General features: G+C 43.9%; 20 protein-coding genes and 1 long non-coding RNA gene across 31 annotated transcripts; 11 read left to right on the top strand and 10 right to left on the bottom strand.

Moving 5' to 3' along the window:
• Positions 1-16,561: 16,561 nt before the first annotated feature.
• LOC128265841 (uncharacterized) lies at positions 16,562-17,457 on the top strand. Its single transcript, XM_053002060.1, has 2 exons — positions 16,562-16,697; positions 16,762-17,457. Exons 1-2 carry the CDS (start codon positions 16,686-16,688, stop codon positions 17,395-17,397), a joined length of 648 nt encoding a protein of 215 aa, XP_052858020.1. The 5' UTR covers positions 16,562-16,685; the 3' UTR covers positions 17,398-17,457.
• A 4,106-nt stretch (positions 17,458-21,563) lies between these two features.
• On the bottom strand, positions 21,564-24,506 carry LOC128265835 (uncharacterized). Its single transcript, XM_053002054.1, has 2 exons — positions 24,259-24,506; positions 21,564-22,931 (listed from the first exon to the last, which is right to left on the bottom strand). The coding sequence occupies exon 2, from the start codon at positions 22,888-22,890 to the stop codon at positions 21,736-21,738; it is 1,155 nt and encodes a 384-aa protein (XP_052858014.1). The 5' UTR covers positions 22,891-22,931; positions 24,259-24,506; the 3' UTR covers positions 21,564-21,735.
• A 5,380-nt stretch (positions 24,507-29,886) lies between these two features.
• Positions 29,887-32,055, top strand: LOC128265834 (uncharacterized). Its single transcript, XM_053002053.1, has 2 exons — positions 29,887-30,077; positions 30,722-32,055. The coding sequence occupies exon 2, from the start codon at positions 30,760-30,762 to the stop codon at positions 31,963-31,965; it is 1,206 nt and encodes a 401-aa protein (XP_052858013.1). The 5' UTR covers positions 29,887-30,077; positions 30,722-30,759; the 3' UTR covers positions 31,966-32,055.
• Positions 32,056-42,077: 10,022 nt separating this feature from the next.
• Positions 42,078-46,426, bottom strand: LOC128265833 (inverted formin-2-like). Of its 3 annotated transcripts, none has more exons than XM_053002051.1 (4): positions 46,308-46,426; positions 45,576-46,247; positions 44,301-45,366; positions 42,078-44,254 (listed from the first exon to the last, which is right to left on the bottom strand). In XM_053002051.1, exons 1-3 carry the CDS (start codon positions 46,332-46,334, stop codon positions 44,434-44,436), a joined length of 1,632 nt encoding a protein of 543 aa, XP_052858011.1. In that variant the 5' UTR covers positions 46,335-46,426; the 3' UTR covers positions 42,078-44,254; positions 44,301-44,433. The 3 variants fall into 3 exon arrangements, with proteins under 3 accessions (XP_052858011.1, XP_052858010.1, XP_052858012.1); XM_053002050.1 differs by having other exon boundaries at positions 42,078-44,239; XM_053002052.1 differs by having other exon boundaries at positions 44,239-44,254; positions 44,325-45,366.
• A 673-nt stretch (positions 46,427-47,099) lies between these two features.
• On the top strand, positions 47,100-49,139 carry LOC128265843 (uncharacterized). Its single transcript, XR_008268921.1, has 3 exons — positions 47,100-47,195; positions 48,611-48,719; positions 48,778-49,139. It is a non-coding gene; the product is annotated as an uncharacterized LOC128265843 (long non-coding RNA).
• A 7,017-nt stretch (positions 49,140-56,156) lies between these two features.
• LOC128265831 (uncharacterized) lies at positions 56,157-60,591 on the top strand. The gene is made up of 5 exons (XM_053002047.1): positions 56,157-56,307; positions 56,953-57,100; positions 57,158-58,114; positions 58,623-59,223; positions 59,827-60,591. Exons 3-5 carry the CDS (start codon positions 57,177-57,179, stop codon positions 60,478-60,480), a joined length of 2,193 nt encoding a protein of 730 aa, XP_052858007.1. The 5' UTR covers positions 56,157-56,307; positions 56,953-57,100; positions 57,158-57,176; the 3' UTR covers positions 60,481-60,591.
• Positions 60,592-61,018: 427 nt separating this feature from the next.
• On the top strand, positions 61,019-64,024 carry LOC128265837 (uncharacterized). 2 transcript variants are annotated; one of them, XM_053002056.1, is made up of 4 exons: positions 61,019-61,175; positions 61,930-62,286; positions 62,355-62,476; positions 63,169-64,024. In XM_053002056.1, exons 2-4 carry the CDS (start codon positions 62,108-62,110, stop codon positions 63,879-63,881), a joined length of 1,014 nt encoding a protein of 337 aa, XP_052858016.1. In that variant the 5' UTR covers positions 61,019-61,175; positions 61,930-62,107; the 3' UTR covers positions 63,882-64,024. The 2 variants fall into 2 exon arrangements, with proteins under 2 accessions (XP_052858016.1, XP_052858017.1); XM_053002057.1 differs by lacking the exon at positions 61,019-61,175 and adding an exon at positions 61,681-61,872.
• A 718-nt stretch (positions 64,025-64,742) lies between these two features.
• On the bottom strand, positions 64,743-66,110 carry LOC128265842 (mitochondrial inner membrane protease subunit 1). Its single transcript, XM_053002062.1, has 2 exons — positions 65,884-66,110; positions 64,743-65,514 (listed from the first exon to the last, which is right to left on the bottom strand). The coding sequence occupies exons 1-2, from the start codon at positions 65,980-65,982 to the stop codon at positions 65,095-65,097; spliced, it is 519 nt and encodes a 172-aa protein (XP_052858022.1). The 5' UTR covers positions 65,983-66,110; the 3' UTR covers positions 64,743-65,094.
• Positions 66,111-66,261: 151 nt separating this feature from the next.
• On the bottom strand, positions 66,262-68,971 carry LOC128265840 (CDP-diacylglycerol--inositol 3-phosphatidyltransferase). Its single transcript, XM_053002059.1, has 5 exons — positions 68,756-68,971; positions 68,380-68,514; positions 67,424-67,577; positions 67,198-67,349; positions 66,262-67,114 (listed from the first exon to the last, which is right to left on the bottom strand). Exons 1-5 carry the CDS (start codon positions 68,805-68,807, stop codon positions 66,933-66,935), a joined length of 675 nt encoding a protein of 224 aa, XP_052858019.1. The 5' UTR covers positions 68,808-68,971; the 3' UTR covers positions 66,262-66,932.
• Positions 68,972-69,360: 389 nt separating this feature from the next.
• On the top strand, positions 69,361-71,175 carry LOC128265836 (uncharacterized). The gene is made up of 2 exons (XM_053002055.1): positions 69,361-69,699; positions 70,035-71,175. Exons 1-2 carry the CDS (start codon positions 69,512-69,514, stop codon positions 70,891-70,893), a joined length of 1,047 nt encoding a protein of 348 aa, XP_052858015.1. The 5' UTR covers positions 69,361-69,511; the 3' UTR covers positions 70,894-71,175.
• Positions 71,176-71,342: 167 nt separating this feature from the next.
• On the bottom strand, positions 71,343-76,870 carry LOC128265832 (ATP-binding cassette sub-family F member 2). Its single transcript, XM_053002048.1, has 5 exons — positions 76,563-76,870; positions 74,243-74,911; positions 73,676-74,181; positions 73,073-73,609; positions 71,343-72,688 (listed from the first exon to the last, which is right to left on the bottom strand). The coding sequence occupies exons 2-5, from the start codon at positions 74,901-74,903 to the stop codon at positions 72,557-72,559; spliced, it is 1,836 nt and encodes a 611-aa protein (XP_052858008.1). The 5' UTR covers positions 74,904-74,911; positions 76,563-76,870; the 3' UTR covers positions 71,343-72,556.
• A 398-nt stretch (positions 76,871-77,268) lies between these two features.
• On the top strand, positions 77,269-78,762 carry LOC128265839 (uncharacterized). Its single transcript, XM_053002058.1, has 2 exons — positions 77,269-77,719; positions 77,781-78,762. Exons 1-2 carry the CDS (start codon positions 77,387-77,389, stop codon positions 78,333-78,335), a joined length of 888 nt encoding a protein of 295 aa, XP_052858018.1. The 5' UTR covers positions 77,269-77,386; the 3' UTR covers positions 78,336-78,762.
• Positions 78,763-79,116: 354 nt separating this feature from the next.
• On the top strand, positions 79,117-102,076 carry LOC128265829 (E3 ubiquitin-protein ligase HUWE1). 5 transcript variants are annotated; one of them, XM_053002043.1, is made up of 19 exons: positions 79,117-79,371; positions 80,465-80,988; positions 81,693-81,932; positions 81,994-82,215; positions 82,743-83,014; positions 83,095-83,588; positions 84,018-89,233; positions 89,773-92,719; positions 93,200-93,661; positions 93,722-94,110; positions 94,421-95,497; positions 95,568-95,703; positions 96,204-98,939; positions 99,300-99,701; positions 99,775-99,963; positions 100,038-100,359; positions 100,440-100,605; positions 100,676-100,866; positions 101,174-102,076. In XM_053002043.1, exons 2-19 carry the CDS (start codon positions 80,710-80,712, stop codon positions 101,274-101,276), a joined length of 15,843 nt encoding a protein of 5,280 aa, XP_052858003.1. In that variant the 5' UTR covers positions 79,117-79,371; positions 80,465-80,709; the 3' UTR covers positions 101,277-102,076. The 5 variants fall into 5 exon arrangements, with proteins under 5 accessions (XP_052858003.1, XP_052858005.1, XP_052858002.1 ...); XM_053002045.1 differs by having other exon boundaries at positions 83,092-83,588; positions 89,791-92,719; XM_053002042.1 differs by having other exon boundaries at positions 83,092-83,588.
• A 1,856-nt stretch (positions 102,077-103,932) lies between these two features.
• On the top strand, positions 103,933-105,082 carry LOC128265823 (uncharacterized). Its single transcript, XM_053002034.1, has one exon. It carries the CDS (start codon positions 104,035-104,037, stop codon positions 105,076-105,078), a length of 1,044 nt encoding a protein of 347 aa, XP_052857994.1. The 5' UTR covers positions 103,933-104,034; the 3' UTR covers positions 105,079-105,082.
• Positions 105,070-106,092, bottom strand: LOC128265824 (DNL-type zinc finger protein). The gene is made up of 2 exons (XM_053002035.1): positions 105,798-106,092; positions 105,070-105,411 (listed from the first exon to the last, which is right to left on the bottom strand). Exons 1-2 carry the CDS (start codon positions 106,008-106,010, stop codon positions 105,100-105,102), a joined length of 525 nt encoding a protein of 174 aa, XP_052857995.1. The 5' UTR covers positions 106,011-106,092; the 3' UTR covers positions 105,070-105,099.
• Positions 106,093-106,303: 211 nt separating this feature from the next.
• Positions 106,304-108,222, top strand: LOC128265825 (iron-sulfur cluster assembly 1 homolog, mitochondrial). 2 transcript variants are annotated; one of them, XM_053002038.1, is made up of 5 exons: positions 106,304-106,494; positions 106,594-106,647; positions 107,546-107,621; positions 107,696-107,770; positions 107,838-108,222. In XM_053002038.1, the coding sequence occupies exons 1-5, from the start codon at positions 106,411-106,413 to the stop codon at positions 107,939-107,941; spliced, it is 393 nt and encodes a 130-aa protein (XP_052857998.1). In that variant the 5' UTR covers positions 106,304-106,410; the 3' UTR covers positions 107,942-108,222. The 2 variants fall into 2 exon arrangements, with proteins under 2 accessions (XP_052857998.1, XP_052857997.1); XM_053002037.1 differs by having other exon boundaries at positions 107,693-107,770.
• Position 108,223: 1 nt separating this feature from the next.
• LOC128265822 (actin-related protein 6) lies at positions 108,224-109,586 on the bottom strand. Its single transcript, XM_053002033.1, has one exon. It carries the CDS (start codon positions 109,461-109,463, stop codon positions 108,267-108,269), a length of 1,197 nt encoding a protein of 398 aa, XP_052857993.1. The 5' UTR covers positions 109,464-109,586; the 3' UTR covers positions 108,224-108,266.
• A 330-nt stretch (positions 109,587-109,916) lies between these two features.
• On the bottom strand, positions 109,917-131,082 carry LOC128265844 (zinc finger SWIM domain-containing protein 8 homolog). Of its 3 annotated transcripts, none has more exons than XM_053002063.1 (8): positions 129,352-131,080; positions 123,039-123,281; positions 122,796-122,959; positions 122,100-122,410; positions 117,156-122,036; positions 116,280-116,618; positions 116,057-116,206; positions 115,796-115,997 (listed from the first exon to the last, which is right to left on the bottom strand). In XM_053002063.1, exons 1-8 carry the CDS (start codon positions 129,635-129,637, stop codon positions 115,931-115,933), a joined length of 6,441 nt encoding a protein of 2,146 aa, XP_052858023.1. In that variant the 5' UTR covers positions 129,638-131,080; the 3' UTR covers positions 115,796-115,930. The 3 variants fall into 3 exon arrangements, with proteins under 3 accessions (XP_052858025.1, XP_052858023.1, XP_052858024.1); XM_053002064.1 differs by having other exon boundaries at positions 123,039-123,278; XM_053002065.1 differs by lacking the exons at positions 115,796-115,997; positions 116,057-116,206; positions 116,280-116,618 and adding an exon at positions 109,917-115,002 and having other exon boundaries at positions 118,804-122,036; positions 129,352-131,082.
• Positions 131,083-132,273: 1,191 nt separating this feature from the next.
• LOC128265826 (uncharacterized) lies at positions 132,274-134,627 on the top strand. Its single transcript, XM_053002039.1, is given in 2 exon segments — positions 132,274-133,153; positions 133,155-134,627. Coding segments are annotated over 2 exon segments (1,494 nt in total). The 5' UTR covers positions 132,274-132,406; the 3' UTR covers positions 133,902-134,627.
• Positions 134,628-134,778: 151 nt separating this feature from the next.
• Positions 134,779-136,036, bottom strand: LOC128265828 (uncharacterized). The gene is made up of 3 exons (XM_053002041.1): positions 135,653-136,036; positions 135,174-135,598; positions 134,779-135,082 (listed from the first exon to the last, which is right to left on the bottom strand). Exons 1-2 carry the CDS (start codon positions 136,007-136,009, stop codon positions 135,188-135,190), a joined length of 768 nt encoding a protein of 255 aa, XP_052858001.1. The 5' UTR covers positions 136,010-136,036; the 3' UTR covers positions 134,779-135,082; positions 135,174-135,187.
• On the bottom strand, positions 136,036-137,111 carry LOC128265827 (U4/U6.U5 tri-snRNP-associated protein 2). The gene is made up of 2 exons (XM_053002040.1): positions 136,470-137,111; positions 136,036-136,412 (listed from the first exon to the last, which is right to left on the bottom strand). Exons 1-2 carry the CDS (start codon positions 137,087-137,089, stop codon positions 136,157-136,159), a joined length of 876 nt encoding a protein of 291 aa, XP_052858000.1. The 5' UTR covers positions 137,090-137,111; the 3' UTR covers positions 136,036-136,156.
• Positions 137,112-137,117: the final 6 nt, after the last annotated feature.

The raw sequence follows: 137,117 nt of genomic DNA, 5'->3' as shown, positions 1-137,117 counted from the left end.
GTGGCGAGAGCTCCATAAATTGACGAGCTTCGGTTTGTGTAAATTTACAAGTGCATTTCTATCTCAATAAATTACCAACGCGATCAGGTGCTTAGTTGCCCATTTAAAAGGGGTTTCATTTTCGCATTTCTTCATGTGCCTGATAAAAAAAAATATTTGTTCCATTTTTGCGAAGTTTCAAGTACATATATAATTATTATTTATGACATGTATCTTAGCTCTGAAGAGGGAAATAAAATTAAATGACATCGGACAATATAAGATTTCATAAATTTTGCATATTTTGCATACAAACGATTTTAAACAATTTCCAGGAGTTTATGCCATTATAATAATAATATTTGGAGATTTTTTAAGATTGTTAAGAATAGTTAGGGGCTATTAATTATGGCTTATACTCATATGAATCTTGTAATAGAAAAACCCTCTCTATTTACGATCACGCCCCTGGACTTTGCACTGGCATTTTCATTCGATTGCTTTGCATTTCGATTCGATTCGATTCGATTCGTTTCGATTCACTTGGAAGTGATGAAGATTTATTGTTTTCATTAAAGTGGCCACATTTGCACCTCCGCTCGATTTGGCTCCTGTGTCATCCATTTTTATGGCCTGTTCGCGTTATTTATTTGACATTTCTTCGGGTTGGCCGGCCACGCGGTGATCGATAGTTTGGCAGGGTTTCGATGATGGAACCTCGGATTGGATGGTATTGAATGGTATTGAATGGTATGGGATTGGATTGATCGTCGCCGGGCGCGCATATTTGCAGCGGTGCATAAATTATTGCCAATCGGCACTTGGCCAAATGTTGCAGCTGCCGTCAGTTATTTTTCTATTTGTTGTCTTGCAAATTTTTTTTTTTTTTAATTGCCACAATGGGAAAAGCGCACGTACGCTGCCAATCAGCGGTCCAAATAGTCGAAAAGTCGAGGAGCCACTGGAAAAAGTGGAAAAGTGGAAAAGCGGAAAGAATTGCGATGGGTTGTGGGTGGCGAACCACTTAAGGCCATTGGCATCGTTTGGCCCACTGCATATTTGCATATTTATAGAATTTATTATTGGCACTCTGGGGCCAATAAAACTTTTTCGGGTTGCGCACTATGGAATTTTCATTGAGGCGATCGACCAACCAAACCAGTTCAAATCGCTACCCAAATCATTGAGTAATCAAATTAGGAGGGAAAATAACGAACTTATTCATACCCTGAATTTTGTGTGATATTACATAAGTATAAGTTAAGGTATTTTATCAGTAGAGTCAAAAAATAACACGCTTTGAGCTTATATTATGGTGTCAGTTTGTTAAATATAAATCAAGGAGGGAAAATAACGAAATAAGCTATGCCCTGTTTTATTTATGAATTTATGAAAACTATATATTTATTGCGAAGAAGGGTAAAAAGATATAACACCAAATATAACATATCGATTTGTAAACTATATATTATATTTTTGAAACATTAGGGTTTTTTACTAAATCGGCACATTCGTTCAAAATGTTTAAGCTACTATATATGTGTTACACCGTTTGTTTACATATAGGTAGGTTGTTGGATCTGATTAGTAACTTTAACCCTTTAAGTGCCATTTTAATGGGTAACAAAAATGACTTTAAAGCTAATAAAACTGCTCAGTAAGTATCTTGTTTATTTGGTGACTTCCAAGTGTCTTCGATCGGGAAGATCAATCGACCTGATTCGCCTATTTATCGGCTGTCTGGTTGGATCTGTGTACATATATCTCTTGTGCTCCTCCTCTATTGTTGTTCAGCGGGAAATGTGACTTTATTTATTGGCACCGCTCGAAAACGACATTGCAACAAAGTCATTTCAATTCCAATTGCGATTCAAATGCCAGAGGCAGCAACAGAGGCAGAGGCAAAGGAAGACAATTCAGCTCAAGTGGCTGGCGAAGATGCGGCACAAATGTCATTATCGGTCCGACTCATCTGGATGCAGTTCCCTAGGGTGGTGCAGGGTGGACCAGGGTGGTGCTGTGGGGGTGGTGATGTGCTGCAGATTGGCCCGCTTTGACAAGAGCATAAATATGCAAGCGGCTGGCTATAAATTCCAATCAAATGGTCGGCAACCAAACCAGAAGACACATGCCACAAGTTGACCCTGCCACAAGTCGCTCCCTCTCGCTTCCTCCCTTGCGCCATCTCCCTTGCTCACGCCTCACTTCATTTGCTAATTTATTTTCTACAGTCGAACTCCCATAACTCGAAATCTTTCAAATATATATTTCTTGGCAATAATATTCAAAAACTAAACTTCTATCCTTACTAAAAGAAAACATAGCTATTGTATTTCGAACTTGCATAACCTAAACTTCTTTGTTTTTAAGTTTCCTTATATAAAATTGTTATAATTCTGAGACTTATAACTCGAACATTATATAGAATTTACTTGGATACAATCTAAAATCTTAATAAATTCTCCAAATGAATTTAATAAATATTTAATCGAGTTTTATTTGCACAAACTATTTATTGGGAACCTTTGAGAACGCAAGGCATTAAAAATATCTTCCCAAAAAACTCCAATATCTAACATTTAAAAATAAAATTTGAACACTAAATTAAAATTTTTAAAAAATAGGTATAAGCCTAACTAAATCAACTGATAGTCCTTGAAAAGCTCTTTATTTGTTATTAACCTTAACATTAACTTTAATATTTCCTGAAAATTCGTGTTTAAGAAATATAGTCTCCAATATATTTATTAATTTGTACACTTAAAACACTGCGCACGGAAGTTCGCCTGTACTACATTTGACTGGAGGCGAGTTCAGCGACTGCCTTGGCTGATTAACTTCAATGAAACTGCATTTATTGTTGCAACTTGCTTTCATCAATGCTGAAATGCTAAAATGCTTAAATGCTAAAATGCTGAAATGCTGAACTGCTGGCGAGGGCCGACAAATCTGCGGCATCATCTTCCGGGTGCATCGCCAACAGCACGCCAGCACGTGTGGTCCATTCCATGCTGGCGTAATCGTAATCTTGGCCTCCCAATCCCGATCCTCAAGCTGCCCCCCTCCTCCTCCCACTCCCCCTTGTGCTCCCCCTCCTCGTCGTAATTAGCTTCAATTAATTTGCCTGCCATTTCTATTTGCAAAACGCACACACACACACACACACACCACACAATGTTTGCTGCCTTGCCTCTTTTTTTTATGGCTCATAAAACAAAACGTCGCATTTGCATAATAATTGTTGCCATTTCATTGCGTGTCCATATATCACACATCATCAAAAAAGCATAAAAAGAGCTGGGGAATGGGGGGATTGGGGATCTGCGGGGGGAAACTCGTTTCGCCGCCGGCGCTTTTACACGTTTGTAACAGCAAGTGGACGACGCGGCGTATGAGTAATCTGCCTGAAATTGTTATATCCCCCGAAATTATCAACAGCGATCGCCGTGTAGGCCGCCGCCGCCGCCGCGAGCCAATTAACAAATAAACATTGGCTAATTAACCAAAAAAAAAAAGCGGCAATAAGAGTGAGTTTGTAATTAGGCGTTGGAAATAGAAATCGCCAATTAATGGCTCTGTGCCCAAGGTGATGTAAGTGAAACGGGCAAAATGGCGAAAGTGAACATTTATTTGGAACAATTAAATCAAACATATGTACATATATCCAAACAGCACTTAATGGAAAGATTTTATTTTACTAATGCATGTGCCTTGGTTTTGGGTAAAAAATAAGTTTAGGGCATATATATTTTACTTAAAACTTAAATTTAAATTAGGATATATGCTTTGACTATAAATCGATACAATTTCTTGGTATCCGAGATGCTAATTTCATCTAATTTCTATAATAATTAATATAATAATCAATATTTATCGATAGTAATTCTTTTAAATTGGGATTTTCATTACAAAGCAGAACAACATCTTATCTAAATTTTTGATAAACGTTGTTAAATCTTGCTGTTCATTAAAAAAGGGTTAATATTTAAGCATGTAGTTTATAGGCATGCTTAAAATGTTTAACATTACATACAAATGATAGTTTTGCAGACCTGCGTCATTTATTAATATTTATATATTTTTATATTTTTATTCCTATAAATTTTTATTTCTATAAATTCATTAATTGCAAATTGCCATTGTTCAATTATTTTTTATTTGATTTTAATAATTAAACATTTTTCCTTTGGGAAAGGAAACATTTTTTAAAGTCCTGCCCACTTCTTTTCAATGCGATTGAAATGGAAATTGCATGGAAAAATGTGGGTAGTGGGTGTGTGGGTGAGTGGGTGAGTGGGTGAGTAGCGGTGGTTGGGCGGGTGTAGCTACTACAAGTGGGTGCCTTATGTGCGATCATTTAAGAGTGATTAAGAGTGAAACGGCATTTTCCATTGATTAATTAACATAGGCTCCTCAACGTCACTCGATGCCGAGCGGCTAATTGAGAGTGGGGCTTAGGGTGGTGCAGGGTGGCTGAGGGTGGTGCCGGGTGCCAGTGGGTGGTGCTTGCTGGCGACACCGCGTCTGTTTCTGGTGAAATGCAACTGGATGCTCTGAATGGCATTCGCAAACGCAATTGCATTCGCATTCGGGGGTGGCATTTGATCGGACTGCCGTTTCCCAATTGTGGAAAATTCACTGCCGTTGATTCATGGCGCTCATTGTTGTTTTTATTAGGTCATTCATGCGATGGATTTCATTCACAATGCCGACGAAAAGCAGGCTGAAAATGATGTCATGCAGCTGGTGGCGATATCTGGATGAGATCCCCGCGGGTGAGCAATATTGGCTGCGAATTTTCTAAACAATCGGATCGATCTAGAAAATGCCATACAGGGGAAAAAACCAATTAGATCTTATGAACTACAATTACTCATTATCATTTCAGCATATGTTCTGAAAATGCTAACTAATTTATTGGTTAAGAATTAAACTAAAACCACGTCAAAATTAATGGCTTGTAAAGTTAATTCATATTTTATGTACAGAAAAATCGTGACTTTAGACATACTTTTCTCGCAGTGATGGCTATATTTTTAGCCAACATCGATGAACATCCCACTCGGCATTTAGACCTCATTTGGGGGCTCATAAAATCAATCAATATTGAAACACTCGCCAAATGAGAAGTCCAAATAAAATTAATGCTCTTCAATTATCGCTTCTTCAATTTTCTATTGCTTTCGTTTATTCCGGATAATTTCAATTATAAATCTGTGACTGTTGCTAGCACGCACGCAGTCTTATGATTTTCGGACTAATTTTGAGGGAAATGAATCAAAAATTCGAGTTCAAGGTAAATTGTTAAGTAGCATATCAGCTGGGTTTTATAACCTAGAATTAGTAATAAAATTCCTTTTCAATTGGTATTCAAACCTTAAACTTTTAATATGATGTTACCTAATGAAAGTGCAAGAAATAAATTTAAGAAAAATGTTTGTCGAAAAGAGATTGGAATTTTTAGATTAGGTCATTAGCTACACAAAACAGTTCGTTTTTTCGCTGACCGGCATTTTTTGTGAAACTAACAACAAAAAAAACGATTAAAAAGTTTGTTTTCAGCCGCAAAATTCCCAATCTGGTTTATTTCACCAAAAAGAACAAATTCATCGACCATTAAAATTTTTATATAAATATTTTATAAATAAATATAATAATAACATTAAATTATCAATTATTTATATTTAAAAATGTTATTTCTATTAGCTAATGTACTTATGTTAAGACTCTGTAGCATAGAAGGACAACATAAGTTGAGAGATAACAGTGCACCTACAGAAATCAACTGTCAGCCGGCTAGATGGCGGTTGAGTAACGCCCAATCGCACGCAATGCCAATGTTAATGAAAAAAATGTAATTGCCTAACAGTATCCAGTACGGCAAGTACATCCCAATCAGATTTTCAGATTTTACAACTTAGAAATTGGATTTCTGTAAAAAAAGTTATGGACTCAGGTTTTTGGTAGTTTTCTGCAAAGCCATATTTCTGAAATTTAGAATGGGGTCGCGTTCAAATCCGAACTTATAAAAGCAGATTTTTCGATAGCATGAAAGGACAATATACATATGTTACCGATAACAGTGTATTAACAAATATCTGCTGCCAACCGCTAGAGGGCGGTTACTCAATAGCGCCCAATTGCATGCAATGAATTTTTGGCTCATAAAATATAAAATTTAGCTGCCCAACAGTATGCAATTCTATAGCACTAGTTCACACAATGTTATAAAATATATAAAATATAATATATATTATATTTTACATTCTTTGGGGTATTGAGATTTTATTCGTAAAATAAATGATGATCGTTTATTTAACTTTGTTAATGCTCTTGCTTTTCTAACGGTAGTTAAAATAAAGTAGTAAACAATTTTTTTTTTGTAAACAAAAATAGAACGTATTGTCCAATTAAGTGCACAGTTTGTATTTTATAGTTGTATATCTAAGATACCTTTAAATTGACCACACTTCTTTGCTTATATTTATTTAAGCTATATATTCTCTAACCAACTTATTTATTTTAAACATTTTTGTCTAGGTTTCTAGAGTCTATAAATTTTTATCAGGCTGCCAGAGCTATGAATTATTGCCATCTTTTGTCTGCAAGAAAGCCAAACGTACGAAACACGACAGGAAATTTCAGTTGGGCAAAAATTAACATAAATCGACTGCGAAAAACCGAAGACCGCAGGAAAAATAAACAAAGGGATAAGGCGGTGGTGAAGGTAAAGGCATTTGCCAAAAATTACGGCGCCATCGCGCTCAATGTGTGGCAAAACAATAAGCAAAACAATAAATCAAAATATGAAATAATAATACCTTGTTCGTCGCGTTGCCCGCGGCCCAGGATGATACACGAGTCGAGTTTAAGGACGAGGACGAGGACGAGGACGACGACGAGGCCAAGTACACGGATGAGGATGAGGACGAGGATTCCCTCCTTTGAGAACAGCTGTAAGTCACGGAGCGCCCATTGTGCGATCGCTTGAAACCCGATCAGGCTCTCGGGCAATCCGGCAATACAAGAAGGACCAAGAACCAAGGAGCAGCATCCTGCGGTCGCCTCCTGTGCTCGCACATTTTGGCAAACGCATTACTTTATCCCCTCACCTCGGCGATTTACTCTCTCCCCGGAACATAAATCTTAATATGTCATAATTCGAAATAATTTCCCGAAACCGCAAAGGCAAGTAGTTCGCACCAAGGGGCCGAAGGACGAAAAGGACACAGCACCAGGACCCGCTGGGCCAACGGAAATGCAAAGCTAAACAGCAACAATTGGTCAATGCAGCTTTCAATGGCCTTTTATAAATTTCAGATTTAAATCTCCAAGACCCTCAAATCACTAGTTTATTAATAATTTAAAACCCAATGCTTGCGTGCCTAAAAAAAGATATTCAATATTTCACTTACAGTATCTAGAGATATTTTACTTTCTACGAAAAATCATTCTTCACTTTGAAGTCAAAATTTTAAACACATAATAACAGCTTTCTCATTTTGAAAATTAAAAGTATACATTCAGAAAATTTTATGAATGGTATTTTATTGTTAAGGCTTTCTAGCAAGAACCTTGAATAATATAACACTATTTTTACTCTTGTCCACAAGGTAATAAAAATCAGCAAACTGGTAAACTTGAATATTTGTAATACAATGTATTACTTTTATATATTTATAAAAAAAAATTTAACTTGTACTTCTTACTAGTGCACTAAAGTGGAGTGAATGACCAATGATTTGGCCTACTTTTGTGGTTTGTTTTTATGTTACACAGAAATAAAACACATTTTTCGAGTCAAAACAGGCCATAAACCTGAAGTTGGAAATTCTACAATGCCTTTGGGTTGGAGGGTGGATGGATGGTGGACTCGCAACTCCAGGTCCGCTGAATTTTTCCTTTAATCCCACAAATTATTACCCTAATAGCCTCATATTGTCGCGGCTTAGCGACATCGTTTGTCATTTTTTTTAGTTTTCGGGGAGCGTGTGCGCATTGGAAATTATCGAAAAGCAAACAGAAAATATGAAAAGCGCGCGCGCACGCATTTTCCACTATTTGTTTAATTTATTAAAAAATGGGAAAACAAAGAACGGTCAGTCGTTTTTCATTGTTTCGCATTCGGGAAAGTCAGCTGCGAATGCGGATGCGGATGCGGATGCGGAGGGCATCCGGAGCGTCCTTTGACCCCGGCACACGTTCATCCTGCGCGGTCATCCTGCGGCCAGCAGGTCCAGTAGCTTAGCGATCCCATTGTTTAAACTCCATCCAATATTCCGGTGGTGGCTGCAGCTTTTGTTTATTTAGGTGCGCCCTCGATTTTCGGCCAACCAACAGCAAAACAAACTTTCGAAAAAACTAAAAACTGACTTTAACGGACTTCGCTGGATCATTTAACCAACTGCCTAAAAGTAATATCTATTTGTTCACTAAACAACTTATTTAATCCAGTAACGATTTTATAAGACAAAAAAACAGAGACTTACAAAAATATTCTAAAGAACAGTTTTTAACGGAATTAAAAACAATTTTTTTTGTTTTATATAATAAGAAAGCACAGGTTTAGTCTGCCGAATATATTTTAAGTATATTTAACAAATATTACATCGATATTCAATATACTCCTTTGTTATGTAAAGCTTAGGATGATCATAATTTTGTTTCTATGCACCCATTAGTCTGCAATCTTATTAGGCGACTGCGATTTGAATAAGAATGATAGCTGAAAGCCATTTTCCAACTAATTCACAATTCATATTCATAGTCCATAATTGTAAATCCCAACCCTTCGGCGCGTCGAAGGATTATAATTTGATATTTTGTGGGGCAAAGTATTAGCATTTAAATTGCCTCATTACACTGCAGTGTACTGGAGGGAAAATGAGATTGACGTGGTTACCAAGTACCGACCATGATTTCTCATTTGCTGTTGAAATTCAATACTAATCGAAAGTTTGTTAAAACGGAAAAACAAAATTTAAATTAAATTCGTTTCCGTATTTCTGTCTTTTTACTTTCTGTAAGAAACAATTTGTTTATAATTTAAGTTTAAATTTGAATATAGCAGATGTCTAATTTTAAAAGACTATTTGGCTTAATTATATTTATACATATTTTCAATTGAATTTAAAAATCTATATTTTAGAGGTTTTATTTATGGCAAGGAAATATGTCAAAAAATAATAAAGGTAGTTCCATGTTGCTAAAGACCTATTTATAAATCAAACAACAAAAAAAACAGTATTTGATTTATTTTTTAATTTTTCTTGTTTTGTCGGAGAAATTCCATTTAAATTTAAGAACTGAAGTAACTGCTCTAGGATCTTACTAACCCACCATTTCTTTAAATGTATATCCTTGTTCTTGTATTGTTCTTTAAATCCAGAGAAAAACTAAGCATGAAATTGAAAGTTTCCGAGCCACTGGTTCGATTTGACGATGCAATCAAGGAAAAAAAAACAAGGAGGCTGCAAGGAGCCAGGACGAAAGAAAAAAACCTAAACTAAATAATTACAAGGCCCGCTAAGACCAACAACAATAACAATAATAGCAGGACGGACAGATCCTGACACCCATGGCAAAAGGACACCCCGTATGTGGATGTGGCGTGAGTCCTGGGTCCTTAGTCCTTGGTGCTTGGTCCTTCGTCCTTGGTCCAAACGAAAGCGAAAAACGAAATCGAAATTGAAATTGAAATCCCAAAAATGAAATGTAATTGCAGTTGCGACAAGGAAAGAACAAAAAAAAACTAGACCAATGCCGCCTTGGTGTTTTTTTTTTCTCTCGTCCTTCGGAGGGGTGATCCTTTTTTTCCCGAGTGGTGGGGGTTGGGCTGCTACCCCTTGCCTTTCAGAGCCTCCTTCCTGCGCTTTCGTCCTTGGGAAAGTGCGCTTTCTTTGCTTGATTAGATTTGATTTGTGTGTTTGCGGCATTTCTTTCCTTTTCATTCCTTTCCCCGGTTCACAGCTCGCCGAACTACATTTAATTTCTAAATTATCGACACGGCGCCGCGATGGGCGTTACAACGGATCCGGATCGGGATCGGAATTTGGGACTACGAAGTTAGGGATCGTCTAAAAATTTCTGCTGGGCGGCCCCCCTTTGCGTGTTGCTGTTTTTGTTTTGATTAATACAATTACAGAGCTTCGCGGGATCAGGAAAGCTGATTTCAAAAAAAGAACATTGTTTGGACGGCACTGGAAGAAACGCTTTTTGAATATACAAAAATTACGTTTGCAGCGGGCTATTGCTTAGACGGCTGTTAAAAAAAAATATTGTTTGGGAAAAAAGTTTCTCTTATATACAAAAGTAAGTTTTTTAAAAATAGCTTACATAGATAAAGTTTTGACTTTCAGCTTTAATAAAAATAGTATAATTACAAAATATATATGTATATATTTATATATAGACATATATATAAACAAAATAAATACATAAGTCATCTACAAAAAATAAAAAAAATATAATATATAAACAAAGAAAGTATTCTAACAAATAATATAAATAAAAAGAAAAATATATTATATTAACAATATGTGTATTGATGTGTAGAGGTTTAAGTGTAAAAAAAAATTTAAAAAAAAACGTTTTTATGGCTTAGTCATATATAAACAGTATATTCCCCAATTCCCTAACAAATAATTTAGATACAAAATAATTTAGCTTAAGGATAGTTTATAAAATTAAATTTTGGCAAAGGTTCAAGTGCAGATTTCTCTGTTAAGTTAGCTTATTTATTTGTTGAGAAAGTTAAAGATTATTTTCAATGCCCAAAATATGAACACACACGGTAAAGTTATTATTAATTTTCTTTTAGATTCAAAAACAACATACCCATTTTATTCCAAGGGCAGCGGACATAAGCTAATGATGAAACATTTTTGTAATATATTTATTCATCGTCCTATGAATTTTAACTTCCCCGGACGGTGGAGTATACATTTTCTGAAAGACAGCCAAGGCAACTGCCTCGTATTCCCAGATACCTTAAGTACATATATATGTGTTCCTCTGGGAAGGGGTAGTCCCGAATCAAGTTGAAGGAAAATTAATTTGTTGAGGAGGCCCCATGAACACGTATGCCATGCAAAGAAGGCAAGGAACCTCAATGCCAAAAATCCAGTTTCGGGCCAGGAGATCTGTCAAGCGCGGTTGACAACTGCCCGGGATTCGGGTATCGGGACTCGGAATTTGGGACTCGGAATTCGGGATTCGGGGGTTGGATCGAGTTCGAGTCCGAGTTCGTAGATCCTTGTGTCCTGTTCCCGGATCGGCCAGTTTTTTTTTTTTTTTTTTTTGTATTTTTTGTGTTTCTGCTGCCCTTTCTGAGGAACTGCATTCATTTGCATTTAACCCTTTCGCTTGATGGCCGCCGCGGGGTTTCCACTCGCTTGTCACCAGCCAGAGACTCTCCATCGCCTCGAACTTCTTCGCTTTTTAATTCGATTTTTGCCTCCTTTTCCTCTTCTTTGCCTACCGAAAAATGTCTAAGATTTATTAAAAAAAAAAATCAAAAATTTGTTTTCCCCTTTTCTTTTTTTGGGCGCAGAGGATTCTTCAATTAAATATGCAAATTGTCTGGATGATGCTGCAAAATGTCAACAAGGAGCGATTCTCGTGTGATATATTTCCAAGTGGGACACTTGAAGTTGCGCTTAATTAACTAATTGCCCGTGCAGCGGAAATCGAAGGGAACTTCTCCCCGAAACCTAAAAAGATCGCTTTCTTCAGCAGCTGCTTAAAAGTCATTTTTCTTCTAAGTATTTTGGTACTCCAGCGTGATCTAAGCAATTTCAAAGATTTTTTTTTAGAAATAAAGAACTAAGGATGTTATTCTGTAATATAATACCCAATTTGACCTTAATTTGCGTTAATATCACATCAATAGTAGTAAAATAGTAAGTTTCTTAGTTTCTACTGAGAAAAACGTACATTAAATATTACAGATTTTTCTTTATAAATATATGGTTAAGGGTCTTCATACAAGTTTAAATATGAGCAAATAAATATCACAACCGTAGTAAATTTCGAATTTCTACTAAAATAGCGTGCATTAATTTTAAAGAGTTAAATTATAAGTATGGGTCTTAGGATATAAGTTAGGTATATAAAAATATAAAAATAAAAGGAACATGCTCTAAATAACTAGGAGATTTTTTTTTCAATTACAGGGCTAAGAATATTATTCAGTAATATAATACTACCAATTTTCAATCGCCATTTGCAAAAATATCTCAGTAAAAGTAGGAAAATAAAAGCTTTATAATAAAAGTAACATGCATTAAACATCACTGAGTCTTAAACTATATTAAGTTAAGGTTATTCTCCAGTAATGGACTACTAAAATAAATCTAACTGTATAAAGTTAAGATTATTCTCCAATAATGGAATACCTAAATAAAATCGATCAGTTTTAATTTGCATTCTTATTACAAAATATGTAAGAAAAATAAATTTCTATTATGATATACTGGCATTCAATTTGATTGGAATAAAAAGCTAAAATATTGTGTCACCTTTAAACTCTTCAGTTGTTTAAATAAACATTCAACAAGTTCGAGGCGTTCGCGGCCTGTCATATCGCGGTTTGTGCTCAATTGTCTAGAGCTCAAATTGCATTTCCACTGGCCATTTTCCATTTTCCATTTCCCATTTTCCATTGTCCGTTTTACGTTGTCACAACACCGTTGTCAAAGGGTGGAAAACAATCGCTGACCAACTGACCAAAAGCGCGTGCCATTGGCCAATGTCTTGAGGAAAAGGAAATGGAATGGGGAAGGGGAAGGGGAAAAACTCGGACATTCACAACCCTTGCCTGAGTTTCCCGCTGGTCAGCAGCAGCAGCGGAAAATGCAGCGTGAAAAATTCGAAAGGAAACATAAAATCGACTCGTTTGATGAGGGTCGACGATAGGCAAAGGTTTTTGGTGGGGGTATCTCCACTTAGCATTGTCATGCCGGGACCGAGATCGGGGATCCCGAACAGCAGGCTGCTCCTGTGTGTTCAGTGTGTTCTGTGTGTCCTGCATCCTGGAGCCACGTGCCTTTTAGTAATATGTAAATGTCATCGTTGGCGGGGAAAAACTCACTGGCACCTGCTGCTGCTGCTGCTGTGGAAAATCGCGGGCTGGGGGCAAACAGGTGCCCAACGGCTTAGAATCGCCGTAAAACTGATCGATGTGACCGGCAATCTACTTCTACCCTTCTCCTAAAAATTATATTTATTCCTTAAGCGGGAAAATGAAAAATCACCGTGCCGCATTGCCAGTTCAAACAATTTGAATAGGGAAGCCAAGAGCGCCTCTTGGCGAAGGCAAATGTTGGCTAAAGAAAAATCAACTGGAAACCTTACACTGCCAGAAATTGGCATTATATTCATTATCCAAAAGCATAATGAATTTCCTATTTTTGCTTATCACAATAAGTAATGGTTTGTGTGTATTTTATATAACTAAGACAAGTATCCATTTGAGATTTCAAGATGTTAAACTAATCTAAACTCTGTCGTGTTGATAAGGTTAGCGTATGATCTATTTTTTGTTGATTATTTTAGTAGATATCCTTTTTTTGTTTATCAGCAATTAAATAAATTAAGGGTAGAGTACAAAATTTAGAAAACTATATTCTTCACAATTTAAGAAGATATTTAATTAAATATGAGTTATGTTAGAGCCAAACAATCTTCTAGATATTTTTTCCCCGTGTAGAGCCGAAGGAGTCCTGTTTCGTCCTGTCCCATCGGCAAATGGGATGGATGGAAAGTGCCGCAATTTATGCGTCAGTTGCAGCGAAGCGGAAAACTGGTTCGCATTCGACACAGGACCAGGACAGCGAAGGAATCCTGCGCCAGGATTAACAGTCGAGTCAGGTAGGCGGAGATCCTAGAACCAGAACTGAGAACTGAGAACCGAGAACTGAGAACCGAGAGCTGAGAGCTGAGAGCTGAGAAACGAGAGCTGAAGAATCCGGAGCAAGAGGGTGGTTGTCCTTCGAGGATAACAAATGGTCAAATGATGAAACCACGTTGCAAGTCCAAAACGGGAACCGAACGGGCGATTTTTGTTTGCCACCATTAAGGCTTATCCCCGAATAACAAATGACTTTTGTTAACAGCTTTCTTATAAGACTTTAAGATCATAACTTAGTTCTGAAATTAAATAATCCTTTAAAACCAATAGAAATGTTTGATATCAAGTAAATATGATAACAAATATCAAGTATAGGCCAATAAAATTATATATAAAATCAAAAAGTCTAACTGTAGTGTGAATAAAGAAATATTAATTATGCAACATTTTTATTTCTTGTATACATATATTTTTTTTTTTATCAGCATGAAATAAATGTTAATGGATACAAGGAGTTAGGTTTTCAGGTTTTGGGAGAAAGGCCAAACAAGTATCCTACTTATAACGTTAAATATGAAATTCATCCTCATTTCTAAGTAGAATTTTCCTCCCATGTGGTCTTTCCACTTGGTCAACTAATGGAACTACCTGTCGATAATCGAGAAAGCATTTCCCTCGCATTTCCCCTGCTACCGTTTGTTTTCTCCGCCTTTCATCACCGATTTGGTCTGCCCTGCATGTGGCCCCATAAGCCTTTCAACTTTCTACTCTCCAGTTGGTTTTCTTCGGCCATCGATCGGCAGGTGAGCCGATAATGGGAGCCCTGTAAATTGGGCCTCATCAATATGCAAAAGCCAAATGGAGTCTAGTGAACAGGCCAGAACGTCTAAACAAATTGGAGCAGACAGCACAAATTTGCACCTGTAAGTGGCCTGCTTTCCGTCTCTTTCTGGCGCAGTGTAGCCTTCTTTTTCTTGCCCTATTGATTCCTTATCGAGCGACTCGAGGAAATGACAGCCAACTAATGAAGACAGGTGCCTCGGGACAACAGGATACGGGATACGGGATACAGGATAACATACCCGAAAACACACTCTCGATCCCCTTCACGTTAACGCACCAATATTTATAGTTTACACTGCTCAAAAACTAGGTGACTCATTTCATTTTTATTGCAAGAAGTTACATTGTTTTTTTTTAAAGAGAATATAGCATTTATTTTAATAATGTACTATAATTTTTTAGTACATTATCAGGAAAAAAGAAGGCAAATAAATCTTAGTTTTCAATAAACAAAAATCATAGTTATTTTTGGAGAAACTAAATCGTCAAATAATTTAGTAAACCCAAATTGACTTAAATCACTGCATTTTAAATATTTGTTATAGTAATCACTTTATGATAAAAATATATAAATAGTCAAAGTGCATTGAAAATGAATAGATTACATTTTTGTTATAAATATGAGTATCATACTTAGCAAACTTATCTGTTTGGAAAATGTTTTCAATACATCGTTACTTAACCAAATTTGAAGTCTAGTAAATTTAATACATTTGTGGCATGTTTTGGCTAGTGTACCCTATTCGTACCCCCATAATTTTGGACCCAGGCAGGTTGAATGCCGGCATTCCTGCCGCAGGACATTAGCATCCCAGCACCGCCGACCAGCATAATCGGCGGCTAATTTTGCCACCGAATACGCTAATTTCCGATATAGCAATGCACATATTTTAGGATCGGGAACGGGCACGGGATTTCGCACATGCACAACGACAATGACATGGCAAATGGGTAATGGGTAATGGGTATTGTGAAATGGGCATTGGGAAATGGGAAATTAGATGGGACAAGCCCGCATCATCAGCTGCCGCGAAGCCAAGGTGCAATTTCATGACTCCGCCAGGATGCGATCCTGTTCCTGTTGCCGATCACGGGCTAATCACAATAGTCCTTTCTCCCGCTGACACACGCCCCGAAGGTTTCCGATTCGAATTCTAATGGCAATTTGATAAAGTCGAATGAAGTGCGATCATAAAAATTTCCATCCCGCTCGTAAATGGTGAATCCATGAAGTCGCGTCGCCGCCAAACAATTGATCAGTACGTTTTTAGTGCATTTTTACAGCACTTTTATTCGCCACAGCCCGGCCCAAGAAATTTCTGGTGTTTTACGACATGGATTTAAGGATACAAACAATTCATTAAGCACACATATAATTTGAAACTTTTTACACATTTTACGATCCACCTTTTGTGGACAAACATTGTGTGTTTGCAGCCCAGACAATACTAATCTTCGGGGATTTCAAGGAGTGAGGATTCTTTGTGTGTAAAAAAAACATTACTTTAGGAGTTTGGGGGAATACTAATTAAATGTCATTTTCATTGAATATTCGTTTTATTGGTTTTTATTGAGTTAAATTTGGGTATTCTTTTTCATAGAAGAATTTTAAATCGAAATTTTCGGTAAACAAAAGCTTAACCATTAAAAAGGTATTGTGAAAGTTCAAATATTTAAATAATGTCCCATAGAACAATTGCTTATGCATTATACAACACTGCCAGAGCTTGCTTTTTGAATTCTGACTGTACTTGACTCAATATACGATTGTTATTGGTAGTACGGCTGCCAAACAAATATCGTTAGCGCCATGAAAACAAATCGATACCCCAGAAATAAAATTCTACGGAATCGGTAGACATTGCAGAACAAAGGAATCAAAAGTAATTACACAAAGATTTACATATTCAATAATAAATTAACATAAAACTTGTAAAATGTAAATATCTATAAATGCGTTGAATCGAAGTGGACAGCCCGGATAATATCGAACCGAAAGCAGCATGGCCTAGAGATGGAACTAGAGGTGGACTTCACATATTATTTCCCCGCATTGAGAATTGCCCTTCAAACTTTTCGCCAAAATGCAGGCCGTGGAAATGGACAGGAGCCATCTCCTGAGCGAGATTGCCAGCCGGCCTGCCATTTGGGACACTCGCATCAACATCGCCTTCCGTCGCGACCAGATGCTCTCCGACTGGAACGACGTGGCCAGTGCGATGCAGTGCAGCGTCGATGACTGCAAGCGCAAGTGGAAGGGTCTGCGGGGCAACTATCGCAACTTGCTGCGCCGCGGCAACTGCAGTTGGCAGTTCTTCCACGAGATGGAGTTCATGCGGGGTGTCTTCCTGGAGCCACAAAAAGGTGCGCAGGCGCAGCAGTTGCAGGCGCAGGAGATGCAGGCGCAGGAGGTGCTGGCGCAGAAGGGGCAGGCACAGGAGGAGCATGTGTCCCCGCAGAACCATCTAACGAATTCCGACGGAAGTCTGGTTTTTGAGATGAAGGAGACACTCTTCTATGTACCGGAACGTGTAAGACCCGGACTCGATCTCGACGAGGAGCTGGCCATGCGATGGGACTGGAATCCATGGATGTGGCACCTAGACACCGATCTATTCCTGCCCCTGGATTCAACTCTCTATCCCAGTGCGCCGAAGACGGTTTATCGGAAAATAGTCAGCACATATGCAAAGGCAAATGGTCAAGTAGTCTTTTTGGTGAAGTAATTTTTTTTGCCAATTCCATCATTTATATATTTTATAATAAATAAACCCGTTCTTAGAACATGTAACTGCCACAAACCTCAATTTATAAATAAATACTATTTAATCATTTTACACACCAGTGATTTGGATTTATCCGAAACTGAAGCTGGGATACTAATAATTAATTGTGATTAGTTGGCTAAAGATTTGATTGCTCTATTTTTAACCTCTTTAACAAATGTGGCTAAGGTTTCTGTTATAATTATCCCAATACTAAAGGATTAATTGAATTGCGTAGAGGATTTTGTTAATCACTAGAATAACAAGTTATACTTCAAAACTAATTATTACTTAATTTTTAAATTAACACTTTTCGGGGCTTGCTTAAATTATTTGTATTTTTGTCCATTTTTTCTATTTGTTTTTATTGATAATGCTATTTAAAAAAAAAACGTTTGCTATATATTCCAGCTACTTCATTCATCAGGCTGGATAATTTGCAGACTATTTAATACTCAACTTGAAACTGTTAAACAGTTAAATCTTGAATTTAATGAACACGCTTAAAATTCATCAAGGATAATAGATTAATACAAATTCCGACTAAGCCACAAGATAAACAAGGCCGCAAAAGTTCACTGCACTTCAAATTGGCTTAAGTGCTTACCGAAAGTCCAGTCCCCCTGCATTCTCACTCCTTTTGGTCCTTTCACAGCCCGAGATCCTTGGGCTCGAACGGCAGCATCCTCAACCTCTGTGATCCTTTCGGCTGACCGTAAAGATGCCTAATTACCCCCGGATGGACGGCGATAAAAATGTATCTATTAGTTTGCATTTGGCATTGTGCCGGGAGCTAAAGTTTGTCGGGCAAACAACATTTACATAAGCAATCGGTATCGCAATCTGGCGATCTGGAGATCGACGACACAACCCTTTGGCTGCCGGGCTATGCAAATCGATTGGATTGTTTGATCCTGCGGTGTGACCTTTCCTTCTCCTTCTCCCTTTGCATCCCTTTGAAGAAAGTGCCAGTATTTGAGTGTGAATTAGGATCCAAGATGACTTAAATATCTGAGCTGTAAGAGCAGAGCGAACAGGACATTCGTTTGGCGCGCAAACCAACTCAAGATGTTTGTCCTGACAAAAAGAGGGACATAAAGAGAGCGAGCGGCACTCACGTCACATTGATTAATCGTCGAGGATCCGAATTTTCCTACAGCCGTGAAATCAGAGCCTTTGACAAATACAAATAGTTGGCAATTTCCTCGCCGATCCTCCCCTGATCTGATCTGGTCTGCTTCTGGGCCACTTCCACCTATTACTTATTGCTCACGTCATATGGGATTAGAGCCTGCTCCATTTATTGACAGTTGCGACTCATTTCGCTTTATTTCCCCGCCCCTGAGTCCTGTGTCCCATATCCCACTATATATCTCGTACCCTGACATTGATTGAGTTCGCTCGGCGTCTTGAACCTTGTCGTCTCACAGCTTCGCTAATGATCGTTATCACTTTTGGGCACTCTCCAGAGATGGAGATCCTTCGATTTCACTTCATTAGAGATCATTTTATTTCATTAACAAGGCAAACTCAACAATATTAAAGGGGGTTAAGAGTGTTCCTCACTGAAACAGTTTTATTTTGCAAATGAAAATATTTTGTGTTCGATAATAAATATTGTTCATACAAACCATATAATACAAAGTACCAAAAGTTATTATTCAGGGACTGGGAAGAGTGTTTTGGAAGTGCCAAATAGATCGCGCAACTTCGCAGCTTCTGCCACTTTTGGTTCCGGCAATTTCCGGCACTTAACCCTATTAGGCCGCCAATTGTTGTCCAATTTACAGCGGCAACATGTGGCAGCACTTGAGCTGAACTCCTTCAACTTATTTTTCTGCTCCTATTTATCCTTGGTTCCTTAGATCCTTAGACCGCCGCGCCTCTCCCCCGCTAAACGCTGCCTGCACTGCAAGAAAATTAAAATACAAATTTTAGATTCGTATCATTTTTAAGTGACGATAATTTTATTAATAGAGAGCATTTATTTTTGAATATCACTTATAATAGGCTTTATTTTTTGTTGGCAAACATTTACATACTTTTTTTTCAATTTTTATGAAAATAAAAAATCAATTGAAGCTTTTTTTTAAATTAAGAAAGCAATATCTTGTATACATCATAAGTGTATTTTGTGTACTTCAAATTTAATATATTTTGTACGCCTTTGAATGTTTTTTTTTTCTTTAAATTTTGTTCTTAGAATGTGGCATAAACTTCAGTGTACAATTGCGTTGGTGTTTGCGACGACAGCTGTCCCCGAGGACGCCCCCGCCCTCCTCATCCGCCGACGCATGCCACGATGCGATTTTGTGTCCTTTTTCTTGGGCCTGCTCCTTGTCCTCGTTCTTATCCTCATTCCGATACCCATTCCCATTCCCATTCCCATTTCGCCTTTTGTGTTTGCAGTTGACTCGTGCTCGGCATTCTCGCGTTCTCCCTTTTGGCGCACTTTTCGAAAAGGTGTTTTTGCGCCAGCTCCTGCTCGAGATCCTGATCCCGATCCCGATCCGGATCCTTATTCTTATGTGACATTTGGCAAGAGTGAAAGAGAGAGACAGGCAAATCAGACCACCTCCACTCGAGTTCAGTTCGGGATTCAGTTTCTCGGGCAGCTGGATGGACTCAATTGAGCAGAGAAATTGAAAAACGAAGGCAGCAGTAGCAGTGCAACACAATGGATCAAGGCATCGCATCCGATCTGCGACAGAAGCGAAAAACAAGGATCACAAGCAGGAACTGGACAAAACAATACCCAAGGGTCCAGAGGTATTTACCTAAAGGCATTTAATAGACATCGTACAACGGCAAAAGCAACAGCCCAGCCATATTTACTAAAGAAATAATGACATATTCTTTATATCTTCAGGAAATCATATTCTAGCTCATTGCATAAAAATTCCATAACGTTTTGTATCCATTTTAAATAAAAAAAAAACCTTTAAAACAGACCACAAAACTTCGAGGGAATTAAATACCATAATTTTCATGCACATTTATAGAAAATTAAACCACAAAGGTATACAATCTGTCCTTAAAAGGTCAAAGTCACCAAGGCCACAAAAATACAGTGCAGATTGTTGAAAAACAATTACCAATCTGGCATTTATTGGCTGTCATTACTTTAATGTTTTACAAAAATGCAGATCTAATGTACTTTATAGCAATGTTTGTTCCAATTTTGTACTTTACATCCTTGCCAGCTGGCTGTGCAGGATCAAAATATACTATATGTACATATATCTCCGCCCCCTCACGATCGGCTGACATATAACTGGCATAACTTAGTTATGGGTCGCTAGGTCGCACAGTCACAGTTTTCAGAGGCACTGGGAGAAAAATGCAACTAACAATGGAATTTGATGAATCTTACTTGTAAGAATATATTTTGGAAAATCCCATGGATGTATTTTTATTAGAACAGAAAACTGCAAAAGCTAAGTTGAAAATCTATTAAACTTTCTAACTAAATAAGTTTCTGATTGAAATGAGAACCTTCTATATTTTCTCTCCGTGCAGTTATGGATCGGTGGATCTCGGGTACAGTTAACAAGGACCTCGAATCCTGGCCTACACGTTCGATACAAAACCGAAACCGTAGAATTCGTTCGATTTTATGCAAATTTATGCAAATGCCCACCGTTTTGTAGCCTGTCGTTTGTCGTTGGTGGTTCGCCATTTGGTTTTTAGGTGGTGCACAGGTGCGTGATAAGTGCCGTGTAAAGGACGCACAGGATATGCCTCAACATTTTTAGTGCCACATAGGGTGGGGTACACGTTCACCCCCACCCCAGAAATGCCTTATCCAGAGTATAGTGTACCCTACCATCCAGTCGGAGTTCGCCAAAGTCCCAGTCACGATGATGAATTCAGGGGCGGAACGTGGAACTGGGATCCGTGAGAATCCAGTTTACCGCATTGATAGCCACGTAATATATTGCCAAGTAATCCCCACAAAGAAGCCCGTTTATCCCTAATTAATGGTTGTACTTATCAAACGTTAACAAGGATGCAGTTTTGTTTGTGTTACACGATAAAACTTTAATACATTTCGAGTCATTAAAAAATAAATTAACTTGCTGCACCCAACTGCAAAAAAATAAACTAGTAACAAGCACTTTTTTCTTAAATCAGTGTTTTATTTGTCAAAAAAAAGGAATTCTTAGATAGTTAGATATAGGATCTGTTTCAACATATGGATTCCAAGGCCATGCTGCGCTTTTAGCCACACAAAAAAAAGGATTTAATTGTAACCGAACAGTAGTCAAAAAGTAACATAAAAAGTGTCGCCCCGGTGCGTCACTTCTCCACGAACAGATCCTCGGCGAAAGAGAAGCTGAGGCGTCTCTTGGTGACCGCCTCCGCCAGAGCGGCGCAGGATCCCCTGGCCACCAGCTCCTCCTCGAAGTCACTGGTGGAGTTGTGGCCACTGTCCGGGCTGATGTGGCGCCTCTTCTGGGCGGCGGACCGGTGACCGGGCACTCCGGATCCGGACCTGGCCGCGGCCAGCAGCTTCTGCGCCGACTGCCTGACGCTGGAGGAGATCTTGGTGGTGATCTTCCGCTTGCGCCGCACCACCCGCTGCCTGCGGAGCTGCAGGGAGTGCCGCTTGCCCTGGGATTGGATGGCGTTGGCATTGGCATTGGTGGGCAGTGGCTGAGGCAGTGGCAATGGGGAGCGCACCTCCCGCTCCTCGAAGCCATCGGCTGGCAGGGAATCCCTCCGCGAGGGCGACTTCCAGTACTCGCACAGATCGCTTGCCGGATCGAAGGCGGGGCGGTAGGTGGGCGAGTGGGTCTGCACCTGGGCGTGGCTGTTCCGGAGCACCTGCTGCCTGTGCCGCTGGCGGAGATGCTGCCTGGGCTGGCGCAGATGCGGCACCTTGCGGTTGCTCTCCAGGATGGCATCGATCATGCGCTCCAGGGTCACATCGCCCATCTGGCTGGAGCTGAGTGTGGTCTGTTGGCAGGCGGTGGCAGGAGGAGCGGGATGAGCGGGATGGGGCAGTGGCTTCTGCTCCAGGTAGCGCGGCTTCTCGAAGTAGCTGTCCGGAATGCCCACGCCGCGCAGGGCGATCAGGGAGCCAGGGATGACGGCGGCGTTGGGCGAGTACTCCGCCTCGAAGGTGGGAAGGGTGCAGGCGAACTTGGGGGCTTGGCATGCAGCTTTAGGCACTCCAGTGGCTGCTTCTCCCGATGGCGGAGTGGCCAGGATGTTGCTAAGATCCTTGAGCAGCGGCGTACGGGTGCAGGCTGCCGGCAGCGGAGTGGAGGTCAGCTGGTTCTCCTTGCCCTGGGCCAAGCCCATACTCCTCCTCATCCTGAGCTTGCCGCGCAGGGCGTGGAACTCGCTGTAGCTGGTGCCAACCACCTCGGCCTTCGGGTCCAGCGATCCTGTTTCCGATCCCTTGGCCAAATACGAGTTTCGCGGCTGGTTAACAGCCCACTTGAGCATCTTGCCAGCTGCTGTCTGTCGCTCCTTCGCAGCCAAGAGTTCTGGAAATTGGAAAGGAGATAGGACTAGTTAGCGATTGTCTATTTGCAAAACTTAAAGAGGACAGGCAATATGAAATACGAAAAAAAAAGGAGCGAAAACCCGACTAACTTGTAGCGAAACGAGTTTCGCAAGGGGTTTCCTTGGGATTTCGGCAAGGATTTGCACAGCTGAACGGCAGCCTCCTGATTTCCGCAAGAAGTTTCTGGTTCCGCTCGTCCTTGCGAACAATTGAGCAGGCACAATGAGCCCCGGAACAAAGGAAAAGCGCGCTAAAGCTTCGCGAATTTCTGGTTCTCCGGTTTCCAGTCCCATCGCACTGCCCTCCAGCTGCGATTCAGCCCAAGGTTCTGCCTCGAACCTGGTCTCGTGTGCTCGGGTGGTGCGTCGGCACAGGGAGAAAATATCACCCAAATTAGCCCTACATTCTAAGCTTTCATTTGCAATATTTAACGCTCCTTTTAAAATACCTAAATCCCAGTTGATTTAATCTTCAAAATATACGAAGCTTCTTAGAAACTATAGTTCTGGTTTTCTAGAAAATAAAACCCTAATTTAATACCTCTGTCAATGGAATATTTCTGAAATTCTTTTTTTTCCTTTATCACAATATGAATCTAAGGACGGCCTTTACCTTAATATAAAATTACTTTAATAGTCCATTGTTTTATTTATTCTCTTTAGTAGGCTTAAAGTTTTTTTGTAGATAAAAATATAAATTTTTGACATGATATTCATTAATTTTCTAAACGCTTTAAAAACGGAAAATTTTGATTTTAACATGATTTACTTTAAGAAATTCGATTGCTAAAAAAACGATTTGAAGTAAAACTGTCTATAGAGGAAATTTTCAGATCAAAATGGTGGTGCTGGCACACTCTAGTCCTCCACCTATTCCTATTTCGATTCCGCTCCCAATCCTCTGCCTCATCCGCCAGCGGTGTCGATCTCCGGCCACTTGAGTGGATGAGCCGATGCCAGCCGATGAGGGGGATCCAGAGGATTCGAAGGGTTTTTTGCGATACGTGCTAGCATTTTTGCGCATTTTGCAGCCGCCGCTCTCGTTTTGGTCTGAAGAGCACTCGAGCACTTGGTACCGGGAACACCGAGTTCGAAAACCCATTACCCATTACCCATGGCCCAAAAAGCCCAAAATCGCACGCGCACAATTTATGTATTTTCAGGCGATTTTAATGGGGTGTTTTTAATTAAACCCCGCCTTCCCAGACTCTTCTGCTTTAATGAATTTTTAATGTACATTTAGCCGAAAAATATGCACACGTGTTTTTTTTTTTCATATTCCATTTCATGCACTTCACATATCTTTACCTTTTTTAATTGTGTTTTGTTTTGTTGCGAATTTTCCGCGATCTTGTTGTGTATCCAAAGTAGAATATTTGCTTCGTTTTCACAGTTAAAAAAAAAAGTTTATAATTTGTTTTTTTTTCACGGTAAAAAAAAGGAGTGGTAACGAGTCGAGTGTTGCAAATCAAAATTTTAAGTGTCAGAACTTCTCCTTTACGCGATCGCAGAGGAACACACGTCCTGTCGTGGCAAGTAACGAAAAGTGACTGATTCTCCCCTCGCACGCAAAGTTGCGTGCTCACCTCGCTGAGCAACTTTAACCACTCTCGCTCTCGTCGGCTTACCCTCTCTCTAAGGTCACTGAAAAAAATCTTTATGATTATGGTGATTCATGTTAAAAGTATTTTAAGTAGAAAACTGAATTTTTATAATGTTACAAAGATTATTCGAAGGGTATATCCTCATGACATTTATAAAAGATCGAACTAGCTTGAAGTCTCTGAATATTAATTTAAATAAATTATAATTTAAATACAATTAAATACAACTCTTTAAATAAAACTTATTGTAGTGGCAGATGATGATTCAAGTTATAAAAAATGTTCTATATACATATGTTATACATACAGATGGTTATGTGATGTCTGGTTTACACATATCAACGTTGAATACAGAAATACCTTAACGACTGCATTGTAAAGGACTCTTTAGATTTAGTTTGTTTATTTCTTTTGCTTTGGTTTTATTAAACCTTGTTTTGGTATTCGCTTTTAGTTGGACAAGGGCTAAACATTAACGTTGTTTGAAAGCATGTCAAACCAAAGGGATTTTCTTGTTTTTCACCGTGTATTGATTGAACAACCACCTTTTCTGCAGCACCTTTCAATATTGAAGGTGAGATTGCTGCTAACTCTCTCTCTCTCTATCTCTCTTCTTTTCTCCCTTGCTGAGTGCTGAGGAATTTCTAAGGGATTTCAGGAGTACATTCCCTTGGACTGAACTTGAAAACCCACTGCCACTGTCACTGCCACTACCACTACCCCTGCAATGCCAACCCGTCCCGCCCCCCGGAGCGATTGGGTGAACGGGTTGATATTGAAATCGAATGCTTTGCATTCCTATTCCTGTCCATCTCCTATTCTGGTGTCAATTCATTTCACTTGGCATTTGTCAAGTTCGGATTTCCATTACATAATGTTTGACAAATGCCCCATTAACGATCAGCATATATTATTTTAAGGGTTCGCAAGGGACTTGCCATTGGGATATCATTTGGGCGATTGATATACATATTCGAAAATTGATCGTTTCCAAATTGGAAAAGGCTGATTGAGATTTTACTTTGTTTATTGTCTAGGTGATATCTGGGAAATATTTTAAGGCCTGTAAATTCAGGAATTTATTTAGCTAATCGTAAAATGAATCTTTTAGTTTCTTATGTTTCTAAAACATTTATAATTTTAAATTAAAATTCATTTAACAGATAATTACTTCAATCTAAAACTTAAAATGTTTTAAAACTCTTGGTTTAGTTATCAAAACCATTTCTAAGTATTTTTTTCTACTAAAAGTAGGTCCTAAATGGTAACAAATTTATTAACAGATTTTTTCTTTATGTTAATATAACTATTTTTATATATTATAAAACAATTAAACAAAATAAGTTTGAGGAAATATTATTTTTAAACATAAACCGATTTAAAAAGATTGCACAAAAGTGTCAGCTTGAACAATACAATCGCTGCCTTATCCCGCTTTTGATAGCCCTTTTCTTTAAGTTCTTCCTTGGCCCAGATCCAATTATTCGCTATGTTCTGCATCACCTATTGATCTGCAGATCCCTTTTCTTGGGACTTCGCCCGATCCTGGGCAAATAACCCAATCTAGGAGCCTCAGGTCCTTGAAGTGCCTGCCTGTCAATGGATGCCAGCTTTTCACAGCGATCCCAAATCAATCAAAGGATCTGGGTCCTGTGAACACCCCACCCCCCTTTTTTGCCCGCCAGGGCCTAGCCTTATCGAGCAGGCAAATAAAAATGTGAAATATAAAATATAAGAATATAAAGAGGAAGGAGCCAGAGGGAAGCCCTGTGCAAATACAAATGCTCAGCGCGCAGGGAGCTCTCGTTGGAATTCTAAATTATGGGCCATAATTTAGGGCCAGGTTTTAATAATTTTGCGCGCCCCGAAGGAGAAAGTAATGGGAGAAAGCAAAGCAAAGGTGAGGGAGAAAGAGCTCGGCTAGCTGTGCTAATCCCCGAACAGCTGTCCGGCCAAGGATTGTGGGTCCTGAGGTTCCTTGGGTTTCCTTGAGTCCTGGCGCTATCAGTGTGCGGCGTGTGATTCAAGATTACTCCTCCCCGACTCCTCTCTTCTACCTACTTTCCACTTTATCTAGATGTCCTTGCCGCCGCACGTTTTTCCCTGCGATGACGAGCGGGATGGGGCGGCTAAACATCATCCTGCATTGATAAAAAACAAAATATATTAAATGTTAGATCGTTTTGTTGCCATAAAATATATATAAAAATTGTCAAATTATATTTTAAATTTATAAGCTTAATATACAAAAAGGCCCATAAACCAGAACAAACAAAACATATATTTTAATGGGTAAAATATGATTGAATTGTTGTATTATTGCGGTTGAATTATCAAAGTTAAGCTTTAATACTGAAATACTAATAATAAATAATAATAAAAAACATTAAATATTATATTATAGCTATAAAATATAAAAAAAAATTGTTTAAAGAAATATTATAAAACACGATCTTAATTTATAAAAATATATATTTGTTATCAAAGTCTCTCATAACCATTTAAAAATCGTAATTAATTATTATGCCAAATTTGATAATAGATTAACTAATTCCTTTCACACATTTTCTCCACGTGTAGAAGAAAACACCATTGATTGGAAAAAACGATTGGTAAAGAAGCAGGAAAACGGTAGCAAATCCAAGCGTGAAGTCTTTGCGTCAAGGTCGCCGTGCAATTCTCTATCTATGAAAAATTGCACAATTGTTGGGCAATTTATTAGCGGCAAGGCTGGAGGAGGAACTGGAAAATACAAAAATAAATCGGAAGGGGCTCCTCCTGCCCTAATTTATCTTCCTTGTCACTCTCTCTCACCGAACGATCCCTATCCCTTCCCTCGGCATTATCCTTCGCTCTCCGGCCAGTGACCAATGCGTAAAATTGCCTTTGATTCAAAGGGACTGGCACGGATTATTGGGAAGATGGCACATCTTAGGGCAGCTGCTGCTGGCCATCTTCGACGATCGCCGCCCAATATTATTGATTTATTTCAATTTGCTTCGTTTTTTCCCGAGATTTATCGTTGGTCACTCAACATTACCGGGCAGCTGATCGGTGTCCGAAGTGCCAGGCACCATAATTTCCATTTTTTCCCCTCAATGGGACAGCAAATTAGGGCCTAGTTCAATTTGGTCTGGGAAAGCGCGCCTCTCGAATGCCAATTTTGCGAAACGAAGGTTTGAGATTTATTTGAATAAACTATTGTGGGAAAACCCATCAGGAATCTAAATTTGTTCAGGGTCTCGGTTACTTCATTTGAAGTGATTTGCCTAAACAAAAGAACTTGGAAATATCTTAGGAAAACTCATATCTTTATTATTTTCAAACAAGTAAGCTTAATTTTTTTGGAAAATTGCATTGAGTAAGCGCTTATTGAAAAGCTCCCAATCCCTACAGAAAATATGTAATTAAATAAATAAATAAATAAATATAAAATATAGTATATAGTATATATTAACTTAAATTTCATTGGTAACTCTCATAAAGAAGCTTCACAAAATAAATGCAAACAAAAATATGCAAAAATCGATTATTCTTTTAAAGATGTCATACCTTTTTGGAGTTCCCATGGGTATGGTATTTTAAAAATCCCATGGGGGTGGTCCTGATGAACTCATAACACTTGAACATCTCTAATTGTGCCAGCAAGAGCCATAAATTAAATCCCACTCGGTGGTCCGGAACTGTAAGGACATAGGCAATCTCCGCAGGACCTGCTTCAATCAACTTCCTATCTGTAAACTGAACAAAAAATGTGTTTAGTTCTTGCACAAAACTGTCAAATAAATTGGGCCAGCAATATGGAAAAACAAATAGTAAAGATGGGCAGATGTACTGCTCCTTGCCGGATAGATTTAATTCTACTTTCCTCAAACGGACACTCGGCGGCTGCGAAAATATCTAAGATTGCGCTGCGAGGGGAGAAAGCAGGATCGAAAGTAGAAGAGCCGGAGGAGGACGAAGGAGCAGGAGCCCTTTAACCAATAAATTGCAAAACAATTGCACAATTTTCCACAACATTTTTCTCCGAGCAGCGCTGCCGTTCCTCAGCTTGTCCCATAAACAATGGGCCAAAATTGTACAATGCCCAAGTTCCTGTGCCGCTGCTTGTGTGTTGTCCTTTTCTTGGCGAAAAACGAAAAAGAAGGAAGAAAAAAAAACAAAACAAAATTGGTATAGTAAATATTGTTATAATTCGACTGTTAAATACCTGTTAAAATTTTATGTTAGCTTAGATACGATATAAAAATCTTATATTATCAAATGTGATTACGGTTATAGCTTAAAAAAAATATTCTAGAAAAAAAAAATATTTAAATTGTTTAACAAAATGTGTTAAAAGAACAGAATATATTATGTTTTAGATCATAAATTGTAAGATTTATATTAGTTTTATATTATTGCTTAATCTTAAAAAATCCCTTTAAAGCGGTCTTCTAAAAAAAATGAATTTCTGAATAAGAACTTGCAATAGGGATAAAACCTGGTATACTCTAAGTTCTAAAAAAACTACAGGGTATAAATAGGAAACCAAGGTGAAAGGAGCCACACGCTGCGAGAAAGGTAATTGAAAATTATGTTTTGTGGCGTAAGCGGCGTTTGGAACAGCTGGCCAGCTATGCTTCGTCCCCCTCGCACTCTCGATATCGCCATATCTTTCTCATTTAGAACTTGGCCAACTGATCATCAACGGTGGCCATTAAAAAATCTCACGATCACAGAAGATTCGCACAGCTGTTGCCAGATCGTAAATCGATCGGTAAATGGTTATAAAAACTGATCATCAAGAAAAGTTAATGTAGATCAAGGCGTATCAAATCCTAAACTACGTATACAATGTATAAGAAATTGTGTTCCAATTTGTATTGCATAACGATTATCTGGAATGAGATCACTGAGTTGGTTTAGTTTTAAAATTCTATATTAATTTATATAAATTTCAAATAACTTAATTTCTAAGTTTCCATTTTAATATTTAATTTTGATTTGGTATTAATTACTTTTGTTTAATATTTAAAAGAAACTTGTGCTTGATTCAATTTCTTACAACTCTACCATAACAAGGACACGAAAAAAGACTCCCCCTGCCACCCACTTTCAATGGTTGAATGCGTGTTAGTTGAACGATCTGCCCGTTCAACTGACACTGTTGCTCTCTCCAGCCGTCTGCGCATGCGCAACATGTCCGCTCTCCCGGTCTCTCTTGCTCCCGTTCCCGTTCCCGTTCCCGCTCCCGCTCCCGGTCCCGCTCTCCTCTCCGGTTAACCCATGTCTCACCTCGGGCAGCTAAGGGTTCTGCGGGTTAAGGCGACAGTCATTCAACTAGCGAACGGCAAAGGGAACGCACACACAGTCGATCTCCCAGAAAAACGCGACGGCCAAGCGCAACACTTAAACAAATTCGGTCGTACATGCACTATTATAATTGCTAAAAAAATATATTCCGAAAATAAATCTGTGAATCCAATTTTTTTGTTGTTAAAAAAACATCAGTGCTTTAAACGAAAACCTATTAGCAAAAAGGTAAATTCAAGTGAATACAAGAAAAAAAACTAAAGAAATCTCTTTACAAATCACAATCACAATACATCTCTGATTTTTGGTTTGCTTAAAACATTCATTCATGTATGAAAATTATAAGATCTTTTTCGGTACTCAATCATGTATGAAAATGATAAGTTCTTTAAAGTTATGCCTCAAATAATTGGACGATTGAAATGTAAATACAGAAGAACCCAACAAGTAGTGATTTTTTTGGTACTCAATCAAGTATAAAGTTTAAATTTTGAAAAAGCTACCACCGCATAAGCATTAAGAGATTTTTAAAAATTCATAAAAATAATTGACCATATCAAGTGGAGAGTCAATTAAATTATTAAGGTCCAGCCAAAGGCTGCCCGTGGTCCAGTTAATTGCTCGTGAGGAGTGGTTGGTTTCGTTTTTGATTTCATTTCTGCTGCTTGGCTGACTTTGCCATATCAATATATATACAAATATATGTCTATATGTATGGATGTGCATATCGCGGAAAAAGCGCGCCAAAATTGCCGAAAACTCACCCGGCAACTTTGCTGCTGCCCTTTTTTTATTGTTTGCTTTTCAAAAAGTCAAGTTCTGGAATGCGAGAACCAGAAATAACAATCTCTCTTGCTCTTTTTTCCTTGCAGCACCCACTACAAGTCGGAATCGAAGCCAGACAAAGAAGATGCTCAAGTGGGCCGTCAACCAGCCGCGACCCTCGTATTTGGCCAAGGATGAGGTGATGGCCACCAGCGAGTTGGTAGGCTCCAGCTACAGCGAGTTCCACGCCCTGCGCGGCAAGCTCAGGATGAGGAGGAGTATGGGCTTGGCCCAGGGCAAGGAGAACCAGCTGACCTCCACTCCGCTGCCGGCAGCCTGTACCCGTACGCCGCTGCTCAAGGATCTCAGCAACATCCTGGCCACTCCGCCATCGGGAGGAGCCACAACTGGAGTGCCTAAAGCTGCATGCCAAGCCCCCAAGTTCGCCTGCACCCTGCCCACCTTCGAGGCGGAGTACTCGCCCAACGCCGCCGTCATCCCTGGCTCCCTGATCGCCCTGCGCGGCGTGGGCATCCCGGACAGCTACTTCGAGAAGCCGCGCTACCTGGAGCAGAAGCCACTGCCCCATCCCGCTCATCCCGCTCCTCCTGCCACCGCCTGCCAACAGACCACACTCAGCTCCAGCCAGATGGGCGATGTGACCCTGGAGCGCATGATCGATGCCATCCTGGAGAGCAACCGCAAGGTGCCGCATCTGCGCCAACCCAGGCAGCATCTCCGCCAGCGGCACAGGCCGCAGGTGCTCCGGAACAGCCACGCCCAGGTGCAGACCCACTCGCCCACCTACCGCCCCGCCTTCGATCCGGCAAGCGATCTGTGCGAGTACTGGAAGTCGCCCTCGCGGAGGGATTCCCTGCCAGCCGATGGCTTCGAGGAGCGGGAGGTGCGCTCCCCATTGCCACTGCCTCAGCCACTGCCCACCAATGCCAATGCCAATGCCAACCAATCCCAGGGCAAGCGGCACTCCCTGCAGCTCCGCAGGCAGCGGGTGGTGCGGCGCAAGCGGAAGATCACCACTAAGATCTCCTCCAGCGTCAGGCAGTCGGCGCAGAAGCTGCTGGCCGCGGCCAGGTCCGGATCGGGAACCGGAACCGGAAACATGGCAGTGCCCCCCCAGAAGATACGGCACATCAGCCCGGACAGTGGCCACAACTCCACCAGCGACTGTGAGCTGGAGGAGGAGCACTGCCAGCTCACGAGAGGATTGGGTGGCGAGGAAATGGAGGCCGCCTGCCAGCTGGATGGCATGTGGATGCAGGCGCAGGCGCAGGCGCAGGCCAGAGATGCCACCAAGAGACGACTCAGCTTCTCCCTGGCGGACCATAGCTAATCCTCAAGGATATTCCTACTCCTTTTTTTTACAACATATTTTTTTTCATAGTCATAAGAATGTTTTTTGGTCGGAATAAATCATTTGTGAATGCAAAACTAGCCTGGACTAGGGGTTAACTAGGCAAAGGGACTGGGGGTCTGTTCATAATTCGGCTGAAACCACAAAGAACCAGCAGTTTATGCAAAACACCTCTCGAAGCTCAGCGGAGCGTGGAAGGCAGTTCCTGCGAGAACCGAGTACCGAGGGCCCAAGTGGCCATCTTATTTCCCATCTTTCCCACAGCGATCGGGGTAATGGGTAATGAGCGTTTTAATGCTCTGATAGCGAGCTATAGGCTATTTCTTCCATTCAGGTCCGCAACTTGAACTCTAATGAGGGCCAGCCAAAGGGGTTGCGCGACAATTGTCGCAAGAAACTACTATTTACGACTCAAATGCCCCCGATATGTGGGATCTAACGTGTTAAAGTCTACCTGGAACTAGATAACAAAACAGGTAACCGAAACTTCATAAGAAGGTGTTTTTAAGGTGCACTTAACTCTAACTTGGATCTAAGACGAGGAAGTGGTTTAAACTGCCTCTGGAATCAGGGATTTTCTTAAGGCTTCTGTGGAAGCTAGCTCATAAAAAAGCAATAAAATTATAGTAATGGCTGTGTGAATTGCAAATGCTTTATGATTATGCGATAAAATCATGAGTTTTTCATTTGACAAGTGGTAAGCATAACGCTTAGAAATAAAGTATATAAATTTTAGAATATTATTATATTGGGCAGTACAAAAATAATTATGAGTTAATATTTTATATTATTTCATAATTTCTTAATCCTTAGGTCAATTATAAAATATAATCTAAGCATTTAAATAATATTTTATGTTTACACACATAAATATACTCTTTAATGTTATAGATCTTAGTTACTATAATATTCATACCTATGTTTAAAAGTTTATACAGTGATTTTCTTTTAGGAAATCAATTATTCTTGAGGGCATAAAATGTAGGAATTTTAAATATATAGAACTGAGTTTCCTGAGTTTCTGCCTTTTAAAATCGATCTCACGTTTAACAAATCTTTCCCACCAAAAACCCATTTGCAGAAAACAGAAAACTTGTTTTACATAATCTTTACTCATTAAATAAAAAAGTAACTTAAACTTTCCTAATAAGACGACCGCCTGCAGAGCAAGGGACAAGAAATTTAATAAACTTACAAGCCTGTAATTATAATAGTTTATATTCAGGATTCTAGGAAAACTAGCGACTAGAGCTCGTTAGGAAAAAGGGATAGCTGGCAGACATCCTGTAGGGACATTCCCTCAGCTCCCCGAGGAGGCCAATTACAAGGGATCTTCGCTGGCCAACTGGCCAGATGGATGTCACCCGGATCGATGGGTCGCCAATCCACAGAGTCCACTCCACTCTCCAGAGGCGGCGTTAAATGAGCTGTCATAACATTTTGTGCAACCCCGAAGGGACGAGGGGAGTGGGCTAAGCCAAAAGCGTTAACACTTCGCCGTCTGGCAGTGAAGAACTTCCCATGGCAATGCTCAGTAGAGCGTGAAACTTTCATATGCAGATTATGGCATGATGGCTTGATGGCTGACCATCATCTCTGTGCGCTGTGACAGGCAAAACAAAGTAAAATACTTTATTACGTGATGCCAAGGAGGTCGAGCGGTCGAGCGGTCAAGCAGCCTGGATAAAGGATAAAGGATCTATATAACCCGCCGAAATCATGGGCAGGTTCCCTTGTCAGACCCTCGTCCGCGTCCTGAACTTTCGATTTCCCAACACAAAAAAAAAAAAAAACAGTAAGAAGGTTAACGCCGATGTCGATGTCGCTGTCGCTGCTTTTTCTATTACACTCACTCTCGCTTTTCTTCAGTTTTCCACCGCGCTGTTTTGGGCTGTTGCCCATTATTATTGTTATTATCTGGTTCTTGTCCGTCCTACTAATGACCGCTCCCTAAACTTCATTGTTCCCGCTCTGGATCTTTTCGTAGTCAGTTCAGTTCAGTGCAGTTCAGTGCCGTCCAGTTCCGGACTGGCCGTCTCATTAACTATGCATTTTTCTAACTTCGTTTTGATTGAAAGTGAAACGGATACTTACGTATTCCGAAATCCGGAAATGCCATGTAGTTGGGAACCTCGGGGATCTTCGCTATCTTCTGGTTTCGGATGGTCGCCGAGTAATGAGTCGAATGTTAGTTGAGGCAAGGTTCCGTAACCGATTGTAGATGTGGAAAATCTGAAAAGGTGAAAAGTCTAAATTAGTTTTTAATTTTAAGTACACTTCTTAGATTAATTCGAGACTTGTATAAAGGTTTTGGTCAGGGTAAACAATTATGTGCTATTATCAGTTATATACAAGTTTCATTACACACTATATTGTTAAGTATAAACACTACTAGCACAACCAATTTGATTTAAAAACAGTTTTTTTATTTTAACTACATTTTTTAGGTTTATTGAAGACTTCTACAAAGATAATAGGAAATCCATTTTCTATCTCATTCTTAAATTGTATGTATTATATACATATGTTTGTATATATAGTACATATTTTAATTTAAAAGAAAATTTTGATAAGTTCTATACACTAATTTGAACTTTTTGACAAGTCTTTACAGTTTTTAAAATTTTGCAGACAATTTAACTGATACATTTTATAAATAATAGGAACAATACATAGTTGTTCGATAAACACATCGTTAAAAGTGATTTCCGAACATTTTAAATTGAAATGTTGCCTCTAATTTCATGTTGTGGGCACTTTAATAGAGAAAGAAAGATGTTCCCGGGCAGAACAATGAAATCTGCACTCAATCCGAAACCCATTTTGGTAAATTGAGAAAATTGTGAAAAATCGCCCATTAAAAGAGGGCACACTCCAAACTCTAATTGCGATTTAAACGTTTCTCGAGTGGCGAAAATGGAAACACCAGGCACCCGCTTAATTTTGGACAGTGACAAAAGTCGCCGGGGGCATTGGCATTGGCATTGGCATTGGCATTGGCATTGTGTTGTATCGGTGTTTTGGGCTCGGAAAATGGAGAGAGACTACCGAACGAACCGCCGATTGACAATATTTAACGCACCTTTCGACCCGCACTTTGTTGAAGTTGTTAGTCGCGTTGCCATTGCCCGCTTGAGATCCGCTGGCCACGCACGCGTGCCTCCTCCATTATCGCCTATCGCCTATCGCCTGGCGATCTGATCGATCGGCGCGAACAGTTGCAAAAACAGCCCGAAAACCCGAAAAGGACCCAGAGGACCAAGGACCAGAGGGCGGGTTGAGCTGCAGTTTTCCCGGTTCCTTTGCTGTTTTGCTGTTTTGCTGCTTTGCTGCTTTTCTGCTTTCCTGCATGTCCTGTCAGGAAGTCAATGTCACTCGCCAGCGTCGACGTGTACGAATGTGTCAACATGTGCAAAAACAGGACAAAGGACATTTAGCGTTTAACAGTTATGTCGCCGGGTTCTGCGGGCGCCCCTCACTTTACAGGAAATGTATCCCCGAAATTGGTCATCAGTGTGGCATTCTTCCATTTCCATCTTGCTCTTCTATCTGGGGATTAAAATATCTATTATATATGTTTTATATATGTTTTGTTAATTTTTAAATAATATTCTCAGAATATATACATTTAAATATATAAAGAGACTTTCAAGTTATAATATTAAATATTGCCGAAATTGGTCATCAGTGTGGCATTAGTTCATCCAGCCATCTAGCTCTTCTTTCTGTAGATTAAAATATCTATTAAGTAATTATTAAACTTTAAACTTTGGGTTTCAACATTAAACTGATCTTTAGTGAGTTATTATTCCATTTCCTTCCATCTGTGGAACAGACTATCTATTAAAATATTTTAAAATATTTAAAATATACTTTCTGTATATCTATCCATAAAAAGCACTTCGTATTATAATATTATATAATATATCAAATATATATTTTAAATATGTGTAACTAAAGCTCTAGTATTAATATTTGAATTTTTAAATAAGCTCTTTTAGGTACTACTTGATAAATTATTTTCAACTATTGCATTTTATGATAGTGTACGTTAATTTTTTGAAAATTCAGTAACAACTTTAATTTATTATTACTTTTTAATATCAATGTAAAGGAAAGTGGAATGATGTAATTTAAATAAATATGAGTTTAAAACGTTTCTCATTCTTTTCTAAAATGTTGTAGAATAGTGTAGGTGGAGTAAAGCAACGTAGGAAGGCGCTAAATGTGTCCTAGAAACGGGCAGTCGGGAAATTTCTAGCGAGGTTCTAACAAGCCGTAACCCTCGCAACACCAAATATCACCTGTTGGCCAGGGCAATGTCCTTCAGTTGCCTCTGCTCCTTGAATTTCCTGCTGCTGCTGCTGCGGCCCTTGACATTTCGACTCGTCCTCGTTTTTTTTCGGTCCAATTAGGCCGCACATAACATGTTATTTGGCCGGCCAAACCGCACATCATCAAGCACACTCGGCCAACGGCAGGTGTAAAGGTCACGACAAGTGGCCAAGTCCAAAGGATCGACCTTAAAGGTCCTTGGCCTGCGGTCACAGCTGAAAATCTAGACCAAGTCGATGGGAAAGTCTCTAAATGGGGATTATAAATATTGAATAGAGTCAATTATATGCCAAGAAATTCAGGTCTAGATATATGGTAAAAGCTACTCAGTAAGTATTTGAAGCTAAAAATGCGTCTAAAAGTATGTATTTAAATAAGCATAATAATAGGAAATATTATCTCTATATTCAACCACTAATTATTTATATATAAATATTTCTACAATAATTTGTATTATGATTGGAAATAACATATTTCAAAAATTACGCAATTACAAGTAGGTATATATACTTTAAACTACTCATTAAACAATGACAAAATCAGAACATAAAAACCCTTCATGTAATTTAATCTAAAAGAATAGATAGAAATTATTATGCCTGATACAAAAAAGTGTGGGAATCTTTATTGTCCCAAAACATGCACATATTTACTCTGAGGAAACGTTAGAGGAAGTTGCGTTAAAAAATCGTAATTTCAATATAATCCTACACAGCCATGGAAATAATCAATCAATTTTTTTTTGCTGTCGAAGATCTAGACTCGGGCCATCTTTAAAGTGTGTGGCCAGGAAAGGAGATTGCGGATATATTCATAAATATTCAACGCGGAAGCGCCTAACCCTTGGACACAATCAATCTTACGGGTTCTTAGATCTGGATTAGACACCCCCCCTGCTTTGCATATGCTCTGCATAATATCGCCATGCATCATCGTCTGGGCGACTGCCATAATTGCCAATATTCCTCAAGGAACCCAACACTTCTAGTGTGTTCTAGGACTAAGAAAAAAAAAAAAAAAAATGAAAAACCCACCTAGATTCAGTCAGGAACGGTGCGAGGGCAACCCTTTACCTTGCTCCCTTCTTAGGGGCAGGACGAACAAATGTTGCACATCATCGGGTCGCAGTAGCAGTCGCATATCATTAATGCAAATCTATGGGACTGTCATGTCATTGAAAATATTATTATAACAATTGCCGGCACAGCACGGCGAGATCTTGTGCGAAACTTTGAGCGATCTTTTTCGGCAATCTTTGTTGCCATCTTCCCTTTGATACTTCATTAAGTGCGGCTCACTTGACAGAAGTCTCCCGGGATGTGACAAAATCATCCGTGCATCCGTGCATCCGTGCATCCGAGAACCCCTTCTTCATCTGCCCCGATTCGTGAGAGCCTGCTCTGTTCTGCTCAGTTGAAGTGCGCAAAAATTTAAATGAGTCTGGGACGCGCCAGCGGATTAGAATTGAATCGTTTGCAATTTTCCGCATTGCACTAATGTAAGGAAATTCGGGGGAAATGCAAAATGCGGATAAGAAAGGGGTAAGGGTAAGGGTAGGGGTAAGGGTAAGGGTAAGGGTGGTCCACTAAGGGTGACAAATGTTAAATTATGGTATCCTTCCTTCTTTTCGCGCGCGCACTCTCCAACTCCAACTGATTTGGCAAACAAATTTACAAACGCACTTCACTGCAAAGGTCGCGTTTCTTTCATGTGCTACTTGAATCGGGTAGCTAGTATCGGATGCATAGCGTTTAGGGGGTGCGCCCTGTACAGGTTCCTGCCTAGCGTGTGTTCCGCTACAGCGCTCCTCGCTCCTCGCTGCACTGCCCTGCCATGTGTGGCCATATGGACTGGAGTCTTGACAGGCGCGACTAAAAGTCGCCCGGCTTCGACTATTTTGCATAGAATTCTGAATTCCGACAGCAGCGCGGCAGCTGTGACTATGCAAAAAGTAAACAAAAGTAATGAAATGTATTAAAAAACAAAAAAAAAGGACCAGGAAACTTAGCATTTAGCCTGGCAGACATTTCAACCCTGAGTTTCTAGTTTCATAAAACAAATTAAAGTTACCCAAAATCAAAAAACTAAATTCATTAGGATCCTGTTTTCTACTTTCAAAGTATCAATCAAGTTATACTTATATCTCAAATTGGCATTACTTTGATCAATTCTAACTAAAATGATAGTATTCTTTGCATATATTTAAATCTAGTAAAAAAAATCACTTCATAATTTCAAAAATATTTGAAAATAATATAAGGTCGTATGATTTAACCTTTCAGCAATCATATTTAAAATATTTCTGTTGTTACTTATGTATTCTTAATAAATCGTTTCAATTATAAACCAAAATATAATATCAGTTCTTATTCCTGTATTTTTTGTATTTTATAAATTACAAATTCTTAGTTCAATGCCAAATTTTGTGACAAGTTTACCTAGCAACTAAGTGGAGGATCTCCAACTTTTGGGCTCGAGGCAAATAGCAACAAGGGTTTTACAAAAAAAAATATTGAAAAATGTAGAAATAAAGAAAAGGGCAGATGGAGGATGCAAGTCCATGAGGACGACTACGCCTAACTATGTAGCTTTGTGCTTGCCATTTGCCGTAATTGAAGTTGAGACCCCGGCGACACCCAAGCCAAAAGTCTCTCCAAAGAATCAAATATCATATATCAACTTACATATCAAAACAACGGATGGCAAACAACAACAGGACGGAGTGCAGGAAAGGTCCAGGTAGAGTCACATCCACTGCCATTACATGCAATCACACCTTTTGCGGAGCCAAGGAGGCTGAATCGGAGACGGATTCGGAGTCGGAGTCGGAGATGCCTACTCCCAAGTGGCAGCTGCCTTATGCAAATCACTTTTATGCTAATTCCCAGGACACACGATAGCTTCTTGGCGCGTTTATGAATTATTGAACTATTGGCAGTCTAAGCAAACATAAATTGAGCAATAAATTGTTCGAGGGTCGCGGGATCACAACAGCAGACAGACAGACAGACAGACGGGCAGACAGACATGAGAGCTGTCCACGGGGACATCGATACGCGTGAGTCCTTCCTTTTCCTCTATTTTTTAGCTACCCATGCAGTACACAACATGTGACATGACGCAGTCAGAAAAGCATGAGCAAATGCAAATGCCAAAGCAAAAGAAAAAGCATAAGCCAGATCCAATTACGATAGGCACTTCGTCGGCCAAGTGGAGATGGAAAGGAAAGCGGGCCAATTAGACGAGTTAGTCGCCCGTTTGATGGGTCCAAATTGAGGTGACCACGTGACCACGTGACCACGTGCAGCTGACAAGCGCACTGCAAGTTTGCCCATGGCAAATGAAGAAATTACGGAAGCGACTGCAAAAGAAAGTGGCTAGACAGGGGAAATTGCTTTTTAAATTAGCTCCACAAATGAATGGCCAATATTAATAAATAGTGAATCATTAGGTTTTTAAGAAACTCCTTTATGTGCTTTAGATTTTGTGTAACCTTGGCAAGCGTCGATTTCATGGAAGCGACTCGAAAGAAATTGGAAAGAAAATCCTGAATCATTATGTCCACATTATATCAATGTATACTAAATCCATTCGTTTTGTTTAAGAAATACTATTTGCATTATGGATTTGTAGTTACCTTACCCAAAACAAATTTAAAATTTATGATGAAAAAGTGGTATAAGGGGAGTTGTTAACTTAAATGTCCAGAAATTAGGATTATCAAAAGCCATAAAATGCCTATACAAGTTTAACATGTATACAATACATATGTACATATAAGATCGTTTTGATTTTAAAAATGATTAGTACATTATACATTAGTATTCAAGGGGATTTCACTTTAAATGAAGAAAAATGGATACTCAAATATTAATTTTTTTAAGAGCAACATTTTATACATTAAAATTTTGTATCAACAGTTTGTCAATATAGAAGAATTCGTGTGAAAATGTAGGATATTAAGAGCTTAAGTTAAGTTTAAATTTAAAGCAGCACTTAAATGTATATTAATTAAAAAACAAAGTGTTTTAATGTGTGGCACATTAGATCAAAAGCGATTCTAAAGATCAGTGTTATGCTAAATAAATATACAAAGAAAGAACGAGACATTCTATTTAAGATTATGTGTGGTATATTTGAGTCTATATGGTAAATTCAAATGAGTATTAAAATATTATTCTGATTTAAGGCAACAGATAAGGAGCTTTTGTAAAGCGAAATGGTGGCATTTGCTCTGCTGGCATTGTCAATCATGGCAGCTGGTTGGTTTCATGGACAAAAAACCGAAAGACAAACAAGCGAAAACACAATGCGCCCATCCATTTGGCTTAGAGCGTCTTAGGGATCGCAGTCTTAAGCCAGATGCAAATGTGTGGCACCCACGACATGCCACACCAGAGCCGAGCAGCTGCAGCAGATATCGAAGGCATTGTGCAACGGCGAAAGGATTTCGAACTGGGGACAAGAAATGTTGCAGGATTCGACTTCAATGCGAAGGCAATTGCCACAGAGGGCTAAGCCAACACACACACACACAGTGGGAAGTGAAAACAGGATTTACTTAATAGTAGTAACAGGACGAGATCAGCAGAAATACGCACATGTGAATGGAGGCGACTCAATGAATGGCCTGGCACACGCGCTCATCGGGACTCAGGCGCATTAGATGTCACCTCCTCCGGCTGTCGGCTCATGCTAATGAGGATCGGGGATCGGGGATCTCCAGACAGGTAGCACACAGGAACAGGAACAGCTACAGGTACTCCGCCCGCCGCTCAGACTCTCGTAAATCACAGCACACCCCGGGTAGGCGTTCGTAATCCTTTCGACACTTAATTAGTCCAAACTGTGGCCAAGTCTCGAGCAGGGGAACCATAGAAATCGGCATTCGTCTTGGATGAACCGGTCAGTTATTGAAGATCGGATCTGGAAGAGATCAACGCAAACGGAATGAGATCATAAAGCAGTTAAAACAGGATGCATTGTCTTACCTAAGCCCAGTTCAGTTGTCGAAATTCACAGGTTCCGGCTGAAAAAAAACCTCTAAATTCTCATTTTCAATGGCGAGTTGTGAGGAATAAGTTTATCCAGTATCAGCAGGCAGTATGTGTAAGGATTAATAGTCATAATACTTTTTTTTTTGTTATTATTTTAAATGAAAACTAAGTCAGTAGGTTACAATACATAAATTAATACATTTTTAATAGCAAACCACACTGGGCAAAAATGTTGTTTTACCTAAAGTTATCATCAAAAACCTTTTAGAACTCGTATTCATGCAACATTTATTCCTTTTTTTTAATTAAATATTAATTTGAGGGGTAAACTTCGAGCACCAGCAGTGAGTATTTTTTTAAGGAAATATGAATAAGTTTTAATTAGTATTATTAATATAAATGTTTATAAAATTTAATTTGGCGGTACCTTTTCCAAAGAAAATATGTAGGTTAACAAAAATAAAAAAATACATTTTTAAAAACAAACCAGACAAATTAAAACGAAATCATTAGGTTGCAATACATAAAAGAATAATAATAAATGTTGCTTTATCCAAAGTTATCATTTAAAACCTTTTGGTACTGCTATTCATGTAACATTTAATCCTTTTTTTTAAATTAAATATCAATTTGAGGCACAAACTTCCAGCACCAGCAGTGAATATCTTTTTTAAAGAATTATGAACGCTTATTGTTATAAGTTTTTTATTAGTGTTAGTTAGTATAAATGTTTATAAAATTAAATTTGGCGGTGACTTTTTCAAAGAAAATCCGGTTCCAAAAAATAAAAGAATACATTTCTAAAGAACAAGCCAGACTGACTAGGTGCAAAAATATCACAAATATTAAATTTTATATTTGATATATGCTACTACGAAGATATCATCTTTAGGCACTCGATATTATTAGAAGTACCTATTTTGCTGCAGTTAGGACTCGTCCATTTTCTTGAAATCCGCATTGGGATCCGACGATTGTTGAAGTTTAATTCGTTTCCCAGGCCTTGCAGTCGCAAAATTGGGCTTAAAAGGAAGGAATGGGTTAAGACTGTTGCGTGGCGGGAGTCTTATTTTGCAATATGTGCGATCTAAAACTCGATAGTACGATATTGGGCCTCCATCTGGTGAAATTTCTGGGGGCGGAAAATCCGACTGTTGAGCCAGAAGGCAGTTTCCCAGGGAATAGGTTGCGCTGGGGTCGAATTTGTATGCGGTGGGCCTCATCCCGACCGCGAATGCCTGACGAACTTGGGCCCTGAAACGCCGTCCTACTGTCTCATCTGCACTTCGAAGTCGGCGACTTGGGCTCGCCCTCCTTGGGTAGTTGGCCTCCAACCTCTTCAAGTATGCTTGGGAGAGGACACACGCCAGTGCGCCTTCACACTGATTTTTGTCCTTCGCAGCAGATGGAATAGTATAGGGCCACGGACGAAGATCGGGGCTAGTCCTCTTGTGGTTCTGCTCGCATAGGAAGTTATCGTTTTTCGCCCGGCTCCGCAAGAGACTTCGGTATCCAATGTCGTTTTTCTCTTCCTTCCTGGACTTTGGGTGTCCTTTCTGGGGAGATTCATCAGCTCTGGGCTTGCAGAAGCTGCAGCAGCCGGTGCGGGAGAAGGTTGTGGGTTTGGTTGGGGGGCAGCCGGTGCCGGGTGGGGAGGAGAAGGCGGCCGTGGTGCAGGATCAGGTACCGAATCTGCACCCATTTCATCTGGCTGGGCTCCCTTAACAATGTTTTTAAGCTTCGAAGGTTCCTGGGGGGTTTTTTTTGGCAGCCTAAGATTTTTCGGTTTTAATTCTTTTAGTTTTTTGTCTGAAAGTCCAAAGGCTGATGGATTTTCAGACTTCGGCTTATCATCGAGCTGTGGATCTTTGGGCTCTAAATTTTCCGGCTTTTTTGGGTCTTTTGTTAAAAGTTTTTTTGATTTAGATTTGTTCGGCTTTGATTCTGCTAGTTTTGGTCTGCAGCCTTTGGATTTTCAGACTTCGGCTTATCATCAAGCTGTGGGTTTTTAGGCTTTATATCTTCCTGTTTTTTTTGGTTTTCGGGCTTTTGTTTAATTGACTTCGATTCTGATTCTCCTAGTTTTTGGTCTGCAGCCTTTGGATTTTCTGACTTCGGCTTATCATCAGGCTGTGGCTTTTTTTGGTCGTTGAGCTTTTGTTCATTTGCCTTTGATGCAGATACATTGATATCTTTTGGTTTTCCAGCGCTTGTCGCTTCCTTGGCTGGACTTTGTTTGGCTATTGGTAAGGGCTTTCGATTGTTGTTCTTCTTTTTGGGACGCCTCTTCTTCGTTTTCTTTGACTGATGGCTGCCACCCTGTGGATCCTGGTTTTCTTTCTCGTCTTGTATCTCTGAACTGATGTCCCCGACGTCCGAGTCATCCAGAAGCTGAAACATGTTTGACACTTGAAGTGTTGGCTGCTGGGACCTATGTTGAACACTATTAGGTTTTTTGTCCAGTGAGGGGGATGTCTTCAAATAAGTATTTCCTATACTGATCAAAGGCTTTCTTTCCTGCGGGGTGCCAAAATCATTCTTTTTTGGAACAATCAAAGGCTTATTGTTTGGTTTCGAGCGCCTTACTTCTTCCGCTTCTGGAATCTTTTGGCAAGCTTTTAATAATTGTAGCTCAGGTTTAGCCACATTGGGCTTTGGCGAGTTTTGCTTTTTGAAAGCATGTTGTTTTGAATTTAAATCGTTTCTTTCTTGAAGATCACTGCGCTTCTCGGGTATTTTCGAATTCAAATCGTTTCTTTCTTGAAGAACACTGCGCTTCTCGGGTATTTTGGTGGCACACATTGCTGGCGCATTCGGTTCTCAAGCGATGGTCCTGCTGGCAAAGATGCCTGCTTTGGGGAAACTTTCGTATTCGAGCGGCTGCCCAAAGGTGGCCAGTGATTCACGTTGTCCGATGGTTGCTGAGAAATAGGCTCCTAAAATATTAAAGAAAATATATATATTTAAAATACTTTATCTTACCTCGAAAAGATTGTTGCAGCTCACGTTTTTCTCTGGCGACTTTCGCTCCAACTTAACGTTGCGTTTGGATACGTCTGTGGTGATATTTTCCTTATTTTTCGGCTCCAAAGGGTGTGTTGGGACAGATGGTTTCTCAGTAATTTTTGACTGAGTCTGTGCTTTTGAAAACCTTTGTTGACTTGGAAGCAGAAATATTTAATTTCTTGATGGGAATGGCTTCCGGAATGGGTACCGGAATGGGTACCGGAATGGGTTCCGGAATGGGTTCCGGAATGGGTGCAGTGATTTCAGGCTGATTATTCGAACCAAGAATAGCTGCAGTAGTGGTATTTATGGACTGTGAGATCTTTTCCACCACAGGCACTATAACAATCGGCTGAGTGATTTGTGAGTCTGGAATGTGCTCAGCGTGGGAAGCAGGAATTTCCAATTTCTCGATGGGTTCTCCAACAGGTGTGGTGATTTCTGACAGAATAGTCGGATCAGCAGTAGAAACCTCAAATGGCAGTGGATCAATGTGATGCATTTGCTCTGTTTGTGGCTGTTCAATTGAGTTTGGCAAAGCAGCACTTGTAGATGGCTGATCAGATTTAATTTCTGAACTCTGATTCATCAGCGGAGTGGCCTCCTGTTTAAGATCGAGTTGATGCTCCACTTCGGAAGTATTATTCTGAGTGATGGCTGTGTCCAAAAATTCCGGACATTCTTGCTGCACAAAGTTGAAATTCAAAGATTGTTCCTCTTGCATATTTGTCATCTGAACGACCTCCTTTTGATCCGGAACATTGATGGAATCATTTACCGCCTGGTTCTCGGCCACGTTGCCAGACTGAGCAGAAGACTGATGTTTCTGAATTTGAATCAATTCAGGAGCTTCGTTTGCAGATGAGTTCTCCGGATTTGGGATCGAATTGGGAACCAAAATCATATCGACGGGTTGCTGCACCTGTTCAGGCTGCAGTTTCTTCCCAGCAGCTTTTGCAGTTCTGTTTTTAGGAATAATTCGATGGCCCAAACGATGCCTAAGACGTTGATGGTGACGCGGAAATTGATTCCGGCGTACACGCTAAAATATGTTGAAATATTACTTACAGAATGTGGAATAACATATACTAATAGTGGGAAAATAAATCGTTTATAATAATGTAAGAAAATATTTGTTCGCCTTTGAACATTTTATTATATATCTAAAAACACCTGCTCAAGAATTATTCAATATTTTAAACTAATCTATGTATAACTACTAGTGTATGTCACCTACGTCTATCTACTTACTCCTTGAACGATTTTGAATAGCTGTGCCATTGATTCCTCGACAGGATTACGCTTCACAGGCACTGGACCAGAAACATGCGGTTGTCTGAGGTCAATGATGATCTGGTTCCCGGTTCTAGTGACCGGAATCAAGGCCGGCAACATGATTTCCACTACCAGTGGTTGAGCGACTACAGGATGGCTCTGTGTTGGAGCAGGCGGTGCAGGCATCTCGGAATAGGCCACTTGAATCGGCAGAGATGGGGGGTTTTGCTGTGGCATCTGCAGTGGATTGGCAATCATATATATCGGCTGTTGCTGGGGAGGATCTCTGGCAACGGCACGAGGTATTCCGGAATTGTACCAACAGCCGTTATAAATGTAGCCCGGAGTGGTCCCGAAATATACGGGGTTTCCACGGAACGGTGCAGAGGGGCGCGGAGCCGGGTTATAAGCTGCGGCTGTGCAGCTCGGTGAACAGGGGGGCGGAGGGCTCGGCGGGTAGTGCGGCGGGTATTGCGGCAGAATATGGTCAGGATTGTACGGCGGAAAGTACCCCGGTGAGTTTGGTGGGGAGTACGGGGCCCCATTCGGCGTTGGCATGTAATGGGGAGCGGTATTCTGCCCATGTACCGGGAAAAAGTTTTCAGGTCCGTGTTCCCAGCGCAAATTACGCTGATGCGAAATAAATTCCTGCAAAATGTAATCACCATCGTTTGATACTTGCATTTGTACAACTAATTGGGTAATTACGTTTGCGTTTGGGTGCTGCAAACCCATGGCTGTTTGGCGATTTAACTGGGAGCTCTCTTCGGGACAGGACGTAGCGCATGCGCAGTCGAATCGGAAAAGGAAGTGTCAGCCAAGCAAATCTGCAAGCTCACGATGCGTCAGGTGGCAACGCCCAGCATTTTCATGGATGCTTTTCTTTTTTGTGTTCTATGCATTCGAGATGGCTACCCTAAAAAAAGGTAAGAAGGACGAAGCAATTATTAAGATAATTAACTTAGTTTTTAGTTTCATTAACATTATATTACTTTTCAATTAAAATAATGATTTGAGCTTAAGCTTTTTAATGATTGAAATTAATTAATTTGCTGATCATTAAAACATTAATGTTAAAAATTAGATTTAATTTATTTTCGTATTTAATTTATTTTCTTATATAACACTTTATGCAATTTATTTTAAAAGGCGTCAAAATAACATTAAAATATTCATTCGTATTTACCTAATTGCAATTATTGTCGGGATTTGCTCAAGGCGAAAATCTCGTTGTTTTCAGTGATTAGTTCAGCAGTTAAGGTTATATCACCTTGTTGTTGTCAATAAACATATATTTATTAAAAAAAGTAATTAATTAGAAGTCAATTTTTGGGCATCTCTTGTTCTTCAATTTTAAGTTTTAATAATAACGATGAATAGTGAGAGCTCCATGTAATTAGGTGCCTTAAATCTGCTCGTGTAGGGACTCCTTTTAGTATTGACAATTGGCAACTCTGTCACGTCTTCTTAGAAAATCTGCGCGACGTTTCTTTTCCAACACTTTTAAACAGTGTGCAAATTTGTGTGTGCGTTTCTAACGTGAGCTGGTCATTGGAAGAATTCCGAAAAAATCTGAAAGGAACTTTAATCTTTGGGGTAAGTGATAATTGATTATTTGGATAATTAGATATTTTGGTCGGATTCGTCTGGGGCCTTAACAGCTTTCGTTTAACGCCCATATTTGTTTCTCGCATGTAAATGGCAAAAAACCAAACGCCTTAAAAATAATCGCTTAACGTGCGCATTTGCATATTTAATTGTAAAGAAAATTACCCAAATAGAGTGCGGCGAAATCCGGGAATGCAATACAATCAATTCCCGTGGAAAGCGACCCAAAAAACCATGCGCTTTTCCATAAATCTTCGGCGCATATGGGCTTGCGCGTAGGTGCGAGCAGGACAACGCGTGCGCGACAGGGCCAGTGCGAGCGAGACGGCGCCGTGACCGCAACGTCTTGCGCCATTAGACAAAGAAAAGGGTTAAAATGCAAATTACATTCCCAAATGGGAACGGAATCCCATCCAGTCATGGGATCTCGCCCAAGTCTTCCAATTCTTCCAATCCTTCCAATCCATCCCATCACATGTCACCCCGGGAAGTTTGTCAAGCGTTTGACAGCGATGCGATGCGATCAGGTTCCCAAATTAATGCATGGCTGCAATTAAATGTGAATAAAATGTAAAAGTTTATCGGGCGAGTAGAACCCTCGGCGACGTTTCGTTTCCTTAAGGTTGCGTAATTGATTAGCCCGCGGCACTGGCAGGATTTTTCATTTACATTTTCCTTCGGGGTCCCGCGAACGTTCGGTGACCTATGGTGTGTTCTATGTTGTATATGTCCTCTGTCCAGGCACAGAGGCGTCGCTAATTGTGACTCGAACCCGAACCCAAACCCAAAGCCAAAGCCAATTATGGCAAATGACCGACTCTGTCAAGGACCTTAATGCCTCCATATGGCGTGCGAAGGTGTATCAGCTCCTTGTATGTGTTTGTTCAACTAAAAACTGCATCATTATTCCCCCAAGTTCATTACACAGAAGCACCACTTGTTTTAGAAATCAGCAAATAGAAATATGCTTTCACTTTTGTTGAATATTAATAATGATATATGATACATACATTCTAAAACAAAAATTCATGTTTGGAGAATGTATATCAACAGAATTTAAATTATAACAAAACAAAATTGAAACGATTTTTGGCAATCTATTTCAACAAAATTGAAACTTAAATAGAAATTTTATTTAAAAGATTTTTGGAATTTTTCTAATCATGTAAACCTAATATAAACTTAATTGAACAGATTTATTTTGGCTTTTTGTCACAAAAAATACATAAAAATTTGAAATAAAACCTAATAGAAATGTTATTGAAAAGATAACTTAAAATGAGGGACTACCTATATTAATAGCAAAATACTTAATATTTTAAATTATTTTCTTAACTTAATATTATTTTAAGACAAGGTACATAACTCTGAGTTAACACAATTTTTTTCAATTTGTATTTCAGATTTTTGATTATTTCGATAGACAATAAAAAGAGGCATACATTGTTCTGCTAAAAGACCTATTAAATAACAAAATGGATTTCATTTTTAACAATTTGATTCGAATTCTCGGTAAGCCTTATAGAACAACACTTAATTGTTGCTCATATATGCCTAATTATCCATTTAGCTAACTTGACAATCTGGGAGTCATTGTTTGCCGAGCTTCAGCAACACGAAATATTTGAACTAGAGGATAGTCTTGCCGACAATAGTTTTACCGAAAGTGAATCTTTCGAAGGAAACGAAATGATCGGAGTAGAGGATGGACTTGATGACAATAGTTATACCGAAAGTGAATCTTACGAAGACGAAATGGAACTAGATAGTCTTGGTGACAGTATTTTTACCGAAAGTGAAGACGACGAAATTGTCGAACAAGGGCATAGTTTTGAGAACAATTATTATACCGATAGTGACTATACCTGTAGTGACGATGATAACATTGAAGATTGGTTGTGTCGTTTTTAATACGAAACCAGATCTTATATATTCCATTTTCTTAAAACAGTATGATGCTTGAATTTCAATAAAATGAAATAATTGCTGAAAAGATTTGCCTTGGATTACGAAATTTTTCAATTACTTTTTTGGACACTTTAAAATGGCACACATCGAGTCCGTTACATTAAAAAAAAAAGGATGTTCTTTAATTGCGAATAACGAAAGGGACACTTTTGCACACCAGCAGGCAAAACTGGAGCACAAGCAGCGGAGATCATTGCATTTTTCGCACGTTTAAAATGGTGATTGCGATTTCGATATCGCAACCCCGCAACCTTTAACCCCTCAATCTTTAACCCTTTCAATCCTTCGGCAGAGCGGTGGTTGTGACCCCGGCGGTTGTCTGATACTGCTTCTGCTTCTGCTGATGCTGATGCTAAACGTATTAACCCATGACCGCTTTAGCCATTGTTTATTGCCTAATTTGCGGTTAAATTTGGATTTTGGCACAATGATTTCATTTTCGATTTCACATTTTCAGACAGATTGAGATTTATGTGTGTGCGCAACGCTCGCATGTTTGCCAAATAATAATTCTAAAGGAGAGTGTGCGAATTTTTTGGCGCGCCGTGTGCAGCGACAAGGAAACACAAAGGATCTCAGAGGAAAGACGTGAGAAAGAGCCAAAATCCAGTGGGCAGAAAAAGTCTGATGATCGATATTAGGTATATTTCGTATAAGGAACAACGCGTTGTTGGATGCTTGACAGAAAGAATCATACTTAAATATTGAAAAATTAAAAACACAAAAAATTACTAAATATGATTTCTGAAACTTAAAAGATTTGATTGCTTAAATACCTTTCAAGCGAAAATACACAGCTCATAAATCACTATAAAATATACAATTATTTGTCATTTAAAATCACATTTAAATATTTAAAAATTATAAAACAAAAAAAATTACCCATGATTTATAAACTTATAAAACAATACTTTGAAGATCAATTAAAAGCATAATCCAACAACTAATATTCTTTGCACATACATTTAAATTGGATATGTTTTAAATCACATTTAAATATATAGCAAAGAAATTACTCAGTATGATTTATGAAATATAAAAGTTGTAAATTTTTAAATACCTCTACAAGTGAGGCAAATACAAAACAGCTCATAAAACACTGTAAAATACACAATACTTTGTGGATCAATTAAAAGCATAACCCTAAATAAGTACTTAATGATCCCACAGAATATTTAAATGTAAATATTATATTTTCTTTATGTAGAAGCATTAATCATGCCCCTGCTATCGCAGAGGACTTATCTGGAGACCCCCCCGGCTAATGACGGAACCTGGCAACTTGGGTCAGTGCAGAAAATCAATTAAATACAAAACGCAAAATGTCTACAATTTAATGACCACCAATGACCGACCGGTTGACCCACCACCACAAGGGTCAAGGATCGGGCCGGCATAATGATAAACTGTCAAAACTGTGGTACACCGCCAGATCATATCGGCAAATTGCAAGCCACTGTTCGGGAGCAAACCACCCCATCACCATCGGTGCCAGAGTAACCCACGCGCCTAACACATTAACACGGCCCAAGGACTCTGAGCCCAGGACAAAGGACCCAGGACCAAGGACCTGCTGGCCGACTGGCTGTCGATCAGAACTTTATGACTTCGGGAAATGGGTTCGTCCCGCCCCCGGCTCGCTTTTCCATATCTCTTGGTTGCGTTGCTTCTATGTTATGCCCTTGACATTGTGTGGGGTTAATTTAGGGTTACCCGCCAGGTTTTACGACGGGAAATTTGTCAGACGTTGACAGTTTTCAATTATATGTTTGCATACCGAACCGAGCGCGTTCTAATGCATTTGTGGCATGTTTTTTTTTTTTTTTTTAGCCAGGAAGTCGAAAAGCCAGGTCCTTGCATAATTACGAACGTTTTTAGTGTCCTGTTGCCAGGAGAGATCTACTAGTAGATTAATCTAGTCGGTAGAGATTCAAAAACTGCGCTAAATAACGGCCAAAATGTAATTTAACTGATTTGTGGTGAGTTTGTTTAAAATGAATATTTGTTCTTAAACCAACGTTTACCGATTACCGATTATGTCTTTTTATTTATTTGTGGAAATAATCAACATTTTAGAAATAACATTTCTCCAAAGGTTAAAAAAAATAATTGAGAAAATATGATTTGATTAGGAAATATAGTTTGAAATAATAGTGAGTTCTAAAATTGGGATATAAATTTTCCAAATTAATTTATAAATTATACCCCCCAAGAGTCCAGTCATATGTTCTTTTTAAAATTGCATTTATGATAGCTGTCAATATATTTTTCTGTCTCTTTAAAACAGGGAGATAAACAAGAAACAAATATATCTGACCTTTAAGGGCAGATGTTCCTTCTGTAAGTGTTTTACTCACTATTTCCCATGTAAGTACCATATTTTAAAGGAAACAATTCAATTTGGGCCTATAGATATTATTTTCCATCGTTACAGAGCTTTTGTTGCAAATCTTCAGCTGAGCCAAAGTACTCAAACACTTTCGACGAGGTAATTATTATGGATTATCATTATGTGAGGGCCATATATCACCGGACCATTGTAAGACTCCCAGTGATTTATGTACCATTGCCATTGACCACTATATTTTTGTTGGCCAGGTAGCAAAGCTGACCAAAGCTGTTTACACCAAATTTATGTCACAGATTCAATTGTCCGACTCAAAGCAATAAAAACAAGCGCAGGGGTCAGTTGTTGGCTTGGGAATCGGGATCGGGACATACATATTATCGCCGCGCTAATCCTGCGTCGTGTTGCATAATTTTCCGAGCCGCTGAACCGCCCTTTGATTGCATTCTGGTTGCTGACCCGCCCAGATTGTCGCCGTGTAATGAAGAGGTCACTCGGTTCACCGGACCCTCTGGCCCTGGCGTTGTTTGTTTTGGCTTCGTGACAGTTAAAGGATTACAGCGGCCGCGACATGGGCGCGAACTTTGCGGTCCTTCGGTGATGCACGGTAACACGGTGACACAGTGACAAAGAAGTGACAGCGGCGATGACTTCCCGCCGGACAGCTGCACATCCTGGCCGGGATTCGCTTGATTCGATGCGTTTTCTAGATCATCAGCCGGTTGGACGAAATGGCGTTTTGTGCGGCAGGATCTCCGCAGGATGTGGTTTGTGTAACGATCGCCGAACGCTGAAGCTGGACACTTTATGCAGCGTCATATCCTGCGGCATATCCTGCCGCTGAATGGCGTGATGAATGATCCCAGTGATTCCCAAAGAAAATCAAGCCACGAAATTCCCACAACGATAAAACACTCAGGATGTAAACTGCAGTTGCACTTTTTGAATGGTTTTGGTATCGAAATTATTAGAAAATCGTAACAGGGATTTATTCAATTTTAACCCCATCATATTTGTATACAAATAAATGAAATATGAAGAAATGTATGAAAATAATTAAATGCTATAAGTTTTATGGTAGTAGCTTAACTTCAAATGAAAACGTTATTTACATTAGCATATAACTCGACCTTAAAGTATCATGCATTTCATAGTTCTAATATTTATTGAAACTCACCCGGGTGTCCAATTAAAAAAAATTAAATGCTATAAGTTTAATATTAGTAGCCTAACTTTAAATGAAAAAAAAATATATATAATATAAAAATTCACTTAATTGTAAAATAGGCACTATGAATGATTTATAAAGTAGAATTCCCCTATCTAATTAAGCTTGTTTTTACACTTTTTTTTTTAGGTATGTAACAAAAGGGGAGGACTTCGCGGAAGCTCAGTGCCAGAAAAGTGCGGCAGCTGAGGTGATCTTAATCCAGTTGCACCTCCAAATCCCGCTCCAAGTTCGAAGATAATGAGCAACGTAATTGGCGCATTTTGCAGGATTTCGACAATGACTCGAAGGACAACAATGGAAGAGGAGCAGCTGCTCTGCCAATTGGCACACAATGGAGCGGCACATGCCACACACTGGCGAAAAAAATCAAATCTAAAGAATGGAAATGGAAATGGGAATGGGAAATCGGGGGACAACCGAAGGGAAGAAGTTGGAAAAGGAGGAAAAAAAAAAAAACGGGGACAAGTCGGCCATGTACGTACGTAACTGCACATTGACAAAAAGGAAGCGTCGCAAACAATGGAAAAGTGAAAAATCTTCGGCGGAGGCAACACCCAAAGGACAGCTGTCTGCGTGGCGTCTCCATCTGTTTGTGATTCCCCGCAAGAAGGACGAAAGAACCAGGCGAAATACCTCCGACGATCGATCAAAAAGAACTTGATCCTGGCGCATTGTGCGAGGCACATTTAAATGCAGAATATTAACATCAAAAATAGGTATTACCATTGTTAGCTGATTTATATTTGTCAAGAAGTTATAGGCAAAAATTGGTCAAAATGCATGTTAACTAACCAATAAACAGATATATTTATTTATATAACTACTATTTGAATAAAAATAGTTTGGGCATTTACAAACGGAAAACCTACAACAAACCTGAACATATTTGTAAACTGTAAGCTGTTTAATTGGAACAGTTATATAGGTGTTTTATGTACAATTTTAATCCGACAACAATCATTATATCTATGTATAAGCTGTAACATGTTTTGGAAATGTTCGTGCGACTACGCGGTCAATCGCGGTAATTGGATTAGGGCATTCGCGCAACCCTTTGCTCCGGCATCCCAGTCCAGCATTCCATTCAACGATCCGCGTTTGACCCTGTGACCCTCTGACCCTTCGACCCCTCGGATGCTGCAGGCAATCAGGAATGGTCCTTTCAAGCCCAAGGAAAAACACGGGAAATTAATTAAGAAAACATCCAGCGAACGAGCGAGCCCATCCCCGCGGCCATCTACTGTCCCACAGCGCATTTTTATTACTTGTAAGTTATTTAGACACACATCAGTGGGCACCGAGAACCTATTGCTCGCCAATCAAATTTTCATGATCCCTCAAAAGATGCTGCAGTGGAAAATATGACAAGCAGCTAGGCTGTTAGGCATTTAAAAATATGAACAAAAAACCTAATTGAGGATTAAGAATTATTTCATATGTACATGCATACATATATTCCTGATGAATTTAAATTACTTAAATAGAAAACAAAATATTCTAATAAATATTCTCAGCGTTCCAATGAGGTATATACAAAAATGTAAAACCAAAGTTTAAGTCAGTGGTGTAAAGCTATTTTTAAAAATATTTAAAGTATTCCCAGTCAATATTAGAAAATAGTAAAGATATGTAAAGTAGGGAATTGATTAATGCGTATGTATATTTTTGATGAATTTTAAATATATAAAAAAAATACAAGAAATAAGAAACCAAGACACCAAATATATATTTATATATTATCAGCGTTCCCATTAAGTAAAAACATTATTCTCAAGCCTCATTCTTACTATGTCAAAACAAAAAAATTGATCAAAGTAAAAAAGCGCTTGAAAGCTAATTTTTAAAATTGTTCAAAATATTCCACGTGGATGTTCAACATAAAAAAATAAAAGTAAAATTGGGCTGGCTAAAGGGGTGTGTGCAAATGGCTTAATAATAGTTAATTTTCCGCTTATCACTCCTTCAAACAAAAAAAAAAGCCCAACAAAAACTGCCTTTTACATTGCTCATTACCTGACTTTCAGTTGAGCTTAAACACGAGCAAAAAAAAAGGTTTATCCCTTCAGCTGCCGATGGCACTCCCACCGACTTAAAACGGGAAAATCGACGTTAATTTATTTCCATTTGCAACCATTGTCTGCATATAAACAGTTCATTAGCAGGCCAACCAGTTATGAGAGTGAAATTCAAAACGCGACGTCGCCTTTTCTTCGTGTTTTGAAATTGTTTTGGACAAATACAGGAACGGGACACTTGAAATTACGCTTAATTGGAGGAGAAACAATGCCAAATGCCGAAGGCACTGGAAGAAATGATAAGGAAAACTCCCTAATTACAAACAAGAATTTTCCGGGTGCTCGCTTTAAAATGACAAAAGGGTTGAAGGATAACCATAGTACTACGCATGGGAACCTAAAAACCCCGATTTTTTTTCCACCGAATTCAAAGTTGAAGGTTTTCGATAAGCCGACGGTGGAAAATGTGACAACCAACCAGCCATAGATTTTTTAATAAATATTTGACTTGGTATTTTCACTCGAGCCAACGCATGGAAATCCATTGTGTGCAAACAGGAGGTCGAGCAGCAACCCTAAGCGGAAAATTTGTTTAAACAACTGAGCAAATATTCGTAAATTCGGAAATTCGCCCGCTAGATAGAGGGGTAACTTTTTATATTTTTTTATTATAAATTTTGGGAATTTCTCCCCCAAAAAATAAATTGCTAAGCCGGCAATCAAAATACAAACATAATAACAGGAACGAGTGTGCGGCTCAATGGGAGCTATTGTTGTCCAACTTGAAGCACCTGAGCACCTATATGGAACAAGGACATCCCCCATGCTGACTCTCGCCAATGTGCATTTTGCAACAGATTTACGATCCTTTTGCGATCCTTTATAATCCCTTCAATTGCGCTGTAAACTGGTAACTGGTTCCTGATTCCCGATTCCTGGTTACAATCGCTTTGTTGCTCTAAATAGCCTTTTCCGAATCACTAAACTCGCACAAAGGACTAGCCCTCAATTGCACAACTATTTCGATTTGGGAAAATCAAAAAAAAAAGAGAAATGGGCCAAACTGGGCAGAAATAAAAAATTATGTTTAATTGTACATAAATCTTTAGGCAAGTCTAAGCTAATTTAAAGGAAATGTATCACTATAGGAGGTTTATATATAGTTATAGCTAACCTATGATGTTAGAAAAATGCCCCAAAACTAGGGCTTAGATCAATTAGTAAATGAATCTTAATAATAGGTTTGGGTTTTAATAACGCTAAATATAAAAATTAAGTAATTTCGCTTATTTCTTGAAATAACATCTAGTATTTGTTTGTCAAAAGGTAGCGGCCTTCATCACAGATGGCCATACTAAACTTGTCGTTCGACGGCATCATTCGAACAGCTCACAAGTTTGTCAGAACATCAAACGGAGGCATACGGAACAGTTGCCGCTTCAGTCAAGAAATCATTTTGCCCAGAAAACGTATATTTTTTGTAGAAAGGAGGCAAGAAGACGACGGAACACACACATACACATGGAAGTTAATGCACATGTAAGTTGCCATCTAGCTTGATAACTGATAACTAACCAATGAACAACGAACAATGAACGGAAGACCATTAAAAAGAACGTTGGACAACCATAAGCACTAATGTCAATGCTTGATAACTGATAGCTAACCAATGAACAACAAACGGAAGACCAATAAAAAAAGTGTTGGACAACCTTAAGCACTAATGTCAATGCTTGATAACTGATAGCTAACCAATGAACAACAACGGAAGACCAATAAAAAGAGTGTTGGACAACCTTAAGCACTAATGTCAATGCTTGATAACTGATAGCTAACCAATGAACAATTAACGGAAGACCAATAAAAAGAGTGTTGGACAACCTTAAGCACTAATGTCAATGCTTGATAACTGATAGCTAACCAATGAACAATTAACGGAAGACCAATAAAAAGAGTGTTGGACAACTTTATACACTAATGTCAATGCTTGATAACTGATAGCTAACTAATGAACAATTAACGGAAGACCAATAAAAAGAGTGTTGGACAATTTTATACACTAATGTCACTGTGACCCTTAGACACGTGTGCTTTAGGATTGCCAAGTCGCTCGAGTTTCACCATCATTTCTTATGTCATTTATATTTTTTCACCATACTAATACACGTTCTTCTCCTTTACTAGGAAATCATTGAAACACAGTTTTGAAGAAGCAAATATTACAAGCATAATCGGGATATATTTCCCGATTTGAGAGTGTTTTGAATAAGTTATTATAGATTGTTTTTGTTGGTTCATCTTGGATTTGAGTGGATTTCATCGATACCTTTTGGTAAGCAACGAAAAGTGATCTGAGACTAAACTTAAGCTGGCCTATTCCTCACTGGAGCTATCCAAATCGAGTTCTAATGTCGGACGAGGTACATACACAAGACCGCATGAAGTCCCAGATGCAGGCGCAGGTGGAGAGCCCCATCCAGAAGCTCTACCCGACGATGAGCCAGAACCTGGAGCAGCTGGGTCACCAATTGCATGGCGTCTACCGCACGGGGGCAGATCAGCGATACGAGAGTTACGAGCCGTCGCCGTCGCTGGAGGATGATTTGGAGATGCCGCTCAGGAGGCGCTCGGTAAACATGGAAAGCTTTGTTGTGTGCTCGGAGGAATCCGACTCCACTCTTGTGTTGGGGCACAAGGAGGAGGTGGAGGTGGAGATGGAGGAGGAGGACGAGTGCAGCAGCCAGAACAATGGCATGAACGAGAACTCATATGAGTACCGCGAGGGTGGCTACCATCCGGTAGCCGTGGGCGACATCTTCCACAATCGCTACTATGCCATCAGCAAGCTGGGCTGGGGCCAATTCTCCACCGTCTGGCTGTGCTTCGACGCCCAACTGGAGCGCTACTGTGCCGTCAAGGTGGTCAAGTCGGGGGATCAGTTCATGGAAACTGCCCGCGATGAGATCCGCTTGCTCCGCGCCGTGGACGACTGCGACTGGCATCCACTGCGCCACCGCCTCGTCGAGTTCCTCGACCAATTCTACGTCACTGGCCCGCATGGCAGACACCTCTGCCTGGTGTTCGAGGTCCTCGGCGACAATCTGCTCACCCTCATTCAGCGGTCGGGCTACCAGGGACTGCCCCTCTGGAACATCAAGCAGATAGCACTGCAGGTCCTCGAGGGCCTGTGCTTCCTACACGAGCATTGCGAGATCATACACACCGACCTCAAGCCGGAGAACGTGCTGCTGGTGGCCGACGATGTGGCGATCCGTGGTCTGGCCAGCCAGGCAGCCACCGACTTCCTGGGGGTTCACTCCCAGAAGCAACAGCTGCACCGAACCAGGTTCGTACAACATCCAAAACTAACCCAGAGATTGGGAAATTCCTCACGGTTTTCTGATGGCTTTAACATTTTTATACCCATCACACGTAAATTAAAAGGATATTCTGATCAGGATCAATAGCCCAGTCGATCTAGCCATGTCCGTCTGTTTGTCCGTTTGAACGTCGAGATTTGGATACCATAAGTTGTTTTTATTAAAGCCATTATCGTCATTAAATTTCCAATCGAATGGTATTCACAACTTCAAATTATTGAATTTTGCAAGAAATCACCAACTAGACACAACACTCACTCCTATGATTGTGAATGTGAAATGTGTATAATGTACCAATTTTTGCAAAAAATGTTATGATGACTGCATACAACCCTTAAATAAACTGCGTAGTTAGGCCAAAAAAATATGTTTCTTGAAATCGACTGAGGGATGGATAGTTTAGCCACATGAAACTAGTTTCAACAAAAAATCACAATTTTGTATGGCAGTAAAGATAGCTAAAACCTCCCGCAGACATGGTCCTGGTTCTGTGCGTCATAGCCATCGCAGTGCCCAGGATGATCACGTCAAGCTGACCAAGACGGCAAAGCGGAAGATGCGGGCACAAGCCAAGCGGAGCGTCACCTTTTTCCAGGAGCACCGCCAGTGGCTGCGCAAGCGGGCCATCGAGGATTTACTGGGTCTGGCGGCACAGGGACTCCTTCAGCCGATGACCGCCGTTGAGGGCGTCACCGGCCAGCTGCCCTTCATGCCATTCTCCTTCGACGGCCTGGTCATCCTCGAGGACAGCGATCTGCGCGATCTGGAGCTGGAGCTGGAGGATGATGAGTCCATGTGGGATAGGGACGATGTGCCCGCCCCCGGAACGCTCACCCGTTCGTATAGCCTTCCCAATATCCCACGCCGCCGCCAATGGAATTCGGCATTGCCGGCGAATCCCGTTAGGTCCTCCGCCTTGAGGCTCCTGTCCCATAGTCCGGAGGAGTTCATGCGATTTGTGCAGGAGAAGGTCACGGAATCGGATCTGGCTGAACAAAATCGCCACCAGCCGGGCAGGAAGCAGAAGGGTGCCAGGAAACACTCAAAAGGCACACGGAAGAAGTCATCTTACTCGGTATGGCATGTTAAGGGAAAATTACACAGAAAAAAGGTGCCTAAAAGTATGAAATCCTTCGGATTTCCGGTGTGAAACTATATTGTTGCATACTTTTCGATACCTTTATAGGATGATTTATAGAAAATGAAAATGTTTTATAGAAAAATATTCATATATATACTTTTTTAAATTAACCTAGAACAATTTTATATTTTCCAGAAAATATTATAAAACTGTTCTGTTATAAAAAAGTTTGACACTGTTTTATTAGATTTAAAAAAAAAAATCAAATTATTTCTAACATGATCAGTTTCACTTCAAAATATATTGTCCCTTGTTTTCTAAAAATAATATAAATATTTTCTATTTTCCAGAATTTAAAGACATGACTTAAAAAGTTTCAGAAAAAATCACAATTAAGTGCTTTTTAATTGATAATTTCCAGAAAAGCATTTGATTTCTAAAAAGTTTCAGAATCCGCTTTTTTTTTTAAGTGCACATTAATTTTTTAAAATCCCGCGTCTAGAGTTACAAGTAAATAATGAATTGGGCACGATATTAAGCAATACACATATTCCGTTTCATCTTAAAATACTAGAACATTATTCCTCTTTCGTGCAGGCCAAGGCAGAAAAGCACAAGGACAACAGCAAGGAGCCCAATTGGGGTATCATTGCCTCCAGGGACCCGGCCACCCAAGATTGCGAGCTGAAGCTGAAAATTGCGGACATGGGCAATGGGTGCTGGTTCGATCGCCACTACACCGACGACATCCAGACGCGGGAGTATCGATCGGTGGAGGTGATCCTGGGCGCCGGCTACAACGAGACCGCGGACATCTGGAGTGCCGCCTGCCTCTTTTGGGAGCTGGCCACCGGCAAGTATCTGTTCGATCCCCAGGTGAGGCGCGGAAGGGCCAGCCAGGATGAGGTGCACATTGCCAGCATCATTGAGACCTGCGGACCGATTCCCTACAACCTGATCGACGTGGGCGACTACTCGATGGAAGTCTTCAAGCCCAGTGGCCAGCTGCGCAACATCGCCCACCTGCAGCCGCGTTCGCTGGTCGATGTCCTTGTGAATCAACATGGCTGGGCGCGCCTGGAGGCCAAGGACTTCGTGTCCTTCCTGGAGCCGATGCTACAAACAGATCCGCGCAAGCGCATCTCCGCTTTGGACGCCCTTCGTCACCGTTGGTTGCACCAGCCTTTGCATTGCCGGGACACCCCCGATCCGAGGGCCAGCATCCAAGTCCCGGATGAAAGCCATGCGTAAAAGCTCCGTTGATCCGTTTTCGATTGCCCCGATTCAACGGGCCACACCCTTTACTTTAAATGTGCACGCCCATGTAGACACTCAAATTCCAATAAATTGCGCATTAAGTAACAATAAGCGTTTGAACTTTAAAAAATACGTTGAAACAATCGTTGGCTAAAGAAATTTCTTTCAAGCTGTATCCTGTTTATAACAATTTATAATCAAATTTATATATTAATGTGTCTTTCTACATTGTCTACAACAATTAAATAATTTCATGATTATAAAATTGTTTAAAAATGTTCAAATAATTATAAGCTTCCATCACTTTAAGTGAATTTATTTTTAAACAATCTTTAAATTAACTTTGTTTTAGGTAGACTAAAGGATATACGTTAAGCATTGTCATCTTTTGAAGCCAATGGTTTAAAAAATTTCAAACTATAGAATGTACCTATATAGAATAGCTATAGAAATAGAAAAACAGCTTTTTTGTTAGGAAAAAAGCCGAAGTGTCACCACTGCCGAATCAGCTGATTGACTTTTGTTTTTCATCCCTAGAAATTAACGTGCTGGTGGATGTGGAAGAGAATTGAAATCGCGCGCTGTTTTATTCGCTTGTTTATGCCAAAGTCCATGGCTGGATCATTTAATTAGTGGTCTGGAACTGGACGGATCCGCTCAGTGACACCATTAAACCAGTGGGTCTGCTAGTGAGTTTAAAAACCAAGCTCTTGATAGCTTAAAGCAAAAAGCATTTGATTTGACTGCATTTTCTGTGTTTGGCGTTGTTTGTTATGTAAAGTGCGCATAAATTGTCTGGCGCGTTGATAACAGCAGTCACTCAGCTGATAAACATACACAAAACCCATGCGGAAACAATTGAAACGACCCCACAAACACCCGCCACCCACACGCACCCTGGGTTGCCGCTCAAGGTTGTGCTAGAGATGAGCTACGAACGGTGACCGTAACGATCCGTTACTTTGGGTAGAAGTCACAATTCAACGAACCGGTTAAAAAGTTCGCTTCAAAAAGGTGACTTCCCTGTGAACTACGTTTTTTTTATTAAATTACATAGAGTAAATCAATTTGAAAGGCTACATCTGTTAGTTATTTCAGATAAGAACTCTTTTAAAAGCGATTTAAATTGTGCACTTTACATTTCTCCATTGTTCTATCTTTAATGATGATACCTCTGTCAGTCACATTTTTTGGCTCATCTCTGTTGCACGTTTGTGATACTGTTACTGATACGTTAGCGCCAAATTCGAAATGTCATGAGCAGAAATCCGAATACGAGCGTAACACCGACCATACCGCTTATCGCTTATCTTGCGCCGGCGACAGATAGTGGCCACCTGCTGCTCCCCCTTGCTTTAGTGGCACAGCCCCATCGGATTTGCATCGGTATTTGGAGCCATGCAGCTTTCTCACCTGTCCCTTTGCCTCGTTTCACTCTCGCAGCATGCCCAGGGATTGGCTTCGCATCGGAATCGGAATATAGAGGTACAGAGAGCCGTCACAGCCGTAACGCCCACTCCCGGGCCGCCAGATCTCCGGTTCCGAGCTAGAGACGCCAACGTAGTCGGCCGTCGTCGTCGTCGTCATCCACGTCGTTTCCGTCGAATTGAGCGAATATTTAATGTTGGCCCCAGGTCTTCTGACTCGCAGAAACGTTCTAAACCTGCCGGCGTTCAATTCATGGAGGACGCTTCTCCGCACCGCTAGACATCGCCCCTCATCCACGGCAGCCCATAAAATCCAACCTAGGGTTCTGGAACAGCATCAGCCACAGCGGCAATTTACACGAGCATACCCAGCGTAAGTACTTCAGTATACATATCCAGTTGAATACGTTTTCAAAAAGTGATTTTTAATCCACCCTAAAGCTCCAAAGTCATGGAAATGCCGGAGGATGTGTTTCGCGGTCTGACGGACCGCTTCGCCGGAGTCACAGTTGATGGACGCGAGGAAAACTTGGATAAATCCAGCTTTCGGGACAAACTGAAAAGTAAGTTCCCAAATACATTTCTAAATTTTGTTCTTAAGTGTTAAGTGTAAAATTATTTATTTATGTTTGAGATACAAAATATGACTTGAAATAGAATAAGAAAAAAAAAAGTTAAAGTTCAAGTTAATTAAAATTTTATCAATCCGTAATTAAACCTATATATTAAAAGTTACAATTTAATAACGATCCTAAAAATGCCAATTTGTATAGTAGCCGGTTGAAAAGCTCACACTTAAGAATTTATTTCTGAGACAATTATTTTAAATATTTATTTGTGAATAGGTTAATGTAGATTAGTAACATAAAAATTACTTCCCTCAAACTTTGTTACTATCAAAAATTAATTAAAGCTTATCAATCCACAATTAAACCCATATTTATATGCATATACTTATGTACCTTTGAAGGCAGTTTTATAACAACCAAAGAAAATCTGGCTTTGTATCTTAATCAGTTTAAAAACTATAACTTTTAAATATTAAATTTCTTAAACATTTAAAAATGATTCTCGAATAATGCACTAATAAACTTTGTTTTTAATTAGTATTAGTTGTTTGCATTTTTAATATATTTAAGGTATAAATACAAATAAACCAACTGGATAATACGAAATTGTATTCATAATGTTATTCAATTAAATCATACAAATTAGTTTTATTTAATACAAATTTATTAATTTAATTACTTTTCAGAATCGCTGGACTTTTGGACGAAGAATAAGAATCGGGCCATTTGGTTCCGGGTATACAAGGAGCAGGCCGATTGGGTGCCCATTCTGGCGGAGAACGGCTTCGATTTCCATCACGCACGGACGGGAGTGGTGGTCATGTATCGCTGGCTGCCGGAGCAGGAGTCCAACAACCTGCCCACCTACGCCCACACGCTGGTGGGCGTTGGCGGGCTGGTGATCAACGACCGGGACGAGGTCCTGGTGGTCTCCGAACGGTATGCGATGATACCCAACAGCTGGAAGCTGCCCGGCGGCTATGTAGAGCCGCGGGAGAATCTCATCGATGCGGCGATGCGCGAGGTGGCCGAGGAGACGGGCATCCGGACCGAGTTCCGGTCGGTCGTCACCCTGCGGCATGCCCACGGCGGCACCTTCGGCTGCTCCGATCTCTACGTGGTCGTCGCCTTGAAGCCCCTCAACCTGGACTTTAAGCGGTGTGAGCGGGAGATAGCGCGCCTCCAGTGGATGCCCATCGCGGAGTATCTGCAGCATCCGCACGTGCACGAGACGAACAGGCAGTTCGTCTGCACCTTCTTGGACTACCAGAAGCGCGGCCTAAGCATCACCTGCCGCGACGATGTGCACCAGGTGCTCAAGAAGAAGTACAACCTTTATTACGTGGAGCGGGAGCAAAAGGAGCAGAAGGAGCAGCAGCAGGATCAAAATAATTCGTGAGACTTGAAGGTTAAGTGGCCAAATTCCTAGTGCAATTTCTATTTAGTTTTTTCCTTTCCAACCCAGCAGCAGCACAAGAGCACATTGAAATGTTCATAATGTAGTGAAATAAACGCTATTTTGTATATATGTTTTAAAGATCACTCACCTTTACATCACTTTTGCTTTGGATACATTTCATACATCTTAGATCCTTCGCCCTGTTTTTCCTTAAAAACAAACTCAAACGCGAAATAAGGTATTATATCTAAAGTTCCTGGGAGGTAAGCCAATTTTTTAAAAATACTATTAAGCAAACACAAATTCCTATTGAATTCACTTTTAACGAATCTATAAGGGTCAAAGCTTGGAAAAAAAATAAAACGTTAGAAATAAATTTAACGAACACTCTAATAAGTGCAAATTCTGTATTAAATAAACCTGGCCAAACTCGGATATTGCCGATGAGATGACAATAAAAAAAGGTAGCTTTTGTAAAAAAAATATTTTTTCATTATAAAAAAGTCAAAGAAAATGTGATTAAAACATAGTATATAGCTTTAAAGATCTTAGTTTAATTTAGGAAGCAAACAGTGTTATATAGAGTATGTTTAAAGAAAAATGTTTTTAAAAACATTTTTTATTCTTAAAAAGTAATTACAAAGTTTTCTTTGTTTTTACTTATTTTAAACCAAAATATTGGGTAAATTCTTTTTTTGGCAGACTTGCTAACTATCAACTGATTTGGAATAGGTTCTTTGATTGAATATTATTCCAGAATTGTAAGAAAAAAAACCTCCATATATCTTTCAATTACATTCACTGCATAGAATGTAATTTAAAGATATAAAAAATAGTGTAAGATGTAATTAATATTCACAATTAATATTTATAATCACAATTACATTTTATTTGCATTTTTTATTTACATTTTTTGAAAGCAATTTAAATCTTTCTATAACAAGGTGCCGATTTACTAATTTACAGATTTCTTTGTTTCATGATTTTTTTATGAAGAATGAATTGAATGTTAAGGGCATTACATTAAATTTCAAAGTTGGATATTTAAATATGAATGAATAAATATGGTTCTGGCAGTTTTTGAAATGGTTTTCTAGTTTTTTTTCAATCACACCCAAAGGTTCGTACAAATGAGACGAATCCTCTCACGAAATGGATCTACAAGAAAGTGGATCCAATTGAATTTCCTATTAAAGTAGCCGATCTAGCCCATCTAGAGACCAGTGGCCTCGGATAACGGCCAAATGCGACAGAGCACGCGACTCCGGATGAGGCCCACTGGGATGGGTCCGTAGTAGCGCGAATCCGAGCTGTTGCCCTTGTTGTCGCCCTCGATCCAAACGTATCCGCGCGGCACATAGTCCTTGGTCATCACGGGCTTCTTTTTGTCGGCGGCGGCACTACCACCGTCCTTAGTCACGCTGTACTCCGCCTCGATGGGGATCGGCTTCTGGGTGAGCACCTGTTCACCGGAAACGGCCACGATCCGCTTGCATATATACTGGCCGGCATTGATGGGCGATACGGCAATGATGATGTCGCCGGGCTGGTAGGTTCGCCAGTGCTTCGACAAGCGCTCGGTGAGCAACACATTGTCCGAGTAGAGAGTGGGTTCCATAGAGGGCCCTTTGCACTGCAAATGGAGATACTAGGTCAATACTTGTACATCTATTGTATTGTATGCTAAATAAAATAACAATGCTAGGTAAATGTACCTGAATGTGCCTAAATGTGTAAAATAAATATTAGAAAGACTCAAATTTTGATTTAAAGTAAATACCTAAGTATTCTAGGCCAGTACTTGAAAATCTTTTGTACCCAAATCTAAACAAAAGTACCCAAGGTACATAGGTGCACAGTTGACTTAATACGGTTGCCATATGAGCATAGCAAAGTACACTATCCTGGATGACTCAGGTACACACATACATAGGTACCCGGCCGAGTGGCAACACTGACCATAACGGTGCCCAGGTACAGCACATGATCCCTGAAAACTCACCAGGACGAAGTCGCCGATGTACTCGAAGGTGCAGTGGGTGATGGCCGCATAGGCGACCGTGTAGCGCACCAGGCTGCCCAGACGGGAAAGGATCTTCATGGCGATTCCGGCTTTGGCTGCTCCTGCTCCACATCCGCCCTTGATCAGAGCATCTCCCGTGCTCCGGCAGAGTTGTTTTTGTACCGAAAAATGCTCCTCCTCCGGCCGAGAATGTTTATGTTGTTGTGTAAAAATCAGGGCTGCACTGCGTCAACAGCTGAGCGGCAAGCGAGGGCTTCCGCAAAAATATATTGTTAAATAAAGCGATACATTTTTGGGCGCAAATTTCAAACTTAATAGGACAAAAATGAGGGGCCAGAAGAGCTGGAAAAACTGCAATTTAGCACATAACACCACGTATATTTATTTCTACTTTTCATCGATAATTTTGACTTAGTCATCCAGGCCTTGCACATACCTACATACATACATCTAACATCCATTTTTCATATATTTCTTGCAGGTCTCCAATTACATTCTTTTAACTTACGATTAGAAATACATTAGTTACATTGAGAAAGTTGCTGGGTGAGGGTCGTTAGCCGAACCAAAAACGTACACAATGAGATAAATCCTGGAAATAGACACTCATGCATATATTGGCCTGAATATATGTAAAATATATATATATATTGGGTGTAAGCGTCACAGAAATTGTAAATTACGTTTAACTAAAGGCAAAATAAATATGCAACAGCTACTGACTGGAACGAATTGCTTGAATTTCAATTTAAATTCAAAAATTATTTAAATACAATTTTCCGGGTGAACTCGCAGTCACCCGTCTAACTAAAAATATAATATAAAGTCAACAATCTTGCAATAGCGCATAAAAATAATTTAAAATATACTACGGCCTATTTGGTTGCCTAATGCCCATAACTATTTTATCTGATCGCTTTCCGTTTTGTTTTCGTGTTTTGTTTTGCTTGGAATCTAGAGTTGTTTTCGCTTTAGTACTTTATGCTAAGAGTACTAGCGATCGTGGAAGATCATGGTCCGAATCAGAGTTACTCCACTTTCTTGCCGGCCACCGGCTCCGATTTCTGTCGCTTCTCCTGTCGCTCGCGCACATCCACGGCGGCCAGATCAATGCCCGCCACGTAGGCATGCATCACCGAGATCAGGGCCTTGAGCACGGCAAAGGGTCCCGTAAGGAAGGCGAGTATCTTGAAGAGCGAGGCGCCGAATACTGCAATTGGTTGGTTGGTTGGATGGAAAATACCGATTAGATTAGGTGCCAGAGTCCAAATGACGACTCATATGGATACTCACTCAGGGGGCCGTATGTGAAATGCAAGAGGTACAAGCACACGTAGAACAGCTCATTGACACAGCACATAAAGGTGAGGATGTCCTTCTGGTAGTACAGCCGCATCACAAAGTTCTCGTTAACCTTGTGCGAGCTGCGTCCAACCACAACGCTCCTGCAGGTGCAACAAAAGACAATAGTTTAGAGACCTTGACAGGCAGCACAGTACAGACAACGCGGTCCACTTACGTCTGCATGAAGAGCCAGTGACAGGCCACGTCGATGGCGATGGACAGCTGGAACCAGAACATGTACCGGGGATAGAAGTAGGCCAGGGTGACCAGCAGGCCGGTGGTGCCGCAGCGGTCGGTCAACTGGTCCAACATGGCCCCAAAGCGAGTGCCTGCAGGTTGGAGTAGAATCAGGTGGTTTGGCAATCATCAAATATAGGCCTCCAATTCCCTAAGCTATTAAGAACTGACTTATAAATGACCATGGACTATGACTATGACTGATGACTAAGCAATAACATTAGGGCTAAGTATTTAAAGCTTTGAAAACACCTCATTATACGGCCTTTTTGCAAGGCAATTGACAAATCCTATATATACTCCAGCATGGCACTAGATTTTTAGCAAATGTCTAAGTTAAGATACAATTACTATGGCTGACATAAGATAAATTGGCTCACCAAATCTTTATCAAAAGCTATTCAAAATAAAGCAAGGCATTTCATCAATTGCTTATATATTCTCGGCTCTTCTAAGCACATTTTAAGAATGTTTACAAGCAAATTTCCTTATAGTGACTAGTGGTGCCACAAAACGCTCAGAAAGAAGGGCTTACTTAGCCTTGGAAAAGTAGCTACCTTGAAAAATAGTTACCAATATAGATAAGATCGTTAGCAATAAAGTCAATATAGATTGGATAGTTAACTTTATATATTGGCCAACTATAGTTCGCAATATTAGCCCTGCATTCTGCCCATTTTGTGGGCTCACGTCACCCATCGATTGGCTAGCCAGCCGTGACCATATTGGGCTCACTGGGCGTGCCATTTAAATCAAATATCGGCAGATAACCATTGTGGAGACAGGTGTTGCGGCCAAAGTGCGCGAACAAATCAGATACAGATATGTGCATATATCTATGGCTAGTGCTGCCTTCTTGTGGACTTCAAGGGGGGAGGGGAGATCGGTGCTCACTTTGGTTGAAGGCGCGGGCGGCATGTCCATCCACGGCGTCCAGCAGGGCGGAGGTTACATAACACCAGGCGGAGATCACATAGTTGGTGGACATGAACCAGAACGCGATCAGGGCCAGAATGATGCGGGCATAGCCTGGAAAAATGTCAATATGTCATTAGTATGCCGCGGACTGTGTCGGGGTGACATTGGCAGTGGGGTGGTGGGTGGTGGGTGGTGAACTTGCGCCCTGCATTGCACAGGTTGCCAAACATCCCCTATAAATCCAATTAGGGAACACCCCAAAACACTATAACTGCGCCGCATAAATCGAACATGCGATTTGTTTACCCCAATCTGGATCTTCAAAAACAACAACAACAACACAACAACTCACCAATCAAATTTGGTACAAAAATGAAGACGTTGTCATGCTCGGCAATGGCCATTTTGAACGTCTGCTAGTTTCTTGTCGGTTTCAAGTTTATTTCGCGAATCGCGATCTCTTGGCGGTTTGTTTTTAACCAAATAAATGCTATGTGTAGCAAAAAAAACCGAACGAACCAATTTTGCTGTATCTAGTGTGAACGCAGTGCAACCTTTAAAGAATACCACAAAACTTTGAAGAAGATACCAAAATATCCCGAACAGGAGATACCAAAACTGTTTCCACTGACACACGTCTCCAAAATGCGAAATGGAGAATGTGTTTCTCATTTCAATGCTTGTACTTTTCCACCATGAACTTGTTACTGAATTTTTTTTAATGTTGTTTTTCGTCTTTCACAAAAGTATATTTATTTAAATTTGCCAAGCCTTATTGTGCCATTTCTGTGAATATAATTGAAGTATTTATAAATGAATCAATTATATACATTTCTTTATAAACACTTTGAAATGTGTATCTGTTTTTATAACGCAACTATCTCTCACGAAATGTTTGATGTAGATGGTGCGTTAGTGTGAATTGCACTTTAAATACCGATTCGTATTTGGTATATTCCTCTGCTCAGCGGTCGCGGTCCATGCCATGGTCACACCGCCCATGACGAATTCCACAAATAATAAAACAAAATAATAATAAAAAACAGCGAAAAAAATGAACAATTAATGCGATCCGACACAATCTGTGCGGTGACCCACATGCTGTAGCATGGACAAACTCCGCGGCGGCAGCCTGGTCGGCGGCGGATCTTCCAGCGGAGTGGGATCATCATCATCGACGACTCCCGGTCCGGAGCAGCAGCAGCAGCAACTGGAGCAGTATCCCAAAAACCTGATCGAGCAATATCTAAGGGCCTCCAGCAAGATCAAGAAGTTCGAGCGGGCCGGTTTCTTCAAGTGAGTAGCCATAGATGGATTGTTTTTCCACAGATCCCGATCCGCCAGAGATTTACCTTTAGGCACTACTGGGAAGCAGTTGTAGGTGTTGTACCCACCCATGTAGAAAAAAATATTATTATAATTTTTGTAGCTTAATAGTATTAATAATATAAAAAATTATACCGATGTAAGATAAGATTATCCAACATTAGATCTTAAAATATTCATGCAATTATTTGTATTTTTTGTAATATTTTGTAACCATTAAAAATATACCCAAAAATGTTAGATTTGCTGTCCTTAAGCGCCCATTAAAAACTTTACTAATAACCCACTTCTCTTCCGATCCTCAGACGCTTTGCGCCCAGCGTGGGCGACGTACAGGCGGACTTTCAGCGCCTGGCCTACAGCTTCGAGGAGTCGGGCATCCTGCAGTACGCGGCCATGTGTCACATTGGCTACGCGAAGTGCGAGTCCTACGGCGGCGCACCGCAGCGCGAATCGGAGGCCTATTTGCGGGCGGCGAGATCATTTTTGGGGGCGCACAACGAGTCCGGGCAGCTGCACCTGCGCACCCGGCACGCGGGATTCCGGGAGGGGGCCCTCCACTGTTACCATCGTGCCGCGGAGCGAGCGGTGGACGGATGCGTCTTCAAGGCGGCCATTCTCCGGGAGCTGAAGCAGCTGCAGCGCCAGCTGGACAGTACCAGCAGTTTCGCCTCGCCCACCCACCAGATCCATGATCTGGAGTCGAGCGCAGAGCAATGTGGCCAGCGCGGGGACTTCCGCAGTGCCCTGCAGCACTACGACGACATTGTGGACAATGTGTACGAGCGGCGGGGCACTCGCATGTACGGGGATCTGTTGCGGCGCGTGGAGGTACTGCGTCTGCTGCTCCTGGTCCATTTGAATCTGCCGCCAGCGCGCCAGTCACCCGCCCACATCAAGCTGATCGAGTACTACTACAACCTTGCCCAGTTCGAGGCGCGACCGTGCTCCGCTAACGATGGCGGATCCGTGGAGCGACCGGGTGTGTTTGTGCCGGAGCAGCAGCAGTATGCGCTGGCCGAGATCACGTGTGCCTGGGTGGACCGCAAGATGTGCGACCTGAAGCACCTGCTGAGCGACTTTGCCACGGAATTCGGAGCACTGAGCGGCGTAGAGAGGCAGCTGATCCGGGTCATGCATGCGGAACTGGCCAGGAGCTACTAGATTATCTAGACTAATGGTGATCGTACTGTTCTAGACTATGCTGTATGCAGTGTATTGCCACTGAATAGCACATGTAACTATCGCTTAAGTGTAACCAAGTCTACCAACTAACCTTTGAAACGTGCCTACACGCATATAAAACATTAATAAAAGAAAAACGAAAGACCAGGTAAATGAAGCAACAAAGAGGCGGTGCGTAACGCAATGGAAATGTAATAATAACATTTAAACAAACACATTTGAGAACTGTACAATAAATAAAGGAATACAAATGGAGATTAAGATGACTTGGAAAGAGTGTGGTTTATTGTTTGATTTCGATTTTCCATTCAAAAAGATGGTATGGTATGTGCTCTAAGTAAAGTAAACAAAACTCAAAAAACACCCAAAATAGAATTACCCTGAGGAGATTTTCCTTTCCAAACAAGTGAGTCATGACATCATTTGCATTAATTTGGTCATTTAATTTGTTTATTTACCTTGTCAAGCAACTCTTTTTTATCTTAGCAATTTCTCATTTATGTTAGCTAATTAATACGATACATTTCGGCTGCCACAACTGATTTTCAGCTTCAAATCGTTTAGATATCTATATCCCATTGAATCTATTTCGTATTTTTGTGTTTTTTGTTTTTTGCATACAAAACGTTTTGTTTTTTTCGCTGGAGTTTACAATTCCAATTTGTTAAATAACCTATAATATCTGTTTTTTGTTGTTTATGTAACTTGTAAATTTTCATATATGTATATGTATGTTTCACGTAATACCCATTAATCCATTCTATGCCTGTGTTTTGTTTTTTGCATTTTGTATTTTGGTTTTCTAATTTTAATTTATGTAAATCGATTATTTGAATCGCCAAGCAAACGCTGTCTTTGTCGAATCCGCGGGCAACAAAATCACGGTTCGGATTTGGGAGGGCAGTTTAACATCGTTTCTCACACACATTTTGGTTCGACTCTTGCTTATTTAGAACTTTAATTACATGCTTTTGTTATTGTAGTTTTAATTGTTTAATGTGTAAATATATATAGTTAAGGCGTAAATAAATTACAAAAAAATAAAATATATTTCTTTATATATATATGTTTATATGAAACCTAGCGAAGAATTAAACGAAATTACATAAGCGCAAGATCACAAGCAGTTTTGTAGTTGGTTGTTGGTTTGTATTTATAAGTTGTAGTTCCTGGTTCTTGTTGCTGTTGTTGTTGTTGTCCACTTTATACTTATATATTTATAATTTTTATTTAGTTTAATTCGACACATAAAAAGAAAAAAATTCAGCTAAAATTTGTGTATTCTTGTTGAGTTCTCAACGGTTGTGGTTCATGTGATTGTGGTTGATGTGTTGTGGATTGGATTGGGTGTTTTAGTTTTATTGTTGACTGTTTTTTGCAGATCGGATTGCTGTTTACATATGACTTGGTTGTAGCGTACTGTAAACTCAAGACTAATTTCGCAGAGGATCAATCATAGCGAGCGAACGGGCAGTATCCGGATATCGCCCGCCGCCTATTGAAGAGAAGGGATCGTGGCCTGAATGTCCTTGTGGCTTTGTGGGTTTGTGGTGGTGGGGTGTGGGACTTTTGGAGTGTGGGGCTCTGGGTGCGCGACTGTGTGTGTGCGGGTGTGTGGGCGTTGGCCTCTACCGGATAGCATCTACTTTCCCGCCTTGGCCTTCCTCTCGTTCTCGGAGGTGATCTTGTTCTTGAGATGATCCTTGTAGTCCAGGATGCCGCCCTTCCACTTGGTCACCGTCTCCTTCTCGCACACCCAAATCTCCTCAGCCACCTGGAAAAAAATGAAAAGTGATTAGCATCATTGTTTGAACTTTTAGCGATTTTTATTGGCCAAAACTCTAAAATCTGTTTAAACTATCTAATAAAAATTAATAGTTTCTTTGTTTCTTTATTTTTTTTAGTTTAATATATAATAAAAAATATATTTTTTACTCTGCTTTTAAACCTTTGACTAAAATATAAAATATACCCATAAAATGGTTTAGCTTTAGCAAATTAAACTGGAAAACTTGCAATTTAAGTCCTTATAAACAAAATCGAAAAACAAGAATTTTTCTTTGTGAAACAATGGGAAAAGTAACGAAAATATGGATATCTCTATATTAAATAAGCTAGACCTCGGAAAAACTTATCCAAATCAAATGAATTCGCTTACCTGATTAATCAGACGGAAATCGTGACTAACTAGCACCATGCCGCCATCGAAATCGTTGATCGCATCGGCGAGCGCGTCGATGGTCTCCATGTCCAAGTGATTGGTGGGCTCGTCCAGCAGCAGGAGGTGCGGCACCTGCCAGGCCAGCCAGGCAAAGACCACGCGACACCGCTGGCCATCGGACAGCTGGCGGATCGGACAGACCTGCTGGCGGCCGGTGAGGCCGTAGCGACCGATGATCTTGCGCATCTCCTCCTTCTCCTTGACGTCGGGGAAGGCGTGCATCATGTACTCCAGCGGACTGACGTCCAGGTCGAGCAGCTCGTGCAGATGCTGGTGGTAGCGAGCGATGCGCAGATGTGAGTTCTTGCGGATCATGCCGGAGGTGGGCACCAGATCGCCGTACAGCAGCTTCAGCAGCGTGGACTTGCCGGCTCCGTTGGGTCCCACCAAAGCGAGACGTGTGTCCAGATCAATGCCGAACTCTAGATTCTTGTAGATCCATGGCGTTTCATCGTTGTATCGGAAATTAACGTTCTACGACAAGACATATGAATTGGGTTAGTGAACCTTGATGGATAATAGGTGCAGAGATTTACTAACCTGCACCATGATCACCGGCGGCGGCACCTTCCCGCACGATGGGAAGTAGAAGTTGAGCACCTTGTCGTCCGATACCTTCTCGGTGAGGCCCTGGGCCACCATCTTGGCCAGCGTCTTCTCCTTGGACTGCGCCTGCCGCGCCAACTTGGCCGAGCCGTGACCGAAGCGGGCAATGTAGTTCTTCATGTGCGATATCTGGTCCTGCTCCCAGTTGTACTGCTTCATCTGGTTCTCCAGCAGCTCCATGCGTGTGCGCACAAAGGCCTCGTAGTTACCCGTGTAGTACTTGAGCCGCTTGCTCGTGTGGTGGATGATGTTCGTGCAGACGCCGTTGAGGAAATCCTGCGAGTGCGAGATGAGCACCAGGATGCGCTTATATGTCTTAAGCTCCTCCTCCAGCCACACGCAAGCGTCAAGATCCAAGTGATTCGTCGGCTCGTCCAGCAGCAGCAGATGGGGCTTCACAAACAGGGCACGTGCCAAGGCGATACGCATGCGCCAGCCACCTGAAATGAACAATGATGGGTTTTAATGATGATTGGATAGATCAAATATTGATTTATCCACCTGAAAAGTCCTTAGCCTGTTTCTGTTGCATGGCCTTGTCGAAACCAAGACCGTGTAGGATGCGGGCCGCCTTGACCTCCGCCAGATCGGCGGACATGTCGTCCAGGCGCTCGTAAATGTCGATCAGCTGCTCCTGGGCATCGTCCTCCTCGCTCATGGCCAGCTCCTCGGCCAGCTTCTCCAGCTTGATGCGCTCCTCGTCCACCTCCATGACGCACTGCAGCGCACTCTTCGAGCTGGCCGGGATTTCGCGCGTCAAATGGAAGATGTCGATGTGCGGCGGTATGGGCACTTCACGGCCGCCGAGGACGGCCAGCAGCGAGGACTTGCCGCATCCGTTGAGGCCAATCAGGCCGTAGCGACGTCCGCAGTTCAACTCCAGCATGGTGTCCTGCAGCAGCTCGGAGCCAAAGAACGTGATCGAGAAGTTGGCGATCTTAACGTCGCGGGATCGCGGATGCACCGCCAGCGATCCGGTGCAGGATCGGGCCTCCGCACTGATCCGGGCCTCCTCCTCCAGCTTGGCGCACAGCTTCTCCTCCTCGGTCAGTTCGCGCTCCGGCTGGCCATTGGCCTTCTTCGTGGAGGGTATCTGTTGGATCTTCTTGTTCCGTGCATCCTTCTTCTTCTGCGCGTCGCGTTTCTTGGCGGCGGATGACATGCTTGCGGCTGAAAGTGGTTTTAGTTTAAATCAAATCTTATTACTTCACTGGTATTTTGTTCTCTTTTGAAGATTTTATTTCAGTCTTGCTTTGCCAAAGGTTTTCGATATTCTGTGATTTGTACACTCGTTTGTAGGCATAGTGACAGAAATCAAAACTAGACTTTCTAGATTTTTGGGTTACAAATATCGAACTACAGGAAGTTAAAAAAAAATTTTGCCTAAACTAAGAAGTGTCAGTTTACTAAACAGCAAGCTATTTATGAAATTATTTAAATAGTATATATAATATATACAATATAAAATAAATAAATTACAATTGTAATTTGAAGAGCTAGTGACTGAAAAGGGTTGGATATTCTACAAGGTCGTAGAACCGGAACAGTTTCCAAGTTATGTTGTGGTTTTCTTATCTACAAAAGCCAGACACTATCGTTTTTTTTTTTTTTTTTTGCTATTCGCTGTCGATTACCTTTTAGAGATTAAAACAAAAGAAACCAGTGTATAGAACGATTAAGTATTGCCGATCTAAACTGTTGTCTTGTCTTAACTGGATAATCAAAAACACATGGTGCAGCTCTCTTCAAAAATTGCCAAATTTCTGATACAAATCTTTTTAGGAAGTTTACTAAAGAAAAACAAATATAATCGAATACTTAAAAGACCCTTTATGTTTGCTGGATCCAGAGTATACTAAAACCTTTGGTATTTGATTTCGCCAGTTTGTGGAAAAAGCCATTTAGCTGCCCTTCAAACTTAATAAACTCTTTTAAAAATTCAATGGCAAGTGCTAAAAATCGATTGAAATTATTAGTTTTGTAAACACAAAGTTGCCACCACAATGACTTTTATAGAAGACCCTTATACGTTATTTAAATAAGCGTAGTATTTTGTAAATTTCACAAATTATTATGTTCCTCAAGTAGACTGAAAACTATGCATTTACATTTTTTATTGCCCCAAGTATGTTTTCCAAAACTTAAATTTTAGGTCAAGTTCGCAAATTCGTTATTTTATTGGGCAGCACTGTTTTTAGCCCTTTGTCGCCTTTGTATCGATGGGCAGCACTGCCCGAGAGAACCAGGATCACGTTCAAGGCCACCTGACTGGATTGCAGAATCTCTCTCCCTCCCACATGCACACGCAGCGTGTTGCCAACTGTTTCAACAAAAATCTGAACTCAATTTTAAATTAGACAGCGTCAGCAAAAACTCAAAAATTTCCACTGTGCTGGCTGCGCTCCACTGTGCCGCTCTCCTCCTCCCTCTCCCACACACACACTCCCTCTCCCTCTCTCTCTTTCTCTGTTGCCGAGGGGCATACTTCTGCTTCTTCCGCCGCTGGCCGGGATGGTCTGAATGGATGAATGATTCACTAGCTCATAGTGAGACACCCAGGTAACGCTTCCTCTGTATAATGGCAGCAGGAAACTGTATGAAAACGCGGAAAAAACTGCAGAGCACGATCTGCCACCCCTCGCCACTCTCCCTCGCACACACTTGACTGATGTTACAACACGCACACACAGAAACACCAACACACAGACAGGGTCAGGCACATTCGCACATTCGCGGAAACGGGGAATTGCATGTGTGTTGCGCTGCGCACATTATTGAATTTTCCACGGCGAGATGACGATGACAGTGTGCAATTACTCACCTTGGTGTGGACTTGGCTAGTAATTAAGAACGGGAAAGTGTCGCGCGAAGGAGTTGTAGTTGTCCTATAATTAAACAATGTGCAAGGACGCCTGCAGCTCGCGGAGGGTAGCGGTAGCGGTAACGGAACGTAACGGAACAGATCGGTCGGATCGCACACACACACGCACGCACGGAGCAGCTGCTGAAAAGTGCCTGCTGCCTGTTACCGTTTTCGGTAGAAAAAGAGAGAGACGACTGAACGGAACAGAACAGGAGAAAGGCTCCACGTGGTGGCGGTGGCGTTTTGCGCGGAACGGACGGAGCGGGAGAGGATTCGGGCGCCAGTGCGCCAGGGTCACACTGAGCCAACGGGCACACTGGGCACCATTAGATGGCAGGGCGGCCGATACTATCGGTGCTAGTTTGTGAATGCCAAATATAAATTGTATTAATTTCGCACTCCCTATAAGCACCTAATAATATATATCAAAATATATAAAATTCAATTTTTTAAAACAGATATATATATATAAACAGATATATATTCTATATATATATATATTTATATATATAGAATAGTAAATAATTTCATTTTAAAACTTAGTTTTATAAGTAGACGATAACAATGAAGTGATTAAATAAACTAAATCAATAATCTTCAAAAAATTTGTTTTTGAAATGAACTAAAGCTTATAGCTTAACACGATATATCGGTAGAGTTGGGCACTACACTATGTGTGTATCCACCGGCTGGCCACACTAAACGGGGTAAACAAAAGTTGTGTTTGTTTATTGGCGATTTGTTTTGAGTGGGCAAGAGCGCAAAAAGGCCGTTGGTAGGCCATGTCGAAGCTGAGCGACACCAAGATCCCGATCACGGAGTTCCTGGAGGCGTACCGTCGCCAGCCGTGCCTCTACAACTCGCTGCTGGACACCTACAAGAATCGGGTGTCCCGGGAGGAAGCCTACGAGGCGATAATCAGGGCCCTGAAGATTCCCCAGTTGACCGTGGTGGACATCAAGCTGAAGATCAAGAGCGTGCGCACTGTCTACTCCAAGGAGCTTCGCATCTGGATGCGCGAAAAGGAGCTGGGTAGGAGCTACGAGCCCAAGTTGTTCTGGTTCAAGTTGGCCGACTCATTCCTGCGCACCGTTTCGCTCTCGCACTGCAAAAGGGTGAGATTTGTTGGTCTATTTTGGTTCTCATGGTTTAATGTGTACTGTAACCCTCCGGCAGTCAAAGAACAAACATGCTGGTGCCCCCCAAACGCCGGTTAAAGCGGAGGAGTCGCTGGTGCCCTCGAGCAAACTGCTTTTCACTGCCGCCGCGGATATCAGCATGAGCGAGGATGCGCTGGAGGAGGAGGACGAGGAGCAGAATGGCGAGGGGGAGGAGTGTCCTCCGGACCATGGCAAACCGCCGGGCAGCAGCTGCATCATTTCCATGGCCACGGAAAACGCTCGTGGCGGCAAGGCCGAACTAATCATCGATGATTCCTCACTCTGTTTGGTGGACCAGCAGCAGCAGCAGCATCATCATCAGGGTCATCCCCAGCAGGCGCCGACAACGCCGGCACAGCGAAAACTAAAGTACAACACAGGGCTGGACTCCGCCGGCGATGATGAACTGATGATCTTCGGCCAGAGCATCGCCTCCCAGTTGCGCACCATTACGGACTCGTATTCCCGGTCCGTGGCTAAGTTGCGCATCCAACAGGTGCTGTTCGAGGCGGAAACAGGACAATTTCAAAGCACCGAGGTCAATAGTACGCAGCTCCAGCATACCTTTTAATCCTTAAGCCTAGATCTAAGCCAAATAGTTTGTTCATGAGGTCCACGAAGCTCTGGATAAGCCCATTTCCCAGGGTTATATCCATCTTGTTTGTCTTTCAGTGTTTGTAGGTAAGTTTATTCCAATTTTTGACGATTAAGTTTAACATGTAAATATACCTTTACAAAAATATATATGTACCTTGTAAGCAAAAACCGCAATGGATCAAATTGTGGTGACTCCAAATGGAAATCTTTCAAAATGTAAGAACGTTAAGAATTGTAAAGCAAAATTGTTCGAGGCTTAAAACTGTGTACTATGTTTTAACTTAGCAAGATCTGGACATCGGAAAAATAACTCTTTAAATAGCTTAGAACCTCTGGATAAATAAAATCCAATTGTAAATATCCGTTTTCAAAAATGTAAGTCATTCAAAATAAAATAAGCAATATTTAAACTTAATCTTTTAAATGATTAATATTAATAATAAAAAAAAAGTCAATTGCTTAAATTGATTTGTCCAATTAAGCAGAAAATGTACTAAAAATAAATCTGTACTAAAAATAAAAGGGTCAAAACGGGATTTTGATATTTTTAAATCCCGACAGCATTAAATTAAAAGAAAAATCGATATATTTAAATCTTTCTTAATTTTTAAAGTTAGCTGTTGTAATTAAGATTAAAGTTAATGGTACCACCGATATAGAAACTATTTTTACAAGCAAAGCTATTTTTGCTTGAAATGACAAGGCTTTGACTTACAACTTAGATTTCTTTACATTTTTTTTTTTGTTATTAGCTCACAAAAATTCAAAAAGTTTTTGCACCAATTGTTTGCAAATAAATATAAGACATAACAGAAACTATCGATATACAGAAGCGATTGCCATTCATCGTGGCCGTGGATTGGACCGATTGCGGTGCGTGGTCACACTGTTTATGCTTGCATTTGTCTGTGGAAATTTCATTTCACAAAACCGAGATTGTTAAATTAAACAAATTAAAAAGTTTTCGACCGGAATACAATAGCAGCAATATGCTGCAGTTAAATATAATTGTGAGTATCGCCAGTCGCATTTCCGAGTGAACACACACGCCAGTTCGAGCACACCGCACACACATGCACGCACACAGACAAACTCTCACCCACTGCATTGTTTCTGTTCTTACTGTGGCAATTTCTTTTCGCTGGTCTCTTTTTTTTTTTTTGTGTTATACTACATCTACGGTATTTTTCTCTGACTTTTATATACGCTATATAATTCGCGTGTGAAAAAAAAAGTGTGTTTGGTTGTAAGAGCCCTGAAAGCGACAAGAAATGCAGTGGGGAGGAGAGAAGAAGATAGTATTTGTTGTTGTTGTGGCTGCAATAATGAAAATTCGGTGAAACAGGCACATACATGCATACATACGTTTGTTGCTCATTTTCACTTGTTTATTGTGAATTAAGGGAAAATTGACGTAAATAGAGTGTTTTTCATGCAGACGCATACTGAAGTATGTAGGTTTGATGTATTTGTGTATGTAGGGAAAAAGGAGTTTGCTGCAGTCTCCTGTTTTGTTGTTGTGCCAACCTTGACTTACGCATTTCTCTGCTTCTCCCTTTTTTTTTGCTCTCCCTCCGCTCCTTTTCTCTTGTCTCCTTTCTCTCTCCGCCTTGCACCTTTCTGCGCTTGGCGCTCATTTGACATTTTGCTCAAACATGTTGCGTTTGAAATGTAAGTGTGTGTGGGTGTGCTTGTGTGAAAGAAAACAGTGCAAAACAACAATTTAATCGGAAATCCAAGTCGTACACCTAATTTCTATATAACCCAAAACACAACAACAAATGTCTGTTAATGCGCGCGCGCTCTGTTTGATTTGCCTTTTGTTTTTCTTGGTGTTATCGCCATTCTTTGCGCTGTTGCCAGTTGGAAAATACTGTCCAATTGGCTTGGCTCAGCTGACAAGTGCAGTTAGCCAGCCAACCGCCAACCACCTACCCCTCCCCATTCCTTTTAACTGTAAAAAAAAAAGCACGCTAAAGAGAAGTGAATGAGAGAGAAAGCAGAAGAATCAGAATTCTCAATTAAATCTTCGCAGACGCATGTGTTTTGTTTTGTTCATATTAGTTATAACACAATAAATAACCGATTTAAATTAACTTTCAGTATATATAACACGCTGACATAAACGTATAAGCCGCCATTCGATGCCCAACCTATAAACAATCGCGCCCTCTCGCCACAAAACCACCCATTCTACACAAACCACACACTCGACGCACAGCCCCGGAAGAGGAAGAAAAAGGCAGCAGGAGCAGGACGAGGAGTAGTAGGAGGAGCACCACCACCACCAACTCATCGCCCAGTGGTGGCCACCTGCTGCTCCAGAAGCTCCAGGAACAACTGCCGCGATGAAGGTGGACACGGTGAAGCTAAAGAAGGGCTCCTCGGAGCTGACGGCCGAGTGCCGCGAGCTCATCGACGAGCTGACCAAGCGGCGCACCCGGGCCGAACTCCTCGAGTTCCTCGACACCGTCCACGTCTGGATCTACGGGAAGTGCGAGCTGTATCACTGGATCGAGATCCTCGACCGGTTCGACAAAATCCTCGAGGAGGCCTCGCGTCATGTCAACGCCAACGAGTTCGTGCTGCAGTGCGACACCAACTTCCAGGAAACGGTAAGAACAACGGTTAGTTTTCCCGGTTTTCCTCTGAAACGAATTTTCACAAAACTCATTGTTCCAAGATCTCAAATTTCACCGTATCTATTCTAGAACTGGATTAATTATCTTAGGATACTCATCTATTTTCCAGATTTCCAGTTTTCTTATTGCAACATAATTTCACAATTCTTGAAAAGATTATTAAAATATTTTATATTTGACAGGTCACTTCTTCCTTTACCAAATATTTATATTTTAAATTCACATTATTATTTTTTTTTTTAATATTAATTTTGAATTGTACGTAAAGTATTTTTGAAGAAACACGTTTTTTGAATACTTTTTTTTTGTAAAGTCGGAATAAATAGTAAGAGATATGTCACAAATTAAAATTTAAAAAATATTTTTTGACTTATCTTCAACAATTAAATTTGTTTTTGATTTTTAAATACATTTTAAAGATTAATATTTAACTTTAAAAGTTCTGAGCTTGCTGCAAGCAGTCTATTATACACACGATATTGTACTAAGATCTATTATAAAAGTATTTGTATTGCTAAATAGTTGCGAGTAAGTTTTTGTTGCTTCTTAAAATGTTATTTTAATCAAAATCGATCTAATTCTGTTACTGTGAAACACGAAACAAACCATATTTTTTTTTATAACTGAAGATAATCTATAATCATTATTCATTATATTTTATACGTAAATATTAATTTTATCTTCCCCAGGATGTCACACTGCTGCTGCACGTACTTAATTTTACCACACTGCTGATCGAGCACTCGTTCTCGCGTCACTTGTACAATTCCATCGAACACTTGACGGTGCTGCTCTCCTCCCAGAACATGGACATTGTCCTGGCCGTCCTCAATCTGCTCTACATGTTCTCCAAGCGCAGCAACTTCATACCCCGCCTGCCGTTCGAAAAGAAGGAGCTTCTGATCATCAAGCTCTTCAACATAGCAGAGGTGGGTCATCCCGTTGGTTGAGATTTAATTCGTATTTAACACTGAATATTTGTTGTTTTAGCGCTGGGGTGATCCCAACTACGGCCTGTCGCTCAAGGACTGCTGCATTGGCGAGCCAAAGCTGGAATTCCTCTACCAGCTATGCATCGACTATGTGGACGAGCACGGTCACGCCGCCCAGCTGGAAATTCCGGACATGATGGACCTCTGCCACACGGCATCAGCTCCAGAGGTGATCAAGACGATTGCCGGACAGATCTCAAAGCCCAGTGAGGCAATCAAGGTGTGTTTCCAACCCAGCACTTCGTTTTGTATTAAAATATTGCTGAATAGCTGACTGAACCATAGTAAATTATATTTGAAGAGTAGAACTTCCTTTTTCTTAACAAAAAAAAAACTACTACTATCAGTACATTTAAGATATTAAATAAAGTTTTTACAATATTTCGTATAAAATTGCCTAAATTAGTGAATAATTTCTTAGATAAACAACAATCAAAATATTAACAATATAGAAACATAAATTTATAAAAATAATAAATGATATTTGTTAAAATTAAATTGTTAATTTATATTTCAAAATTAAAACTTCCTCTTTCAAACAAAGCTTATAAAAAAATCTAGTACTTTTCTCAATCCATTTAAGATATTAAATATAGTTTTTATAAAAATGCCGAAATTATTAGGCATTGTTTAAATGATGTTTTATAAGATTTAATTACTTATCTTAGCTTTTTAAGACTAAGAGTAACTTAAAACAACAAAAATGATTTTATTGTGGAGTTTCAAAATAACTTATATCCTCCATAGATGCGCATTGCTCACCGGGTGCGCTTGATATCAGGCTTCAATAACTACAAACTGCGTCTCCAGTTCGTCCAGGCGCGCCTTCAGGCCGTCTCCATTCTGATCTACTCCAATGCCCTGCAGGACAACACGGACAAGGTGTTGTACGCCGGCTTCGGCGAGGAGCTGTGCGAGCTCATCGACAAGGAGGACGTGCACCTGGTGGAGATACGGGCGGCAGTGCTGCGCACACTAACCTCGATGCTGCACTTTGACCGCAACCCGAATGTGCCAAGGTAAGCGATTGAATGCGGCCTGCCTGGTGGATCCCCCGATAATTGCTGATTGGCTTCTTTTCATGCTTTCTGTGCAGCAGGGCCGGGTCGCGTCTGATGAAGATCGTCCACTACACAGGTGCCGAGCGGCAGGGCGGCACGTTGCCACTGCTCGTCCGCGACTGCATCGATAATCTGACCACACACGGACTCACCGAGCGCTACCCGCTCATCCTGGCCACCTCGCTCTTCTCGCTGCTGTACCACCTGGCCAGCTACGAGATGGGCGGCTCCGCTCTGGTCAAGAGCGGCATGATGCAGTCGCTGCTGTGCGTCATCAGCTGGCCGGGAGTCGACCTCGAGCACATCACGTTCGTGACGCGGGCAGTGCGAGTAATTGACCTGATCACCAACATAGACATTGCCCGATTCCATCAGAACAATGGACTCAACGTGTTCATCGACCGCCTGGAGAAGGAGATCAAGAGCTGTTGCAAGGCGTTGGCCGATATCGGCATCACGCTGAAAGAGTCCACGCTGCGGGACGACCACAAGCTGGACACCTCGCTGGACCAAGTTGACGAGGATGTGGAAGGTGGGTAGAGGGGGTGCCTTAATTCATATAATTGAAACTTCAAATGTGATACATTAATTATCTCAAACCAAAGCAAATTTTTTTTAATAGTAAATTAGAAAGGCAGCCATTTCAATACCCAGATATAAGCAATGGCTTACACTTTTGTTTACTTAATATGGTAATAATGGGCTGACTACTTGATACCGTTTATCTTATTACGCATTTCCCTGAAATAACTTGAGCATCAAACACTCCAATAGATTTACATGATCGTACTTTTGCATAGTAACCAAGAGACTACCTTTGTTTTATAATGCTTTGCTTATTTTGCTGATTATTTCTCTGATATCTCAAATAGCTTGAGCATTCTCAACAATTCTCAAACGCTTATTGCTGGGGAAAACAAACGAAAACACTGGTAACTAAAGCTTTGATATTCTTTTTCAGATGGAGCTGGAGAGAACGCCTCCGTGGCCAGTGGAAGCGGATCGCCGCGTCGCGAGAACTCTAGTGATGGCGTCAGCGGCGCCGGCAGTAGCGCCTACAGAGCTTACCACGAGCTAAGTGGCGGAGGAGGCGGAGGATCGGGCTCAGGAGCGGGACTCCTGGACATTGGTGGAGCACGCAGCCTGGCAGCCGGCGGCGGAGGAAGTATTGGAGCAGCTGCTGGCGCATCCGGACCGATCATAGGACTATTCAACAGAGATGGAAGCGCCATCCAACTGCCAACCATCATGTATCCCACCAACAGCTACTACGCCCGTCCGCTGGCCGAGCGCAAGGCGGAGCTATCGTCGCAGCTGCCGAGCAGCCTGGCGCCGAAGAAGCCCTCCTGCGTCACCCAGCGGGCGGCCCTGCTCAAATCGATGTTGAACTTCCTGAAGAAGAGCATCCAGGACCATGCCCACTTCAGCAACATGCGCAACATCATGGAGACGAGCCTCACGCAGTCGCTGCGCCACATCATCGCCAATGCGGAGTACTACGGCCCGTCGCTGTTCCTGCTGGCCACCGATGTGGTCACCGTGTACGTCTTCAACGAGCCGTCGCTGCTCTCCTCGCTGCAGGATCTGGGCATCACCAGTGTGATGCTGAAGGCGCTGCTGCAGAAGGATGTGCCGGCGACGCGGGAAGTGCTGGGCTCGCTGCCCAACGTGTTCTCCGCCCTGTGCTTGAACGAGCGCGGACTGTTCGAGTTTCTCTCCTACGATCCGTTCGACAAGGTGCTGAAGGTGCTGCTCTCGCCGGACTACCTGGTGGCCATGCGGCGGCGCCGCTCCTCGGATCCGCTGGGCGACACGGCCACCAATCTGGGCAATGCCATGGACGACCTGATCAAGCATCATCCGTACTTGCGGGCCGTTGCCACCGAGGCTATCGTCCGGCTGCTGAATGAGTTGGTTCGCCTGGGCTCCGATCCCAGCTTCATTTGCTGGCGGGCCAACAAGGAGAGCAGTGGCTCTGGCTCCGGTTCCGGCAGCCATGGCGGTGCCCACGGTCACGTGGCGTCCACACCCTCGCCCATGGTCATGGTGGCCGGCTCAGGCGGATCGGCTTCGGTGCTGCAGGGCGCAGCGGACACGAACGACAGCAGCGGCGATGACGACGACGACGATGACGAGATGAGCTCGGCCTCGCAGCAACAGCAGCAACCGACGACTCCCGGCGGAGCCACCACGCCCAGGACACAAACGGCAGGCGCTGCAGGAGCACCAGCAGCCACATCGCATGCCGCCAAAGTGGTGACGCCACCGGAACGCGAGGCCATACCACTCATCGACTACATCCTGAACGTGATGAAGTTCATCGAGGCGATATTCAGCAACAGTCCGAACGGCGACCACTGCCGCGAGTTTGTGCTGCACGGCGGGCTGAAGCCCATCCTGCAGCTGCTGTCGCTGCCCAACCTGCCGGTGGACTCGCCGGTGTCCACCACCTCGCAGGCGGTGGCCAATGTGTGCAAGGCCATACTCAGCCAGGCGCAGGAGACCAAGGTTCTGGACGTGGCGCTCAAGCAGCTGGCCGACATTGTGGCCCAGCTGAAGCCGCTGATCAAGCACTTCACCTTTCCCGGCGGCAGTGTCCTGCTGGCGGAGCTCGTCTGCTGCCAGCGACTGGAGGATGGCTTCGCCAACGCCGAGTACACGCCCATACTGCACAACATGAGCTTCGTGCACGGGTATGTGGTGATGCTGGTGCATCTCTGCCGCAACTCCTCCAACGACATGCGGGCCATACTGCTCAAGCGCTGGGGCGTGAATCGCGAGACCGGCGTCCAGCTGCTGCAGCAGCTCGTCCAGCTGTACATCTCGCTGGTGTGGGAGAGCACTATCCTGCTGAACCTGTGCTCGGACGAGCCCACCCAGCATCCGGACTTGATCTGGGACGAGATTGCAGCCCAGATGTCGGCGGCGGCGGGCACCGCTGATCCCCTCACCGAGGCGGAGCTCTCGCGGAAGTTGGAGCGCGCGGCCGAGTTCCGGACCAAGTACACGCCCGAGGAGCAGTTCCGCTACATTAAATCCCTGCTGGCGGCCAGCTCGCGGCTGGGCAGAGCGCTGGCCGAGCTGCTGGGCACATTGGTGAAGCTATCGGTGGGATCGCCGCAGACGCGGCAGCGTCGCATCAACGATCTGATCAGTAATATCAACAAAGTTCCTACGCCAGAGGCGCGCGAAATAGCCCGCATCCTCAGCTCGATCCTGGTGAACGGCTTTAGTCACGAGAGCATCCTGCCCAAGCCGGTGCCGAAGCTGAAGCTGACCTTCCTCATCTGCTCGGTGGGCTTCACCGGTCCCATGCTGTTCGACGACAAGCGCAGCGCCTTCCACCTGATGATTTCGCAGTTCTGCGCGGAGAACGGCCTGAAGGCCTTCTTCGAGATGTTCTATTGGGCTCTGTCGCTGGACAACGTGTCGCAGAAGTTCGACTTCGACCAGTGGGCCTCGATGGAGGACCTGATGCAGGCGCACGAGGACGACAAGCGCGACTGTCCGGAGGGCACGGGCGAGTTCCTCGACGCCTGGCTGCAGCTGCTCGAGAAGATGGTGAATCCGCGCGCCATGCTAGAATCGCCCTACACGATGAGTCCGCGCCTCAACTACCTGCCCGATTCGGTGCCGTTCGAGCCGGTCTTCTACCTAATCCACATCCACCAGCTGGCCATGCAGGCACTGCGCCGCATCTGGGCCCGACGCCCCATCCCGAACTACGGGCCCAGCATGTTCGAGACCATGATCCTCATACTCAAGCATTTGATCAAGTCGCACCAGACGCTGCTGGATCGCTACCACACGCGCATGAAGGAGATCAAGTTCGAGAACCTGTACATCCGCAGCACGGACGACGGCCTTAATGCCGATCACATCAAGACGCTCACGGACATGGGCTTCATGCACTACCACGTGATCGAGGCACTGCGCACCAATGCCTCGCTGGAGGAGGCCACCGACTATCTGCTGAACAATCCGGAAGCCAGTGCCCTGTCCACAACGACGCCGGCTGGTGGCCCATCGGGGGCATCGGCTGCTCCGCCGCCGCCGCTACCGCCATCGGCCTCCACCATGGACATTGACATGGATCTGCCCGCCGACGGTGGGGAGTCGACGCAAAGCAAGTCCTCCGCTTCGGCCAGTTCCAGCTATGACTACAAGCACCTGAAGCTGATGCCCTCGCTGATCTTTGACCGCTTCTGCGACGAGGCCATCTCGCGGGCCTTCGAGTTCATGGAGGCCATACCGGACACGGTGACCAGTGCCGCCGACTTGATAGCCGTTCTCTACCGACGCCACAATCACCTGAACAAGCAGGTCTTCGTCACGAACTTTGTGCGCAACATCATCCAGTGGGTGGATTTCACCCTGCAGCTCTTCGAGCCGGGCGCGGCCAAGTCGTCCACCGGATCGAAGGCCTCCCGCTTGGAGGAGTGCCTGACCGGGATGACGGCCACCCGTCTGTTTGTCCGCCTCAAGACCTCCACGCTGCTGCTCGAGGAGAACTACAGTGATCTGCACCGGCCGCTGGTGGAGGCCATCACCGCCCAGGATGCCATGGTGTCGCTGGTCAAGCTGCTCGACTGCATGAGCCAGTGGATGCTGGAGCAGTCGTCCAGTGAGCAGCAGCAGCAGCAGCGTGCGACAGTGCCGCGCTGGGTGCAGAATCTGGTGGACCTGATCGATGCCATCGACAGCATTAGCCACATACTGCAGCGCAAGGCCAACATGCGGGCGGTGAGCAGCGATGTGTGGCGCTGGTACGACGCCTCCACGGGCAAATGGAATGCTTACTCGGAGGCCAACAACGAGCTCATCCGGAATGCCTATGCGGCCGGCGAGCGCTGGCTGCACATCAACATTGGGCGGCAGCGCTGCACCGTGAGCCTCAACTGCATGACGCAGGTGAGCGAGGCGTCCGGCACACATCGCCCCGTCTGTCCGGCCCTCAAGCTGAGCGAGGCCATCACCTCGCTGAACAACCCGATGGCCCTGCTCAAGGTGGAGCATGTGCTGAATCGCGTGGTGCGCACTTCGCCCGACGGCACCGGCACCGTGCATTCCGATGAGTTGATTTCGCTGCGCCAGCTGATCAACTTCACCGATGCTGGCACACAACAGGCACAGCAGCAGCAGCAGGCACAGCAGCCGCTGCAGCCGGAGAGCTCCAACAATGACGAGGGAGGAGGAGGAGGAGCAGCAGCAGCAGCAGCCGCAGCCAGCAGTGAGGATCCAGGAGCCAGTGGCGGATCCCCGCCAGCCGCCGCCATGACCACGCGCAGCAAGTCGCGGCAGAAGAGTGCGGCCGCTGCAGCCGCCGCCAAGGTGAAGTCCAACAGCCAGCCAGGTGGCTCCGGCTCGCCGCCCATACCCAAGCGCACCCAGAAGATCATCCTTAACGAGGAGCAGGTGGGCCTGAGCAAGTTCGACTGCGGCCGCATCATTGGCAGCATTGTGGACCTGCTGCAGCCTTCCCACTTGATGCTCAACGAGACGAAGCTGTCGCTGCTGCGACTGTGTGCGCGATTGACGCGCAACTACGACAATGCCCAGGTGTTCATCCGACGCGGTGGCGTCCGCATGCTGCTGCATCTGCAGCAGGCCTGCAGCTTCATGGGCTTCCCCACCTACGCCAACATCATTCTGCGCCACGTCCTGGAGGCACCGCCCGTCCTCCAGGAGGCCATGGAGCGGGTGCTGGGCATGCGTGCCGCCGGCATCGTGCCCGTCAGCCATCGCGATCTCATCTACGTGCTCACCCAGGTCTCGTCGGCGGTGTCGCGCAATCCGCAGATCTTCGTGGCCGCCGCCAAGGAGATGTTGCGTGGCGAGTACTTGCTGAACACGACCAGCACCACGCTGGCCGATGATGCCCGCGTCATGGTCAAGTCCAAGTTTGGCCAACAGCCCACGGCGGCGGCTGGCGGGGCCACGCCCCATTCCCAGACCACCACGCCCGCGGCGGGGTCAGCGGCCAGCAAGGAGGACCTGCTCAAGGACGATCCGCAGGTGCAGTCGTCGGTGGCCGTGCTCAAGGATCTGCTGCACGGACTGGTGCAGCCGTGCTGGCACTACGGCGGCACCGGCTCCTCGGATCGCGGACAGGGCGCTGCCGAGCTGCTGCAGCCGGATCAGCCACCAGGAACGGCCCAGGGATGCCACGACGATGAGGTGAGTCTTAGCACTTAGTACTTAAGAGTATTATTTTAATATACAGATGCGGTCAAAAAATTAGTATAGTTGTAGCTTAGGAAAATGGCAATCGCACACAGTTTGACAAAAAACCTTTGTAACATTAGTCTATAATAATAATAATAATAATAATAATAATAATAATAATAATAGTTTTTCAACTTATGAAAATTGCAATTTTGGAAACAACTTCTGAACAACTTTTTTGCATTTTCGTAAAGCTAATACTAATAGTTTTTTAGTTAATGAAAATTGCAATCGAACATATTTTTGAAACAACTTCTGAACAATTTTTTTGTATTTTCGCATTTAACATAGATATACCAGTTTTTTTAAAAAAATAATTGATACAAGAATAACATAATATATACAGCTTTATTAAAAATAATTATATTATAAAAATGTGGCAATCGAACTAAGTTAGGTAAAAATCACTAAAGTATGGGACATTAATGCGCATCAAAACGCAATATATGGGGTTTCCAAAGCTATCTCTTTACTAAATACTATTTTATTAGTTATATTTCCGCTTCCAGGAGACGCCCGCACCCGTGACCAGCAAGAAGCAATCCTCGGGCGCAGCAGGCGGAGGCGGAGGAGCTGCTGGCCAAGCGCAGCCGACGGAGAAGTTCGAGCCGTGCTGCTGCACGTGGCACATCCCGACCAGCGGGCACACCCACGCCAAGCCGACCATCTCGCGGGCCACGCTGCTGAAGCTGCTGGCGGACTCGACCCGGGCCTACCAGTCGCTGGTCCCGCGCGTCCTGCTGTCCCACGTTTACACGCCGGCGGACAGTCCCCTGATCTCGGCACCGCAGCAGACGTTCCTGGGCGTGCTGCTCGACCGCTTCCTGCCCATCACGCAGCGGCACCATGTCCCCGAGGTGAGCACCATGACCCGGGTGCTGGTCTGCTCGCTGTCGGACTGCTACCAGCAGCCCGGCGTGCAGGTGCACGTGGCCGAGGAGCTGCACGCGGCGGTGGCCAGGGCGCTGGCCCAGCCCGACTCCGCCGAGAAGCACACGCGGCTGCAGGTGCTGATGAGCCTGTTCCCCAACCTCATCGAGTCGCCGATGCTGTACGACAAGGTGCACATGCACCGCAACAACATGTACCGCGTGCTGTTGCGCCAGGGCGTGATGACCTACCTGACCAAGGTGGCCCAGTACAAGGATCTGTCCAACCACAACACGCTCAGCACGCTGGCGGCCATTCTGCGTCCCATGGAGATCCTGTTGCGCTTCAGTGTGTCCACCACAACGCTCGGCTCGAAGCGCATCCTCTTTGGCGGCGTGGGCGCCGGCGGAGGAGGAGCCAATGGCGCTGGCAATGGCAGCGGTGTTGCCGGCGGAGGCAGCGGCACCGGACCCGGGTCGGGCAACACCTACGGCACCATCATCAACCGGCGCCTGTATCCCCGCTTGGCCGCACGCACCGCCGTCAGTGCCGCTGTGGAGCGCTCCAATTCGATGGGCGGCGAGCACGTGCTGCGCGACATCATCCGCAATGTGCTGTCCGATCGGCGGCACGCCTTCGAGTTCATCTTCAACTCGGACGAGATGGCCGTGGACTCGGAGGACTCGACGGCCCCCGGAGGCGGAGTGGGTGGATTGGGTGGTTCTGGAGCGGTCGTTCTCGGAAGCGGCGCAGGAGGAGTCTTGTCGGGATCGGGATCCGGATCGGGAGCAGGTGGCGGCACCGGAGCAGCCGTTATCGACGTGGTCGAGGAACGGAGCAATGGCGGCGACACCAACGATCCGCCCGCCACGGTCAGCTCGGGCTCGTCGGCAGCTGGCCAATCCTCGGCCAGCGGCGGAGGACCGGTGCGACCAGTGCTCAACTTCGACCAGCTGTGGGACGACTTCCTGCAGAGCGAGGGTCTGCGCCTGGCCTCGCGCAGTGGCGCTGGTGCCGGATCGGGCAGTGGAGCCGCCGGCAGCGGCTCAACTGGAGCCCAGAACGGCAGCATTGCCTCGGCCAGTTCCGCCAACTCGGGAAACAATTCCGCTGGCGGAGATCCCCGCCTGCGCACCCTCAATCCCGACGTGGATGTGGGCGGTGCTAGTGGAAACGGCGGCAGCGTGGGCGGCGGCAGCGGCGGATCCAACGCAGGCGTCGTCAATGACAATGGAATCGGAGGCGGCGGGGGCAGTGATGGCGCATCCACCTCCTCGGACACTGGAGCTCGGGGTGGCGCCCGCGACATGAACCCCTCGCTGCTGGGCGAGGTGAGCACCTCCGACTCGGACTCGGACGCCTCCACGGAGAACGACGAGCGGAACGAGGAGGACGAGGACGAGGATGACGACGCCCCCGACGAGGATGTGGACGAGCACAGCGAGACGGACGTGGACGAGGAGCGACCGCGCCAGTTTATCGAGGTCTTCGATCACATCTACGAGCCGGAATCCTCGGAGACGGCCTCCAACGATGCGGACGTGGACAACGACGACGACGATGACGAGGATGAGGACGATGTGGACGACGACGACGATGACGACGAGGACAACGACGACGAGGATCGCGAGGAGAGGGAGAGCGTCATGGATGCGGAGCTGGACCACCAGATTGACATAGCCATTGCCCTCGTCTCGTCCAACAATCGTCCGCGACGCAGTGCAGCGGTGAATGCCTCTGGCGATAACCAGATCGCCAATCGCCCCAATCCCGATGTGGACGAGGTGGACGACGAGGAGGACGACGACGTGGACGACGGTGATCCCGACAACGATCCCGATGTGGATCCCATTGGAGGACCCTCGGCCGCCCAGGCGGAGGCCTATCTGTACGAGCGACTGGGCAGCGGTCTGATGCCCACCCCGCCGGTGGGCTTCCGCGTCCGCATGAACAGCTCCATTGCCCAGCCGCTGGACATCGATGTGAACGGTGGCAGCGGCAGCAGCGCGGGCATCTCTGGATCGACTGCGGGCGGTGCCAGCGGCAGAGGTTCGTCCACGGGCGGCACTACGGCCAGCATCGGAGCCATTGCCTCCGCCGCCCTGCGTCCCTCGTCCGGCTCCTGGATGGCCCCGGACTTCAACTTCATTGGCGTGTCCGGCGGCGGAGCCAGTGGAGGTGGTGCCTCCGGCAGCGGTGCATCGGCTGGCAATGCCAATGGGGGCGAGGTGAACGCCTTCCTCACGCCCTCCATGTCGCAGCTGGAGCGGACTGGCGGCGGTGGTGCCGCTGGCGGTGGTGGCCAGAATATGAGCAATCTCCTGGACGAGCAGCCATCGGTGACAGGCGGCGGCGGCGTCGGTGGCGGAGTATCTGCCTCTGGAGGCGGCGGCGGAGTCACCGCCGGCGGTGCCAGCGGTAACGCCACAGGACAGCATCCGAACGCCACGCTCTGCACGAACGGCGTGCGCCGGCGGTTGCTCTATCTGGACCAGCAGTACTGTGTGTGCATGCCCACGCATCAGAATCCCACGGAGGAGACTCAGATGGAGACCTTCACCCAGGATGGTGAGTACTTTAGGGCTTCTCCCGCGTAAGCATTGTTAGGCAGGTACAATTTTGTGGTACCTAATACATTGCTTTGGTACCTTACTTCGGTAAAGATTTGTATCTATCTTGATACAAAGCTATGTTTGGTATTAAGATATTGAAATGTTTTTACTTATTTTTGTTTTTAAATTAGTTGAATGTCACTAGATTCAATTTGATGTATTTATTTATTTATATAAAGCTAACTTATAGTAAAAACTAAAAACTAACTGAAATGAAGAGCATTAGGGACTAGGGCCTTCCGTTGGTTAATTAGCTTAAGAGAACAATTTGAGCAATTTAAATTACAAATTACAATTTAAATTAAATACGTATGAGATTTGTTTTTGTAAGGAAAGAAATAATTTTGTTATATGTTGTAGGGTTTGCTAAAATGGTAACAGGGTAACTAAATTCAATTTAATTGAGTATGCTAATGACCTTGCCATCCCATTACAGCTCTTCACTGGTGGCTGGAGGAGGCCACGCTTCTTGACATGGAAAGCCAGACTGATGCCTGCCTGTATGCCGCCCACTTCCTGCTGCCGCATCTCATCAAGGAGCTGAAGACGGCGCACCAGCAGCGCAAGCAGGAGGAAGCCGCCCGTCAGACGACGACGGCCAGCACAACAGCAGCGGCACCGCCTGGAGCGACTACGTCCGCCAACTCAACGGCGGTGGCCACAGCGGCGCCCACAGCAACAGCCTCGATTGCCTCCAGTCTGCTGGCCAATGCGGCAGCGGGAGGCAGCGGTGTGGTGGTGCCACCGGTGGCCGCCTCTGCCACGGGAGGCACCCGACGCAGCTCGATTCCCGTGCTGATCCCCTCAAGCTTTGGTGCCACCAGCAGTTTGACCAGTGCATCTGGCGAGACTGCGGCCACAACTGGCGCAACCACTAGCCCGTACATACCCACAACCAGTGAGTAGTGGAAGAAACTATGAAGTGTATAGATGGCAGACTAATGATCCTTTCTTGCAGCGCCCCTAAGCGGCAGTGGTGGATCCCTGGAGACGACGCAGACGACCACGACTCGTGCGCCCCGCCAACGCGGCGGATTGCGCCAGCACAGTCAGCTGCCCTTCAACATCTACGCCGAGATAGACCTGACCAACGAGCAAGATAGCCAGGGTGCCACCTCCACCAACAACTCGGCAGCAGCAGCTCCAGCCGATGGAGCAGACCCGCAGTCACAGTCTCAGCAGAACTCCTCCTCGTCCTCTTCGGCACCGCCATCGGCATCGTCGTCGGCACCGCAGGTGGCAGTGCTCCATCATCAGCGACATCCGCCAGTGCCACTCCTGCCGTCCAGCGGAAGACCATCGCGTCCCCACTCGCGACTGGATGAGGCGGAGCTGCTACTCTTGCAGGTAGATTACTTACTTAATTATGTACCTACAGACTGTAGACTAACACCACGGATAGGGATATAGTATTTGGCATACATTATTGAGTTCGAATCTTAACGTTAATACGGCTACTTCAAAGGTTTACAATCAGTTCTATCATTCCAAACCTAGCCTTTTGTGTAATACTGATTTAAATTTATACGCGTATATTTTATTTATTAACCTATAGTATATGCTTAAGGGTATTTGCGTTCTTTAAAGTAGCTTTTTATTGGAGATTAATATATTGTGTGAGTACTTGATTCAAAACCACTTCCATTTTTCCTTCCAGTTGGCCGATCGCCAGGCTGCACGCAGTCGCTTGCAAGTGTCCAGCGGACACACGAACTCCTCGCGCACCTCGGGATCGGCGCTGATCAATGCCCGGCCCAATCGCGACCTACCCGCCCGTCTGCAGCGTCTTGTCCAGGCCCACAGCTCCATTTCCGGCCGTAGCAGTGCCGCCTCCGCCGGATCCACGCCAGCACCCACGCTGGTTTCCATGCCGACGCCCATTTCCAGTGCAAATCTGGAGCAGCTAAATGTCAGCGCACCGGATGTTGCGGGCTTTGCCCTGCCGCCTTCTCTGGAGGTGGATGTGGACGTGCTGCCCGGCATTCTGGACATGCCGCCGCAGCTGTCGCCACCGCTGCCGCCACATCCCGGTGACACGGAGCCGGTGGTCCTTACCGAGGACGATTTCTGGCCCGGCACTGTGTTCCCAACGGTGTTCCCCACAGAGTCACCTGCTACAGCGGCACCAGCAGCAGGAAACACAGAGGCTGCCAACGAGTCAAACCCACAAGCGGGTCCAATCGCTGAAAGCAGCCGCGAAGCTGGTCCGCCAATTCCACAGGCTCCGGCCGCAACTGAGCCAACGCCAGTGGAGTCTGGTGGGGCAGGAGCTGCCTCGGCCAGTACACAGACCCCGGCATCAGCAGAAGATGCTGCCACAGCATCTGGTGGAGGTGGTGGAGCAGTAGCAGCAGCAGCTGGCGCAACAGCCACCATAACCGACATGAGTCCCGAGGTGCGTGCCGCTCTCGGCGATCTGGAGGTGCCCGAGGGCGTGGATCCCTCTTTCCTGGCCGCCCTGCCCAGCGATATGCGCGAGGAAGTCATCCAGGAGCACCTGCGCATGCAGCGCATCCGCCAGCGGGCGCAGCAGAATGCCATTCAAATAGCCCACGACTCGCTGGTCGAGGTCAATCCGGAGTTCCTGGCCGCTCTGCCTCTGAACATCCAGTCGGAGGTGCTCATGCAGCAGCGCATCGAGCAGCAGCGCCAGGCAGCACAGACCGCCAATCCGGAGGATCCCGTGGACACGGCCGCCTTCTTCCAGAACCTGCCCGAGAATTTGCGCCAAGCGGTACGTGTTGTGTGTTGGCGAATTTCATGCGAATGTGCAATCTAAATGTTTATAATCCCTGTGTATGTAGATACTCACCGACATGGAGGAGTCGCAGATAGCCAGTTTGCCGCCCGAGTTGGCTGCCGAGGCGCAGTTCCTGCGTCGCGACTGGGAATCGCGCAATGGCGCCCGCATGGACGCTCATCCGCCCAGCAATGCTTTATGTAAGTATTTCGGTTATAGTACTGCTGCATGAGTGGAGTCAGAGGGCCCTCTGCCTAACAATTTAAAAAGTGGGTTCATGTCGGTAATATTTTTGACTCGAATGGCCAAGCCCATGGCCAGTTAACATGATCAGCTTGGTCTGATCCAAAACATGCGACTCATGACTCTTATGGCTCATAGATCAGCTGTACAAAATAGTATTTTTATATTTTTATATATAATTTTATACATTATTTTAATGTTAATGTGTAGAATATATATATAGAGTCCGATATTCTCTCTGGCTTCTTCGATTTAAAAGATATTTAAATTCAATTTTTACTTTTGATATTAATAAAAAAAATGAAATTTGTATTTTTTGTTTATTTTTTTTGTGTGCTTTAAATTGTATAATCTCTTAAAAATGAGACAAACAAGGGAAATTGTGACCCCAATCATGCAGGGCTCTAAGATACACCTATTTGGAAACCCACTGATTTGTGTCTCTTTTTTTTAACAGCCCGTTTCCAGACCACGCTGCAAAGCCTGGACGAGGCGCGCTGGCACAGCTCCATTTGGTACGATGCCAGTGGCAATGCCCAGCCGCAGCATCACCAGCACCACCAGCACACCACGATCGTGCACCACCACGCGCACGCACATCACGCCCCCACCATGGGCAAGCCACTGGCGCTCCTGATGATGGAGGACGAGAACATTCTGCTCGATCCGGACTCGCTGGCCACCCTGCTGCTCTTCCTGTTCGTCGAGGACCAGAAGGTGAACAGCATGCGGCTGCATCGCGTCATCCGCAACCTGTGCCACCACGAACCGACGCGCGACTGGATCATCAGCGCCCTGATCAGCATCGTGCAGAAGACGAACGAGGACAATGCCAACTTTGGGGCTGGCCAGGCGGGCGGCAAGCCGGAGTGGCTGAAGCTGCGCGTGGACGCGGCCTTCGGGTACAAGAGCAACATCTTCCTGATCAATCGGCTGTACGAGGGTAGTGCCCGGAGCATCAGCATCAATCCGCAGGCGGCGCAGATGATAGTGCGCAACTGTCTGGATCTGCTGTTCGTGCTGGCCAAGCACTATCCGTCCAGCTTTGTTCCCTACAATCGCGAGGTGAAGGCCCGCCGCCTCTTGAGTGCAGTCTTTGGCATGCCCTCGCCCACGGCTGGCGGCGCAGGAGCACCGGGAGTTGGAGGAGCGGGAGGAGCGGCTGGCGGAGCAGTGGCAGGACGCCTGGCGGCCGATGATGTACCGCCGGGTGGCACGCTGGACTTCCGTTCACGTTTCTGCCGCTACCAGGTGGCCAATCGGCTTCGTGGCATACTGGACGATCACCCAGCACCAGCGCCAGCACCGCCGAAGCCCTCAACGCCTCTGGATGAGGCGCCCTCCACGTCGAAGGCGGCGGCAGCCAAGGCAGCGGCCAGCGCCAAGGTGTCCGCTCCTGGCAGCATGGCCCAGCACTCGGTGCCGTACCAGACGAATGCCAAGAACTTCTGGGACGTGGTGCTGAACATCGACCGGCAGACGCAGGTGCGCCTGGCCCATGTGGACCAGTTTCCGCTCACCTCGCAGCCAGCGTGGGAGTGGCAGTCCAACACGGCCGACTTCCTCTCGTTCAGCGAATCGCCCTTTGGCCAGCTGCTCGAGATGCTGCCCTACAAGGTGATCTGCCGGTCGCCCCATCTCACGGACATGCTGGTCAAGCTGCTGGCCTCGCTCAGCACCGAGCTGCCCAAGGAGGAGGAGCAGTTGCCGCTCAGCGATCAAATGCCCGCCCTCATACCCATACCAGGAGCAGGAGCAGGAACGACGGCATCTGCATCTGCCTCGGCATCTGCCTCGGCGGAAAGCTCGCAGGCCAGTGCCAGCGAGATTGGTGACGGAAACACGGCCAACAGTGAGGAGCAGGCCGCTCCGGCCAGCGGTAACCCGGCATCCGGCGATGGAAATGCCAGCACGGTGAAGCGCACCCAGCTGCCCACCCTGAGTGTGGCCCTGCCGGTGGCACCGTCGAAGCCACGCCGCAAGATCTACGCCAAGAACTTTTCGCAGCTGCAGCTGGTCATCGAGGTGCTGACGCACCAGTGCGGCACCACCGAGGGCCTGGACAATGTGGCCAAGCTGATTGTCAACCTGACGCAGTGCTCGCAGGCATCGAACGCGATTTTCATCCAATACTTGACCGCCGCCATTCTGGGCCTGGCCGAGGAGGTGCGTCAGGCCATCCAGATGCTGCTCAACGAGATTCGCATGTACAACATACACCACGGTGTGACCGGCAGCATCTCGCAGTCTGCCTCCACTTCTGGAGCGGCTGCAGCGGCGGCTGCAGCGGCAGTAGCCGGAGTAGTACCGACTGTGTCGGGAGCCAGTCTGCTGCCCAACTTGGCCGTCCACGAGGGCATCATGCAGGATCGCTTCACCGCGGAGCATGTGATCATCTCGGCGCCGAAAAATGCCAAACCCACGTGCGAGCTGCAGCTGCCGTCGATGAAGAAGCTCATGTCCAACTCCTCCGCCCAGCCGTACTTCCTGCGCACCCTGAAGATCTTCATGCAGGTGCGTGATATGTACGAGGCGCAGAACGGTTTGCCCGGCGGAGGCGGTGGCGGTGGTGGACTGGCCAGCGGTGCTGCTGGCGACAACGACGACGACAACGACAACGACATCATCGACATTGTGGGCGATGGCGGGGCCTCGGGTGGCAGCAGTTCGGACATGGTTCCCGGATCGGCCAGCACCATATCGCCTCCGCCGCCCATGGAAACCAATCAAACGGCGATGCACGACGACGACGATGATGCAGATGGCGATGGTGACGAGGACGAGGATGATGACGATGATGAGGACGAGGCAAGAGCCTCCCCGGGAGTCGGCCACGCGGCAGCTGCGACCGCTGGCGGTGGCAAGTCCAACAAGCCCACACTCAGTCAGATCCTCTGCCTGGACGTGCTGTGGTACACGCTCAGCGAGTGTCTGGTGGCGCTGGAGGAGTCCAAGGACGAGTTCGCCGTCCTGGTGCTGCAGCCCACCGTGGAGGCCTTCTTCCTCATCCACGCCTCGCATCGCGGGGCCGCCAAGAAGTCGGCTCGCAATTCCCTGGCCGGAGTTGTGGGCTCCGCACTGCGAGCAGCCGGCGGATTTGGTGCCCCATCAGCGTCGTCTGCGGCCCAGGAGCACAGTCCGTCGATGGACGATACGAGCAGCGCCAACACCCTCAGTTCGGCCAGTTTCGAAGGTGAGTTTAAGGCATATTTCAGAAGCTATACTGGGGCAACCCATGAGAAATTGAGCGATTTTTTTACAAAAAGGGTTTATTTTTTGGGTGAACAAAATGATTGTTTTTATAATTTTTAATCAAGCATCATATTTGTATAGTAATATATTGAAGAATGCTTATTAGATGTTAATTTGAAGATGATCGGTCAATTAATCGTTGAGTTATGTTGTCAGCAATTTTAAAAATAGATTTTCGTTGAAAACAGGTTTAAAATTTAATTTCAAAACCACTTTCATAGGACATTTTTGAAAGTATAAATAATTTAATTAATTAATTATTATTAAATCAAATTCACATTGCAAAATTGATCTTTACCAGATGAGCCGCGGATGCAGGATGCCTCCACAAACACGCCGCTGGCGGCTAGCAGCTCTGCCGGCACAGCGCTGAGCGCTCACGAGGCGCAGCTGAGGCAGGACCGCCAGAAGTTCCTCCAGTTCGCCGAGAAGCACCGCACCGTGCTCAACCAGATCCTGCGCCAGTCGCCCACTCACCTGTCGGATGGTCCCTTTGCCGTGCTGGTGGACCACACGCGCATCCTGGACTTTGACGTCAAGCGCAAGTACTTCCAGACGGAGCTGGAGCGCCTGGACGAGGGCATCCGGCGCGAGGAGCACACGGTCAGTGTGCGTCGCGTGACCGTCTTCGAGGACTCGTTCCGCGTCCTGTACCGCCTGGGACCGGAGGAGTGGAAGAACCGCTTCTACATCGTCTTCGAGGGTGAGTTTTGTTGCCCCAAACGAACCGAATTTGATGTATGATGTATAATGCCTACATTTTCCCCTATTCACAGATGAGGAGGGCCAGGATGCTGGCGGCCTGTTGCGCGAATGGTATGTGATCATCTCGCGCGAGATCTTCAATCCGATGTATGCCTTGTTCTGCGTGTCGCCGGGCGATCGCGTCACCTACATGATCAATCCCTCCAGCCATGCCAATCCGAATCACTTAAGCTACTTTAAGTTCGTCGGCCGCGTAATAGGTAAGGTTTGGACTATTGTACTTTGTATCAGCTTTTGAATGCCCCGTTCGTTATTTCCCACTCGAAAAAAACAGCCAAGGCTGTGCACGACAACAAGCTGCTGGAGTGCTACTTCACCCGATCCTTCTACAAGCACATCCTGGGCAAGCAGGTGAAGCACACGGACATGGAGTCGCAGGACTACGAGTTCTACAAGGGCCTCGACTATCTCATGAAGAACGACATCTCCACACTGGGCTACGAGCTGACCTTCTCCACCGAGGTGCAGGAGTTCGGTGTCACCCAGATCCGTGATCTCAAGCCAAACGGACGCGACACCGCCGTCACCGAGGAGAACAAGTTCGAGTATGTGCAGCTGGTGTGCCAGCTAAAGATGAGCGGCTCCATCCGACAGCAGTAAGTATAGAGTACTATATATTCTTGATTGACCATGTCATGGATTTTAATGCACACACTCTCTCTCTTTCTCTATCCAGATTGGACGCATTCCTCGAGGGCTTCTACGACATTATTCCAAAGCATTTAATTTCGATATTCAACGAACAGGAACTGGAGCTTCTCATATCCGGCCTGCCGGATATTGACATTGAAGATCTAAAGGCGAACACCGAGTACCACAAGTACACCTCCAAATCGGCCCAGGTAGGATATTGGCCATCCCGCTCTTAACCATGTATATACCATGAATATACCATCCCATTTTATTCATCAGATTCAATGGTTCTGGCGTGCATTGCGCAGCTTTGACCAAGCGGACCGGGCCAAGTTCCTGCAGTTCGTCACTGGAACCTCGAAGGTGCCGCTGCAGGGCTTCGGCTCCCTGGAGGGCATGAACGGGATTCAGAAGTTCCAAATCCACCGGGACGATCGATCCACCGATCGATTGCCCTGTGCACATACCTGGTGAGTATCTAAGGGGGCTTAAATTGAAACTCATGCAAATACAAAATCATTTTTATTTTATTTATTATAAAGAATTGTATAGTTTACAAAACTAAAGCAACGAGGCCTTCGACTAGTGTTGTTTTAAAGATAATTACAAAATATTATGTGGATTACTTATTGTGTAAACGACTTTTTGGGTTTTAAATAGAAATTTAAATTTTTAATTTAATTTTAATTTTAGAAATTTTATCAGTGGATGTAATTTTTTTTTTGTATTGATTTGTTTTTTGATCTATAATCAAACAATTTCAATTCTCGATTGCAGCTTTAACCAACTGGATCTGCCCATGTACAAGTCTTACGACAAACTGCGGAGCTGCCTGCTAAAGGCCATACATGAGTGCTCCGAGGGCTTCGGCTTCGCCTAAACAAGAACCTCAGTGGCCAACCGAGGAGCAAGCAAAGTAACCAGAACCAGCACCAGAACCAGCAACAATGGACGCAACACTATTCCTAATACGCCACGCCACACGTGCAACACGACGAGAAATGCATAATTGATTTGAACAGAACAGAACAGCCACTGCAAATGTGCGATAGCGGCAACAGAAACTGCATACATACACAGTACATATAGTTATATAGTATATATAAAAATGTTGAATTAATTATTAATTTTTCGCGCCTATATATATACAATATATATTTTCTTAAATTTTCAAAAGAAACGGAAAAAATCTAAGGAAACCTAAAAAAAAACAAAAAAAAAAAGCAACCCTAAAATAACTGATACAAAAGCTGAACAAGCATATTTGATTTAAATTTATCTGCGTAACTCATTCTATTATAATTTTTTTTGAAATCAATCCCTGTCGTTTTGCACATTTTCATTAAAAAAAGGATTTATATAAATGATAACACAAATTTTTATTTACATAAACACGAAACCGAATAGCAAAGGATTAAACGTAGTATATAGAACGCAAATGCACATAAACACACAGATTATACACTTTGGTTTCTTGTTTACTTAAGTGTATTTACCGAAGATAAACGGGGGAAGTAACGGAAAATATTTAAATGGATTAAAGTATTTTGATATAAGAAATAAGTCCTTATGTTATGCATTTTAAGTTTACCTTTGAAATAATGAGCCGCAGATGTAACTTAAAGAATGTGGAATAAAGTAAGAGTAAGCTCATTTATCATAATACATTTTCAGAAGTCACTTCTTCGCATGGTCATGACTGAACAATTTGTCTGGAGAGCAGGGTACTGAAAAACACTTCAAAAATCGGGAAGTAATGATCAAAAGTTAACAAGTCATACATCGTTGGATTCGTCGGAAAAAATAATAACGTAACCCCCTATTAAGAGTGCATAAAATTGGTCTCATATTAAATTTTTCTTTGTTAGGACTTTGTTTTTTGACAAGTCTCCAAAACCCCCAAAAAAACATACAAAAGTAGTTTTTCTGTCAAAACGAAGATAAGTAATGCTCAAAAGAGGGAATGTCATACATCGCTGAATTCGTCATTTAATTTCCAATCAAATGGCATTCACAGTTAAAAAATGTTCAGATTTTCAAATTTTTGAAAAAAATGATGACCCCCACCCTTACTAAAAATGCAAAAATTGGTCACAAAATTAATTTCTTCAAAAAATCGATTTTTAAAAATCTGTTTTTGCACCAAAACAAAAATTATTTTTTTAAACCGATTATGGATGGATACTATAGGTCGCCAGCTGTACAAAACAGTCAGACGTATATGGCTATACGTCTAATTTTGGTCAAGTTACAGCAAAAACACTCTTTAGGATTTTGTTTATTAACAAGTCTTCAAAATCCCAAAAAAAAAAAACCTAAAAAATCAGTTTTTCTATCAAAACGCTGAGAAGTAATAGTCCAATGACGGAATGTCATACATTGCTGAATTCGTAATTTAATTTCCAATCCAATGGCATTCACAGTTAAAAAATTTTCAGATTTTCAAATTTTTGAAAAAAATGATGACCCCACCCTTACTAAAAATGCAAAAATTGGTCACAAAATTAATTTTTTCAAAAAATCGATTTTTAAAAATCTGTTTTTGCACCAAAACAAAATTAATTTTTTTAAACCGATTATGGATGGATACTATAGGTCGCCAGCTGTACAAAACAGTCACTCTTATGGCTATACGTCTAGTTTTGGTCAAGTTACAGCAAAAACACCTTTTAGGATTTTGTTTTTTAACAAGTCTTCAAAATCCAAAAAAAAAAACCTAAAAAAATCAGTTTTTCTATCAAAACGCTGAGAAGTAATAGTCAAATGATGGAATGTCATACATCGCTGAATTCGTCTTTTAATTTCGAATCAAATGGCATTCACAGTTAAATAATTTTCAGATTTTCAAATTTTTGAAAAAAATGACGACCCCGACCCTTACTAAAAATGCAAAAATTGGCCATAAAATTAATTTCTTCAAAAATCGATTTTTAAAAATCTGTTGTTGCACCAAAACAAAATTTATTATTTTAAACCGATTATGGATGGATACTATAGGTCGCCAGCTGCACAAAACAGTCACTCTTATGGCTATACGTCTAATTTTGGCCAAGATACAGCAAAAACACTCTTTAGGATTTTGTTTTGTACCAAGTCTTCAAAAACCCAAAAAAAAACAAATATAAAATTAGTTTTTCTATCAAAACACTGAGAAGTAATAGTCAAATGATGGAATGTCATACATCGCTGAATTCGTCATTTAATTTCCAATCAAATGGCATTCACAGTTAAAAAATTTTCAGACATTCAAATTTTTGAAAAAAATGATGACCTCCACCCTTATCAAAAATGCAAAAATTGGTCCAAATTACATTTTTTCAAAAAAAATTATTTTTAAAAAATGGTTTTTGCATCAAAACAAAATTAATTTATCTAAATCGACTGTGGATGGGTAGTATAGGTCGCCAGCTGTTCAAAGCAGTGGGTGTGCGTCTTGTTTTGACCAAGTTACTCTGAAGAAATCAGTTTTTTTGACAAATCCCAAAACGGCTTTCAAAATTTAAAATTAAATGAAAGATCATCGTTAGAACATCTGGTTTCATACTATCGATACTATTACGACTATCGATATCATCGGTTGGCTTTAAGCGATCGCTCCAATCGATTGTGCCATCGATGTTTGAACAGCTGCAGTGCAAATGGATTTGTTTATCAGCAAGGAGCTGACCTTGACCAGCAGCACCGGACTGGAGGATGTGGCGCCGCACTGCCTCAAGCTGCTTGTCTGGCTGCGCTCCTGCCAGGAGGAGATGCGTTCCGAGCACCGCCACCTGCGACTCAGCCAATCCCTCATAGAGTCCCTGCTGAAGGCCCACCTGTACCTGTTCGAGTGCTACGATCGCTTTGGCGAGCCCCTGGCGGATCGCTGCGACTCGCATGGCTTTTTCGCTGCCAGCTCCACGCCGGAGGAACGGAGGCAGTGCATCCGGGAGCTGTGCACGGCCATTGTAAACACGAAAAAGGGAGAAACGCATGCGGTGGTGCTACACCTGATGCACCGGACCTTCGCCGAGATTCAGCCAGCTTGGAGCGTAATCCACGAGCTGGACTGGTCGGAGATTCGGCGATCGGAGGCGCTGACCAGTAGCGATTTCATCAGTCCCGAACTGCAGCAGATGCGCCGCCTGGTGAAGCGGATTGGTCGCTTGTCCAGCCTGCAGCACATGGAAATCGCTCTGCAGCGAGCTCTGAAGCTGGTTGGCTTCCAGGTGTGGCTGCATCTCTTCCGGGAATCGAGGGATAGCGACATTCATTCCGACTGCCACCTACTGCGTCACATGATCTGCGACACCCTCACGGAAGCGCGATCACCATCACCAGCCTGCTCCGGTTTCCTGCACAACATCTACCTGTTCGTATCGCAGCCGGCCAGCGAGGTGAGATTTTGGGCCTGTCTAGAGCACAAGCGTCTGGCTGGCAGCCTGAGTGCCTACCTAAGCGGCCATTGGAGCCGAAACCTGCCCTTTTTCAACCTGGATGAGATGCAAATGAGCGCGGACGCTCCGGCCATGGATGCGTCGCAACTGCCCCTGAACGAGGCCATTTATGTGACCCACCTAATGGTGGCCACACGATCCCCGTGCCGCCGCCAGTTCGTTCAGCAGCTACGCACCATCCTGTCCCCCAGCTCCTGGACCCAGCTGCTGCAGCTGCTCAATAAAGTGGCCTTCGTATTCAGTTAACACATCACGCACGCCACACTTTTAATCGTTTTTGGGCAGAAATTCGCAATTACCGTCGGTCAGGCGGATCACCTTTTCGCCCTTCTCCGCCAGAATCTCCTCGATGTTGCGCTTGCCCTCCAGATCCGTGAACCAATTCAGATTGTCGGCGATCAGGTGGTGATTGGAGCAGCCCTCGCAGGTCACGATGACAACGCCGCGCTGGTAGGCCACCTTCGAAATGGTCTTCATGTTCCGGGCCTGGCACACCTTGCAGGTGTAGATCAGCTGCATCTTGGACTCCAACTTGGCCAGGGGAACGCTACTGGTGGCCACCGTCTTATCCGCATCTTCCTGGGGAAGGACGGGAGGATTGTTTATCTAATTTATGTTTTTTGTTTGTGAAAATATATGCTATTTGTACCTCTCATTAAATGTAACTCACTTTTGTATATATAACTAGTTTTTACCTTAAACAGAATAGTATAACTCAAGCAGTCCAAACGTTTTTGTAATATTAAATAAATAACTAAAAAAAAGCTATACAGCCTTTTAGAATTTAAAAAATTGTACGTTTAAATAAGTAAATATGATGTTTATTTATTTATGATTTATATTTAGTTATTTAAGGTGAAAAATACAAACATAGACACACAAAACTTGCAACTTTCCTTACTTTTTTTATATTTCGTAGGAGTCGAATAATTAAATAGCTATATCTATAGATTTCAAAAACTTACCACCGGCTTGCTGCAGTGTAAGTGGCGGCAAATGTACGTGTAGTTGCTGTTGTTGCTGCCAAAAACAGCTGTTTGTGTTTTGGTTGCAAAATGTAATTGCAACTGGAATTGTGCGTTATTTATAGCCTTGATTTGCGTTTTTCGAGTATTTTCATACAGTGTGCGTCTTGCCACGCCGTTACTGATTTTGTACACTTGTCTCAGAGCGGACATATTAATGATTTTATTGGTATTATTTAATTCGACCGAATCGTGTGAAATACAGTTGGGATTAGGGATGGCACTTTTGACCTTTACAAAACCATACGTTATTCATATTTATGAAGCAGTCAAGATTGGTAGCTTTAATAATTTAAAAGTACAATATATTATATGTACTACTTAGTTAAATAACTTATCAGTTATTTCTTTATCTTTCTTTCAAAGTTAATAACAAAGAAATGTTGATTTTCAAAGAAATATCGTACTATCGTACCTTCCTATCGATTGCTTCAGCTAATGTCATCTCACGTGACAATATCGACAGTAGTGTCAGCACTATCTGATTGTAGCACTCAAAACATTTTTGTGGAAATTGTCGAGGGAAAACAAATTATATAAAGCGCAGGAAGCGATGGCGACACGTGTGGTGGCAACGGCGACGGTGCGGGCGGTCAAAGGTCGCAAGCTGATCCCGACGCGGGCCGCTCTGACCCTGGTAAGAAGTGCACAGCCTGGCGAAATCGGCGCGTGCTGCTGATGAAGTAACAGTCCCCGTCGTTCTGGTCTCAATGCTCACATCTTCGATCCGTTTCAGACTCCCGCGGCGGTGCTGCGCATCAAGACCCTTCTGCAGGACAAGCCGGACATGGTGAGTCCACTTCAGGCAACCAATGGTTGGGTATTGTCTAAACCTTCATAATGGCAATAAGCTTTTGGGGCTCCCGTTCATCAACATATCATCTGTGTTTAAGGTTTTGGAAATGGCCAACTTTAGATAAAAGGGTTTCCAGATGCTCATCCTCATTAAAAATCTGCTATTTATATTCGGATCTCATAAATCAATCTATTCCTAAGTTCTACTTTGCTTACTTTAAATATTTGTTATCAAATACCCTAAAGCTCTTGGATTTTTAAAACTTAAAACAGTAGAATCTATTCAGTTATATACAATATTTACATATTTTTTTTTATAGAACAGAAGCCAAATATAGTTTTTATTTTATACCTTTGACTACATATTATTTAAGACTTCATTAGTCCTGATTCTGAATATCTTAAAAAATTTCCTTGTCCAGTTCCAAAAATACATAGACAGTATCGCAAAATAAAACGCATTTCAGATAGCAACATTTTGTAGTCGCTGTATTTTCATTCTAAGCTTTATATATCTTTATAAGAAAGCAGGAGGGTCTTTGTACCTTTAATCTACCTACACCCTGCAAATTTTAAGACCCACCATTGCATTTATGGCTCTGAATAAATACACTTTTTACTCTTAAGTGAACAAAATGTTTGATATCAAACTTTTTATCATATTTAGGATTTACGTAATTTATGATTTAAATGTTTTAAACCAGGGCGAGATATAAATCATTAGAAAAAAATTTAGGATCTTTAAAAAACTTTTTTTGGATGTACATATGTATTTTTTAACTTGTACGTATATTTATATAGCTTTTGACTTTGCACTGAATTTTCAGAAAAAGAAAATGGTTAAATATTTAAATAAGTTTATCATAATAAATTACTAATTGGTTCTCTCATAGGTTGGCTTGAAGGTGGGCGTGCGGCAACGAGGATGCAATGGTCTCTCCTACACGCTGGACTATGCCAGCCAAAAAGGTAAGCCACAGAGCACTTGGAGTTGGTCAGTGGAGAGCTAACGCTGCACTTTCTTTGCTTACATTTGCCAGCAGACAAGTTGGACGAGGAGGTGATCCAGGATGGCGTCAAGGTGTTCATCGACAAGAAAGCCCAGCTTTCGTTGCTTGGTTAGTTCCCCCAAAAATGCAATTAATTATGTAGCCCCCACTTATCTACTTTCTTATCTCCCCAAAGGCACCGAGATGGACTTTGTGGAATCGAAGCTGTCCAGCGAGTTCGTGTTCAACAATCCGAACATCAAGGGCACATGCGGCTGCGGCGAATCGTTCAGCATGTAAACCGATGGAGATCCGGAGGAAATCCGCCGGCACCCGCCTCGCAGACCTAAATTAACCACGTTTAATGCAGTACGCGGCCTGACCTAGTTATCTCATTTATGTGAGCACCGCATCCTTTGTAAATTTTACTTCGCAAACGAATTCTAAATGTTAAGTTGTGTTCTATAGTTAAATTTTAGTTGTAGCGCTAGGTAAGTGACTCACCCGCTTCCTGACCGCAGGCTGGCACTTTCGTCCTCTTAGCCCTAGTTCAATATATAGACAAGGAATGTTCTAACAAAGTTCACTGTTGAAACGGGTTTTTATTTCTACGAACTATCTACAACTATCGCTGGTTGATGCCCTGAAAGCCGTACTCGTCGTAGTCATCGCGCGTGTAGACGAATTCGTCGAAGTTGGGACTGGTGGCCACCTCCTTGCCGCCGTACCAGGCATAGCGCACCGGATCCTCGGGGCAGATGAGCGACACCTCCAGGTCGTCGGGCACCAGGGCGCGCAAATCGCGCTTGAGGCGCGGCAAGAAGCCGGGAAACTGAGCGCTGCCGCCCACAATAAGGATGTTGAGGAGCAGTTCGCGGTGCGCCTCCCAGGGGCAAGCCTTTAGGCAATCGGCCACCGCCTCCGGGATGCCCACCTGCGGCACCCCGATGTCCGAGGGATTGAAGAGCAGCTCGGGCACGGTGAAGCGCTCGTTGCACAGCGGCACCGTCTGTTGCTGCTCCTCGTCCTCGCGCGGCTTGCCCGGCACACGAACATAGCCCCGTCGCACGGTAGTGAAGTCCGGCAGAACGTAGTCCAGCGAAAGCTCGCGACGCTTCTCATCCACCTGGTGCACCTGCATGGCCTGCTTGAAATCCTCGGCCACGAAGCAGACATCCTCCTTGATCTGGTTCACCACATGGCTCTCGTCCATCACGTTTAGGTGTCGATAGGAGATCAGCTCCTTGAGGTGATTGGTCAGCGCCTTGCCGCCCATGTCGATGCGACGGATGCCCTCGAGGACGCGGCGTCCCAGTACAAAGGGAACGATGTGGGTGAAGCTGTAGCCAATGTCGATGATGATGCAGTTGAGCGACTGCATTGTGGTGCGCTCCTCGCTGTCGGCAACGTAGTTGAAGGCGGCCAGGTCGGCGGCGGTGGTCTTGTACACACCGGCCACCCGGTACTCTTCGAACAGCATCTCCAGCATGGCCTCTTGGACGCTCTGGAAGTTCATCTGCGGCTCGGTGATCACGATATTGCGGTTCTCCAGCGTACACCCGATGCCGTCCTTGCTGAAGATGTAGTCCCACACCGTCTTCTGGGTGTCCCAGTTGAGCAAGTAGCCGCGCTTGAACGCCAGGATGTAGTACAGCGCCGAGGTGTCCCGGCATTCCTCGATCTGGTTTCCCACGAAGGCGCGTCGTCGCTCGCTCTTCGCCTTCATGATGCAGTTGGGCACCACCTGCGGCTCGTCCTGATTGGCCAGGCCCACCTTGGCCGTGTGTGCCCCGTTGTCCAGCACCACCACTGCATTGGCCATCCTTTTCAGGGCGGTTCTATAGCATTATCCAGAATGACAACAAAAATAGTTTTGCAAAATATTCGGTTCGCTTTAGTGCTGGCAGTTGGAGTCGATTGTTCGTTAGTGATGGCAGTTTGGTCTTATCGGTGTTATCGTATGGTTCGCCTTGTCAATCAGTGTTGGACAATACCCAGATAGTTAGGTACCTAGGAAATATTTGAGTACTATTTTCCTCTTAGCCTGTAAATATGCTACGCCTGGCATTCAGGTACAACTTTATTTTGTAGCATATTATTTTTGAAGGCTATTTAGTTTTGCCTGTAATAAATAAAAGAGTATTTATTCTGACTGACTTTTTGACTTTTTCTTATCACTTCATATTTTTAAAACTTTATCCATACGGAAAAACCTGATTATAGAGATCAACCATCAAGAAAAACGAACGGCTTTTATGTTTTTTTCTTTTTTCTTCAGTTTTTTTTTTATTTTAGTGTTTTTTTTTTGTAATTTTTTCCGTTTCATTTTCATTGTTTTAAAATGTGTTCATTTTATGTTCTCCTTTGCGGTGTATATTTTAATTTTCCTCGTTCATTTATATGTATTTTTTTTTAATATAGTAGATATATTGCATATTACATAAATTAGTTAATAATAATGCGCTGCTCTAACCCTTATTCCTCTCGCTCCATCACTAACTTTGTGTGCTGCTGCCTCTCGATCTTCGGACCATTTGAAAATTAATAAAATTCGAAAAAGACTTTCAATTTCTTTACATGGTTAAAAATCATTAATATACACTATACTTCGGTTTATAATCTGATCATATATAATTTAGTTCATAAATGGTCATTTTGTTTATGTTATTGTTGTATGTTTGAATATATAAAATAAGCTTTGTTTTTTAAATTTTCATTCTTATTATTCGTTCTGCTCTTCGTCCTTTAATTATTTATGTATAATTAGTTAGTTTCATATTATTTTCATGTTTACAATTTGTTGCTATTTTTTATAGAAGATATCGGTTTTCTTACTTTCGCTTTTCATTTCATTTTTATTAGCTTGTTTTTTGGCAGAGTTTCTGTTCTTGTTTTTTTTTCGTCTGTTCGTAAAAAGTTTTTAGTTTTACTTAAGAGAAATGTATTTATTTACTTTCGTGTGTTTTTTCGAGTTTGTTTTTTATTTCTTAAAGCACTTTAGCATCGCTCTGTGTGTGTGGATGTTGTGGGAGTGTGTGTGGCAATGAATTAAAGCTTTGCATTGTAGTGGTGTCAGTTTTCGGGAGGCGTGGCTGGGGGCTGCGTTCGAATAGTGTAGACAGTTTAAAATGCAAAAACAAATATAAAACGATAAGCCTTCCAGAAAAATGTTTTACTCTTTTGCTTGATATTTACAGCGATTGGTAAAAAAAAACGTCCATTTCTTTTGTAAAATTAGTCATTCAGTTAAATATTTCCTGTCCTCTTGGTTTATATTTAAGCTTTCAACTTGCCTCTTCATCTCTGTGTATAAATATTTTCTGTTGCTTAATTTAATTTTCTATATTTCGCTCTCCGTATTTATTTTTATTTTTTGTTGTTAAAAAGAACACTTCTGCAGCGTTTCTACGATTGGTTTTTTTGTTTTTGTTTTATATTTATTTTCCGATGTCGAATAAAACGCTAAAATACGCAATGTAAATAAGTATTGTATATATATTTTTATATGTGTATGTATATATTTTTTGTATATAATAGTTTTTTTTTTTTGCATGTTTCTGTAGGCGTATATATAAATAACGTTTTTGCGCGATTTCCATTCGTTTTTTTTGTTTTTTAACTTTTCTTTAGCAAGCAATATATTTATATATTTAATATTTTAGTTTTTACAGTGCAAAAATTTACAAAGAGCCACGAGTAACAAAAGAGCAAATGAACGAGGCCAGAAAATTCGGGATACCCCTGCAAATACCTGCACTTTCCCTCGCTATTTCCCTCTCTCTCTCTCTCACAACAAGAAAATCATATCGAATTCGTTTCATAAATGATAGAATTTCATAAAGCCTAAGTTCGATTGCTACAAAAAAATGCCCTATATTTATCGTGTATATTGTATATAATCTATATATTTTCGAGTGTTCTACTTGTAACTGTCTTCATAAGTTTTTAAAGTATGAGGTAATGCTTTATTTTCGACTTAAGATTAATATAATTTATGTCCGCGTCAATTTTAATATGTATATGTAAATATATGAGAGGTGTCTATATAGTGCAGATCGGAACGGGAAGCTGATTTGCAGGCTGAATAGAGCCGCACCATATCCACACCCCGATCAGCTCCAGAATTCCGTGTTCTTGTGTAATGGCTATATACACGCCTCTGTGCAAAGATATTTTTATGTTGATTTGTGTGGGGAAATTTGGGATTCTATGACCATATCTGAGAGGGCTAGAATTCGGAAAAAATGTTTCAAAAAACTTTAGGACATTTCTAATTTCAACTTCGAAAAAAGTGTCAGCTTAGCTATTAATAATTTGAGTTCCAGGGCGACTTCCAAGATTTTCAGAACTAAAGTCACGAAAATAGTTAATAGTCAGATTTACTCAGAGGAAAAATTTGGTTTTATTTAATTGAATTTATCTGGGAAGTTATTTGAAAACAATTTAATGTTTTTTGAATAGTAGGGAGATTAATCAAAATAAAATGCTTCAAAAATGCAGTTTTCTCAGGCTACGGCCATAGTGTTATAGGCGTTACTTTCTGGAACTGTGTTTTTTTTTTTTTTGAGTCTAGGGAGTTTTTAGTTTAGTTTGGAAATTGGTTCACTACGCTTGTGTAAAATATGCGCTATATGTGATCTAAAGGCTAATCGGCTACGTTAACATTATGTTTGCATTTATTATTATTTTAAATCGTATGTTCTTGGTTTGTTCGTTTACTTTTCAGTTATTGTTATTGAGTGGTTCAAGTCAATGGGTTAATGGTCTTCATCTGTCTATTGGTTTCATTCCTATAATTCTATTTTCTCCCATTTAATCTTCGATCGGTTTGCTAATTGGGATTGCTGATATTTTACATACATTAATGGTGAACAAAGCGAGAAAGTTGTCTGTCATCTTTTCTAAATTTGTTTTTCATTTTTCACGGAAAAAGTCAATTATTATGTAATTTAAAAACACTTTGTTAATTTTAATTTACAGATTGCGTTTGTTCACTATATAAATAGATTATGTTATTTTCGGTATTTTCTTTGCTATTTTCTTTGTATAAAACACTGCCTACTAAAAGTTTACAAATTACGCGATTGCTTACAGAGTTTGAATCCAAATCGATCTGGACTCGATGCAATTCATTTAAATCCGTATCTGAATCGGTTTTCGGTTTCTCTACTTGTAATAATACAAAAACACAATGGAGTTACAATACTTATATAAGACATCGTCCGTATTTACAACCATTAGCGGGGACTGAGGCCGTCCGGCGGCGGAGGATCCAAACCAATTCACGGATCCAAAGGACCTTGGCCCTAGGCCGCCTGCACTCAAGGACATTTCAGGGGGTCGCGATCGTGTATAACTATTTATTTATAATATTTATGTAACATTACTGAATCCTCAAGAAAGTGGCAGTTTCCATTAATAGTATTTACTTGGGATGATGTTCGGATGTGTTGGATTGGAATGATTGGATTGGGTTGTATAACCGCAAAGAATAATAAAACCAAAGAACATTTAAACTATATTGATAAGAAAACAATTCATTTAAAATAACTCTTACAAAATTCAGCAAAAATAGGATTTTAGTCTGGAAAATAAACCAACATAAATAAAACAAACATTGATTATTTTGTGTTTTTGTTTTTTGTTTCGTTTTTTTTTTCGCTTTTAATTTGCGTTTTGAAATAAATCCAAAAAACCATATTTATTCAAAACAGCATTATTTGTATATAATAAAAAAAAATTTTGTTGATCTTTTTTTTTTGTTTTGTTTTTTTTTTTTACTTTTGTGTATAAATATAAAGAATTTAATTGATTAAAAAAAATAATTAAAAAGGTTTTTAAAGTATAAACAAAATTTGTAAAGCAAAAAATATATTTTTTTAATTTGTTTTTGTTGTTTTTTTTTTGTTTAAATGTAAAAATATAAACTACCTTCATGCTAAACTTTTTGCTTCACCAACAAGAACTAATTTTTAAAGTTATACATCATAAAAAGTGCGTTTGTGTGTGTGTGTGTGTGTGTGAACATAATGATTTACTTTATCTAGAAATCTTTTCGATTTGTTGTCTTTGCTCTGTCGTTATCATATCGTAAGACAGGGACAGACATACGGAGGAAAAGTGTATTTTCACCTCAGTCGAAACTGAAGAAATTCTGGCAGTTTGTCTTAAATATTTGCTATCTATAATTCAGCTGAATAGACCTAGATATACAATCCCTCAGCTGCAGCTGTTTGTGGGCGGTGGCCGTGAACATCGACATGGCCAAGTAAAATCGTTTTGAAATCAACTATTTAGTTATTTTCAAAGCGATTTTCAAGCTTTTCCATTTCCACATCGCCCACATTCGGTGTTTTTTTTTTTTTTTGTGTTAATTTTTCAAATGCATATTTTTTAATAGCATTTTCTTACATAATTGAAAAATTATTACGAAATTTTTTGTTTGAGATCTTTAGCTAGTTAAATATTAAAAACAAACTGCTCAGCCGAGAATTTCCACTGCATCGATTATGCTCGTGTGTGTGTCTGGTCACATAAATTTGAAAATCCTAAAAAATTGCTTAACCACAGGTATTAAATATGTATAAGGGTATATAAACCGTTCATCTTTTTGTTTACGCAAGACTACAAATTAAATATATAGAAACAATGAATGAAAAGTCGTTAGCCTAAACTAGAAAAGGTTGGTGTTTTTGCGTTTTGCGAAACTGGTGTTGTATGAAAAAGGGTCGCATTACCTTAAATTATATATTAGGTAGGGTTAGGGGCTGTAAGCATATACGTATAAGTCCGAGTTTTATATAGCTGTAGGTGTAGAAAACTATTTGATAGATCCGTCTATTAATACGTTAGTTTAACTGAACACATTTCTGAAAAATCAAACAGAGCTTTTCCATCTTCTATGGTTGAAGGTATGTTGGGTGGGTGGTGTGTTCCATGTGTGTGTGGGGGGTGTGTCGTTGTTGTTGTTGTTGTTGCTGTTGGCAGATATCTCAGTCTAAAAGTGCACACACGCACACACACACACTCACGCACACCACTCATGAAAAGTGGCTCGATTTTATGTATATAAATGTAGGCTTGATTAATTACGAAAAATAAAAAAGAAAACCCTAACGAAAAACTCAAGTTAAATATAAAAACTATGTTTAACATGAACTAAGTGCGGTGGTTCTCGGGCGGGAAATGGCTATGGATGTGGATGTGGATCAGAGGAGCATGAGCAGCAGCAGTGGTAAGCCCAGGACAAGCAGTAGCACTAGCAACACCAGCAGCCAAAGCCAGAGCCAAGTGGCAGGATCATCGCCCGCAGGCACAACTGGTTGATGTTGCCCCTGCTCCTGCTCCTGCTCCCCGTCCTCCTCCTCCGCCGCCATGTTTTTCCGGCCGCCAAAGCGATTACGCTGCAGCAAGAGCAGCAGACGCACCAGCCGCGACACGTTGTTAAAGTTGCTGATGGTAGTGACTTAGTGCCTGCAGTTGGTACTGATGGGGATGTGGATGAGGATGCTGGTGGGGATGCGGGAGCTGCTGCTGCTGCTGCTGCAGGTGCTGCTGCGGGTGCTGTTGCTGGTGAGGATTGGGATGCGGATGCTGATGCGGATGCGGATGCCCGTGCTGCTGCTGCTGCTGTTGGGGGGGATGCGCATGAGCCCGGGCATGGCCGTGCATATGCAACTGTCGCGTGCTGGAATAGTAGTTCGGCATCAGCGAGTGATAAGCGATCGCTGCTGCCGATCGTCCGTTGCTGTTGCTGATCGCGGACAGCGGCGGTGGTGGTGGTGCTCCCAGCAGCGGAGGTCTTCGCTCCACGCGCTCCGAAGCAGCTGCTGCTGCTGCTGTAGCTGCAGCCACAGTTGCTGCTGGCTGGTTGCCAACTGATGTTGTTGCCACTGTGATTGCTGCTCCTGTTGTTGCTCCTGCTCCTGCTGCTGCTGCAGCTGCTTGTGCTGCTAATCCCGCAGAGCTGCTGGCCGGCGTCTCCAGCAAATGATGGTGCCTGTGGTGATGGTGATGATGATGATGATTGTGTCCGGCCACAGATTCTCCCATGCCCATGCCGATGTTAATGTTGGCATTGCTGTTGTTGGTGGCATTGCTGCTGGTGCTGCTGCTGCCGATGTGGTTGTGATTGGGAGCGCTGTTGTTGTTGCTGCCGCCGCTGGTGCTACCGCCAGACGCCGCCGTGGACTTGCACTCTGCTGTGGCCGTTGTCGCTGCTGCTGTCGCCACAGTGGCCAATGTTGCTGTTCCCACTGCCGTCATCAGATTGCAGGAGTCAAGTCTTTGTCATTTGGAGTTGCTCTGCAGTGCCGCATTGATCTGGGTCCAGAGCTCTTTCTTGCAGGATTTGGATCTGCAAAGGGAATGGAATGCAATTACCATACAGCCTGCAGAGTGCACGCCATTGCTTACCGCTTGATGGACTGCAGCCAGTCCTTGAATTGGGCACTGCCCTCTGGCGTGATCTGGAAGGCGGCACGGGCGGCCACCACAATGCTGGCAAACTCCTCGTAGTCGCCCTGAGTCAGATGGTACAGCTTCTGGTGGATGCACTGGATGTACCTGTTTTATGCCAAACACAAAAAAACACCTCACATTAGTTAAAAAGTCATATGGTTCGTGAAAGATTACCCACATTTGCTGGCACTTCTGGACGAGCGGCGTGAGCGCAGAGCGGAGGTGCTGCATCACCAGCTGGTGGTTGTTCCTGCCCAGATAGTGGGCGGATTCGATGGCCACGTCGTGCAGGACGAACGGGCTGACGATCGAGTTGACCGCACAGATGCAGAACTGGTGCAGATACTGGGTGCCCAGCTTCTTGCTGATCCGCAGCAGCCATTTGACATCCTCGCCGTACGGCGGATTGCGGGCGTACTTTGCCTGCGGCCGGTCGTCGTGGACGCGTCGCGCCAATGTTTCCATGGCCAGCATGCCCACGTTGTAGGCGGCCAGCAGATACCGCAGCTGGGTGGGTCTGCAACAGAAAGAACAATGAATAAATTATCGGGCATGGTAGTTTTAAAATGTATACTTTAACTTAAATAAATTCCAAGTAGCCAAACGTTATTTATGAACATTTGTTCACAGCTTTAAGTGTTTTTCCCACAACCAACGTTTTTAAATTCCCTGTCTCTTATAACTTTAACACTTATTGATCTAAACAAAATATTATACCTATGATAAAAGTGCATTTTTATATGTGCCCCAATTAGTTTATAGTATAAACTTCATGAATAAGTATGATTTTCAACATAAAGCCTCGTTCACCTTGACTTTGTATTGGAAATACATATTTTTTTAATATCTGACCTATTTCTTAAATTGAAAATTTAAATAAATTTATTATGATGAACAATTTATAAAAATATTTTTAAAAATTATTCCTATGATAAATATGTGCCCCATTTAGTATAAAAAGTATAAGCTTCATGGAAATTTAACAAAAAAGTAGCTTTAAAATTAGTTTTGGTTGCTATTTTCATAAACTTGAATTGGGATCGGGATCACTCACGTGAACTGATGCGGCTGCCGTTGTCGCACTGGTGGCTGCGAGGGCGGCGGCTGTTGCTGCTGCTGCGGTGGAGGCGGCGCCTGCTGCATGAACGGATACACGGGATGCTGGTGCTGATGCTGACGCATGGGCATCACGCCAACGCCCACACCCACGCCCACGCCCACTCCAACGGGTGGTCCGTTCGGAGGTGGTGGCGGCGGTGGGCCGTAGTAGCCCTGCGGCGGACCGATGGGCGGACCCGGAGGACCCGCCTGCATCGCCTGGTAGGCCTGCGGCGGCAGCGCCTGGAACGGTCCCGGCGGCGGTTGCTGCTGGAAGCCGGACGGCGGCTGCCCCGGATGCCCCTGCTGGCCCGGATGACCCGGCGGCGCTTGTCCCGCCATCTGGACCTGCTGCTGCTGCACCTGCTGTTGCACCACCTGCTGCTGCTGCTGCACCACTTGTTGCTGCACCACCTGCTGCTGCTGCTGTTGCTGCTGGTTGGGCGGCTGCTGGGGCGGCGCCTGCTGGTAGCCAGTGTAGGCCTGTGGCGGCGGCGGCGGTCCCGCCGAGATGTACATCTGCATCTGGCCGGGCGGATAGCTCAGGTTGTGGTGGTGCGCGTACAGGCCCTGGCAGAAGCTGTACGGCGGATAGGGGGCCAGTCCAAGGGGAGCCAGCGAGGCGACGCCCACGGGCTGGAACTGGGCCTGCGGATTCGGCACGGAGCCCACCACGGGCGGGGGCACCGATACGGGCAGTCCGGGTCCGGGACTCACTCCGGGATTGGGCATGCCAAGCTGCTGTTGCTGCTGCTGCACCACCTGTTGCTGCTGCTGCTGCTGCACCACCTGTTGTTGCTGCTGCTGCTGTTGCTGCTGCACCGCCTGCTGTTGCTGCTGCTGGAGCTCGTGCTGCTGCTGGGATTCGATCAAAGCACTCAGACTGACCGCCGAGTGGTCCATGGTGTCGTCGTGCGGCTCGTGCTCGCTATTATTGGGGGTGTTGCGCATGTACAGCTCGTACCAGTAGCGGGCCACCTGGAACAGCACCTCCGGATAGACGCCGCCGCCCTTGGCGGCCGTCTCGACAGTGAGACAGGCGCGCTCCAGCATCAGGTCGCTCTGCTCCTTGCACTGCAGGATCGCGCGCTGGATCTCGTTCGGATTGAGGGCCGCCGCATGGGGCAGCACGGAGAGGGCCAGCTCGGCGGCCGGATAGACCATGTTGCTGTCCCATCCGCGCGACGCCCGGTCCGCCATGCCGGCCGCCTCGGGCGGCGTGAGGTGCGCCTCCCAGGTGTCGATCAGGAAACTGATCGCCGGCGCCCCGATCTCCATCGCCTGGCCCAGGATCCAGGAGACGTGCGACGAGTACGTGCGCGACAGCCAATTGGGACTCACGCAGTTGTGCAGGCCGAGGGCATAGAGGCCCAGCTGAAAGGCGCACATGTGGAGGGCACGATGCGGTCCATGGTGGTTCTGGCTGGTGCTGGCCTGCGTGAACAGCGAGGTGGAGCTGTTGCCACCCGCTTTGGTCAGCACATTCTTGGCCAGCTCGAACATGAAGTGGGCACTGGCCTCCGACGGCTGGTTGGGTATCGAGGGGTATGCCCGCTTGCCCTTGTAACGGCTCTCCTTGCTGCGGCTGCTGCTGGAGCTGCCACCGCCTCCTCCTCCGCCGTTGCCATTTCCTCCTCCTCCACCTCCACCGCCGCTGCCAGTGGGATTGCCATTGGGATTCTGCTGGCTGCCACTGGCCGTGGTGCTGCTGGAATTGGGTGTTCCTCCGGTAGTCCCTCCTCCTCCTCCTCCCGCCGCATTCGGTGTGGGCACCATGCCCTGCCCTCCGCCCGACTGGCTGCCACTGCTGGCCATGCTCAGGGCGCACATGCTCAGCTCCAGCTCGGCACTCGTCGAACTGTGCGGTCGACTGTTGCCGCCCACACTGCCGTAGTCGGCCGGCAGGAGCTCGCACAGATTGGCAACCGGATTGCAGTTGGAGGAGGCGCCACATCCAGAGCCACCGCCGTAGTCGTGCTCCTCGCGGCGCGTGGGCTGATTGCTCTTCGTCCTCACCGGCGGATTGCTCGAGTAGTAGGCGGGCAGAAGGGGCGCATTGAGCAGCGTGTGTATGTCCCGGTCCAGCAGCTTCTCCATGATCTTGGCTATCTTGCGCGGCTCATCCTTATAGTGGTAGAGCAGGGTCAGGGCGAGATCGCCGCGCTGCCGCCGCGTTCCCTCGCACAGCAACGGATGCTCTGCCTCCGAGACATTGGCCTTCAGGCCGAGCGCCGCCACTGCAGCATCGAATCCGAGGTTCTCATCGCTGTTGTGCTTGTAGAGCAGAAGACGAGCGCCCGCATTGACCATGGATTTGCTTGACGCACCTCCTCCGCCCACACCACCGCCTCCACTAGAAGAGGAAGCCACAACCCCAGCAGGGCCCATTGTGGAGCCCCCTGCACCGGGACTGAAGGTGACCAGGGCGTCGAAGATGAACGTGGCCAGGTTGATCGGGAGCAAGGCCTCGCCTCGTGTCTTGAACGTCCCGCTGCGAAGCTGCTCCGCCCGCTCGCGGATCACCTGCAACTCCGCCGATCCCAGCGGCAGGCGCTTGAGCAGGGCCAGTATGTCCGCCTCCTGGTTGGCCAGCTTCACCTCCAGCGGCTTGGTGCTCGCCGGCGGTCGCGGCATCTCCAGGGCGAACAGGCATATCCGGAAGCCGATGTGGTAGTGCTCCGAGTTCTCCGACAGCACGGTGCACAGGAAGGCGCACTTGGACAGCGTGGCGGAGGCCACCACCGTCAGCTGGTGCGAGATGGGGTTCACGTTCTGCTTTTTGCCCTTGCGCTTGGGCGCGGGCGGCAGTTCGAGCAGCAGATTGGGCGGATTGGCCAGCATCTGCTCGGCCAGGCGCACGGCCAGGATGCATGCCTCGCCGCCATGACCGTGGGCATGCAGGCCCTCGGCGCGGGCCAGCAGTATGTCCCAGGCATCCTCGGTGGGTCGCACATTGGAGAAGACGTGCGGCTTGTCGCTGGAGGCGGCCACGGCAGCGGCCAGGGCACGGGCAGCGTGCGCCGATGAAGTGCAGGGCTGGTCCACCGAGGCGCTCAGTCCCAGGACTCCCAATCCTCCTCCGCCTCCTCCTCCCACTCCTCCGGCAGGGCTGTTCCCGAGTTGCTGCGTACCGCCGGGCATCACCGGGTGAAGCACCGAGGAGGAGCTACTGGCGGCCAAGGCTGCTCTAGCAGCTGCCGAGGTGCTGGGCACAGGCGTAAGATCTCCTCCTGCTGCTGCTGCCACCGCTGCTGCTTCTGCTGATCCAACTGATCCACCGGTTACACCACCACCAACTGATGATCCGCCCACTGCTCCTTGGTTGAACTCATCACTGCTGCTGCTAAAGGACTCATCCTTGCTCAGGCGACGAGGTGTCTGCTGCACTGCGCCCACTCCTCCCACGCCAACAGTCGCCTCCTGGCCAGCCATCAGCATGGAGGAGGTGGAACTGTTGGAGCTGCCCGACGCCGTGGAGGCGGACGAGGATGCCGAGGAGGCCGACGAGGTGTCCGAGGTGGAGAGGGCTTGTTCAACACCCACAACCACCCCCACTCCCGCCACTCCCACTCCCACACCGCCCACGGCGGGCTCATCCTTGCTCTGCTGCGAGACGGCATCGAAGCTGCTCTGGGAATCCGATTCCGTGAGGGCCGACTTCTGGCCCGGCACAACCACCTGTCCCGGTGGGCAGTAGTTGTGGCTGCTGCTGGTGTCGCCGCCGAAATCGTCGTTCTCGCAGAATCCCTCGCTGCTGGCACTCGAACGGTTGCCATCTGCAACTGCCACCGCCTTGGAGTTGGCCACTGAGGCACCCACTCCAGAGGCGCCACTGGCCAGCTGCTGTTGCTGCGCGGGATTCACTTCGGCCGCTGCTGCTCCCACAGAGGCACCTACTCCTCCTCCTGCTGCTCCGCCCATTTGACCAACTGCGCCAGCTCCCCCCACGCCGACAGCGCCCAGAGCCGTGGAAAATCGAGCTGTGGCTGCTCCTGCTCCGCCTGCTGATCCCTCCAGATCGCCCGCATTCGCATAGAAACGCGACTCCCGAAAGGGCCTGTCCAGCCTCTGCTTGAAGGCCCCGGCATGCATGCCATGGTCGCTGGAGGCACTGAAGTAATTGTAGTGCTTGTTGTTCGTCATCAGCGCCTGGGTGGCGTTCAGCTGGCCGGGATTGTTGGACTCGCCCTTGAGGTCGGTGTGCTTGAAGCAGGTGAACGGCGAGTAGTAGATGGGGTTCGTGTCGTGCGTGTGCGTCACACCCGGAATGGGGTAGCCTTCCCAGTCCAGATAGCACGCCTCGATGGCCGGCTTGAAGCCGATGAACAGCTCCGTCTCGGACCTCGAGTTCTGCTGGTGCTTGTTGGTGAACGACGACGGTATCAGGCGGCTCTTGACCACCCGGTCGAGTATCTTCAGGTGCCAGGCCGTGAACTGGGCGTGCAGCATGTCGCGCTCGTCCGGCGCCAGGCCGGGATTGAGGGCAGCCAGCCGCCACAGGGCCACGATCTCGTCGCACAGCGAACTGCACGCGTGCTGCAGAGCCGTCGAGTTGGAGTGCGTGTTCGAGTGCTTGCCGCCCGAGTGGCCGTGCGAGCCCATCATCAGGGCCAGCTTGGTCTGGAACCACCAGATGAGTATCTGGTCGCAGACCATGCACTCCTCCGTGATGATCTCCAGCAGACGCACTGCGTTCCGATCGCAGCGCCTGTACATCTCGCGCACGATCGACAGCAGGTTCCACATGCCCTCCGGCTCACGGCCTCGCAGCGGCCGGAGCAGGGAACTCCACTCGGCCGCCGCCGGAGGAGCCGAGTTCGTCAGATAGTTGACATCGCTGCGAAGGGAATATATATGCATGAGTATGTTACTAGTTAGGGATAAGGCGAACACTACCCACCTAAACACTATCGGGGCGGGCAGACAGAACTTGATGAGGATCCGCTTGATGTTGTTGTGCAGCGTCTTCTCGTCCAGATACCAGCTGGTCTGGTCGTTGATCGAGGCCCCAGCCGTGGGATCGGGTGCACCGCACACCGTATTGATCGCCGTGGGCTGTGCACTGAGCAGCTCGTCCAGCAGCCGCTGGGCCGTCGGCAGAATCTGCTGGGGCAGCTCGCTGATCAGATACTGGGCGAACTTCTGCAGCTGGTCGCGTTGCAGGCGGGTCAGCGACTCGGACACGGGTGCCCGTAGACAGACCTCCTGGGGCTGCAAGGCGATTAGGATTATAGTTATTATATATAAGATTATACTTGTATATAATAATAATATAATAATATTACATGTATAAGTCCGTCGTCACATTTTACTAAGCTATGACATTTAACTTAAGTTCCAAATTGCAAACTGACAAAATGTAAACTGAACTAAATTAGATCTATAAATTACACAAGTTCTTCTTTATCTCTTTTTATTTGTTTCAAGTTATATATTTTATTTAGAATAAATATAGTCCTTCAATTCCTGCCATACTTTAGGTATGGAATTGGAAAAAATGTTACTTTTACAAAAATAAATGGATAATAAAACTTTTACTTTTGGTATCAGTTTAGGGTTTAAGGTTTAAGGTTTAAATACATTTTGGCATACTTACGCAATGAATGCGATGCAGACAAACGGCGACCACGTGGGAGCACCAGTAGGCGGACGAGGTGCAGGTGCAGTTGCAAGAGGAGATGCGACGGCGGTCAAAGGTGACGGCCACATTGAAGTAGGCACGTGGCGTCTGATTGACCACGCTGGCCGACAGGTGAAATCCTAGAATCGTAATCGGATTCGAATCATGGGGTTAGCCATTATACACAATTCAGAATCCCTTAGGGTAATACAAACTCACCTATTTGCAGCGGATCCTTGACAGCACGGAGCCGAAATAACGAATCGCCGCGATTGAACTCGTCCGCCGAACTGTTGGCCAGGCAGGAATACAACCGGATGTCCTCCTCGTTGTCCGGAAAGCTCCAGAACGCAATGCGCAACTGCAACTGCTCCGGCACCGGCGGATACACATGCTCCACCAGCTCGAACGGTATGTAGGAGGCCACACATCGGGCTGCCAGTTCGGCCAATGTGGAAACTTCTGGAAGAACATATAACAAAACATATAACAAAACTATGCGAAAGTAGTGATAATGGAGTACTGGCTAAATTAGAAAAAATAACTTTATTTAATAGTCTTTTTAAAAGACAATTACTATAATTGAAATTAAATAAATGTACACATTTAATTTAAATCAGAGACCTCATCGTTTAAATAATCAATAAATTCAATGATTAACATACAAATTTAAGCATAGAAAAAAACATTTGAAAACTCTACAACAAAGAGAAACAATAAAATATGTATTAATTAGAGAAGCTGCCAAATGACTAATTTCATATTTCTGCCACCATAATTAAACACAAACAAAGCGGGGAAAAGCCACATGCATGCACACAGACGCAAGATACACATGTCGGGCATTTTATTAATTAAAGAACTTTTTCTGAGGCAAACGGCCAATGACCAGCGAAAGAGAGGTCAACAACGACGTTTTTTGTAAGGGTCGCACACAGATATATGGGCAATAACCACACCATACACACCATCACTATACAAATTAGTTAAGCTAACAAAATTAGCATAATCATATCAAGTACATGTATACTCGATATAACTTTAATGTGATAGAATAAACATTAAAAAGAGAAAGATGCTGGCATACCCATTAAGATTATATACCCAAAAGTATCCCACAAATCCTAAATTATTATCAAAAAAAAAAAAAGACAAAATTAACTGAAAATTAGACATGTATTAAAAAAATATCCCTCAAAATGAAGTTCTAGGACCGATGGCTCTGCTAAGAAGGTCTTGGCTTCAATTGAAACTGCAATCTTCAAAGCTTTATTTCACCTTCCGGTCGCTAATATAATACCCTCCGCCAGCGTTATTTAATAAATAAACTTTTGCGTTATTCGGTTCTCTGTGATGTTGTGTCGTGGAAAAAGGCCGAGAAAATCTCTTAGCCACGCACTTTTCCCTGCGTGAACCAATGTCATTATCTTAGCAACGCAATTGAGTTGTAGATAAACAGAAATCCACTGAATTGGCATGCAAATAAACAAATGGCAATGGAAGAGGGGACCTGCATTTTAAAGGTCTCGTTCCCATTGCCTTTAAAACGCAAAACGCAAAACACAAAAGCCAAACAAACAAGAACAAAAAGGGGCCCAAAGCAAAACAAAGAATTGCCAGCTTTGTTATTATATGGTATGTGGATATGGTGTATGGTGTATAGTGTATAGTGTATACTGTTGCTGATGATGCAGCGCCAAGAAACAACAGAAGGTTCAAGTTCGCCCACGCGAATTAAATATTCGGGCAGGAGCATAACCAGATCCCAGAGATTTCACTTTCAATTATAATCGATCAACCTGGACATGATGAGTCAACTAATTGGGTATCGAGTTCAGAACTGATGGGTTCTATCTTATATTTTAGCCTTTTCTCTTGATTGATTGATAAAATAGCGTGCAGTTGTTATAAGTCTTAATAGGAGTAAAAAAAAGCTAATTTCAAAAACTAGCTAATGGTTTGTTATTTAGTTTTAAGACTGTTTGCAACTAACAATCGTGTATTTACAATAAAGTTGGTGTACTCATATTTGTATCCAAATAAAAAGACAAGAAAGAACGCTAAAGTCGAGTTTCCCGAATACAATATACCCTTAAACTCTAAGATTAACGGGCATATAAATTTCTCACGGTATACAATTAAAGTCAATACCAATTCACCCCCATAAAAATTGGAGTGGCTATAAAAAAGCCAAAAAGTCAGCACTGAACGGCGGAGCTCATTGTTTTGTTTGTTTGTTTGTTTTCTTTCGCTCGTTCGTTGGCTCGTTTGCCTGCTCCCATTCTTCGTGCTTCCCCTCACCCGACCCCCACTGTCTTGCTCCGTCGTCGCTTAATTTTCAGACACTTTGGCACCATTTTATTCAAAGTCATTTTCCGCAAGCGCTAACTTATTGCTCATGCCTGTTCTTTATGTATACACACAGCTACAGCGGCGGTTAAATAAATAGTTGTAGGTAATTGAATTACGAATTAATGAATTACAAACATGCATATGTGTTGTAAGCTAAGAAACTGTATAAACACCCCGTTTATTTCGATACATTTTATGTCTAACCCTAAAATTTTGTATAAGAAACCCAAAAATGTTTGTCTTAAGCTAAATTTTTTTTGTTTCAATTATTTAAATTCCATTTGGCTGGCGAGGTTAAGGGAGTAAAATGAAAAAAAAAAACAATTAAATGCATTTGTCAGATGAAAAATCGGCTGAGTCTCCAGGTAAAGGGCTTAGCCGATTCCGAATGTCCGCATGAGTCACATTGATTTGATTGAAGAAGGTTTAATAACCGATTCGTGTATACATTCGTTTATTTTTTTGCGGATTCAAGGCTACTGCTTCCCCTTCAAACTGGTTTCCTCTTTGCTTGAACTGGGCTTGCTCTTGCATTCCCTTTTGGAGTTTTTGTTTGCATTTTAATTTGTTTTCCATTTCCATGCATCGCACTATAACAAAACATGTAACAATCAAGAGGAGAATATACACATAACGCAAAGCCTCATGCTCCAGTTATTTTTGTTATTACTGAACGGACTCGCCAAAGTTGAGCAGGAGGTGCTGAAGTGCCGAACTACGGCGAATGCATTCGTCACACCGGTTACCATTACCATTACCTCCCCCAACTCCAATCGGAGTGCTATATACATACATATGTTAAATGGCCCAGCGGGGGGTTCCAACATATGTACATGCCATGTGCAGGGCACCCTCTCCCTGATTTTTTGAAAATAATCAGAGTTTCGATCTTAGAAGCCACAAACTTTTTCATACCACATGTTAAAACTTAAATTGTCCAGTATTCCGCACAGAGTCTAATAAGCTTATCTAAATCAATCACTTCTGTAGCCATACAGAAGATTGCTCAATTAGAAAAAAAAAATAATTTTTCACATGCACATGATAATTGACAAGATCTTAGTAATATGGGGGGCAGTATTTCGAATGGTTTTAAAATAATCCATAAATCCTAACTTATCATTTTCAATGAAACTATCTTTCCCATTAATCCTCTGTTTCTTTTAAATGCTAATATGCTGAAAAAACATTTTTGCTGTGTCCTCATATTTTGGTTTTGTCTGACGCGTTTCCAACGACAAATTCAGGTTGTTCGGCACAAAAAGTTCGCTCAAAAACAAAATAAACCTACGCAAAAAAAGGGGTCAAAGTGCCAACAAGCATTTGTGCACGTGTGCATATGTTGGTGCAATTGTTTTGGCTACGGAAGTGCATGAAACTGATATGCACGGCGAAAAGTGAAAAATAAAATAGCGAGCCGCCGGTGGGTTCAGCTCAGCCTCAGCTGGTCGGTTGGTCGTTCGGTTTCGGTTCAGTTTCAGTTCGAAATTGACACCGAGCGGGCCTCGACCCACTAATTAGATGATGACATGCGGCAACGCCGGCCACTCAAAGCACGCACACCACTACACACAACCCGCACACCACCGTACCACCACACACACCACGCACCTCTCACGGACACAGAGCGGGGCTGCATTGTCAGCACTGCAGCGTGACCATTCCACGGTTACGGTTTATTCGGGGTCATTGCATCGCGTCACATCGACGTTCCACGTTCATGCGGGGGCCCACTCTACGAACTCACTCCATATGGGGTGTTTCCCAGGTCTTAACAAAACATCTATGAACTTAATATAAATAAATCGGGGTCACCAAGACCAACATTCAGCATATCATAACTTGGTTTTAAAGTTATTTGGTTATATTAATACAGTAGTTATGAAACAGATCGGTTCACCATATCATAACGTGGCTTTAAAGTTATTAAATTATATTAATACAATAGTAATGAAATAGATCGGGGTCACCAAAACCAATTTTGAGCACACCATAACTTATCTAAATACGGTTGATTTATAATATGCTACCACCACCCCTATTTCAACTCGTAAAGTTACACCACCTGTTATTGAACAAATTGATGTACTATGTTTTAAAAATTCTACGTTCATTTTTTAAAGCGAAAAACGAATAAATAAAAATAAATAAATAATTATTTATAGATCCAAAAACTAAAAACAAAAATTTGAATGCATTTTAACGGAAAATATAATCAGAAACAATTATAAATATAGCACTTCCCAGTATTGAATCTTTAAAGTCCAGTCGGGGTCACCTTTCTTCTTATCTTGATGGAATGTTTACAATGTTATTGTTTAAGGTTAATAATCAGATAACATGTACTTAACACCAGATATCAATCTCCGGAAAATGAAATTATGACCTTTAGGCTTTTAAGTTCCTCAAAATATACAGAAAAGCCGCATAGCTCACATGACAGAATGAATTTCCATCCAACTATAAGCACAACTATGTAATATATCTGGGGAGCCTGAACAAACGCATTGGAGGAGGAGCTGCAAGGTGTAAAGGGAATATGGGACTCTTGTCCTTCCCGTAGTCTTTATTTTTATTACATCCCCTCGGGCAGGTTGTGGTGGTATCCTTGAAAAGGTTCTTTGACACAACAAAGCGAGGCTCTAGACGCCTCAGCATCGAAGTCGGCATCGTTCAGCTGGCAGCAGCGACATCGTTTTGAGGCTATATAGTTTTTTGTTGCGGTTATTATGTCTTTCGAGCATGAAAATGCAGCTGGCTTTGTCTTTGCACATACACCTAGCCGCAGGCCTACCACTCTAGCTATTTCCCCGCCAAATAACACGACCAGTTGATGCTGAATTTTAAAGTAAAGCAATGAAAAGAAATCTGCAAACATTTTTAAAGCCGTTTAATTGAAAAGCATTCATAATAATCATAATGGAGAATATTTTTAAAAACAAAACCGTTTTTGATTCATGGAAGACAATAACTTAAAATAGCAACATGGCAACCCTGGCTAGGGAAGAAAGATAAGTAGACGGATGGCGGATCTTCTTTCCCCCTGTGGTATTTTGTAGTCCTTCGCTGCCTTTTCCAAATGTAGTCCTTTTTTTCTCCCCCAAAGCCATAATACTCAAGCAAACAAAGAAGCAAACGAATGCAGTGGATGGGCAAATGACGAGAAAGAATGAAGGAAAAACAGGGAAGAGGACGAACTGCGCAGTCGCAGCCAGATATCCAGATATTACATGATGATAATACTGCGACGGCGCACAGGATACCGAAAACGTGTAAAAACGTCTTTCAGCAGGCCCAAAAAAAATGCCCTCCCGTACACAATCGTAATAAGCCTCAAAAAGACAAAGGAGACGACGCAACAAAAAGGTAAGAAGGAAAAACGAATAAAAATAAAACGTTGGTAGCCTAAAGTCGTGATTTTGACTTTAGCGATAAGCAGAGGACTTCGGGGAAGGCAGGGAAATAAAAAAGACAATTGCAGACGGACCAACAACAATTACAGCCAGTTTGTTGGTTGTGCTTTAGCCAATTTTACAGAATTTACCAACAGCGAAAAGGTCACGCGTATAATTGCAGACAGCACAGCACAGGCCAGCTCTTCACCAGGACTATTACAAAAATAGGGTGACACCTTTAGGATTGTATTACCAAAGTAATATTCACTAGTGGTCACTATCTATAACTATATTATAAACCCAAAATTAAGGGGTCTAAGGATTGAAATTGGTGCTGTCAAACCTCATAGTTTTGAAGTACAATAAAAAAATAAATTAGACAATAAACACTATAACTTGATTCCACTGTTACCTACTACTCCACTTATGGACTCCACTAGCGCATTAACGACTAGATTTTATCGTAAGAAAATTAGTAAGTATGTAAACTAATGAACATTGGGACGTATAAATATTTATAAAACCTTATGAATTTTGGATGATCCTTGATATTAAATACCGGACAGGCAGTTTAAGGCGGTTATAGCCTGATTTCAATGACTCATATTACTACTCTTTTAAAGATACAGGCACATTTATATATCCTGGGGTAACTAATGAGTAATATCAAAAACATACGTATTCTATTTAGATATTTAATAAGAATAATGAATTTCATGCTCATTTTATTGATCATTTGGAAAACCTTTTTATACCATCAGTTTAACGAGGGGTTAAAGACTCACCATAATATCTGCCGCAGGTGGATGTGTTGGCCATGGCCGCTGCACTGCCGCCCGGTGTACACGAACCGGAGGAGGCACCTGCTCCGAACGGAGGGGCTCCTGCGCCGCCGCCGGCGACCGCTCCTCCCATTCCCATACCGCTCAGACCGCCGCTGCCTGCACCGCTGCCCGCAGCGGGCTTCTTCCAGCCGCGCCAGTTGTTGCACAGCGATTCGGGCTCCGAGCTCCAGCTGCACAATGAGTCTTCCTCGAAGCGGATCGAGTCGTCGAAGCTGAAGCGGTCCATTTCCTCGGGGTTCCATTCGTTGGCTGCGGCTCCACCGGCGCCAGCTCCTCCACCACCACCTCCAGCTGCTCCTTCGGCGCCAGCGCCGACTGCAGCCGCTCCTCCGCCTGCTCCACCATTGTTGTTGTTGTTGTTAGCGTTGTTGTTGTTGCGGGCAGCGGCGGCTACAGCTGCCCCGCCCCCAGCGTCGCCACCTCCTCCTCCTCCTCCTCTGTTGTTGTTGCTGCCGTTGCGATTCGCCAGCGTGAGGCTGAGATTGTGTTTTTACAGTTGCTCTGGAGTTCAGCTGCTCCTCCGTTTGTTTGTTTTTGCTCCGCTACGCTCTCTCTCTCTTTTCGCTCTCTCCTTTCGCTTCCCTCTTTTTGGATGGATGTATAATAATGGATCTCTGCCAAAACGCTCAATTTAAAATCGTGTAAAAGGCGAATTTCTTTTGAGCGTTCTCCTCTATATCTTCTCTATTTCTCTGCTTGATTCGCTTGCTTTTTTTTACTTATATACTGTAGATTTATTTACGCTTAAGGGCTTTAGTTTTAACTTTTTTTTTGGAGTTTAAAAACTATTTTTGTTTATATGTACAAAATACGTTCAGTGCGTCGCTGCCTCTGTCGCTGCCTCTGCCCGCGCCGACTGCGACTGCGACTATTGTTTGTTGTCGTTGTTGTTGCATGTGAACTTTTCCGAATCCCCCACCGAAAGAGGGAGCGAGATGGGGCAATGCGACTGCCAAAATGAGAGGGCCAATTTTGTAGTTGTAGATGTTAGTTGTTGTTGTTGCTGCTGCTCCTCTTCCTCTCCTCCTCCACTCACCACTCTCCTCTTTCCACTCTTTTCGCCTTTAATTATTTTTTCACTCCTTCGCTTTGTGGCTCATCTTCGCTTTATCCTGCGCGCTCTCTCACTTGCTCAACCCCTCTCGCACTCACACAGCCGTAGCAGCAACAACAACGGTGCACACAACATCAATATATTGGATATATATCAACACTTTTTCGCCTGCGTGTGTGTCTGTGTGTGTGCATGCGTGCGCTTGTCGATTTTCACTGCCTTCTTTTCTTTGTGTGTATATGCGCTGCGCGTTGTGTTTGTCTGCTGCGACCGAGCGTGTGTTTGTTGGTGTGTGTGAACGAAACGAAATGCGTTTAATGCGAACGTTTTTCAAAAAATCCTTTTTTTGCGGATTTCGCGATTACCGACATTTGAATCGCCACTGCACACGCGGCCCCCAAAAGTGCGGCGCTTGAGTTTGCTGCCCGAGTAACGATTTGTTTAACGCTACGCACGGTTTTCGGACACTTTTACACGGGCTTTGTTTTTTTGTTTTTACCCATCGTCGACTCTTGTAGAGGTGGGGGGACATCGATGCCCACATCAGTTTCATCGATGTTTTTGAAATATCGGTGCTATCGATGTTTGGCGGAGGTTATCGGTGTTTACCCGTCTCCGCTGTTAGTTCGACGTTTCGCTAACTGTCGCTGTTAGTTCGACGTTTCGCTAACTTTCACTGCAAAACACAAACCCACACAAGCACGCAAATTCGAAATATCGGCCTACCGTTTTTAGCAGGGACTATTGATGTTTCTCCACCTCTAGCGATATTTTCTAGCCCCTGTTAACTTCTCACTCCATTTCTTGCACATTTTTGTTAACATTATTAACATCTGCTGAAATGCACTCGTTATTTAACACCGCTCAAGTAAGAAATGTAACAATAGTTTTTCATTTCTAGACAATTCAAATAGACAATTTTTTATAAATGGTATACACCTCTGGATCAGCCTACCACATAACTTAAAAACTATTAGGTGCTCATTTAAAATGTAACATTAAAAAATATTTAAAATAAAACCAAATATATAAAAGTATCTAAAACAAAATGATTTAATTTAACAAATTAACAGAATTAAAATTAGTTATATAAGAAAGATTATTGCAACATATTAATATTAAGAATAAATAATAAATATATATAATATAATATCAATTTTGTTAAAATAAGAAAGATCTTAGGTCCTCAAACAAAATTTTAATATTTTCAACCTATTTTGACTAGTGCAATAAATATAAGCTTAACCTTGTCGCACTAGGATAGTTAAATTAAAAATGGAATTGAATAATGCCGTCAGCCCAGTGAATATTTCTATTGTAAAGAACTGTTCGTATGAGCAAGAAATTTATAATAAAAAGCTTTCAGAGAAATTATTGCGGGATGAAAAGATATGCAGTCAGACTGGCCAAGGACCGTGTTCAACTGTTGTGGACAAGCTCCTATTTTTAAGAAAGAACATAAAAATAAGCAAAATGTTATTGCCAATGCTTGAATATATAAAATTAATGAAAAATGAATTTTCCTAAAAAGTTGTTGGAAAGAATCGATAAAGAAAAACATAAAATTTCGAAGGTTTACCACAAAATAAAAAGAATTTTGAAATTCTTCTAGCAAATGGCCTGAAAAAAAAGCCAGATTTGACGGGGAAAAAGGGAAACGGGCAACACTGATAATGGGTGATAAGTTAAAGTTAACAGTGGTGATCGATGTTTTCAACACAACGGGGGGAGTCATCGATAGCATTCCATCTCTAGCTCTGTGAAAACTGTAGGGGTGTCTCCGCTAACTATTGATAAGAACCAACTATGGATGGTGTACTCGCTAAGTTTATATACTAAAATACCAATATTTTATATACTAAAATACCTTGGATCCCAAACATTTCCAGCTATATTTCGTGGCTTCCCGATCTTGCAAAGCGTTTCTCGGGCCAGAACAAGATGCCCATCACCGGGCTGTGCATCGAGCTGCGTCCCAACCTGCGCAGTGGCGTCGCCTTCCTGCGATTCGACCACCAGATCTCGCAGAGCCAAGAAACGCGCCTTGTCATCCGGGACCACAATGTTTACATTAGCGAGAGGCCGCAGAGGCCGGAGAATCAGGAGGATCCGGAGGATTCCAGTTCGGACAGCGACAGCGAGGACTCCGACGATCTGCTGCTCATCCGGCACGACCACTTCGGCATGGACATCGGCTGCCTGTCCACATTCCTGGTCAGCGGCAGCCACATAAGCTTCCGCTTCAACTACAACCAGATCGATTTGGCCGCCGTGGATGGTGGCTCGGTGGAGGTGCCCCTGGCGCCGCTGCTCCTCTCCTGCCGCGACGACGAGGCCATGTCCATCAACTGCCGCGACTGTCGGGCGGAACTGGTGGAGGCCAGGGCCTATCGCCGGCTGAGGGAGTTTCCCAGCTGCGTGGTGGATCCCAGCGAGTTCTTCTGCCACAGTCACCAGGGACACGGATGCAAGACGACCCAACCGCCCAGCCTGGTGCCCGGCGAGGCAGACCTCTTCTACGGACTGAACTATGTGGTCATCAGCTTGAACGCAGGCAATCCGCACATCCTGACTCGCGAGGATCACCTGTACTGCCAGCGCTGCATGCGTTTCCTGGGCCAGACCATGTTCAACGGCGCCGCCGCTCGCCTCTGGGCGGATGCAGTGCGCTGGCTGCCCGCTGGAGCGCCGCCAGCCCGCCCCCGAGCGTCACTTCTTCCAGAGCTCCACGCTGACGCAGCTGGTCAAGCGGCTGCTCCACTCGCTGTGGCCACAGCCGCTGCCGCAGCTCTGCTTGAGCACCAGTCGCGCGCTGCTGGTCACCTCGCTGCCCAGCCGGCGGCACCAGTACATGTTCCTGCACGTGGTGGAGTCGCAGCTGCGGGTGCTGCGTCGCATCCGTCCGGATTCGAACCGGCTGCGCTGCTACCGCACCTGCAAGCTGTACTACGGCATCTTTGGAGCCGATCCGCCGCCGCTGCTGCTGGAGAAGTGGCAGGCCCAGCAGACGCTGCCCCAAATGGAGATCTCGCCAGACATGTTCCTCGCGCTGCAGCAGCGGCTCGAGCTGAACGGTCAGTTGATTCCGCACGCCTGGCGCGTCAACTCTGCGGAGGAGCAGCTGCAGTTGTCGTACTTCTTCTACGAGGACGAGGAGCAGCCCGAGGGCGTGTCCGTCACCCTGGATGTCTATCTGGAGCAGCTGAGCCAGCTGGCGGGCGACGATAAGCAGAAGGAGCAGGATCAGTACGAAACGGATGCGGGACATGCCAGCGAGAGCGACGACGAGCACTCGGATTCGGAGACGGACTCCAAAGCGGCGGGGGCGGTGCTCCCGTTCGGCAAGCGGACCCTCCCCAAACGCTGCCCCACGCCGCCGCGCTCCTGCCCCAACATGTGCACCTCCATTTCGTCCGTCTCCTCGGAGGACAAGTAGCTGGAATCGTTTGTAGTCCTAGCCTAAGGCTGCTAGGGCTGCTAAGTTTGCAAGTCAAAAGTATGGATCCCTAGTCCTTTGCTTTCGTTGTTGGTTGTACATAGCTGATAGAATCAATGTTCACTTGGGTAATCCAAAATCCTTTCATATTAGGAGCTTCATTTATAGCTTATATTCTATGCTAATTTGTAGAATTCAGTTTCGATTTTCTCTTTGTTGTAGGTAACTAGGTGCAAAAGAATAAGCCTTGCTTTAAGTCAACTTAATTTCCATCCAATTCAATACTCCCTCTTCTGTTTTGTGGAGAAAAAATGTAAGTTTATTACTTGACCATCGTGTCGTATATATTTTGATATAGTTTAACAAACGTTTTGCAACAAGTATTAGCTGGATAAACGATGTGAAAGTTGTGGACAATGCTTCCTTATGATAGCACAAGGGCAGTGGGTCCCGTGACTGTAAGGCCAAGGCTGAAAAAAGTAAAAGTCTTGGCCTTACAGTTGCGAAACACAGTGCACATTAAATCAAAAAGTTAGTTATTGCTTTTCTTTACACTTTCATGTTCTCTTTAGTTTAACTTATCAAGGAAAAGAAGAGACAGGAGATTAAATAGTTCAAAGTAAAATTGAAATATTCAAAATATTCAATTTTGGTTTATTACATCTCCAAAGAACTGAATAGAAAAGTTTTCCACAATGTGACTTACCAAAAAAAAGAGATATACAAGTACATCATTTACGTATGTATATTTAATGAAGCCTAATCAACGTCAAAAGAAAAAAAAATGATTTAAAATGTATATTTTATGAAAATGATGTTTCAACTACTCAAATATTTCAACCGAACTATTATTGTCAGCATTTGTAATTCAGTTATTGACTAACTATGACAACGAATAGCCGATAAAATGCTCTATATTTTTGAAAACTCTGATGTAAACCATGCAGATACCTATTTATATATGTATGTATAAAGTCAACGGGATGGATGTAGGGGAGGACAGTGCGCGCCAGGACTGGATGACCAGGCAGTCATGGCGCACACTGTCTGTACACTCGATAAATGTGATTGAAGACGCTTTGGGTAATCTCAACTTGTGTTTAGTTTTAAGCGAAACTCGTGTGTTCATCCAAACAAAGAAGAGGGCACAAGTCTGGCCAGGATCAGGCGACGCAGATCACCTGAAGAGTGGAGTTGAGGGTAAATAAAGTTGGATTCGTACAGTCACTTCATAGAGGAAACGATTTGTTATTGGGATAAATCTGGAATCACCTTCAATCCGCACTTCACTTGGCCAGGCGGCGCATCTGCTGCGTCTGCTCGCTCATGGAGATCTGGGCATTGTCCGCCTGGTTGATCAGCGCATCCAACTTGTCCAGCTGCGAGTCCATGCGCTTCTGCTTGGCCGCCTTGGCGGCCCTCACCTCCTCGGCCGTGGGCGGTGGCTTGGCCAGCGGCTGATCCTGGACCGGCGGACTGCGCTCCTCCTGGCCGGCCATTATCGGTGCTCCCGATCCGCCCACTCCCGCCGACAGATCCACCGAACCCGAGCTGCCCCGAGCAAATATGTTGGTCAGACTGCCACAGGCCGTCTGCTTGAAGCGATTCAGCTTCTGCTGCGTGCTGGACAGGATGCTGTTGAGCTCGCCCAGCTTGCCGCCCACATTGCCCAGGCTCTCGTCCTGTTGCTCTAGCAGCTGGAGGGTGGCGATTTAGTGGCGTTTTCCCCGGGGCAAAATGGAGCTACATACCACCGCCTCGGCGGCCTCCTGTTCGGCCATCTCGTGCTCCAATCTCGCCTGCCGCTTACGCTCGAACTCTTGGGGATCCGGCGGCTGGAGGCCCAGCAGCTCCGCCCGCTGGCACTCCTGCTCGTAGGTGTTGTTGTCCGGCTGCTCCGACATGCTTCCGTTCCTTTCAACCACTGTGTCGCCCAACGACTGGCGACAGCATCGATTTTTTGATGGTCGTGGCCCCAATCCGCCCACTTGGTCATGGAGTGGGCACAACGCATGCGCATCTCGGGGTATTTTGGGGCACAGCTGATGCTGGCACTTGGAACTTAAACATAAACCAAAACTAATGTGAAACTTGAAAGATAGTTCCATTGATTAAAACTACTGAAACACACAGAGAGTGGTTGTCCTATTTGAGGGCCTCTCATAGTCGCTACACTCGACTACGGCATATATTAGTTTTGGATCAGGGAGTTTGTTTATCGAAATACAGCTAGCAGTGACTACAAGTCAGGGGGATCATGAGGAGTCCGCACAGCGTTCGTAGATCTGGATGTAGGACTCGGTGAGCGTGATCATCTGGGGCAGGATCTCGGTGACATGCAGGTCCTGCATCTCGTACCACTGGCCGTTGGCCTTGTGCAGTATGTGGGCGCGATAGGTGCCCTTCTTGGGATCTCCATCGTGCACAATATTGGCCACCAGATTGTACTTGGTGTCCTTGACATCCTTATCGCGCTGCCGCATGCCCAGAATGTCGCCAAAGTCCACGTTCCTGAAAGGCCATACATCCATAACCATTGAAACATTCCAAAAACCAATGAATACTCACTTGATGGGAAAGTTCACGATGGTGGGATTCTTCTCCAGGAAGAAGGTGTTCTTGGTGAACCGCTTGATATACAGAATGATGAACTGCGGCAGGCGGGTGATCTCGAAGCGCTTCATGAAGTTGTCCTTGTAGGTCTTGTACTCCTTCTCCGCGCTGCCATTGAACTTGCCCAGCAGCTGGTAGAGATTCACCTGCGGAATGATGTTCTCGCGAAACTCGTCGGTGAACAGCGGTGGCGGCGGCAGATCGCAGGTGAGGTAGATGAAATTGGTGTGCTCCACCTGGTCCTTGTACTCGTCGGTGGCCAGCAGCTGCGCCTTGGCCGTGTCGTCCAGCTCCACGGGCGGTATTTTGCGCGTATAGATCTGCATCTCGCCCAGAAAGATCTTGTAGAGTATGGACGAGTTGGGCTGCTTGTTGCCCTTCAAGGCGCGATGCAGCGTGTTGAGGAACCAGGACAGGAAATCGATGGGATCGCCCTGCTCGGTGATCTGGAACCGCTTGCTGGACCACAGCACCACCGCCTGTAGCATTTCGTGCGGCGATACATGGGCTTTAAAATTCCGCGGATTCCACATCTTGCGCATCAGCTCCCCGAAACGCTGGACCAGCGTGAACATGGAGTCGCCCGGTGGCCGCTTGACATGC

Source organism: Drosophila gunungcola, unplaced genomic scaffold, assembly GCF_025200985.1.
Source record: "Drosophila gunungcola strain Sukarami unplaced genomic scaffold, Dgunungcola_SK_2 000162F, whole genome shotgun sequence".
Lineage (NCBI taxonomy): Eukaryota > Metazoa > Arthropoda > Insecta > Diptera > Drosophilidae > Drosophila > Drosophila gunungcola.
This window is presented reverse-complemented; position numbering and strand designations above follow the sequence as displayed.

Excerpts from the sequence above, each read along its gene's own strand:
- LOC128265835 (XM_053002054.1), bottom strand. The coding sequence starts at position 22,890 with ATGCTCAAGTGGGCTGTTAACCAGCCGCGAAACTCGTATTTGGCCAAG.
- LOC128265834 (XM_053002053.1), top strand. The coding sequence starts at position 30,760 with ATGCTCAAGTGGGCCGTCAACCAGCCGCGACCCTCGTATTTGGCCAAG.
- LOC128265833 (XM_053002051.1), bottom strand. The coding sequence starts at position 46,334 with ATGGGTTTGCAGCACCCAAACGCAAAC. Across the intron at positions 46,248-46,307 it reads TGCAGCACCCAAACGCAAAC|GAATTTATTTCGCATCAGCG; the intron begins GTAATTACCCAA and ends TACATTTTGCAG. Across the intron at positions 45,367-45,575 it reads TATTCAAAATCGTTCAAGGA|CGTGTACGCCGGAATCAATT; the intron begins GTAAGTAGATAG and ends AACATATTTTAG.
- LOC128265831 (XM_053002047.1), top strand. The coding sequence starts at position 57,177 with ATGTCGGACGAGGTACATACACAAGACCGCATGAAGTCCCAGATGCAG. Across the intron at positions 58,115-58,622 it reads CAACAGCTGCACCGAACCAG|ACATGGTCCTGGTTCTGTGC; the intron begins GTTCGTACAACA and ends AACCTCCCGCAG. Across the intron at positions 59,224-59,826 it reads GGAAGAAGTCATCTTACTCG|GCCAAGGCAGAAAAGCACAA; the intron begins GTATGGCATGTT and ends TCTTTCGTGCAG.
- LOC128265837 (XM_053002056.1), top strand. The coding sequence starts at position 62,108 with ATGTTGGCCCCAGGTCTTCTGACTCGCAGAAACGTTCTAAACCTGCCG. Across the intron at positions 62,287-62,354 it reads TTTACACGAGCATACCCAGC|CTCCAAAGTCATGGAAATGC; the intron begins GTAAGTACTTCA and ends TCCACCCTAAAG. Across the intron at positions 62,477-63,168 it reads CTTTCGGGACAAACTGAAAA|AATCGCTGGACTTTTGGACG; the intron begins GTAAGTTCCCAA and ends ATTACTTTTCAG.
- LOC128265842 (XM_053002062.1), bottom strand. The coding sequence starts at position 65,982 with ATGAAGATCCTTTCCCGTCTGGGCAGCCTGGTGCGCTACACGGTCGCC. Across the intron at positions 65,515-65,883 it reads ACATCGGCGACTTCGTCCTG|TGCAAAGGGCCCTCTATGGA; the intron begins GTGAGTTTTCAG and ends CTCCATTTGCAG.
- LOC128265840 (XM_053002059.1), bottom strand. The coding sequence starts at position 68,807 with ATGGCCATTGCCGAGCATGACAACGTCTTCATTTTTGTACCAAATTTG. Across the intron at positions 67,350-67,423 it reads CACTGGCTCTTCATGCAGAC|GAGCGTTGTGGTTGGACGCA; the intron begins GTAAGTGGACCG and ends TTGCACCTGCAG. Across the intron at positions 67,115-67,197 it reads TTTCACATACGGCCCCCTGA|TATTCGGCGCCTCGCTCTTC; the intron begins GTGAGTATCCAT and ends AACCAATTGCAG.
- LOC128265836 (XM_053002055.1), top strand. The coding sequence starts at position 69,512 with ATGGACAAACTCCGCGGCGGCAGCCTGGTCGGCGGCGGATCTTCCAGC. Across the intron at positions 69,700-70,034 it reads GAGCGGGCCGGTTTCTTCAA|ACGCTTTGCGCCCAGCGTGG; the intron begins GTGAGTAGCCAT and ends TCCGATCCTCAG.
- LOC128265832 (XM_053002048.1), bottom strand. The coding sequence starts at position 74,903 with ATGTCATCCGCCGCCAAGAAACGCGACGCGCAGAAGAAGAAGGATGCA. Across the intron at positions 73,610-73,675 it reads CGCCGGTGATCATGGTGCAG|AACGTTAATTTCCGATACAA; the intron begins GTTAGTAAATCT and ends GTCTTGTCGTAG. Across the intron at positions 72,689-73,072 it reads ATTTCCGTCTGATTAATCAG|GTGGCTGAGGAGATTTGGGT; the intron begins GTAAGCGAATTC and ends ATTTTTTTCCAG.
- LOC128265839 (XM_053002058.1), top strand. The coding sequence starts at position 77,387 with ATGTCGAAGCTGAGCGACACCAAGATCCCGATCACGGAGTTCCTGGAG. Across the intron at positions 77,720-77,780 it reads CGCTCTCGCACTGCAAAAGG|TCAAAGAACAAACATGCTGG; the intron begins GTGAGATTTGTT and ends ACCCTCCGGCAG.
- LOC128265829 (XM_053002042.1), top strand. The coding sequence starts at position 80,710 with ATGAAGGTGGACACGGTGAAGCTAAAGAAGGGCTCCTCGGAGCTGACG. Across the intron at positions 83,015-83,091 it reads CGCAACCCGAATGTGCCAAG|CAGGGCCGGGTCGCGTCTGA; the intron begins GTAAGCGATTGA and ends CTTTCTGTGCAG. Across the intron at positions 92,720-93,199 it reads GGAGACCTTCACCCAGGATG|CTCTTCACTGGTGGCTGGAG; the intron begins GTGAGTACTTTA and ends ATCCCATTACAG.
- LOC128265823 (XM_053002034.1), top strand. The coding sequence starts at position 104,035 with ATGGATTTGTTTATCAGCAAGGAGCTGACCTTGACCAGCAGCACCGGA.
- LOC128265824 (XM_053002035.1), bottom strand. The coding sequence starts at position 106,010 with ATGTCCGCTCTGAGACAAGTGTACAAAATCAGTAACGGCGTGGCAAGA. Across the intron at positions 105,412-105,797 it reads TACACTGCAGCAAGCCGGTG|GAAGATGCGGATAAGACGGT; the intron begins GTAAGTTTTTGA and ends GTCCTTCCCCAG.
- LOC128265825 (XM_053002037.1), top strand. The coding sequence starts at position 106,411 with ATGGCGACACGTGTGGTGGCAACGGCGACGGTGCGGGCGGTCAAAGGT. Across the intron at positions 106,495-106,593 it reads CGCGGGCCGCTCTGACCCTG|ACTCCCGCGGCGGTGCTGCG; the intron begins GTAAGAAGTGCA and ends GATCCGTTTCAG. Across the intron at positions 107,622-107,692 it reads GGACTATGCCAGCCAAAAAG|CAGACAAGTTGGACGAGGAG; the intron begins GTAAGCCACAGA and ends TACATTTGCCAG.
- LOC128265822 (XM_053002033.1), bottom strand. The coding sequence starts at position 109,463 with ATGGCCAATGCAGTGGTGGTGCTGGACAACGGGGCACACACGGCCAAG.
- LOC128265844 (XM_053002063.1), bottom strand. The coding sequence starts at position 129,637 with ATGGACCGCTTCAGCTTCGACGACTCGATCCGCTTCGAGGAAGACTCA. Across the intron at positions 122,037-122,099 it reads CCCGCCCCGATAGTGTTTAG|CGATGTCAACTATCTGACGA; the intron begins GTGGGTAGTGTT and ends TTCCCTTCGCAG. Across the intron at positions 116,619-117,155 it reads CGGCAGCCGCATCAGTTCAC|ACCCACCCAGCTGCGGTATC; the intron begins GTGAGTGATCCC and ends TTTCTGTTGCAG.
- LOC128265828 (XM_053002041.1), bottom strand. The coding sequence starts at position 136,009 with ATGGAACTATCTTTCAAGTTTCACATTAGTTTTGGTTTATGTTTAAGT. Across the intron at positions 135,599-135,652 it reads AGGAGGCCGCCGAGGCGGTG|CTGCTAGAGCAACAGGACGA; the intron begins GTATGTAGCTCC and ends GCCACCCTCCAG.
- LOC128265827 (XM_053002040.1), bottom strand. The coding sequence starts at position 137,089 with ATGTTCACGCTGGTCCAGCGTTTCGGGGAGCTGATGCGCAAGATGTGG. Across the intron at positions 136,413-136,469 it reads ATCGTGAACTTTCCCATCAA|GAACGTGGACTTTGGCGACA; the intron begins GTGAGTATTCAT and ends ATGGCCTTTCAG.